This window comes from Kryptolebias marmoratus, linkage group LG2 (genome assembly GCF_001649575.2).
Source record: "Kryptolebias marmoratus isolate JLee-2015 linkage group LG2, ASM164957v2, whole genome shotgun sequence".
Taxonomy (NCBI): domain Eukaryota; kingdom Metazoa; phylum Chordata; class Actinopteri; order Cyprinodontiformes; family Rivulidae; genus Kryptolebias; species Kryptolebias marmoratus.
In genome coordinates this window covers 23,916,877-24,049,082 of record NC_051431.1, presented here as the reverse complement: position 1 = coordinate 24,049,082, position 132,206 = coordinate 23,916,877, and the positions used below count along the sequence as shown (strand labels likewise).

Here is a 132,206-nt window from a genome sequence, read left to right as displayed (position 1 = left end):
AAATGTTTCTGGGAAAAAAAAACATGGGAGAAGAATACAGTTAAATGAATATTTGAATTGTTTAGCAGACAACAATGTCTTGAGTAATGCAGAATATAGTTGATTTAAAGTTTAATAATTAAATGAACTTAAGAAGTTGGTTAGTTAACAAAAAATTAAATTTTTTAAGATTTCAGAAATTGGTGTTACCTGAAAGTTCTGCTACTATTAGAAAATACATTTAATAATGTGACATTTACTCAGTAAATAAAAACTTTTGCATTTGTAATTTGCTTTCTGTATGTCTGTACTTTGGTCTTTCTGCAACCAGTTCATACCAATCTCAACGTTACCAGGAGCTGGTTGTGGAAGACCGAGTGATCTTGTCCATCAAACATTACAAATATTCCAAGAGCTGATTTTGGGGTCAATAAATCAAACATTTATGTTTTTGAGACTTTATACAACATAATAATAATTTTAGGTAATAGATAGTGAATTTCAGTGCACTAAAAGAATCACTGGCTTCTCTTTGAAGCATCAACAACAAACTCAAAAAAAAAAAAAAAACAGAAGGCAAAGGATAAAATAAAACCTCTTGGTGTAAAATTCACTGAAATAAATTATTACACAACAGAATCTGAAGAAGAGCATACTGACATACTGTAATAAAGTTTAGTCACATTGTCATAATTAAAAAATATGCAAACCTAATACAAAATATTTAAAACAGCTGACGAAATCATCAGAATAACAGAATAATGTATTATAATACCTTGTTGTCGACAAGCTCAATTTTTGTTGTACAGAAGTGAAAAATGAAGTAAACCCTTTCCATATATATCTAAGGTGATAACACACATCTTTTCCCAGATAATATTTACATCTGTGGAGCTAAAATCTAGATTTTCTTTACCCTCCATTTGAATTAATGCACTTCCAGTACTCCTCATCCTTGTCCACATTTGTGGCAGGCAATATCTGCTTTATCACAGACTGGTATTAGCTAATCGCTAACAGGAGTTAAATAAAAGTAGAGGACTTTCAGGGTGAAAGGTGATGTGGAAAAGTGATATGAAGAGGTACAGTAGTGGTGGCACAGCAGATAAGTCACATGACTTTNTTTTTTTTTTTTTTTTTTACAATAAAACACTAAATATCAAGGAATACAATTACAATGAAATGATCAAAAAAGGTTTAAAAAACAAAAACAATTGGACTTCTCTTCTGTAGTTGAAGATGTTTCGCTTCTCATCCGAGGAGCTTTCTCAATTCAGAAATAGAGAGTGTGGAGTTGAGAAGCGATGAGAAGCGAAACGTCTTCAACTACAGAATAGAAGTTCAGTTGTTTTTGTTTTTTAACCTTTTTTGAACTTACCATGGCCTGGATGACTGAGAATCTACACCAGCATACAATAAAATATATATACTTTTATAACTTAATGCTGTTTTACATTGGTTATCTGTGTTGTGTTGAATTTTAAAAAGCTTTCTTCACCTTTTCTGACGTACAATTAACTTTCCCTATATTTATAGAAACTGGCATCATTTTGGAATAATGCAATTCGTTGGCTGGACCAAGGCAGGAATGGGGTCATAGGGTTTCGTCCAGAGGTCAACATTTTACCCAACTTAGGGTTAGAATGTGAGAAGACAACATTCAGGCAAGACCTGAGTGTTTATGTGTGCACAGCATACAGTGAAGAAGATCCTGAGAAAATCCAAGCCTTTGTGGCAGAAGGAGGAGGCCTGCTGATTGGTGGACATGCCTGGTGGTGGGCACAAGAACACCCACAGCAAAACCCACTGCAAGACTTCTCAGGTGTGATAATCTTTTTCTTAAATTTGAATTTCAGGATTAACTACCAGGGAAATAGACTGACACAGTAATAAAACAATACATCCTGTAGAGAGCTGACCATATATGCATCTGTTTAAAGTTACACTGGACTCTTATCAGGCCTGCAAACACAGTTTTGCATGATGACCTTGAAAATGCAAACTGCACATCATGGTGTTTGGGTTTTCAGATTATTTTTGAGTTATGATTGTCTTCCTATTTAGTTTCTTGTTATTTAGATTTATTATTTCCTGCCCCCAAAAGGTGAAGGCAGATGATAATGTTTTGAAGTTGGGTTCAGAGACATTGATAAGAATAAAATTGAAAAAGTATAACATACCAGATTCACACAAACAGGCACCTCGAGAAAAACAAACACAAAGACTTAACATTAGTAAAGCCAATAGAGAGATCCTACCAGAACTATGACTCCAGCTGAGAAATAAGGTTAGTTAGTTTGGGCTGGAAGGAGCTACATGTCAAACACGTCTATTTACTGTGTTTCAGGAAACAAGATCCTAAACAGAATGGGCTTGAGTGTGTTGGAAGAAATCATTGGTAACGGTGTCTTCAAAGCTCCTGAGCCAAGTCAGGCTAATTTCTTCCACTTCTGCCGTCTTCTGCATCGCTTTGCTGGTCATGTTCTTGAGGGCAGGGAACTTACCAAGCAAGATGAAGAGCACTTAAAACAACTGGAAATGGAGTGTGTCCACTTCTTGAGCATGAAGGCTTATGACAGCTACTCCTACACACAGATTCTGTCCATCCTCACTGATATCTTGAAGGTGGGGATGCCACAGGTAGGTAACATGAAGCTCTAATTGTATTAAATTAAAATATGAAAGATAGTCAGTTGTTACCAAAACAATCACAAAACTAATCTAAAATATAAAAGGATTTGCAATTGAAAGTAAAACACAAAAGCAAAAAACACTACAAAAACATCTTGTGAAATAGCACGCTACTGTTTTTTTTTTTTTTTCAAATCTCTTCTATCTCTTTATCAGCTATTCTGGATAAATCAAGAATTGTGTTACAATTTGATTTAACGGTCTGTAAAACTGTGACATGTTGTGACATGATAAGACACTGAATGGGTGCATCATCATCTATGTTAGCTGTGGTTGAACTTAATTAGTAAGAAAACATTCATTGTACAGCTCTTGAGACTAATGTAAAACTGTCATTTTTTTTGTCTTTTATGTAATTTTAGTTATTAAACACTGTATTGGAATTTCTTGTTACCCAGTTAAATGGTGTACTCTCTGTCTGAATGTGCTGCAAAAAGTTACAATGAAGAGGCCTAGAAGTTTCCAGTGATGCCTCAATGCTTTCATGGTCAAGAAACATCTGTGTGCTAAAATTAAAAACAGATTTTTTTCTCCAAGTTCCAGGCATAATATGGGAGGGGAAGGGTGGAAGGCATAACAACTATTGAGCAAAAACACCATTGTGTTTTTGTGCATCTATGATTTTTTGTTGCAAAACTTTTTTTTTTTTCTTTCATCATTAAACCAGTTTGATTCTAAAATGTTTTCTTTCAACTCATCATCAACTGATAATATGCAGAAATGTTCTCTAAGTGTTTCTAATGAACTCCATTTCAAGGTGAGTGAGCAGAACCCTGTGAGCAGTACCAAGGACCTCATGCTTCTCAATCTTGGGACCAAAGTGTATAATGTTTCCCTAAGCCAGGATGCCCTCCTGCCCTTTCTCATCAAAAACATCCCAACACTACCTGTTGTCAACAACCTAAAGATCAAGATTAATGCCCAAACAGCAGGTCAGAGCTCACTATTGTTAAAAAAACAAGTGATATAAATTTGAAATATGAAAGATATCTTCTTATAGTGTTGTATGCTGCAGCAGAGAGTTTTATTGTATTACCTCCCTTCTACCATTTTATATGAATGATTTTATTTTGTTTTGTTTCTGCTTGTGTTGCAGAAAATGAGGAGTGGATCAGTACAGGTCTGTACCTCTCTCCAGGCATGAAAATCTGGATGACCATACCACCGGCGCTTGTAAACAGGAAATGGATGGTAGTGTGCATAAACTGAAATAACAAACATGATTCTCTTAATATGTTGCAAAATAATACCATATGCATTTTCTAATAAAGTAATGAATGGTTTGTGTTTTCCAGATCCAGATTGGCTGTCAAAGTGATGAACTGGACAAAGAAGAGTTGTTTAGAGCACCAAATGTTATTACGAGATTCCCTGTTGCATCAGAAAGGGTGCAGGTTTGGAACATGTGGGGTGGACTCATCTATCTGGTGGCTCCACCTGATGTAAAGGTGGAGGAAGAAGAGGTCGTGGTGGAGGTGGCTGTGCCTGCTCCTTATTACAAGACTGGTAAGTGTTTCATCTCATGCTATAAACTTACTGCTAAACTGTATACAGTGTATCTATTGGCCACATGTATTGTCTTCCCGAGTTACACGGTGAATACATTTGTTGCTCTGCTCTGCTGCTGTTAATACTATTGTGGGGCTATTGTGACAGCATAGGGCAGAAGAAAGCATGTAAAGGAGTGTGAGCAGTTACTGTAATAAAATTCCTGAATTTAAACTGATATTTTTTATTTTATTAAAACTGTCACATGAGCTTGGTAACATATATTTAATTTAAATGATTAGAGGACTCATACATGTCAACAGAGTGATGCAAATGATTGTTTCTCCAATTTTGACATTCTAGCTGAGACCTGTCAGTAGTTGACTTATAAAGTGTCAGGCATTGAATCAGAAGTAGTTCATGTCTTCACTCTGTTGACTATTCCATCTGTGGGGTAACTTTTAACAATGTCCCTTGAGATGTCTAGGAAGCCTGAAGTGGTCAACTTGTAATATTTAAAAACACACTTAATTTCAGTGCCAACCAAGGCAATGCTTCACATGATTTCACAGTCATTTGAAAGTCATTTGAAAGTACAGGAGTGAAAGACTAACCCAAGAAAGATAAAAAATGCTTGAAAGATGCTGAAGCCAAACTTGTTACAATGTCTTGTAAGAGGCCTGTGCCATTCTCTACACTTTTCTTATGGTAAGTTTCTCCAGAAGAAAGTTCTTCGTAAAATATCTGCATTTTGGGGTTCCTTCGTACCACTTTGTGAAATCCTAATACTTAAACTTGACCTAGATATGTTCAACCTGCTTTATACTACAGACCAATGAACACTGCATGTTTTCAGTCATAACCATGACTATCCTCCCCACCCCTTCAGTCAGAACTGTCCTGAAGCAGTTTTTTTTAAATTGAGCTTTGTAAATAAAATTGGTTTAATTTGACATCATCATCTTACCGTTGATGATGTTATACTAATGTTCAAAACAACTAAAAACTCTTCTTACTGCCACAGCTTTTTAAACTGCCTCATCTTGTTTCACTTCAGGTGTGACCAAAGCAGAAGACTGGTCTTTGATACGTGAAGCTCCTGCACCCTGGGCAGAGTTTGAGTTTGAGAACATCATCCTCACTGTGCCATCAGCTGTTATTCGTGAACTGGATTTCCCTCTTGAGGTGGAAAGACTCTGGAATGACATCATGAAGGGTGTTGCAGATTTGGCTGCAATACCAAACAAATTCATTCGTAAAGAACGCATTGTAGCTGATGTGCAGATTTCTGCAGGTAAGAATACTTTTTAAATCATATTCAAGGACATTTTTTATATTACTTGTATGAGAATGGTAAGGTGAGAAAAAAAAGACCTTTTCTTTAATGAAAATTTATAAATTCAGGTTAAACAATTGGAGGAATCTCTACAGAAAATACAAATTAACAGAAAACTACTGTTTAGCTCAAAATCAGACATTTTATCCTAACTTTCGATTTTCACATGAAAGCACCATTCTAAAAAAAAAGGGGTTAGCTTTCTGCAGTCCAAACTTTCCATTAGTAGAAAATGGAGGTCATATAGTATATAGACCTAATTCTTTAAGAGAGACAGCTAAAGATGCATTTCTGAATGTGCAATGAGTTTGTGTTGAATTTCAACAAGGGAAGTTTGCATTCAGTGACCATCATTCACAATGGTGACAAGTCTGTTGAGTGTTTTTGTCTTCAACACACCTACTGGTCTGTAGTTCAACCTCCAGATCATAACCAGAACCCCAAGTCCAGTGGTGTTCAACTGTGGTTCTGGAGGGCCACTATTCTGCATGTTTTAAATGTTTATCTGCTGTGACACACCTGAATGACTTAGTGATTGACAGGCTTCTGAAGAACTTGAAGACCTGCTGAAGAGCAGAGAAACAACTAAAACATGCAGGATAGTGGCCCTCCAGGACCAGGATGGGACACCCCGGTCCTAGTTAGTGAACAGCAACATGATTTGCAAGTTCAGACAGTGTCATTAACTAAGGTATGCTTTCTTCTTTTAGGCTGGATGCATGCAGGCTATCCCGTTATGATGCATTCTTCTGAAGCAGCAATGCTGTTCAAACCAGTTACTGCCAGCTCCTTCGCTCTGTGGGGAGAACTTCATGAACTGGGACACAACCAGCAGAGAAGCTGCTGGGAGTTTCCCCCTAACACCACAGAGGCCACATGCAACCTGTGGTCAGTGTATGTCAGTGAAGAGGTGCTCGGAGTCAACAGGGCAAAGGTAAGGTTGTTTGTTTTTAATCAGACAAAAGTTCACAGAAACAAGTTTTTCTAAAACCTCTTGACTTCTGTTTAATATTCTGACAGGAACTGACTGTGTCAGAGTTGTCTGGAGGACCACCCTGGTCCCTTTGTAACATTTATGATAGCAGTGACTTGAGATGATTTATTTATAGTTGGAATAACAAGTATAATTGTTATCAGCTTAATTCAGTTAGTATATTACGTCTGTGACAGTTCACAAAAAAAGTTGTCTTAGGGTACTACACATAAAAATACAGACTCAATTGAAATCCTATCAATTTTCTAGATTTATTTCACAAAACTGGCATTTAGTCTTTGTTTGCATTTTTATTTGAAGATTACTCTGTAGTAGCTCACTACAGAATGTTGTAAGTATGCAAAGAGGGAAACGAACATGGAGAGAGGGCAGCACAAATAGCAAAAAGGAATATACAGAGATATTAAAGATCTTTTTGTTCCATATCTTCCTAACAGAGCACTTTGCTCTCTGACTGCAGGTTTACTCGTGGTTCCTAGAGTATCTAAAAGTAGAACAGAAGGAAGATCGTTCAGTTCTCAGGCTCCTCTCTTGTGAAACAAACTCCCAGTTTCTGTCCGTCAGGCTGACACCCTGACTACTTTTAAGACTTCTTTTTGATAAATATAGTTTGGGTTGGCTTGTGTTTCTTTGTCGGGCAAGGTGGCAATCATTATTCACTCCTTTTTAAAGATACTAGGGTCTACATTTATTTTATTTTTAATATTTAAGTCTTTAACAGTCACCCTCAAAATGACTAAAACGCCTGGAAAGAGGCATACCCAAACTAAATTAGATGCTGTTCTTGAACTCTTTGGAGCACACAAAAGCTTGGTTTCTCTGTAAAGGTATTACTGATTTTTTTTTTTTTTACCTCAGCAGTCAGATTATTGTAACTATAACAAGTATGTAGTTACTGAAGTTGGAAAATAGAAATCCAACACTTTTTTTTTCACCTGGATTGGTCAAAAGATGTGTCAATCAAAAAGGGAGGGCCTACTTAGCTATTTTGACACTGGTAATTCCCCCAGAGGAACCTATGAAGTTTTTTCATCAAACATAATTCAAAAAACTGATCAGTGTTTGAGTGACTGAAGGGCATCACTTTAACATTTTGATAGAAATCTCATGTTTGAAGTTGCCTTTAAAATTTAAAATGTGTTAAAACAAACATAAATCTAATACTTGTAATTTAACTGTAATTTGGATCACATTGTGAAGTTTTGTTTCCTTTTCATGAGATCAGATAAATCTCTGTACTGCAGGCTCATGAGTCAATGACCTCAGCAAGTCGGAAGCAGTGTGTGGAACAGTATGTTCAGGGAGGCAAGAAGCTCAGTGACTGGGATGTTTGGACTGCTCTGGAGACATACTTGCAGGTAAGAAAAAAATGTACTAAAAATTGTTCTGCAGAAAATATGAACTTTGTTGCATTAGTATCTGCTTTGTAATAGAAGTGCATCACTACACTGGCTCATCAACTCATCCACTGAAAGGCAGAGGTCCATCATAAATTTGGTCAACTTGACTGTTGTGACTTATATTACACATTAGCAAGAATTAACCCATGATTATACTTTATACAGGCAACATAAACTACCTGTTCAGCAAAAAATACATTCAGTTGTTTGTATTTTTTACATGCAACTACCGTCAGAATCACATAGAAGTCCTTCTCTGTGTGAACAAATGGAATTAGAGCATTCGATTCACTATTTGTTTTCTTCCATGTAGCTCCAAGAAAGGTTTGGTTGGGATGCCTTTAAGAAGGTGTTTGCTGCCTACCACAAGATGAGCAACTTCCCCAGTGACAACGAAGGGAAGATGAACCTGTACGCTGAGACCTTCTCTCAGACTGTCAACATGAATCTGACTGGATTCTTCAAAGCCTGGGGATGGCCCATCGAAACAGCCACTGAGGAGAAGCTGTCCAGCCTGCCTCTCTGGTCTGATCACCCCATGGCTCAGTATTTGTAAAATGCTTCTGTTTCTGAGCATAAAGTGAACTGCGTTGGTTAAGAGTTACCTATTTTTTTCCTTGTTGATTTGTCAGAACTAGACTGATTACCAGAAAAAGCATAATGTGTGTCTTCATCAAAAAAATACTTTTCATTTACGCTGATCTTCTTGTTTTGTGTGGTGTATGAGATTAATAGTTAAATCAAATGTTTCTGGGAAAAAAAAACATGGGAGAAGAATACAGTTAAATGAATATTTGAATTGTTTAGCAGACAACAATGTCTTGAGTAATGCAGAATATAGTTGATTTAAAGTTTAATAATTAAATGAACTTAAGAAGTTGGTTAGTTAACAAAAAATTAAATTTTTTAAGATTTCAGAAATTGGTGTTACCTGAAAGTTCTGCTACTATTAGAAAATACATTTAATAATGTGACATTTACTCAGTAAATAAAAACTTTTGCATTTGTAATTTGCTTTCTGTATGTCTGTACTTTGGTCTTTCTGCAACCAGTTCATACCAATCTCAACGTTACCAGGAGCTGGTTGTGGAAGACCGAGTGATCTTGTCCATCAAACATTACAAATATTCCAAGAGCTGATTTTGGGGTCAATAAATCAAACATTTATGTTTTTGAGACTTTATACAACATAATAATAATTTTAGGTAATAGATAGTGAATTTCAGTGCACTAAAAGAATCACTGGCTTCTCTTTGAAGCATCAACAACAAACTCAAAAAAAAAAAAAAAACAGAAGGCAAAGGATAAAATAAAACCTCTTGGTGTAAAATTCACTGAAATAAATTATTACACAACAGAATCTGAAGAAGAGCATACTGACATACTGTAATAAAGTTTAGTCACATTGTCATAATTAAAAAATATGCAAACCTAATACAAAATATTTAAAACAGCTGACGAAATCATCAGAATAACAGAATAATGTATTATAATACCTTGTTGTCGACAAGCTCAATTTTTGTTGTACAGAAGTGAAAAATGAAGTAAACCCTTTCCATATATATCTAAGGTGATAACACACATCTTTTCCCAGATAATATTTACATCTGTGGAGCTAAAATCTAGATTTTCTTTACCCTCCATTTGAATTAATGCACTTCCAGTACTCCTCATCCTTGTCCACATTTGTGGCAGGCAATATCTGCTTTATCACAGACTGGTATTAGCTAATCGCTAACAGGAGTTAAATAAAAGTAGAGGACTTTCAGGGTGAAAGGTGATGTGGAAAAGTGATATGAAGAGGTACAGTAGTGGTGGCACAGCAGATAAGTCACATGACTTTGGTACTTAAAGATCAGGGGTTTGAGAGTTTAAATCCCGGTGCAAACCTCCGAGCAACCTCAGTTACACAATGAGTGAGAGACACAAAAATGGTGCCATGTCGGCTCGAACGTCGCCCAGATTAACAAGGTTCACATCAGATGTTGGGGACCCAGAACATTCTGATGAGAAATGAGCTACTGGAACAAGACATTTATGGACAAGGGCAGAGAACTCAACAATGTTGGAAGGCTATATGAGCAAGCCTAGAGAGAGGGGCTATATGGGAGGGATGTGGGACAGAAACACTGCCACTTGTCCATACCTGAGGCTTTACAAACTGCCAAACAACATGGGAATAACAAGAGAGTAGATCCACCCAGAGCTGAGACTAAGCATTACTGGCAAAGCATATGGGAGAAAGAGCCATCACACAATGATCACTTCCTATGGCTTCAGGATGAAAAGCTGGACTGCACCAGAACCTAACATGATCCACACCTACTGTCTAAAGAAACTGACTGTTCTGCTAAGTGAATGTCTCAAGCAGCAGAAACTGAATGTGGAAAAAGAGAAAGAGGAACCTTCATAGAAAGACAACGCCCTGCATGGCATGTACCACTGACAGGTTGAGGAATTGGCTGACATCAACATATTTTACCCGTGGCTGGAGAAAGCTGGACTGAAGGACGGCACAGAGGCACTAATCATGGACATGCACAAGAGCAACAGAGGCCGGGGTCAATCATACCAGTCAGGACCCAAGATGGAGGCTGTGTGAAGATTCCCCTGAGACAGTTTAGCAGGATGCAAGATGCAGGCAAGCAAAGCATACATGGAACGCCATAACCAAGTGGCTGGAATAGTGTACAGGAACATCTGTGCCGAGTATGAACTGGAAGTCCCTCAGTCAAAGTGGGAGATTCCTCCTAAGGTAGTGGAGAATGGCCGAGCTAAGATCCTGTGGGACTTCCAGATCCAGACTGACAAACAGGTGATGGCTAACCAACTGGACATTGTGGTGATAGATAAGATCCAGAAGAAAGCAGGGGTGATAGATGTAGCAGTCCCAAGCGACTGTAACGTCAGGAAGAAGGAGCACAAAAAGCTCAAGAAATACCAAGAGCTGAAAGAGGAAACCACTCGGTGCTGTGGTCCCCAAACTGGATGAGTGACTCCAACAGATCCCAGGAACAACCCCAGAGATCTCTGTCCAGAAGAGTGTAGACCTAGGAACAGCTAAAATACTGAGCAGAACCCTCAAGCTGCCAGGCCTCTGGTGAGGACCTGAGCTTATAATGTTAAGAGGAACTGCCAATGTGAAACAAATAGGGCAAGATGGCAGTTGTATATGTGGCAGGTTGGTGCAGATTTACCTTTAAGGTGAGTGGTGGGTGGACCCTCTTTCAGCAGAACTTTCTGTTCCTGGTATTCTAGGAATGAATGTGATCCGCCACTGTTACCAAGAGCTTTTTGGTGCCCATGGCCCTTCTCTTTTCGAGCTTCCTGTGGTTTTACAGGCGCCAGGCCTAGTTGTTGAGGCTTTGCAGAAATGCCATAAAGCAGCTGTTCACTCGTCGGCAACCTTAAATGAAACTGCAAAAATGCAGAGTCTACGAGTGGTGTGGGTGTCAGGTGGTACAATGAAGTTAGTTCTTAGCACCTGCCCCCAACAGTTTGCTGGTTGGGTTGTTCTCTTGGAGCCAACAGGATCTGGCCTTCCAGCTGGATTGCTGTTGTTCCAGGTGGTGGTTGCCCTCTAGTTGTCGTTGGAGCGCCGACAAAGAAAAGTGGGGTAGAATGTGGCAGGTTGGTGTAGATTTACCTTTAAGGTGAGTGGTGGGTGGCACCCACGCCGCCTTTAAAGCCAGGTGTGCGCTTTGCGCACTCAGACAGTCTTGCAGGGCTTCCTGGTGGCACCTTGCTGTGCGCTCCCGTGGGGAATTGTTTGGGGCAGTGCTTGCCATGGTCGTACTCAGGTTAGTTTTGTGGTTCCTTTTTGTTGTTCCTGACTATTAGACTGGTTTCTGCAATCATGCCTGTCTTGGGTTCAGGATTGCAGTTGGGTTGTGTGGGTTCCTCCTGCTCTCTGGAATGCGTGTGGTTGGGCGTGCGCCGTGGGCTTGTGGTTTCCACCGGGGTAAGTGGCTTTATTTCTCCGGCTCGTTTTGGGCTGTGTGCTATGGCTAACATTAAATTTTGCTCCTAGATCTTGGACCGTATATTTTGGTGGCTCCTCCCTTCCTCCTGCGGCATTTAGGGGTGCGCACCTGATCAGCGGGTGCGCAGCACAAGGTGTGCAGCTGCGTTGAGGCTGCCTCCACCTCCTGCTGAAGGGGCCGTTGTTTTGTCCCAGTTGCTGCTTTATGCCGTTACCCTTTGGATTACGAACTACCCAATTAACAATTTAATTTTATTTAGGTAAGGGCTCAACCTGCCTATGGTGAGTCTGTTGTAATTTAACTGCATGTTTATTTGCTGATGCTGTTTTTTTCTTTGCATGTCAATTTATGTATAATTTGCCTGCATGTTTGGTGTTCTGTTATTTTATTACTGATTTGTTTGTTTGTTCTTTTTGTTTGGTTGCAGTACATTGTTTGTTGTGCATTAACATATTATTTCCTTGTTATTTCTTAATTGGGTTTGAACGTATCCAGTAAATGCTGAAGGGCTAGTGTGCAATAGAAAATTTGATAATCATGTCCAGATTTTAATTCTTTGTAAGCTTACATTTTTATCTCTTGTGCAAATAAATTATTAATTTTAGACCAATGATCCACCTCTCTTTATTGTCCTGACCTACGGCCTTTTGGTTTGGTAAAGGTTGGAAGGTTTGACAGTCCCAGGGTTAAATCCCTGGGTGGCGTTGTGGGTTAAAGTATTTTATAATTTAAGTCTCAGACACCACTCGCGTCACACTTTGCGTTGTTGGAAGGATCTGGACATTAAGTGGAGGTGTGATTATGGTGTTTAATTGATTAGCTTTTAAAAATACAAGTTTGTTTTTAAATTTTATATGTTCACTTTTTAAAGTTTTAATATTATTCTTGCACTTTTTAACAGTGGATTGTTTGTTCTGTGTGGACAGTTTTGGGGACAAAACAACGGCTATTCTCTTCAGGATTAAATCTCAAGGTCAGTAGGATTAAAGTAATTTTCCTTGACTAAAGGTTGGTGTGAGTGTACTTGTGGCCAATAGGGAGGAGGAGCTTCAGCAGCTTGGAGAACAATTGTCTCAGCTTAAGGCGGACAATGAGCGACTTCTCCGGGAGGGGCACCCGGCCCAGGCCGGCCCAAGTAGCATTAACCAGGCTCCAGGCAATCCTATGGGCAGTGGTTCATCATGAACCCCAGTTGCTCTTGTGGAGCGTGTGCTTGTTATGCCCCGCGATCGTAATGGTCCCCTGTCTGCTAGATACTGGGTCAATGGTGTTCATCACCACAGAAAGTTTTTTTGAGAGTATTTTGAATCATGGGGCACCTATCGGCTCAAATCTTGTCACTAGTTGCAGTTGCGGGCAACCAATGGACTTGAAATTCCATACATTGGATATTTGGAGCTGGATGTGGCTTTACGCCACAAGGTGCTAACCCATTGTGGAATACTTGTGGTAAAGGACCCTCTTTCAGCAGAACTTTCTGTTCCTGGTATTCTAGGAATGAATGTGATCCGCCACTGTTACCAAGAGCTTTTTGGTGCCCATGGCCCTTCTCTTTTCGAGCTCCCTGTGGTTTTACAGGCACCAGGCCTAGTTGTTGAGGCTTTGCAGAAATGCCATAAAGCAGCTGTTCACTCGTCGGCAACCTTAAATGAAACTGCAAAAATGCAGAGTCTACGAGTGGTGTGGGTGTCAGGTGGTACAATGAAGTTAGTTCTTAGCACCTGCCCCCAACAGTTTGCTGGTTGGGTTGTTCTCTTGGAGCCAACAGGATCTGGCCTTCCAGCTGGATTGCTGTTGTTCCAGGTGGTGGTTGCCCTCTAGTTGTCGTTGGAGCGCCGACAAAGAAAAGTGGGGTAGAATGTGGCAGGTTGGTGTAGATTTACCTTTAAGGTGAGTGGTGGGTGGCACCCACGCCGCCTTTAAAGCCAGGTGTGCGCTTTGCGCACTCAGACAGTCTTGCAGGGCTTCCTGGTGGCACCTTGCTGTGCGCTCCCGTGGGGAATTGTTTGGGGCAGTGCTTGCCATGGTCGTACTCAGGTTAGTTTTGTGGTTCCTTTTTGTTGTTCCTGACTATTAGACTGGTTTCTGCAATCATGCCTGTCTTGGGTTCAGGATTGCAGTTGGGTTGTGTGGGTTCCTCCTGCTCTCTGGAATGCGTGTGGTTGGGCGTGCGCCGTGGGCTTGTGGTTTCCACCGGGGTAAGTGGCTTTATTTCTCCGGCTCGTTTTGGGCTGTGTGCTATGGCTAACATTAAATTTTGCTCCTAGATCTTGGACCGTATATTTTGGTGGCTCCTCCCTTCCTCCTGCGGCATTTAGGGGTGCGCACCTGATCAGCGGGTGCGCAGCACAAGGTGTGCAGCTGCGTTGAGGCTGCCTCCACCTCCTGCTGAAGGGGCCGTTGTTTTGTCCCAGTTGCTGCTTTATGCCGTTACCCTTTGGATTACGAACTACCCAATTAACAATTTAATTTTATTTAGGTAAGGGCTCAACCTGCCTATGGTGAGTCTGTTGTAATTTAACTGCATGTTTATTTGCTGATGCTGTTTTTTTCTTTGCATGTCAATTTATGTATAATTTGCCTGCATGTTTGGTGTTCTGTTATTTTATTACTGATTTGTTTGTTTGTTCTTTTTGTTTGGTTGCAGTACATTGTTTGTTGTGCATTAACATATTATTTCCTTGTTATTTCTTAATTGGGTTTGAACGTATCCAGTAAATGCTGAAGGGCTAGTGTGCAATAGAAAATTTGATAATCATGTCCAGATTTTAATTCTTTGTAAGCTTACATTTTTATCTCTTGTGCAAATAAATTATTAATTTTAGACCAATGATCCACCTCTCTTTATTGTCCTGACCTACGGCCTTTTGGTTTGGTAAAGGTTGGAAGGTTTGACAGTCCCAGGGTTTTATATATATATATATATATATATATATATATATATATATATATATATATATATATGTGTGTGTGTGTAGAGACTTGTATTTGCTACATTGTGGGGACAATTTTTCTAACATACTAATTTTTGAGGACCCACTGCTCCTTGTGGGGACCAAAGCCTTGTCCCCATGAGGAGAAATTATGTTTTTGGGTTAGGGGTTAGGTTTAGGACTAAGGTGTGAATTGAGTTTAGGTTTCGGGTTAGGTATGTACTGGTAATGGTTAGGGTAAGGGTCAGGGTTAGGCTGTAGTAATGTATGGAAGTCAATGGAAAGTCCTCGCAAAGATAGAGAGACAGACATGTTGGTGTGTGGGTGTGTGTGTGTTCAAAAACACACAAAGTGGTCATACACTTAGCATATATTTGAGCGTATGAAGTCACTATGACCTCAATAACACGAAAAAGAAGAACTTTGGTCAATAGAGGACCTAATTGAGAAATATCACAGTTCATGAGAATTTGACAAATTTGAGGAAGTTGGTTAAAAGAGTTACCAGTGAACAAATAAATGAAATGTGTAAGTTCACACGTTCAGCTTATACAGATAAGCACATTCCAGGAAACATTAGTCATGCAGGCATTGCCATATTTTCACATTTGATGACTAAAACAACTGATATTTGCATGCTGCTTCAAAAACAAAACTGCTTCGTTCTATTCTTTATTCATTTACAAACCTTTACTTCAAAAATACCTAAACTGAGTGAGTCATGTTGAATCCCACAAACTTCCATCCCTTTTCTGTGAGAGGCAAGTGACACCCTGGACAGGTCACAGTCCATCACAGGGACATATACAGAGAAACCATCATTCACACTCACACCCACACCCAGGGTGTGTGTGAGAACTTAAACTAGCTTATATTCTTATACCCCTTTTTAAACTCTGAACAGGAAACAAAGACTACCTGTTTAAAAAAAAGAATACATTCAGTTTTTTGTATTTTGATGTATGTCATTTTACAAATAAATGCCTAAAATGTCTTGAATAATGCAGAATTTAGTTGATTTAAAGTTTAATAATTAAATGAACTTAAGTTTGTTAGTTAACAAAGATTTTTTTTTAAGATTTTAGAAATTGGTGTTACCTGAAAGTTTTGCAATGCATTTAATAATGTGATATTTACTCAGTAAATAAAAACTTTTGCATCTGTAATTTGCTTTCTGTATGTCTGTACTTTGGTCTTTCTGCCACCAGTTCATACCAATCTCAACGTTGGCAGGAGCTGGTTGTGGAAGACTGTGAGTGATCTTGTCCATCAAACAGAAATATTCCAAGAGCTGATTTTAGGGTCAATAAATCAAATGTTTATATTTTCGTGTCATTATACGTAATAATATAATGCATTATAGGTGATGGATTGTGGGGACTTGTGGTTATGCCACTGACCTCTTCCTGCAGTATCAGAGTGGCATGGGCGGAGCTTCCTTCTGCTCACCTGGTGGTGATCCTGCTGATGAGCCTCCAGCCTACTTAAGCAAGCTCCTGGGGATGATCCATCCATCGCTGGAACATTACCTTTCCCTGGTACATGTACAGCCTTTTGCTGTGTCCCTCCTGACGATTCTTTCGTAACCAAGATAGTTTTTGCCTAGGAAGTACCACTGCCCACCTGAATACCTCCCATGCATCTGGAGCTCGTCACCGCCCGTCCTTCGCTTTGCCACTGTCCTGCCCAAAAGACTTATCCTCTGAAGATTTCGTCCTCCTCCTCCCGAGCCAGCCTTCATATCGTTTCCTGTAAGAACTGAAGATTCAGCACCATCCTTCCCATCCTCCACGTTCCACTAACCAAACCTTCATCCTTTTCAGATAACCCTCCTGAGAGCACACTGTAAATAAACTCGCTTACCTTTTACCTCTGTGTCCTCATTATCGGTCTGGCTCACTCTGGGTACTTCGGTAGTAAAACTTAACATGGATAAGGAACTCCAGTGCACTGAAAGAATCACTGGCTTCTCTTTTCAGCATTAACAACAAACTCAAACTTTTCATGCGACTTACAGAAACTGGATGAATTTGTTTTACCAAGTAATCAGACAGCTGCTAAAAACAGAAAGTAAAGTATAAAATAAAGCCTCTTGGTGTAAAATTCATTGAAATAAATTATTACACAACAAAATCTGAAGAAGAGCATACTGACATTCTGTAATAAAGTTCTGTCACTTTGTCACAATTAAAAAATATGCAAACTTAATACAAAATATTTAAAACAGCTGACAACATTATTGGAATAATCCATAATACTGCAGTGGCAACAAGCTCAATTTTTGTTGTACAGAAGTGAAAAATGAAGAAAACTTTTTCCATATATATCTAAGGTGATAACACACATCTTTTCCCAGATAATATTTACATCTGTGGAGCTAAAATCTAGATTTTCTTTACCCTCCATTTGAATTGGTACACTCCCAGTACTCATCATCCTTGTCCACATTTGTGGTAGGCAATATCTGCTTTATCACAGACTGATTATAGCTAATTGCCAACAGACGTTAATAAAAGTAGAGGACTTTCAGGGTGAAAGGTGATGTAGAGAAATGATATAAAGAGGTACAGTAGTGTTGGAAGCAGACAAGTATATCAGCAAGCAGGTGAGTGGAAATGTACAAACAACAAATTGAACCATCTCTCACATGAACATGTCTGCTGGTTTAAAGACATGTACAAGTACATGCCCTCATCATACAGTACCTTGTGCAAAAAATATTTAATATTTTCTTCTTGAAGAAGTCCTATCAGGCCTTTTTGGCCTGTGGGACCCCAGAAGCAGCTGACAAGTACCGGCAGTGCAAGCGGCATGTGGCTTGGGTGGTCCCTGAGGCAAAAACTCTGGCATGGGAGGAGTTCGGAGAGGCCATTGAGAAAGACTTCCGCGTGGCTTTGAGGTGATTCTGGTCCACCATACGGCGTCTCAAGAGGGGAAAGCAGTACAGCACCAACCAGGGCCGTAGCCAGACTTTAAAAAATACTGAGGTCAATCACTCATTCTCCCCCTGCACATCAGTTACAATGAAAACCGAAACTTAAATAAAATAGAAGCATTTATTTAAAATAAGTGACTTGAAAGTGTTTATGACATGTATTAGTGTGTGTTTGTAAAGTCATGGGGCGCGATGTCATCTGAAGCAACAGAGGATTCAGGGCACAACCATGATGACTCACTAAAATTACATGTATTAGTTTATATGAATGTTGATTGTTCACGCTGCACAAACATAATTTGAACACCAGATTTTAGCATAGATTTACCTTTTTATCAAATTCCAGTGAGGTGTTGTAGTTTTGGAGCTGGACCAGTTCTAGTGTGGTCCAGATGTAAAACAAAAAGTAGCAAGTCTTGGCAGATTAGGATTCAGAACACGCGAACCACAATGAAGTTTTAAGGATTTTATTAGTAGCAAAGCGCTATCTGGATTACCTAAAGCCTGGACCGGAGCTTCGGCGGGGCAGCAGGGGATCGCCCAGACAGGTAAGCTAGTGGCACTTCCTGAAGTAAAGTCCTTTGAGAAGGGGGCAAGGCAGTTATCAGAGTCCGGGGGCAGGCGAGAGTCGAGAACCAGGAGATCCGAGATCGGCAGACAAATCCAGAGAAGCACTAACCAGAAAGCGAAGTCCAGAGAGGGAGAGCACGGTCTGTTTCCAAAAGGCTGAGTCTTTGAAGGTTTCCGACGAGGAGCAGGCGGTGGTCGAGGGTCAAGGTACAGGCGTGGGTTCGGTAACGTGGCAGGCATGGACTGTGATATGCTGGACATTTACTCAGAAGAACCTTTCAATAATCTGGCAACTGTGAGCTGTGGGCTTAAATACAGGAACAGACAGGTGAAGCTGATGAGGATGATTGTGGTGTCATGGTAACGGAGGCGTGGCATGGGCTGTGGAAACTACTGGAACTAAGAGCAGGAACAGTGGAACTGTGACAAAAAAGTGCTAAAATCCCTTTATTAAGGTTTCACAAATCACAACCTTGGTTTTAAATGTTCTGCAATCAGTGCAGAATAATCTAGTCTAGGTCTCGGTGTTGTACTTTTTTAACTAGAGTAGATTAAAGATGCTAAAGGTAGTGAAAAATTAGGTGGAATCGCCCTTTAGCCATTTTCCGAATCGGAAGCTGCAATCGGAAACTAACTTCAGGTTCATGGAATTTAAGGAGAATATTTTTAGCAAGTTACCTCAGTTGTGTTTCACCGTAAGTGGCGCTCTTCTTCTTCTGATCTTTATTTTAGCAGTAAGGTAGCAAAGCTGCACTCTTCTTCGTAGACATTGAGTTTGGCCGCAGCTGCACAAAGTTGCAGCGCCTCCTACAGTAAACTGATGGAGCTACGCAGAGAACCACACCGCTCAAAACCGTTGTTTTGATTAATTTTCACAGCAGAAAAATACTGAGGTCCGGACCTTGGTGTCCTCAATGTTAGCTACGGCCCTGCTTATACATACCTGTAGAAGACAAACACATCACTTGTCTTGTTTCCTGCACTTCTGACTCCTACAAAATAAATGTCACACAGTGGATAAGCACCAAATTATTTGTCTTGCTACTACAGTCACTGACCGCAGTGCTCACTGCACAGAAAATGGCACAAAACTAGCTTACACATGAGAAAATAAACCATTAAAAGATAAAATTTACAAACAATTTAACTATAGAAACACAATGGAGTAAACTACTATTTCAGAGTACATTTTAAACTGTATTTCATGTAGATGTACATTCAATGATTAATTCTAAGACTTTCACAAATTCTGTCCAATGGTTCATGAGATATTTTGCTAACAGATGGACAGCATTAAATTTAACAGTTAATGCCAAAGTTTTAAGCAAAAATGTGACAGTGAGTAACTCTCAGTATGTGTTAAGGACAGCGTCCAGCTACAACCACATCAAATTTTAGCTTAATTTCTGTGAAACTTTACAATAATATAGCTATTTTTGTGTCAGCCAATGTTGACACAAAAACATCCACTGATGTTTTGGTGTTATCAGTGAATCTGGCTGCACTGATGGCAATTTTGAACTGAGTTGACTACAAATGTTAATAAGTTGTAGAGCTTCATCTTATAATTACTCTATGAGAGTTTTATTAAAATTCATCAATCCACAAAGAGGGATAATAGGAACAGTGCTTTTTGAACCTGCTGTCATGGAATTGTGGCTGAAACAAACTCACAGTGTAAACACAGGTCAAGTTCAGAGGTACATGCAGACAAGTAGGTTATGTTACAAAGAAGAGGTTTTAATAATTACCTGGAGGAACAAAGTCTCAAGCAAAAATATTAACTGCAGCTAGGTAACTGAGTTAACATTAACAAACAAAAGATCTGCTGAGAAAGAAATTACCAATTGAGAAACAGTTGTGAGGAATTTAGGTGTGAGCAGGATGTCAATGAATGAGTGCAACAAACAGATGGGACCAAAAGAAAACAGGTAAGGAAGAGGCCTAATTCACCCAGTATTTGTATAGCTTTTGCTGATGCATAATAGGATTTTGAGCATCTGTCAAATTCTCAAAACGCTTGCAAAGGGAGTTATGCAATACAACATGCACTTAGTGTCTCTCTGCACTGGTGAACTTTTCCACATTCAAATAAGGTACTATGCATTCAAAGGAAAATGTTGCCATTAATATGTTATTAGCTGCCTGTCCTAAAAACCCTTGACTAGTGCTGTTGCATTTTGTAATACAAATTAATATTTTTGTACTATTCCCTAGATGACTTTTGTGGTGAATTGGTGCTAGATTAATAAATGGAATAGTTTAATCGCTTTGTCTACATTCCTATACAGTTTTGTCTACATTAATATACAGTGCAGAAACATGGACCATCTACAGAGTGCTGACTGCCAGGTGCCAGCCTCAAGGTAACTACTCCAAAACTACAGTTGGGTTGTCTCTCCCCTATCCAAATTAGTTAACCTCTACAGTATAACATTTTTCCTGGTTACCTGAAGCTACCTTCAGTGAGCTGCCTTTCATCATTGGTCTATTCAGACCCCACAAGGCAATCCACAACACCTCCTTCACATAGGCAGTGAAGGCCACTATCATCCCTGTCACCAAAAGCTCCGCAGTGATGAGCCTAAATGACTATTGGCCAGTAACTCTCACCCTGATAGTCATGACGTGCTTTGAGAGACTGGATATGGCCCACATTAAGAACGCCATCAAGGTCACTGTGGATCCAAACCAATGCACACCGATCCACAAAGGACACCATTTTCTCGGTGGTTTTTACAGCTCTCACCCACCTGGAGAGCAATGATTCATATGTCCGCCTATTGTTTGTGGACTTCACATCTGCTATCAACATCATCAGACTGCAGACCCTGGTCTACAAACTGTCAATACTCGAGCTGATCTCCTCCTTCTGGGGTAGACCGGGACTTTCTGACTGACAGGCAACAGTCGGTGAAGATCCACAACCTCTCCTCCTCCCCCATCACCCTCAGCACTAGGTCCCCTCAGGGCTTTGTGCTGCTCACGTACAACTGATCAGCAAAACACGCAAGCTGTCAAATTGTGAATTGTTTGCGGATGACACAGCGGTGGTCGGATGAATCACCAACAATGACAAGTCTGACTACAGAGGGGGGGTGGAATATCTAGAGGGGTGGTGCAAAGAAACAACCTTCGCATCAACGTAAATAAGACCAAGGAGATGATCATGGATTTCAGGAAGGGCAGACATCAACAGACACCCATTCTCTTGCACATCGGAGGAACAGAGGTGGAAGTGGTGTCCAGCATCAGGTACCCAAGTGTGCTCCTAAAGCACAACCTGTCCTGGAATAGGAACACTTCCAGCCTGGTAAGGAAGGCACACCAGTGCCTCTACTTCCTCAGACTGTTGAGGCTCACAGGTCTTGAGTGCTCAGTTTTGAGCCCCTTCTAAAGATGTGTGGTGTAGAGTGTCCTGTGCTCCAGCATCACTGTGTGGCATGGCAGTTGTTCTGTGGGTGAGAAGAAGGCTCTGCAGAGGGATGTCAGAGTAAGCTTTCCCACCACCACAGACATTTACAGCTCCAGATGCAGGAGAAGGGCCTCTTTCATCATAAAGACCCCACATACACACTCTTCACCCCCCTCCCCTTGAGCAGAAGGCTGCGAAACATCAAGAGCAGGACTACCAGACTAAGGAACAGCTTACCCTGACACTGAACTTGGGTGGGGCTTTGTAGCCATGCTAGTGTTACTTGTTTACCTGCTGCTGTTTATATAGCTGCTGTGTTACGCTGCTGATATTGTAATAATGCTGTTATTATTACACTACTACTGCTAGTTCACCATTATTGTCTGTTAATGGGTTAAAACTGGAACTGAGTAACAAAATTCCTTTCCACCTCATGCACCTATGTGATGAGAAAGACAATAAAATTTCCTTGAATTTGTCAGTGAGGGCAATTCCTTTGATTCTGGGGTGAGGGTAGGGCTTTCCCAGTGAGTAGATCCAGAAGACAAACTCCCTCACAGTGCTTATTTTCTCACCAACTCTCAAACTGAATGAATGAAAAGAAGAGTATCTTGTTTAAATATATGAATTCAGAAAGAACAAATAACTGATGATCATGTCTGTGTCTCCCATGCCATGCCTCGTTTCTGCTCTAATCATGTTCATTCTGGTCACCTGCATTCCTTCCCTGATTGCCTCTACTACACCTGGGCCACGCCCTATATATTCTCCTCCTCTGCTCTCCTTCAGTGCCAGATTATGAAAGCCTTCAAGCCAGTAGTTGTCCAGCATTCTCGGACTGACTTTTTGTGCCTTGACCCTATTCACGTTTCCTGGATTTCCCCCTACCTCTTGCCCCTGTCAGACCCTTGCTGGACTTCTGGACATCAACCCCTGCCTGTCACGCGGACTCGGACCTTTCGCCTGCCCCCTTGGCTTTGTTTCCTGCTCTCGGCTCTCCCGGCTTCGACTCCTGCCCGTCCGACCCCGAGTTAAGTTTTGCCCCAGCGACCTACCTTTTGCGAGAGCCGATACTCACCTTCGTTCCTGGACTCCTCTCGGCCATTGCCCTCCAAGGGATTGGTTCCTCTCCCCATCGCACCACCACTCAGGTTAGTGTAACTTCCTTTGTCAGTTACTACTTCCTGGGTTACGTGTGGTTCACTGAACCGTCCCCTCTCTCCTCAGAGCGGCGGCCGGAGATCCAGTTGCTACGTGTACCAATCTATCAGCTGGCTAATAAAACTGTTAACTTTTCACTCCTGTGTCGAGGCTGAATTACCGGGTCTAACTGATTCTTGTCAATAACATTATTATAATAATAACAATAAAGTCAAATATTATTTTACCATGTAAAAAGTTAGAAGGAAAAGCATAAGTTTTTAAATATCCTACCCCTTCATTACGATTCAGTAGTCAAAAGAATGAATTTGTCCTTTGTCCTCTTAATCCTAACTCACATTGCTTGCAATATTGTCATATATTGATATGATCACACACACACATTTATACTGTAAATTGACATAAACCAGGTTAGTCTTAAGAGTGAGAACCAATCGTAAAAGGTAAGTGATTTATTTACGACATGCAATTTAAATGTGCAAGGTACTGGAAGCCAGGCAGATCTGAAAAGGCAAGAAGGAGCAAGGTGAGTCTCAAATACCTGGTCAGCTTTGAATGACATTCACATTGGTGATTTGTTCTTTGTGTCTCTTTTCATACAGGTGAGGCGAGTATGGAGTCGTGGAAGCGTGGAGGTCCAGATGGAGGTCTTAGAAGGAGGTTCCAGAAGTTGTCCAGTAGAAGGTAAGTCCAAAAACAGGCAAGTGTGCAGAAAAATCCAGGCAGGTAGGTATTTACAAAGTTCAGGTGACAAATCGATTACTGAGACAAAGCAGACAGGGACAAAAATACCAAAGGTTAAGACAATAACTCTTAGACAAAACATTGTGTTCAAAGGCTGGGTCTCTAACCAAAAAGGCTCGATGATCCAGCGTAGATCTGAGGCCAACTGCAGGCTTAAATACATCAGCTGTGAAGGGAGAGTCCCAAGACCCGCCTTAAGGGCGGGGACAAAGAAAACTCTAGATCCTCACATAAATGTAAACCCTTATTTTATGAGCATACACTTTTACATTCACATACAAATACACACATGCATAACAGTATATACTGCACACATACAAAAACATAAACATACACGCATGCAAACATATGAATTTGTATATTTACATACCCACATATATGTGTGCAGTATACATACATATTCGTATGTGCACATATACACACATACATAGACACTCATATGTTTTTACACTACTTGTTCAGAAACCCTTTTCCTCTCTGCACCTCATAAAACAGCATGTTTTTGTACCCCTTTTTGAATTGGTTCATGTTTGGACATTGCTTTAACTCTGTACTCAGTTTGTTCCTAAATTTCACTCCCTTCTAGCTGAAAAGAGTTATGATAGTGGCAACTGAGAACTGTTGGCAAATAAATTAGCGCTTGAGTAATGGAGACAATGGTTTGAGGGCCCTGAACACAAAACCTGTTTCTACTTTCAATCTGGCAAACATTTAAATGACCAACAACCCCACTTATTGGGACCCACATATTAGTAGTTTAGTTCAGTTTAGTTAGTTTGTAATAATTTCAATTATGGAGCAAGTCAATGTACAATTTAGTTTCTAGTGTTAAATATGTGTATTATTAGTTTCTTCATTCATTAATCAGCCCTGTCAATATGTTTGAGAGGGTCTTTTCAGAAAGTTTTGTCTCTAAGATACCTTTGTTTCATTCTGTTTTGTGAAAATTTCTTTTTAAGGTAAGCTCATCCATCAATTTGACATGGTAAATCAGTAAGAACTGGATTGCTGGGCAAATTAGAAGAGTGTTCAAGTTAGAAACTGGCTTTTGCTGGCTTTTAAGTGATCCTGATGTTGAGCCAGCCCTGGTGTACCTTCCATGGTGAATTTTTTCAGAAAGAAAATAAATATATGAGTGACAAAAGGGGAAAAAAGAACTGCAAAACAAAAGACTGCTTCTTCACTGCTCATTGGTTAGTGATTTAAGTCCCTCCCTATATTTTCTTTGTCATTTTTGGATTTTCTTCTATAAATGGAAAGAAATTAGTCTCTTCACCTCATCTTCAACACGTTCCACCTTAACTCTAAGCCTTTCTGAAGGAAGTGTTTGGAAAACTGCAGTGCCAGGACTGAGTTATATTTTCAGCGATCCTAAAGTTGCATTCAGGTAAAAGTGACTTTATTGTTTTGTTGAGATCTGTAAAAAAAATAATCATTTCAACTTTATTTTTTTTGTTCCACACAGGAAAGGAGATTCTTAACTATCACGACCTCTCACTGAGAACAAGAGCAGTTTTTTGATCTGCTGTCTTCTTTATTTACCTTAGAGCGTATCGTGTCACCATGTCTGACCAGCCAAGCCAGTCTTACCATGAAAGGGCTTATAAGTCTCTTGTGAAAGGTCTGAAGGAGCTGGACCTACGCAGCTCCAGCGTTCCTTGTAACCTGGTGCTCTCAGGAGAAAATGCCTTTCCTGTAGTGATGAACAGCGATGGTCATGTCCTCATGGCTGCTTCTCGGTACGGCAGAGGAAGAGTTGTGGTCCTGAGTCATGAGCGGTACCTGACTTTGTCTCCTGCTCTGGTAGAGAATGCTGTGATCTGGCTGGGAGGAGGGGAATCAGAGAACCTGTCTTTGGGGGTGCACCAAAACCTGAAGGCAGTTGCTGACAACCTCAGTAAATCCAACTTCCAAGTTAGCCTTGTTGAGGGTTTTAGTGAAAATTTGAGAATTATTGTGTATGTATCAGATGCCTACGAAGTTGGTGCAAGCGCAAGAGATCTGGGAGCCTTCATTAAAGCAGGAGGAGGGGTGCTGATAGGGGGACAAGCGTGGAACTGGGCTGGACAGAACCCCAACGAAAACCTAATCCTTCAGTTTTCAGGAAATAAAGTCTCAGGGGTGGCAGGGATCTACTTTTCTGATCAATATGCAAAAGGAGAAAACCTGCCTATAAGCCCTGAAATCCCAACATCCTGGAAATCCTTAAAGTAAGTGTATATTTCTCTTTCATTACACTTTTTACATTTACAAATTATGCCCTCACCTCCAATCCCTGAAACACACACTTATATTATAATGTTTTGGAGGGGGGTTTGGCATTCTAATACGCAACAAAAAATATAACATTGATTCATTTAGGGATGAAGTTATGAGAAACAAAATGAGCTTTTGCTGAATAATTTTTCAGAATATTGATTCATGTTCTTTAATTTTGAATTGCATTTGTTCTTCGTCATCTATTATCATACTTGTGTGTTTTTGTACTCACATCCTTCCCATAACAAAGCAATGAGATGAATTTTGAGAAAGATCTCGAGTTTTTGCTGAAAGGGATTTTAGAGTTTGACATTCGTGGAAGTTTTGTTACCTCTGAGGCTCTGATCCACGGCCCTTTTGCCTTTCCCATCGGGACCACAAATGATGGACAAGCGTTCCTGGCAGGAACCTACTTTGGGAAGGGACGAGTAATTCTGGTGACACATGAACGTTTTATTGAATCTGAGGTAAAGTTTTAGGAATATGAATGTGGTTTCTTTTTCTCACATAAAAAACTAAATTACATTTAAAGCTGTATATAATCTGTAAGTTGTATCCAGAGCCTTAAAATGGCCTTGAGTATGGATAAGATTATTTTTCTTTAAGCATTTTTTATTAATCTATAATGTATTGAATTTAAAAAAAGCTTTATACATTTTCTGCTATACAATGAACTGTTCTCATATTTATAGAAACTTGCATCATTTTGGAATAATGCCTTTCATTGGCTGGACCAGGACAAAAAAGGGACCATAGGATTTGGTCCATGGGTCAACATTTTACCCAGTTTAGAGTTAAAATGTGAGAAGACAACAATCAGGCAAGACCTGAGTGTTTATGTGTGCACAGCATACAGTGAAGAAGATCCTGAGAAAATACAAACCTTTGTGGCAGAAGGAGGAGGCCTGCTGATTGGTGGACATGCCTGGTGGTGGGCACACAAACATTTTGGCCAAAACCCATTGCAAGACTTCTCAGGTATAATAATGCATTTCATTGTTTTGAATTTTAGTTTTATCCACCAGGAAAATAGACTGACACAATAATATAGGATAGGATTACATACTGTTGCAAGCTAACCATATATGTTATATATGTGTGTGAAGTAAAATACTTCTCAGGAAGAGAAAAAAATGATTGTCATGGTTACTGATTGCTCCCTGTATTTATGTTAGCATGTTGCTCGGTTGTTTCTTCTGTACTTTTGTCAAACTTAATTTTTTTTAATACTTGCTGCATGACAGAAAGATTTGACCAGCACAAACACTGCCTAGGTACTGCCTAGGTCTCACTGGCACCAAACCATGGCTTTATCAGCAAAGGAGTCCTTTGGATACCACCTTTTGTGTCACGTTGAGCAGTCAGGGACATCTAATCATGAGCCATTGTGATATTTCTACCTGAAGAAGCTGCTTTTTGTGAGGGAGTTCCAAAGGAAACCTCTCCAACTAATTCTGTTTTGGAATTGGTCCCAAAGATCTCTTCCCTGATTCCAGTCTTAATTGGGGCTTAGCTGGATGCCTCTTCTTTTCTTCTTCTGTTGAGGGGTTAAAGGCTGATTTGCCTTGCCAATTCCTGTCTGCAAGTGACCCCCGGAAGGACTGTCTTCAAAGCCACACTTAGATACTTAGTCATTCATCTTGGGTCTCTATCGTTCAGCTATGGTATCTGTCATTGAGGATCTCCGGAAGGATGCATGTCCTTCTGACTTAGTCAAGAAGGAACTTCAGGTTGACGCATGTTTTGTTCCTGTTGCTGAGGTCAACCTGCCTTTTTGCTGTCTGGTTTATGTTTCTGAGAGGGTCCTACTATTTGCGTCCTTGCCTGTCTATGCTCCTGCATCAGCAATAAAGGGGGGTCAGACAGATACTCCACCACCATTCACAACACTTGTCATCAAGGGGACTCAGCTGGACACCTTTTCTCCTGTCCCTTGTCTGAGAGGGCTGTGCCAGATGATGCTTAACCTGTCTCTGGTCCAGCTGTCGAAGGCATGCAGCCAGATGCTTCTCCATCTGTCCCTGCTTCAGCCATCAAAGGTTTCCATTTGGGCTCATCTCTGATTGCTTCTGTGTTTGATCGGGTTCTTATGACATTAAGGGGAGCAAGGCCAACTCACACCCTCCACATCTTGTTCCTGTTCAAGTTGTTAGTGAGGTCCCAGCAAATGGCCTCTCCATCAGAACTGCCCTGTCATGTCTGTCTGGAAGCTTCGCAGCTGGCCACCAGAATTGCCTTGTTTGTCTGGATGGGCCTTTGGGCTGTCCGCTTAAACTGTTTCCACCCGCTTAGATGTTTCCTGAGTTGACCGTCAGAATGAATTTCACCTGTTTACTTTTTGTTAACTCTGGTTCAAAACCACTCCTCTTTTTCAGTTTCAGATGATGTACTATCATGATTTTAGGGTTAGTTTTGTATTTTAAGTATATTCTTGTTTAGTTTCTTGTCATCTAGCATCAGGTGATCTAACAGATGGAAACAGAATAAAAAGCACAAAAACATTAGTGAAGCCAATAGTGAGATCTCACCAGAATTATGACTCCAACTGAGAAATAAGGTTAGTTAGTTTGGGCTGGGAGGAGCTACATGTCAAACATGTCCATTTACTGTGTTTCAGGAAACAAGATCCTAAACAAAATGGGCTTGAGTGTGTTGAAGGAAACCATTAGTACTGGTGTTTTCAAAGCTCCTCAACCAAGTCAAGCTAATTACTTCCACTTCCGTCATCTTCTGCATCGCTTTGCTGGTCATGTTTTCAAAGGCAACAAACTTACCAAGCAAGATGAAGAGCACTTTAAAAAACTGGAAATGGAGTGTGTCCACTTCTTGAGCATGAAGGCTTATGACAGCTACTCCTACACACAGATTCTGTCCATCCTCACTGATATCTTGAAGTTAGCCATGCCACAGGTGAGTAACATAAAGCTTTATTTTGTTTTAATTCATTTTCTGGAATGGTAAATACATTGAATTTAGTATGAAATATAGTCATTATGGCAAAACAAAAAGAAAAAATCGACAATGTAAAATAGTTTGCAACATGGACTTGTTTTTAATTTTGTGATCACTTGAAGCATGGTAATTTGCCCACTAATGTCTTTGCCAAACCTTTTCTGTTTCCCTGTTAGTATTTGTACCCCTTGAACCTTTCCAAGTCTTCTCATATTACGACTACAAACCTCAAAGCTTGATAACATATCACAGAAATGTTCTCTAAGTGTTTCTAATGCACTTAATTTTAAGGTGAGTGGGCAGAACCCTGTGAGCAGTGCCCAGGACCTCATGCTTCTCAATCTTGTGACCAAAGTGTATGATGTTTCCCTAAGCCAGGATGCCCTCCTGCCCTTTCTCATCAAGAACATCCCAACACTACCTGTTGTCAACAACATAAAGATCAAGATTAATGCCCAAACAGCAGGTCAGGTCTCAATGTTGGCTATAAATAAATGAGATATACAATATATCAAATATCCTGCTAGTGTTGTATGCTGCAGCAGAATGTTGTGTTGGCACAGACACAAATCACTGTTACCTGTTTTACATGGATGAGTTTCATATGTTTGTTTCTGCTTATGTGGCAGAAAATGAAGAGTGGATCAGTACAGGTTTGTACCTCTCTCCTGGATTAAAGACCTGGATGACGATGTCGCCAAAGCTTGTTCACAGGAAATGGATGGTAGTGTGCATAAACTCAAACAACTACTGTGATCTTCAAAATATTCTGCTAAAAATACTTTATGCAGGTTCTTAACAAAGTAACACATGGTGGATATCTTTAAAGATCCAGATTGGCTGTCAAAGTGATGAACTGGACAAAGAAGAGTTGTTAAGAGCACCAAATGTTATTGAGAGATTCCTTGTTACATCAGAGAGGACGCAAGTTTGGAACATGTGGGGTGGACTCATCTATCTGGTGGCTCCACCTGATGTAAAGGTGGAGGACGAAGAGGTCGTGGTGGAGGTGGCTGTGTCTGCTCCTTATTACAAGTCTGGTGAGTGATTGATCTCATCTTACAACAAACATACTGAAAAACAATGTATCTGTTCAAAAGTTGTTTTTTTAATAGGGGGTCTATATGTGTGAATACAATGTTATGCAAAGAGTCTCTCCATATTAGACATTCTAGCTGAGACATATTTATGCCAGTAGCTGGTTGACTTAAAATGAGCCTGTGCATGGTATGGAATCAATAGTTGCATATTTCATGTGTGAAAGGAGTTTTGAGCAGATGTCTCTAAAGTCTGATGTGGTAAATTTGAAAGATTTAAGTCCCACCAAGACTAGGCTTCACATGATGTAACAGTTATTTGAGAGTACAGAAGTGAAAGATTAACCCAAGAATGGGAGAGAAAGATAAAGCCCACAAGATGCCAAAGCCAAATTTGTACCTAAAATGGCTCTTAGCTTAGCAGAAAAATAGATTAAACAAGACAGGAAAAAAAAAAACTTGTGACAGAGGCCTGAGGTATTTTCTACACCTTCCTTTTTCCCAATTTTTACATAAGACACTTCTGTGTAAAATACTTGTGCATGTTGGGGATCCTTCATGGAGGTGAAAGTGGTCCCTGACAACATGTTACTAGGAAGAATTTTACAAGGACCTTTTATCACATATGTATTCTGTCAGCAGCAATTTCCAGGAAGAAGAAGAATTTTAGGTGCTGTTTTTATCACAATATGCACCCTTGTTTCACTTCAGGTGTGACCAAAGCAGATGACTGGTCCTCGATACGTGAAGCTCCTGCACCCTGGGCAGAGTTTGAGTTTGAGAACATCATCCTCACTGTGCCATCACGTGTTATTCGTGAACTGGATTTCCCTCTTGAGGTGGAAAAACTCTGGAATGACATCATGAGGGGAATTGCAGATTTGTCTGCCATACCACACAAATTCATTCGTAAAGAACGCGTTTTAGCGGATGTGCAGATTGCTGTAGGTAAGAATATTGTTTGATTATATTCAAGAATATTTTTTTGACATTCCTTACAGTTAATATAAGGGGAAAATACATTTTCCTCATGGTGGAACAGCGGGGCAGTAGTTGGAGCTCTTACCTCCCAGCAAGAAGGTTGCAGGATTGTTTCCTGACCTGGGGCCTTTCTGGGTGGAGTTTACATGCTCTTGCTCTCGTGGGCTTACTCCAGTTTCCTCCCACAGACCAAAATAAGGCATGTTAGGTTAATTGGTAACTCTAAAATTGTCTGTAGGTGCGAGTGAGAGCGTGAATGGTTGTCTCATTTGTCTCTGTGTCCCTGTGATGGACTTGCAACCTGTCTAGGGTGTTCCCCGTCTCTCGCACAGTGACTGCTCGAAATAGGTTCCAGCTCCCCACGACCTGGATAGGTGAAGCGGGTAAAAGAAAATGAATGGATGAATGGACATTTTCCTCATTGAAATCTCTTGTATTCAGGCTAAACACAAAAAGTGGAATCCCTACAGAAAATATAACTTAATTAATTAAGGGAAAATTGTTCTAGAGCAAAATCAAACATTCTACTTGTGGTGCCACTAGTTGGCAAAAAATGTTACTAGTAAGAGTGTTTGTTGAATTACTGTGACCAAATACACAACTAGTGAAGTGTAGTAGGGAACTAGTGAGTGAAAATTATGCTTGATGTGAAAGATATCAAATGCATGTAAATACAAAAACAGCTTGCATTGCGTAAGTTGCAAGTTGTAAACAGGAAAAGCAGCAGTACAGAATCTGTGAGCAGATTTGTTGCAACAAACCTACAGTTAAAGAAAAGCTAAAAACGTACAATCATGGCAGATATTTCATGAACTTCAAAATCTGCTAAGATACAATGACCCTTGAGGAGGGGCAGGTTTGTATTAAGACTGTACTTCCTGCGCACAACTCTTTTTTTTTCCTGTGCCATTCTTGCTAAATGTCACTATTGTTTCAGTAGAGATGCTTGCTATTTAAAAAGACAACTGCAGTGAGTGCTGCATGTCTGAAGCACTGGTATGAACGGCAGCGTTGCTGCCTTGAGGTGATAGTTCACACAGGCCACGACTTGCTGCTACGTGCCATTAAATTTCACCTTTAGTCCCACAAGAAAGATTCATTTCTTCATGAGCAATGAATCTATTTTGACATCAAGTTGGCATCAGTACCTGTCAACTTTTGGTTCTGGCATGCAGCCAGAAAAGATCTTACTGTCCATCAATAAGCAACAGCACATGTAGAACATAATGGCCCTGATGATAACAACTATGATTTTTATGGAGCTTAATGGAGGAGAAGACTAGTGGCTGGAGAGTGTTCCTATGTAAGGATCTCAGTTTTTTGTTGTTTGATTGTAGATCTTGTGATTATTTCTAGGTTTATTCCTTGTGTTCATGTTAGTTCCTTGTCTCAGGTCCCCCTTGTAATCAGTCTCAGCCCTTTATATTCCCCTCCACTCCGGTTTACCTTCAGTCAGGCCTTATCAGCTCATGCTGCAGTCTGGTTTCTCCTCTGTGTTCTCCTGTGATCCTGATAGGTTTTTGTTGCTGCCACGCCAGTCCTTTTGTTTAATAAACTTTAGTTTCCATCGAGTTCTGTCTGCATTCTGGGTTCACCACCTCCACCAACCATGACACCCTATTTGTAGTCAAGAAGTGTTCGTTATTAACAACAAAATGGCTCACTAGTTTAATCTCATTCATTCAAAGAGGAACAATAACTGATGGATGTTTTCTCCATTTAGGTTGGATGCATGCAGGCTATCCTGTTATGATACATTCTTCTGAAGCAGCAGTGCTGTTCAAAGTAAAAAATGCCAGGACTTTCGGTCTGTGGGGAGAACTTCATGAACTGGGACACAACCAGCAGAGAATCTACTGGGAGTTTCCACCTAATACCACAGAGGCCACATGCAACCTGTGGTCAGTGTATGTTAACGAAGAAGTGCTCGGAGTCAACAGGGCAAAGGTAAGGTTGTTTGTGTTAAATCAGACAAAAGTCCACAGAAACAGGTTTTCTCAAACCACTTTGAAACATGACTGCTTTATGATAATCTGAGAATACCTGATCATGTCAGAATTGTCTATGTCTCTGTAGCATTTATAATGGCAGTTTAAAGTTGGCTTTTGGGCCTAAATACTGTTTTAAATTAAGTAAATAATATGAGAGAAGTACATGTTGTTTACCTATAATTTGTTTATCTACAATAGTTTTCTTATTGATGTTGTTTAATCTCTAATGTTTTGTAAGAAACCTCACAGAACTGCTTTATTTATTCAAGTGCATCCAAGTGCTGGTGTAGATTCTTAATCACCCAGGACATGGAAAATCCAATTAAACACAAAACAAAACAACTGGACTTCTGTTCTATAGTTGAAGACATTTTGATTCCCATCTGGGAGGTACTTTCAGTTCAAAACTGGAGAGAGTGCAGCTGCAAGCTTTTAACTGCATGGGATGCTCCATTTTGTAAGCTAGATTCACATGCAGATAAGCTCACTTCCCTCCCACTGGAGAGTCATTACGGTCTTTGTTTGCCCGGCTCACAAAAGAGATGTCTTGGTCACATGCATGAAGGTATGCATTGGAGGGAACCTAACTTGGTGCCAAGCTTATGCTTTTAAAAAGCTGAAATCTGAGACCTCCTCATCTGTTATAAGTTGCTTTTTCTCATTTAATGTAAATGGCTTCCTTCACCCATCTGTCTTCTCTGTCCAAAATATGAACATTTTGGTCCTCCATAAGAGTGTTCCTTATTGTTGAGGTGTAGGCGAACAGCTGAGTCTTGTCCTGAGGAGCTGCTCTTCTGTGTTGAGCCATGTGTGTGTGGAGAGGTTGTAACTATTTTGTTATCATAGGCATGTCTCAATAAAACCTCATGAGATATTATGAAATCAGTGACTGAGTGACTGAAGGTTATCACTTTAGCATTTTAATTAAGCTATAAATGTTACAAATCTCATGTTTAAAGTTAGCTTTAAAAATTAAAGCTGCGTTGCAACAAATGGGATGTAATTTTGTGTCATTTACCTGTATTTTGAATCATGTTATGAAGTTTTGTTTTTATTGTATAAGATGAGATAAATCTCTGAACTGCAGGCTCATGAATCAATGACCTCAGAAAGTCGGAAACAGTGTGTGGAAAAGTACATTCAGGGAGGCAAGAAGCTCAGTGACTGGAAAGTTTGGACTGCTCTGGAGACATACTTGCAGGTAAGAAAATAATTAAACTATTTTGTTCTACAGAAAACACAAAGTCTTTCTGAACTAGTGCAATAATACACTGGCTCATCAACTCATCTACTGACAGGCAGTGGTCCATTGTGCAGAAGTAGAAACAAATTTTGCATTTTGAGAGCAAGATGACAACTGCTGTTTAAACTTTAACATTTCTTGACCTAGCCCACCTTGCTACTTTAAATTGGTCATAAATTTGGCTAATTTAGTTTTGTGACTTATTTTATACTTAAGCAAAAATGATCCCATGTTTAATTTTATACAGGAAATATAAACTACAGATTTATTTACTTCCTTAAAAATGTCAGCATGTGACAAGATCATATAAATCGCGCTGAGGCCTGATGTGAACAGGAACACGGATGAACAGCTGGAACCAGATGTTTACATACACTGTATGAAAAGACACATTAGCATTTTTTTCCTTGGTGTCTGATAATAAATAAGACTAAAGCTTTCCTGTTTTAGGTCAGCTAGGTTTCCCAATATTATTGCTATTTGCTGAATGCCCAAATAATGAATGTTTTACTACTTTTTTTTTTCAAATATAAACATTTACAGGCACTAATACTCTGCCATTAAACAACTTGGGAAAGCCCAAATGATAATGTCATGGCTTTGGAAGCTTTTGTTTGGTTAGTTGACAACATTTAAGATAACTGGAGGCGCATCTGTGGGTTCATTTCAAGGCACACCTCAAACACATTTTTTCTTTGTGGGGCATGATAAGAATAAAGTTGGTGTGGTATGGTAAAATTTTACACACAACTACAATTGAAATCACAACACAGTCCCAGTTTTTAGGATGTGTAAACAAATGAGATTACATCTTGCTATATTTTTTTTCTTCCATGTAGCTCCAAGAAAGGTTTGGTTGGGATGCCTTTAAGAAGGTGTTTGCTGCCTACAACAAAATGACCAACTTCCCCAGTGACAACGAAGGGAAGATGAACCTGTACGCTGAGACCTTCTCTCAGACTGTCAACATGAATCTGACTGGATTCTTCAAAGCCTGGGGATGGCCCATCGAAACAGCCACTGAGGAGAAGCTGTCCAGCCTGCCTCTCTGGTCTGATCACCCCATGGCTCAGTATTTGTAAAATGCTTCTGTTTCTGAGCATAAAGTGAACTGCGTTGGTTAAGAGTTACCTATTTTTGTCCTTGTTGATTTGGCAGAAATAGAATGATTACCAGAAAAATCATAATATGTCTTAATCAAGAAATGCTTTTCATTTACACTGATCTTCTTATTTTGTGTGGTGCATGAGATTAATAGTTCAATCAAATTTTTCTGTGGAAAAAAAGAGCTTTCGCATTCTTTTTTTCTAAGTATAAATTTCAGAAATTGATGTTTCTGTTCCTGAAAATTCTGATGATACTAATAGCAACATTTACTGTGACTGGTCAAATGTTTATGAATGTTGAATGGACAATGAATAATGGATATTCAGAATAACTACTTTAAATAATTTTAGATATGTCATTGAAATGAATAAACAAGTTGTGTACTTAATTAACTTTTCCTTGGGTGATCTCTTTTTTTAATTTGCATGCAGTCATTAGATATATCAGTAGGCTTAAAACATTCTTTCACCAAAAAAATTATTTAATTAAATCTTGTAGCGAGAGAGCAGAAACAGGCGTGTTACATCAGGGCAGAAAATATGTTTGCCTTTTAAAACTTAAAAAGTACATTTTAGATGGTGGATTGATTTGTTGATAACAGCAGGTGGTGTTAAATTTCTTCACAATGATTACAAAAAATTATACAAGAATCATTTCTGCAATTTTTTTTTATTGCTGTATAGCATGACGTAGCAGACATTTTTGGACCAATATTCATCAAGAAAAATGTGTTTCTCTTTAACCAGGAGCCTGTCTGTACTCTGCAGAATCTAAGAGCACACATGTACACATTATAACCTCTATTTCTTTAAGAGCCAAGATATGCTGACATTAAGACTCATTGTTTCACAACACTCAGTCTCCACTTATGCCAAGTCTGTGCAGGGGGAAAAGGGCAGAAAGACACTCTCAAAGAACTTTAACTAACTTTTACTAACTCTTGTGAAAACACCAAGTCTTAATCACTTTGATGTGCCGAAAGAAATATTAACCTTTGAATTTCCTTTGTGTTTATATAAGTTTTCATTTAGACCTTTTCTGAAAAAAATATTTTGCTTTAAAGAAGTGAGAATGTTTTGGTTGGAAGATCCCAGACAACAGTGGGTAAAGAGAGGAGCATAAATTTGTCATATCAGTAGATTATAGTTTTATTTTTCATTATGGTTTTATCTCAAACAGGATGTGTGGAGCAGTCATAGTTTGATTTAGATAAGTCCAAACTCATGTGCTAGATGAGGTTTTGGGACTGCATCAGTCAGCATATTGTCTTCCTGCAAGGAGCCTATGAAGCTTAATCAGCTGTTCCTTCTTTACGCCAGCACAAAAAGGATTGTGCTGAGGTCTGTTTTGGACTTCAACAAAAGTGGCCATTAGACTATCTCTTTAACCAATCTCTTTTACTTAGCACTTCTCACAGCCTGATTGTCAGTGGAAGCTGACTGAGTTCTCCTCTTATTTCCTGCAAGTTGCAACAACAATCTCTCACACAAGTCTAAGCTACAGCAAACAGCCAGATCAAGTTTGTTGAACTGACCTTTGCGCTACAAAGATTAAAGTTCTTTTCCATCCAAGGATCTAAGCCAGCAGCAAATATTCTGCTGGACTAGTAGATACTCAGGCTACGTTCACACTGCCACAGACTGTTCACACTGGAAGCTGATGATGCTGATGATAATGTGAATGACCATGAAACAAATCTGATCTGAGCAAAAAAAAAAAATTTAAAAATCGAGCATTAAGACCTGCAGTGTGACTGAAGTGTCAGACAGTGTTTGCAGGTACTGCAATGTCTGTGAAAGTCAACAAAGATCCACAACGAACTCAGGCAAGTAAAGACAAGTTTTATTGAAAATTGCAACTGGGAACCAGAACAGTCTGTATCTGTAGAAGGGAAAAAGAGCAGGAGTTTGCAGTCTGTTGGTATTCTACCATGCATTCAACCTTATATTAACTACAGAGGACTCAACTAGATCACCATAAAGAACAAATATCCCTTACTAGTAATCAGCCCTGCCTTTAAACTACTCTGCAATGCACAGACTTCTTTCAGAGGACAACAACTCAAATAAAACAGGAAACAAATTAAACCTTGGGAATATTTTAGACTTCAGTTAGATCTAAGAACTGAATCAAACTCTGCCTCCAGCATGGAGCTCAGTGATGGCATTTAACTATTTCTGACAACAATAGTGTAAAGAAGTGATCTCCACTCTGAAGCAGCTTCTGGGAGAGCCATTGTGCAATGTTGAACCTCCCACTCCCACCATCTGGAGTGGTCTCCTCTCTGCAGGTTCTTTTAAAGGAGCGGTTTGAGGACACTACATCTGAACCTTTGAATCTGAACCATTTAGAAAACGTCCTTGACTTTGTAGAGTCAGAGTTTCCAGCACCCCTTTTGCCAATACATCAGTCAGGTGCGCAAAGCCAGGAACAAAAGAGACAGAAGAGGGAGGTTGTTGCTATTTGTGTCTTTTTCTATGATAAGATTTTATACTTTGGCTTTGAACTGCTGATTTAACAATATAAGATAATTGAGGAGATCAGCAGACTGCTCAAATGATAACATCATTTCTGTCCAATCACCTTTAAGTAATGAAAAAGTTACTTTTGTTAAACACTTTAAGGTCCTCCCTGTGCATGCATGTTTTGTTTTTTTTTACCCCAGGTACTGCAGTTTAGAGGTTGTAATGTCAGTTCACTTTATGGACTCGAGTTTAACTGAGTCACTAAAGTGATCCGTTCAATTGATCACACTGTCAGTGAACTTCAGTGACAGATGGTGAATATTTGTCCGATTGCCTAACCCTAAAATAAATGTATTTCTTGATAAGAAAGAATTCATGCACAACCACAAAACTTGGTGTTTTCTAAACATTGCAGACTTTCACTTAAATGTTGTTTTTTCAATGCTTTACTTTTTTCGCAGAAACATTTCATTTTATTAATAACCGGGTACACAACACAGATCAGAAGATCAGCATCAACACAATGTATTTTTTTGTTTGACACAAACGTGGTCATTTTCTGGTAATTATTCTAACAAACCGCAGGTCACTTTACTTTCAGAAACAGATCCAGTGTGACTTTTAGGAATACTGGGCCATGAGGTGATCAGACCAGGGAGGCAGGCTGGACAGCTTCTCCTCAGTGGCTGTTTCGATGGGCCATCCCCAGGCTTTAAGGAAGCCAGTCAGATTCATGTTGACAGTCTGAGAGAAGGTCTCAGCGTACAGGTTCATCTTCCCTTCGTTGTCACTGGGAAAGTTGCTCATCTTCTGGTAGGCAGCAAACACCTTCTTAAAGGCATCCCAGCCAAACCTTTCTTGGAGCTACATGGAAGAAAACAAACATAGGAAGATTTAATCACATTCGATTAAACAGGTAGAAGACAATCACTTTGCTGTGATTTTGAGTGTATTTGCATGTCAAATGATCACTCTAAGAAAACAACTGACAGAAACAGAATGCCATGTGTTCCTACACACTCAAGTGGTCCTGTTCTCATCAGGCTTCAACATGCGATTTGCATGACTAAATCACATGTTGCAAAGATTTTATTTTTGGCCAGTGTAATGTTGCACTTCTGCAACAATACAGACTGCAGTGCAAGAGAAGTTCATATATTTTGCAGAACACAACATTTCTTGTTTTTGTTTTTCCTTACCTGCATGTATGTCTCAAAGGCAGTCCATGTATACCAGTCACTGAGATTTCTGCCTCCATTTATATACTTTTCTACAACACCCTTCCGAAATTCTGGGGTCACACCATTAGCCTGCATTGGGACCATTTATCTCTTGTTAGAACAAGGTAACAAAAGTGCACAGTGTGTTCCAAATTATAGGTAAAAAACAAGTACTTGTTTCCTATTAGTTGCAACTTAAAACAGTATTTAGACCCTTAAGCCAACTTGAAACTGCCATCATAAATGTGTCTGACAAATGAATAACCGTACCTTTACCCTGTTGACTCCAATCACCTCTTCATTCACATACAGTGCCCACAAGTTACATGTGGCCTCTTTGGTGTACAGTCGAAACTCCATATAACTTTTTTGCTGGTTGTGTCCCAGTTCATGAAGTTCTCCCCACAGACCGGTGGTCTTGATATATTCTAGACTGAACAGTCTTGATGCTGTAGAAAAGTGTATCATGACAGGATAGCCTGCATGCATCCAACCTACAGGGAGAAAACATCAGTTTTCAATCATTTATGATTTCTGTGTAAATGTATGAGAATTAAACTAGAAATCATGCTGATGATCATTAAAACTAGCTTTTTTCTTCCTCACTACTAACATTAACACTCTCCGGCCCCAAGCCTTTCTCCTCCTTCAAGCCATTGCTTTGTTAGAAAGAAGACTAGCACATTAAATAAGCTCACAATGTTTATGAATTAAACAACAGTGTTATGTGTAACCTAACCAGTTCTTTTGCATTTATTAATACTAAATTAGTCATTTTAACATTACAGTTTCTTTGTTGATGCATGTTTTTATTTATGTTAACAATGTTATTTTAGGAAAGAACTTGAATAAATTTATTGTTGACAGCTAAAAAAATATTGTAGGAATCCAGTGTTTATTTTTTAAAGTTACATTTAACACGTGCAGCTATTTTTGTAAATCCATTACTTCCTGCGTAGTTTAAAAAAAAATAAACATTGCAATGTCTATGGCAACTTTCTGAAAAAGATGCCACTAAATCAAATATTTAAGGCAGCAACTATCACTAAAAGAGACCCCAGAGGAACTGATTGAGCCCGAATAAAAGAATTTCCATCAGAATGTTGTTATTATCTTATTTGTCTCATACATGTAGATATTCTTAATGAGGTTAAATAAAAACTCTTACCTGCAGCAATCTGCACATCAGCTACAATGCGTTCTTTACGAATGAATTTGTGTGGTATGACAGACAAATCTGCAATTCCCCTCATGATGTCATTCCACATTTTTTCCAGCTCAAGAGGGAACTCCAGGTTTCGAATAAAATGGGATGGTGCAGTGAGGATGATGTTCTCAAACTCAAACTCTGCCCAGGGTGCAGGAGCTTCACGTATCGAAGACCAGTCTTCTGCTTTTGTCACACCTGAAGTGAAACAAAGAGGAACACTGGGATGAAAACAGCATCAATTTAACCAGCTATTTCCAGGACCTGCTGGAGGGATTTTATCTCTCGACTGGTCTGGGAACACTTTAAGGTTCCCCCAGAGCAGCTCCAGTGTCTGGAGAGAGGATGGTCTGAGTTTTGTTGCTAAAGCTGCTGTCCCCGGGACCCAGACCCGGATAAGTGGAAGACAACGACAACAACTGTGACGATTTTCACAATACTTTGCAGGAAATTCTTCTGTTTAACAGAAAGTGATCCGTGTCGACAGATAAAGAGAATGTAAGAACCAATTAGATAAAACAAGAAAAAAATACTTTCAAAAAGAAGTTGTATCAACTTTAAAACTCTAAATCTTGAGATAAAGGTGCACATACACAACATCAATGTGGGGGTTCAAAATATAGTTTACTGTTGATCACAGTCCCAAGGGAATTATTCTGCTGCACTGTTCAATAGCCTTATCACTTGGGCAAGCCTGAGGCATACCTGTGCAATAATCATGCTGTCTAATCAACATCTTGATATGACACACCTGTGGGGTGGATGGGTTATCTCGGCAAAGGAGAAGTGCTCACTAACACACATTTACACTAATTTGTGAACAATATTTGAGAGAAAAAGGCCTAATGTGTACATAGATAAAGTCTTAGATCTTTGAGTTCAGGTCATGAAAAATGGAAGCAAACAAGTTTTGCGTTTATATTTTTGTTCAGTAAAGTTACCAAGGAGCCAAACATACTCTATACAGTGTATCAGCAAGGATTTTGCACCTCACATTCATTAGATTCTCACAATATTTCTTTGTAGAGCAGTAGCGGCTCCTGAGCATAAATATTAGTGGTTTCCTGAATTGCTAACTACACAAAGTTTACAGTCTGAGTTACATTTTCTGTAAAAAAAAATGATAGCATGTATTTAGCTTACTATTTATTTTGTCACTTTATGTTTTTCCTACTGCGGGTCGAGGTTGTGTCTCATGAAAACAGTCTGGTCCAATAAATAACAAGTACAAATAAGTACATAGCTTGGATTGGATTTCTGATTTTATTCGAAGTAATAATTTTACAATGATTTTCCAAATTAACAAAGTTAAATAAGCCTACCATATTGAAAAGAATGTCCTGTTGCACATCTGCCCTCTGTCTTTAGTTTTCTAGGTTTAGTTCATGTTTGATCTGTCTGGTTCAAGCTGTTGACAAATAATTTATCTTCTAATTCTAATTTTAAAAATCTCCTCTGTTGGACAGGTCTAGTGTTAGCCGTGGCCGTATCAATGAACTAAAACCAGCAGAATGTGTCCACAGGGTGAAATCATTTCTGCCCCAATGAGACGCTATTAAAGCTGCCTGCAGTTTCAGTCACCGCCAACAGGAGATATAGTAAATCTACTGGCGAATGCAGGCGTTGACCTGCGCCGCCCCATCACTGCAAATAGGTAAAAACTAAGAATGAATCATCAAAAACCATTCCATTTAAAATTGGACCTGCCATACCTCAGCATGTTTCAATAGTGACACACTCACCAGACTTGTAATAAGGAGCAGACACAGCCACCTCCACTACAACCTCTTCATTTGCTGTCACGTTGGGTGGAGCCACCAGGTAGATGAGTCCTCCCCACACGTTCCACACCTGCATCCTTTCTGATGTAACCGGGAATGTCTTGATAACGACTGGCGGTCTGTAGTACTCTTCTCTGTCATAAAGACGGTCACTCTGACAGCCAATCTGGATCTTTAAATGACAATGATCACAAGGTTCATATTTATCATCTGATTTCTATCATCTGCAGCTGAAAGATGAAAATTTATAAAGTTTGTGTGTTTGTGTGTCTGTTACCAGCCTGGGGCCTGGGGTACTTTTAGATAGTTCGGTACCGTTAGTTTTAGTTTTTAGCTTAGTTTAGTTCTGTACATTTAGTCATGCTTAGATCTGTTGGTTTAGCTTAGCTTATTTAGACAATTAGTACCTGTCATTATCATGTTCTGTAACTTTGTCTGTAATTTTGTTCTTGTGTTGTAAACCACTTTGAGTTGCCTTGTGCTGAAAAGTGCTATATAAATAAATGTACCTACCTACCAAAATATGTTATGAACCACTTGAAGAATTTTAAATAAACTGGCAGACAGTAATCAATAAATGCACACATACAATTGATCAACTTCTGAAGTCAACCCAGTTCAAGATGTCTGCCACAGCTAACTGACCTTAAAAATATGGCTATACCTCTTTCAGTTTTACGGATATTGAGCTAAAATCTGGTGTGATACCAGATAAGGGTGATCCCTCCCGCATACTCTAAGCCAGGGGTGTCCAATCCTGGTCCTTGAGGGCCACCATCCTGCATGTTTTACTTGTTTCTCTGCTCCGAGACACCTGATTTGAATCAATGGGTGATTAACAGGCTTCTGCAGAACAAGAAGAGGTGATTTAACCACTGAATCAAGTGTGTTGGAGCAGGGAAGCAAGTAAAACATGCAGGATAGTGGCCCTCGAGGACCAGGGTTGCCTACCCCTGCCCTATGGCCTTGGTGGAGGTTTACACTCTCTGGGTACTTCTAGTTATATACACAATACCTTCCATTGGTCTTTAACAAGGTTGGGTGGTACAGTGATCCAGGTCTTCATGCCAGGAGAGAGGTACAGACCTGTACTGATCCATTCTTCATCTGCTGTTGCACAACAAGAAACAAAAGTGTTATGTTGAAGCACGTAAAACTGGTAGAATATTAAAGTTAACACAATAAAAAACAGCTGTAGAAGTAGGTAGAAATACTTTTTCCGACTTATATTTATTTCATTCATTTATTGTCAAGAGTGAGATCTAACCTTCTGTCTGGGCAATAATCTGGACTGTTTGGTTGTTGACCTCAGGCAATTTTGAGATGTTCTTCATGAGGTAGGTCAGGAAGGCATCTTTGTTTAATGAATAGTCATACAAATCGATTGCCAGATTCAGGAGTGTGTGATCCTTGGGACTCTTCAGAGGGTTCTCCTTGCTCACCTTGAAATGGAGTTCATTAGAAACCCTTAGAAAAATATTTCTGTTTATTATCAACTATTCCGTTGCAGTTACTACAACTCTGCACACCCACCTTGTTTCTGAAAATCGGTAACAGTACACTTCTTAATTTCTCATGCATTGGATTGTCTTAAACAATCTAGTTAAAAAGTTCACTGTTCTCTATCATAACCATTTTTTCACATTATCCTAACCATATCTGCTCTCACTTCCATCTTGATCTCCTAGTCACACAATTTATATACCTACCTCTCTGACTTTAGGAACAGTCTCAAACATTTTCCACTCTTTTTGTTTTTCTCCTTGACTTTCCTAAGTTTTGTACTTCATGGTCAAATTTTTGCAATTGTTTAGTAATATTTTTTTTCTTACAACATTTCATATTTAAATTAAGTAGATTTATCATTCAAGAAAAATATTTTAAATTTAAAAAATAAACCTAAAGTTACCCACTGTTGGTTTGCAAATCCTCACGATGTCAGTGACCTTGGACAGAGTCTGTGTGTAGACAGAGCTGTCATAAGCTTTGATGCTCAAGAAGTAAGAAAACTTCAATCTCAGTTGCTCAAAGTGCTCCTCATCTTGCTTGGTAAGTTCGGTGCCGTCAATTGCATGAGAAGCCAAGCGGTGCAGAAGATGACGGAAGTGGAGGTAGTTGGCCTTGCTTGGCTCAGGAGTTTTAAAGATATCTTTACTAACCGTCTTCTTCATCACACTCAAGCCCATTTTGTTTAGGATCTTGTTTCCTAAAACACAGGAAATGCACAAATTTGAGAAGCAACCATTTTCAGCTCAAATTAAAAGGTAGTCATTCAAACTTTGAAATCAAGCTTTGAAAATATTATCCTGAATGATACCAAGTGATGCAGATTTAAAAGGGTTTATTCCAGTAGTTTTAAAGATTTATTGATACGCAATTCTGCAATGTGGATATCCACGAAATCTAAACAAAGCACTGTTGTTGATGGCTGTTTCCAGCTGGTAGCCATTCACAAATTTTTAAAATACCATGTTTGTGTTTAGGGACTCAGTATGAGAAAAAGAAACGTCTAGATTCTGTTTGTTGTTTATGAACCTTTTCTTAATCAGTCCTCATTACATTTGAATGAGTACTTTTAAATGACATAATTAGAGTCCAAATCATGATTTTGGTTAGATCTTATAAATTGCTTTAGAAACAAATAAACTATTGTTTCTTGTTTTTATGGTGTTAGTGTCAATATGTTGTGCAGTATATGTGTTAGTGTGCAAAAGTCTGCATCTCCATTTATTTTATAACAGTCAATATTTCAGAGATCTAGTAGGGTTTCCTGAGGCTGCATGTTCTTATTTTATTTTGCACTTTGAAAGTCATCATTTGTCTTTGCATGCCATGCATGTATTTGTCTAATATAACTTCAGATATTTATGGTCAGCTTTCTCACTTATTAGGTCAATCTGTTTCTCTAATGGTTGACACTCAAATTCAAATTCATTAATTGCATTGTCATACCTGAAAAGTCTTGCAATGGGTTTAGCGCTGGGTTTCTGCTTGCCCAGGACCAGGCTTGTCCAACAACCACTAGTCCTCCTCCTTCTGCCACAAAATTTTGGATTTTCTCAGGATCTTCTTCACTCCATACTGTGCAGACATAAACACTCAGGTCTTGCCTGAATGTTGTCTTCTCACTTGTAAACTCCAAGTTAGGCAAGATATTGGCCCACTGGCCAAATCCTATGACCCCATTCCTGCCTTGGTCCAGCCAGTGAAATGCATTATTCCAAAATGACGCCAATTTCTATAAATATAAACAGGGGTAAATGATATAGAGGAAAAGGTATAGATTTTTTTTTTTTTAACTCAGCACATTGAAGAAAACAAATTAGTTTAAGTTCTGTTAAAAAAAGGTGATTAATGGGTGACATATATATATATATATATATATATATATACACACACACACACACACCACTGTCAAAAAAAGCTAAATGTAACATGTTTGGGGGTTTTTTTCTACCTCCTCTCCCAGAAAAGTTTCATGTGTCGCTAGAATAACTCGTCCTCTCCCATAGTAGGATCCTGCCAGGAAAGCATGTCCATCATTTGTGGTACCGATGGGAAAGGCAAGAGCACCGTGGATTAGAGCCTCAGATGGGGCCGCACTTCCCCTGATGTCAAACTCTGAAATCCCTTTCAGCAAAAACTCCAGATCTTTCGTAATATTCATCTCATTGCTTTGTTATAGAAGGAAGATGAAGACAAGAACATAAATGTGTGATGATGTTTAAAAGAAGAAAATTTCAAAGTTTTCAATTAATTGAGAACAGGCTTCACAACCAGTGTCATGATTCCCAAATAAAACATTTAACTACTTATTTAATTTCTCATAGCATAAACTTACTTCAAGGATTTCCAGGATGTTGGGATTTCAGGGCTTATAGGCAGGTTTTCTCCTTTTGCATATTGATCAGAAAAGTAGATCCCTGCCACCCCTGAGACTTTATTTCCTGAAAACTGAAGGATTAGATTTTCGTTGGGGTTCTGTGCAGCCCAGTTCCACGCTTGTCCCCCTATCAGCACCCCTCCTCCTGCTTTAATGAAGGCTACCAGATCTCCTGCGCTTGCACCAACTTGGTAGGCATCTGATACATACACACTAACTCCCAGACTTCCACTAAAACCCTCAACAAGGCTAACTTGGAAGTTGGATTTACTGAGATTGTCAGCAACTGCCTTCAGGTTTTGGTGCACCCCCAAAGACAAGTTTTCTGATTCCCCTCCTCCCAGCCAGATCACAGCATTCTCTACCAGAGCAGGAGACAAAGTCAGGTACCGCTCATGACTCAGGACCACAACTCTTCCTCTGCCGTACCGAGAAGCAGCCATGAGGACATGACCATCGCTGTTCATCACTACAGGAAAGGCATTTTCTCCTGAGAGCACCAGGTTACAAGGAACGCTGGAGCTGCGTAGGTCCAGCTCCTTCAGGCCTTTCACAAGAGACTTGTAGGCGTCTTCATGGTAAGACTGAGTTGGCTGGTCGGAAATGATGAGAAGGGGTAGGGTAAATAAAGAACATAGTAGGTAAAAAACCATTGATGCTGTTGTGTCAGAATCTCCTTTTCTGTGTGGAGCAAAAAAAAAGAAAAAGTTTAAATATTTATGTTTTACAGATCAACAGCAGTAGAGACGTAACATTTGGCAGTTTTTTTTCATCAAAACAACAAAGTCACTTACCTGAATACAACTCTGAATCTCAAAATGTAACTCAGTTTCCAAAAAAACTCCTTCAGAAAAGATCAGAGTGAAAGATGGAAAGTATCTAAGATTAGGTGAAGAGGTTCTATTTTCCTCATATTTAAAAGAAAAAAGAAGAAAGAGAATAGAAGGAGGGACTTACATCATCAGCCAATGAACAGTGAGGAAAGAGAGTCTCCCTTTTTTTAAAAATAAATCCTTAACCTAACCTCACGAGAAGTGTACAGTGTGTTTGTTCTTCAAACATTTATTCTGTTCCTGAGATTTGGGGCAACACCACCATATAAGGTGTTTCAGTGGTGGCTTGGCACCAGGAGCAGTTGACCTTTCACCTTCTGTACTCCTACTGGCAACCCTGTCAATATTGATTGACCACATGCTGCATAGTTAGATGAGTTTACTTTCAACATATAAGAATTTTACACAAAACAGATGGACGACTGAAAAGTGTGTTCACCTCACAGAAAGTAGGTCATGACATTCAAAATGTCGATTCCCCATGTTTTCCTCATGCATGTGCAGAAAAACATGCCACAGTTCAAAAACATGCATGTTAGGTTAACTGGAGATTCCATACTGCCCTTAGGTGTGTGTGTGTGTGTGTGTGTGTGTGTGTGTGTGTGTGTGTGTGTGTGTGTGTGTGTGTGTGTGTGTATATAGTTGCACGTTCTCTACACTATTTAAATATTTATTCTCAGTAGGTCAATGCCCTGCTACACCAGTTAAGCAAACACTCTTACTTGCAACATTTGGCAAAGCATTTGAGGGTTTCAGTCAGATAACTCACAAGTGAATGCTTCATGTTTTTATATAAAAAGTAAAGTTTGAGTTTGGCGTCTCTGAAACAACAGGTGGACGCTGGAGTAGTATAGGGGCTGAAAAGGAGCATGCAGCAGCAGAGTGTGTGCAGGGAACGTTTATGTGCAGACCGATGGGAGGGTTTTCTGCCTAAATAGGCCACTTAGATTGAGACGCTAAGCTTGATTGGTTGTGAGCCCTGGGATATCAAGCAGCACTGCAGCTTAAATTGTGTGCCTGAACTAGCTTACAGTCTTGCCCAATTTGTTTGAAATTAAGAAGATCGGCTTTATTTTTTCCTATTACCCAAACAGCATCAAATGTTGTAGCTGTGTTGGTCTTACACACTGACAGATAGGGACGTGCAGTCAGGGCCTCACCTCATCTGTAAAATGAGTATTAATATTTGTCCTCTGCACTTTTCATGCAAAAATGGCTTAGTAGATCTTTATGAAGTTTGGCACATGCATTCAGGACATGGCCTTGAAGTCAGACCTAAAGGGTCATAAGGCTCCAATAAAGTGGGTGTGGCTTATTGCGTCTCAAAGAAACAGTTTCACAAAAACAGACATGTAGCCTACACTTTCAGAGATTTCAAAACATTTTTCATAGGAATAATAGAGTATGTCAACTGCTAAGTAATATAAAAAAAAACTACATGCACCTATAGGTGGAGCTACTATTATGATTAAAAATGTTTTGGTCTATAACTCTTAAATTCTTACCAACAAGTACTTTAGGGTCCACTAATTGTTAAAACAAACTGAATTTTTGACTACATACAAGTTTGTTTTGAAAATGTAATGTTGTTTACGCAAATTAGCAAAATGTGCAAAACCTTTAAATATTATTTCCTCCAAGGGCTCAAACCTGACCAGTGTTAAACTTAGCTACAGTAGAAGCTTAAAGCCAAAGTTATTCAGGATTTTTTTTTTTTTATTGGCCAAGTCATGTTTACTTTGGTTTTAGCTAGCTTTATAAAATAATGGTCATATCTTATCTTTTTCAGGAGGTATAAACATCTAATTTATACCATTGGTCAGGTTTGACCTTCTGAGTTAGTGTTGTGAATTTCATAATTACAAAACTCTAGAGAGCGCTAACAATGTGAAATGTTTAGATCTCAAAAACGACCGAGCTGATTCCTACCAAATTTTATACACCTGGTCAGGACTACAACCTGAGCTGTTCCTTCTAACATAAGAATGATTGGCAAAAGTGGGCGTGGCTTGTGAATGATGCACCACAAAAAAAATAGAAAATTAGTCTTGTGTCCATACATTCAAGTTTTAAATGTTAGTAAACAAAATGAATTTTAAAAGAAAGCATCTCAGGTAATTTTACTCATGTTTAATACAAAAGTTGATAACGCTTTTATTATTAACTGTTTTTAATGAATTTTGGAAATTTACTGCTAATTCCAGCAAACTGTTAAACTGGGAAAAATGGGACGAAAAAAATGTAAAACAACACATAGAAATAAAAAGACTTGTGGGAAAAAAAAGAATAAATAAAAGAGACAAAAATGCATCATAAGGAAAGGGGGAAAAATATAAATTTTTATAAATTATACAATTTAAATTATGTGCTTAAAAAATAATTTGTTGGAACTAAACTGACTAAAATAAATAAGAATTTTAATTAAATAATAAAGCATGGGGTAAAGTTCTTTTTAAATTAACTGGTGCATTTTAAGCAATTTTTTTTTTTTGCCTTTTATGTATTTATTGAGCCTTTTTATATATTTCTGCGTTTATATTTAACTCTGTCAGTGGTGGTCCTCTATAGGCATGAAGCTCCAGGGCTCCTTTGTGTTCTTTGACCTTCTTCAGGTGAACCAGGAGTGGGAGAGCAGCTCCAGCTGCTCCTCGCAGCAGAAAAAGTGCTGCCACTTTTTTTTTTTTTTTTGATGAAAAAAACACTTTCAGCACGTTTAAAAAAACTCAGATATTCTGGCTCGCTTTGCAGGTTTTTGCGACATGTTATTTTTGTGCTCTGTCTGCTGGCGGGAGCGTTTGTTCACCTGTGTGAGGACGTACGCACGTGACTCTGCATCTGTCAGTGTCAGAGACACTGAATATGAACCATATTTTGCCCCGCTTCTTTTGTTGTTGTTTTTTCCCCAAGTTTGGCGCTTCATAATGTGGAGGAGCGACCACAGAAATAGCTCTTGATGTGATCTGAGGGGTGGGAGGAAGCCCCCCGGATAATGGTAGGGGAAACGCTGGGATTTCTCTAACATAAATGCAGATTTGTTGGCTTTTTTGAATTACCTTTGACTTTGCTTCAACAGCTTGTGGAAAAGCACTTGTTGATGACTGAACATTTGAACTTACTTGACTTTCTTCTTGTTCCCTAGTCCTCTGAGGAGGTGAACTGCAGATGGTGGGGTCAGGCTGTGGGTTGGAAACATCTTTAACCGTCTCGCTGTCACTCCTTTGGGACATTTTGTCACTGATTAAAACACACACTCAATAGATAATATTCATTATGAACCCTTATTGTTTGATGTTATGTTAAATAAAGAACCTCTTGAAGTTTGTAAATGAAAACTTCACCTTGTAAAACCCATAAAAAATGAATTAAAATCTTGGTGAATGACTATAACACCAACCTCACCAAACTGCAGATCAGCAGTTCTAAGAAAAACATAAAACACATTCAATGTTTAGACTTTGAGTCCTTTTCTTACAAGCACCACTGTAAAGTTTTAGATTAATTAGAGACCGTTTAGTTTCATGCTGCAACAAGTTTTATGTACTGTAACGGCAGAATTTATTATAGGGTCACACCTGTTTTTGCTAAGTCATGACTATGTTATGGCTTCTATTCCAAGTCTCATGGGTTCTCACAGAATGAACATGTTTACAGGAGTTCTGTTGAATTTTCTCCTCATGGGAACCAGACTGACTTGCTTTTCCCAAGCTCCTCCTTCTGGTCCAGTATTTCAATACCTTTAATATAAGCTCCTGCATTGATTTTGGGAGGCAGAGCTTTGATTTGGAGCTTCCCGTTCGGACCTGGGACTCTGATATTGATTGTTAATTGTCTTTAAGGCTCTCTGTATGTCGTGCACCATACATAAATAAACCTGTTTGAGTGATTTCATCTGACACTGCCTGGAAATTATCTTTCTGCCCTGACAGTTCTCAGTGATTTTCTCTCATGTAAGTTATCTTTTAACCTCTTGGTCTCAGGCAGCAGCTTCAATCACCAAACCTCTAAGAGTGAACCCATCAGATCACATCACTGTCTTCTCAAAAAACCAAATATTAATCTTGAACGTTTTGTTCACTTTTCTAATCTTGCACTTGTTTTTAAATGCTTAAATGGCCAGGCTCCTCAGCCACTCAGTGACCTTCTGGTTCCTTTTAGATCCATGAGCTCAGAAACTCATGGAGCAGACAGTGGAAACTGGAAGGGTCCTTTTTGTCAAACTTGCTTAACATGAACAGCTTCTTCTTTACCTGCAGACTTGAAATCGATTTCTGATTGGAATAAGTTTTTGTTTTTGTTGTTTTAACCTTGTTTTATACATTGTCTTACTAAGTGTATTATTTTATTTTGTCTTTTTTTATGTTGCTAAAGGCCCATCTGGGGACATGCACAGCAAACAGTGCATGGCATTTTTCAATGCTTAACACTTGTCCCAATACAAATAAACACCAAAAAAGAACATCAAAAGATGCTTTCCTTGCACTGATCACCATCCAACTTGCAAATGATTAATTTACCACCTTCATACCTTGTGGATCACTTGGGAAGACGCAGGAGACTCTTTTGCAGCTGATATGAGAAGACCTCTCCTTAGCTGATGGCAGGAAGATCACCTGTAGATCCCACGTAGTTGCTTTGTAGTTCCTTACTTCTCCTTTACTTGTAAAGGGCAGGAGAGTCCTGACTGTTTGATGATCTGTCTGATGGCTTTATTTAGTTGACCACTTTTGTACAATCTTTGCCACTGAGAACTACAAACACAAAAGTTAAACCTTAAAATTAGGGAGTATGTACATTTCACAAATACACAAGCAAACATCAAATCAATATGAAGCTAAACTTATCGACGGTAACACACCTTCTTGCCTTCACTGCCAGTCAGAGAAGTCTGGGTTGCATCACTGCTTCTGACACACCTTTATAAACTCTCGATCAAAATTTTCTTCTTCTTCTTCTTCTACTTCTTCTTATCATGTTTATTTGCAGTTGACAACCCCATATCAGGTGCATTACCACCACCAACTGGACTGGAGTGTAAATCAAGACATTAGGCAGAACAGGAAAAATTGTCAAAAATGATAACTATATTCAAACTAGGATGTTTGAGAAAGGATGTTTTCTGCTTTTATTGCTATCATAAATCAGTCATGATAACTATAAAGTAACCTTCTTTACAAAAAATATACATAAAAAAACCTCAGCGTCAAAGTGAATCTGAATTTCTACAGAGTAATGCCAATTCAATAAAAATATTTAATGTAAAATAAGCAGTTGCATAAATATTCACCTTCTTTAAAAAGGCTGTCCTAATTCAACTCAGAGAAAAGATGATTGAAAACTACAAGTCAGGGGGTGGATACAAACAGATTTGCAAGGCCCTAAACATCCCCAGGAGTTCTGTTAAATCCATCATCAAAAAATGGAAGAAACATGGGACATGTGTAAATCTACCAAGAGCAGGTTTTCCTGAGTGACTGTGAAGAAGGAGAATAATGATAGAGACCCCCATGACACCTGTGACTCTGAAGGAGGTCCAAGCTCCAGCAGGTGAGATGGAAAAGACTGTATATATAACAACTGTTGCCCAGGTTTTCACCATTTTCAGCTTTATTGGAGAGTGGCAAACAGAAAACCACTGTTGAAGAAAACTCTGATTAAATATTGACATGGGTCTCTAAACAATCTATACCAAAGTTAGGCAATCCTGGTCCTTGAGAGCCACTATCCTGCAGGTTTTACTTGTTCTCTGCTCCAACACACCTGATTCAGTGGTTAAATGACCTCTTCATCTTTTGCAGAAGCCTGTTAATCACCCATTGATTTAAATCAGGTGTGTTGAAGGTAATAATGACTGTTTCACTGATGTTCATTTCATCTCTGACTCATTATTGTATGCTTACCAGTGGAAGCCACGACATTCTTGCGTTGCATCTGCTCTAATCACCAAGGCTCGCAAGTTAACATAACAGTATCACACAGATTGCATGTCACCCGAGGATCTGCATTGTGCCTCTTATGTGACCCACAGTCCTGATGAACTCTGTGAGAAAAGATGGTACCAGGTAACACATGAGAAGCTCTCCTCTGGCACCATCTACTGGACAGATCATAAAGTGGCATTGTCTGGTAATCTCTCCTCAAAACAAGATATCATTTACAAAGTTCATGACCCAGCACGACATATATTTCTCCTTAAAGCTAACTGGGACACGTGGGAGGAATGAGGCCCCTGGGCTAAAAGGAGTGAAAACATGACTATTTTAAATAAAATGTAAACCTCTCACACACACCACTGTACCCTATACTCATTGGTAAACATCGTCATCTACTCCCAGACTTCTACACTGGTAAACTTTCATTTACAAATCCATGCTAAGCCTGCTGCCCCCTTATCTATATTCTAATATGTCACAAAGACAGTACAGTCACAGCCTGCACTCCAAGGATTTCTTTTTATTCAGTGTCCTCTCAGTTCACACAGAACTGAAAAGTCCCTCTCCTATTCTGCTCCATCTTCCTAGAATACATTACAGCAAGAACTCAAATTGTCCAGTTTGATCCCTCTGAGACATTTTAAACACAATTTAAAGAAAATGGAAAAATCCTTATTTCCGACCTGTTCTTGTTTGTAGGTTTTGTTTAAACTCTGCTCCCTTTTAACTGTCAAGATAATGTTTTATGATTATTACGTTGTTATTTTTATGCAACTGATATTCTGTGTCACTGGTCTCTCCTGTAAATGAGACTGGCCGTCTCAGTGAAATTACCTGTCTAATTAAAAATATATTAAAAAATGTCCGACTGGCAAACAGCACATGAGCCACACGTCATGTTTTCACCAATGTTGTGTGTGTATAAACATTTTCCTCAATTTGTTTCTTTTTATAAACAACAAACAGTATAACTGGTGGCTGGTTTTCAAAGAACTGAAATCTTTTTCTTCTGTTGTTCTGTTACAAGAAGAAGCCGCTGCCATCCCCGCATTACAAGAAGTCCCTTCTGACCTCTGGGCCCCGAGCAAATATGATGTTGAGCTTATTAAAGACTGAACCAGTAAAAATCATTCCTAAGTCTAATTATTGTCCATATTAGCATCAGTATCCCTTAAAACAGGGAGCACATGACAGAATAACTCCTGCTTTTAATTCTCTCTGGACAGCAGGCATTATTGTACCCTGTCCAGACTCACCGATCCGGATCCAGCTGTGAAGAAAATCAGGCCAGAGGGACACCCCACAGAGTGGAGGTTTGTTCAGGATTTACAGGCTGTGAATTCTGCTGTTCAGCCTCGTGCTCCAACTGTGCCCAATCCATACACAGTCCTTTCACAGGTGCCACCTGATGCAAAGTGTTTCTCTGTAGCTGACCTTTCCAATGCACTTCTCAGTGCACCTGTGCATCCAAACAGCCAGTTTTGCTTCGTATTAACCTTCTGCGACAAAACTTGGACCGTCACACGTCTCTGTCAGGGGTACTGTGAAAGTCTAACCAATATACTTATACTCAATGCTGCCCTCAAACAAAGTCTAGACTCCCTCACACTGCGTTCAGAAACTGCCCTTTTGCAGCATGTGGACAGTTTGTTAGTTTATTCTTAAACTCATGTTCAGTGTGAAATGGACATTGTAGTTTTATTAAAACATCTGCATGCACATGGTCACAAAGCTGGCCTGTCTAAATTGCAGTATGTACATGCTGAAGTCACGTTTTGGGGCCATGTGATCAATGGAGATGGTAAATCTTTGTCTGCTAAGCGCGTCATAGTTGTTCAGAACATCCCAAAACTTGTAACAAAAAACAACTTTTTTTGGCTTGTTCCAAATTGTGCTGCCCTGGAAAGCCCCTCTTAACAGCATGGGGAAGGGTCTGATTCTGTCTGACAAAATAAAGTGGTCACCAGCAGCGTATGAAACCTTTTGACTCTGAAACTGACATTACAGACGACTCCTACACTGGGACTTCCAGACCCCGAAAGACCTTTCACTCAGTCTGTGGATGACAAGGACGGGTACATGACTTCTGTTCTTTTACAGGATCATGGTGGACGACTGTGTCCTGTTGCATATTTATCTGCTAAACTGCAGAAAAGCCCCAATGTCTTTGAGCATCTGCTGAAAAAGTAATATCAGCATTACATGACATAGTGGGTTTTTCAACTTTAACTCTCTTGGTTCCTCATGCTGTAGTGCTTATTTTTTTAAAGCAAAAAAAAAAAAAAAAAAACATCACATCTTTCTACTGCTCGTTGGTTGAGATAAAACAGAGTTTTGCTCAAGATGCCTAACATTACTGTGAAGGGATGTACTGTTTTGAATCCAGACTCTTCTGCCTGTTCCTGGGGATGGTGACAAACACAACTGTATTGCTGTGCTCCAGGAAACCTGCACTTAAAGGCCTGACCTAACAAAGACACCTATTAACAACCCTGACCTCCTATTATCGGTGGATGTTTGGAACTTCCTGCTCCTGATGGGAGCATCACTCGTGCTTTACAAGGTTTAATGGCTTTATCTGAAGAGTTAGCTAATGATTCTGGTATTGACAACCTATTTATCTCTTTACTAAAACACTTGTTCAGGAGATGAGGCGCTTTGATTCCTTCTGGGCTTCGGTGGCTGTGGCTGCAGCCTTGCTGATTGTTTGTGGTTGCTGTTGTATTCCTTGTATTAGGGGTTTGATTCAAAGATTGATTGACTCAGCACTAAGACTATGCTGAGAAACGCTCCCTCTCATGAGGATGATCTTCATGAGGAAAATGACTTATGGGGTTCTGATGTGGAGGCAGATGTGATCGACACTAACACAGACAGCAGGGATGAAGAGAATGTTGTGTAAATAAAAAAAATTTAATTTTATCTATCTTATGCTTGCTTGTACAAAATAAAAAGCCGTGCTTTAATGTCACCAACACAGCCTAAGAAAAAAAAAGTGTCTTAATATAACCGTGGAACTAAACTATAAATAACCAATAAACTTTGTTTATTTTAATAGGAGAAAAAATAAAATATTCTAAACTAAGCACATTTTCAGACTCCAAATTAACCATAAAAGGTTTGATACTTGTCTACATAAAGAAACAATATTACATTTCTTTTCATTATAACAACATATTAACTTTCCAACTCACTCTCCTGGTCACACTCTGGATCTTGTCTGCTCCTCTGGCCTCACAATACATCAGCTCTCGAGCCTTAACCTCAACATCTCAGACCACCTGGCTATCCTTATGGACATCAGCATCCCCATTACAAAGGATAAACACAGAATAACATTCAGAAATCTTAGATCCATCACTCCCTCTGCTCCCTGCACTCCTCTGATGCCAACTTCCTGTCTTTACCACTAAGAACTAAGCATCGGACCTGGGCTGACATAACTTTCTCCATAGCTGCTCCCACTCGCTGGAACTCTCTTCCCAAACATATCCGTGACTGTACAGTACACTAATACTTATTAAATTCTTTTCTGTACCCATAATCTGACACAAGACTATCAAAATTACAATTATAGATCAATGAAATACTAATTCCAGGATGGAATAAATTACCATCTATGTAAAAAAAAAAATTCTCAGTTTGGCATATTGCACATAGATAAATAATTACAAACTTTGCTTTTGTTTTTAAAAAATGCAGAATAAATAAAGGTTTTTTCAAAGGTAACCTTTTTTAACCATTTTTATCTTTTACTGTGCCATTTCAACACCAAACAATACTCCTTTTGCAAAACCTAACTAAATTCCTTGCCATTGTGAAAGTTTTAAAAATAGAAGCAGAACAATTTAGATATAGTTTATTTATTTATGCAAGAAACTGCCACATCTGTAAGAATATTTAGATTATTTTGACCCTTTTCTTTATATAAATGACCTTTTTTTAATGTCTCTCTGAAATAAAAAGACTCCCCCCCAAAAAAGGCATAGGTTGTTTTTTTGTTTGTAAACCTGTGTGTAAAAGGTATAAGCAGCAGAAATATTTACTTTAGACAATGTCACATAGTCTGTCTACTTTATCCCTGTTCACTGAAAAACTTCAAACGAAAATGCATAAAGCCAAATGCAGAAAAAACAAACAAAAGAACTAAAGTGCTTCATTGAATTTCCCAAACTACACGTAGCTGATCTAATGAAACTGGTCCCTTTAACTCCTGCACGCCGGGCCTCCCTAATCTGCAGCTGTGTGACGATCAGTCATACTGGACCATGGGGTGATCAGACCAGGGAGGCAGGCTGGACAGCTTCTCCTCAGTGGCTGTTTCGATGGGCCATCCCCAGGCTTTAAGGAAGCCAGTCAGATTCATGTTGACAGTCTGAGAGAAGGTCTCAGCGTACAGGTTCATCTTCCCTTTGTTGTCCTTGGGGAAGTTGCTCATTTTGTGGTAGGCAGCAAACACCTTCTTAAAGGCATCCCAGCCAAACTTTTCTTGGAGCTGCATGGACAGAGTGAAAGAAATGAACAAAAAGTATAAATACATTTATTATTTCTCAGCACAGCAGCTGTCTGATCAATTAGAACTGAACTCAACTCCTTTTCAAACCAACTTTTTTAAAACATTATGTATGAATGTGAACAGGGATTTTTGGTTTCTCTACATAGCATGAATCTCTTACCTGCATATAAGTCTCCAGGGCCACCCACATGCTCCAGCTGCTGAGTTGCCTGCCCCCTTTCACATAGTCCTTTGCTCGAGTGTTTCTGTTTTCCACACTCATAGCTGGATGAGCCTGAATCAACCGCAGTGAAACAGTAATTGTGACACATTGTAATTCCACCAAAAAGCTAAACGTTATCACATAACAGGATTCAAACAAGATGAGATGTTTTGAATTTCATGTATAAAAATACACTTCAGTCCAACTTCTGGTTACTTTACCTTTGCCCTGTGGATGCCCAGCACCTCCTCATGCACGTACACTGACCACAGGTTGCAGGTACACTCTGTAGTGTGTGACGGGAACTCCCAGCAGCCCCTCTGCTGGTTATGTCCGAGCTCATGGATGCTGCCCCAAATCCCTTTAGTTTTTGCATTTTCAACATTGAGCACCTCATCTGCAGAGGACTCATGTGCCATGATGGGATAACCTGCATGCATCCAACCTGAACAGAAAAGAGAAAAAAAAAAAAAAAATCACAGTCAGACAGCGCTTTTGGGTTAAGGCAAAGGTTTTTACAACTGAAAGAGCCATTTTTTATCCTTTTTTTTCTACAGAATAAAATTTGTATTATTTAGCTACAAATTTCACTTGACTCTTAAAAAAAGCCTTTTTTAAAGTTTAGAATAGAAAAATATAATAGAAACAGCCTATATTGTCCAGCAGGGGGAAATTCAGGTGTATCAGCAGAAACAAATATAAAGGTTCACACAAAGAGTTCTTAAAGAGTCAAAAACAATATATAAAGAAATAAGGTCAACAATGACAATGATAGTAATGTGCAACACAGCTGGATCACGTTTTCAAAAATATACATATTGTGCATGTGTACTGAACATCGAAAAAGAACTATTTACAATACAGTATATAAGTTCAGAATAATCAAAGGTGTGCAATAACAGCGGAAATGTTATTTCAACAATGAGTAAAAACAGAGTAGGCGATTGTGCAAACGCCAGCATGTATGTAAATACTTCTTGAGTTTGTTGGGAGCAGTGATGGTTATGGAGTCTGACAGCTGCTGGGAGGAAGGACCTGCGGTAACGCTCCTTTGTGCATTCATGATGCAGCACTCTGTCACTGAAGGAGCTCTTTAGTTCAGTTACAGTGTCATGCATGGGGTGGAGGACATTGTCCATCAGTGCACTGGGTCAGAGAGCATCCAATTGTTTAATGAATTTAATGAATATACTGTATAAAAATACTAAGACATTTAGATGTTTTATTTAGGTGTTACGCAAAGAGAAAAAAACAAATTATATAATTTGTGAATGAAGATGTTGCAGAGCTATTTGCTTCATTCTGCACAGTTTTAGTTTTTACATAACTACCTATTATACTCATTTGTGGAAAATGATTAAAATAAGTAGCCCACTTGGAAACAAAGAATTAGGTTTCATCCTAATGTCTCAAAAACAGTGAACAAAAGAAAAAAATATATAGACAGCTAAATGTTACTAATAGGTCCTTTTTGATGCCTTAAAATGTAATAATTTTCTATGGATGTGTAAAACTACTTGCTTTTACAGAAATTTGCCTCAATATGATGGAAAAATGTTAACTTTCTGGTGGCTTTGGAGAGCAATTGCATTGTATATCAGGAAGTTGTATTAATAAAGCAGGGAACAGGCTAACAATTTATTAGCTCAACAGTAAAACTGATCATTGCAATTTAAACAGGGTCTGGTGAAAACTCATGTCATACTTTGCTCACACTGGTACTGAAATAATTGGAAGCTGTGTACACTGTGCCTATATCATTATTCATATGTGCACTGATTTCACACAAGCAGCCCAACCCACCTCCAGACAATTCTGCAGCAAAAATGGCACACATACACTGCAAACAGCTGGACAAAATAAAAGATAAAAATGCCTTTTTTTATTGTCAATATAAATTTGAACATCACTCAGGTTTATATAATTTTTGGACAAATGTACAAAAGCCATTTGAAATGAGCTGAAGAGCCACAGATTGCAGGACTCTGGGTTAAGGGAATTAGGAGCAGCATATGTACTTTCTTCTAAAATCCAAAAAAACCTACCATGAGAAATCTGCACTTCTGATACAAAGCGCTCTTTGCGAGGAAATTTGTGCGGTATGGAAGCCAGGTCAGCAATGGCCCTCATGATGTCATTCCACAGGGCCGCCACCTGATCAGGACGCTCCAGGTTTCGGACAGCTTTGGACGGTACAGTGAGGATGATGTTGTCAAACTCCAACTCTGCCCAGGGGGACGGAGCTGTGCGCAGCAGCGACCAATCCGCTGCAGTTGTCACACCTGGAAACAAACAAACAAATGAATTCATAATGGAGCAAATAATTATCACACACATGTTTAGGTAAATGTTCAACAACATCAACAAAAAAAGATGTTATCATCTAGTCTGTTGTATTGATCTGAAAATTTTGGATAATTTAGAAGTCCAAAAAATGTCTTAATGCTAACCTGCCCACTTGTTTGTGGGTTACACATACGATACATTTACAGTGCTGGTTTATATATCAGAATTGCAAACACCAATGATATCACAACACTGGAATATAAACATATGCAGCACAAATAAAATCTGTTTTCAATCTTTTTTTGTATTTGGACATGCATGTCTTCTAGCATTTATGAAGGGAAAACAAAAAGCTTGCCCTAAATAAAGAGATAAGATTATCTCCCTATACCCCAGAATAAAAATGAACCCTGTAAACACACCTGATTTATAATAGGGTGCAGGAACAGCCATTTGCACTGTGGCCTCCACCCCTTGCGCCTGTGTTTTGGGTGGAGCCACCAGGTAGATGAGTCCTCCCCACAAGTTCCACACCTGCATCATCTCTGAGGTAACAGGAAATCGCTCATGAACTCGTGGAGGTCTCTTCAGCTCTGCAGCGTTCAGTCGATCTGTTTGACAGCCGATTTGGATCTGCGAACAAAATAAATACAAGTTTGGAAATATATTTCTGAGCATCCCTGAATGGTAATCTGTCCTGGCGGTTTTCTTTTGATATGCATGGTCACATTGCACTGTAGTGGGATGTAGCACCGTGTCCGGATCAATATCTGTCTAATCATCAGAAAAACACTGGTCTCATCTTAAAAAAAAAATCTTTCTGTGCTGGGCAGAAACTGAGGAGCAATGTGTCTGGCAAGCAGACGAGGCACTCAAGTGTCCTTAATTTCTCTGACAACCAGAGGATTATTTCCAAATGCCTTATTTCCATTCATGCAGAGACTGAGGAGAGAAAAAAGAAGGCAGAGAGATACTAAAGGAACTTTAGTTGGACTATCAACCTTCTCACAGCCTAAAAGTCAGTAGAGGCTCGCTGACAAACCTCAGCTGCAACATAACTGACTGAGTTCACTTCTTAATTCCTGTAAGTGCAGCCACAACAACTATTAACCACTATTAACTAACTATTAACCTCACACAGGGCTGAGCCTCAGTCTTATCACATTTCCTGAACTGAACTTTGAGCACAGAGACACAAGAGTGCTTTCCTCCATCCAAGGATCAGACCCAGCTACAACCTTTCAGCTCATCGGCCCATCAGTGTGTTTCAATAGCATCATTCAATATATGGACTACAAACAAAAGAAAGGGAGAAAAAAGCTAATTTATAGAGATATGGTTTTATTGTGAGCTCACTACTATTAATAATATTATTAATTATGTAAAATCAAAATGTAAATAAATGTGTAAAACTGCAGACAACAGAGACAATAATCATCTGACTTTGTGTAAAGTACCTGCCATCCTTTATTGACAATCTCTGCAGGTATGGCGATGTAGGTCTTCATACCAGGAGAGAGATAGAGGCCTGTACTGACCCACTCCTCCCCACCTGTTAAACACACACAAGGGTAGGCAATATCCATCGGTGTGCTGATTAATCAATATAACCTAAAACAGAGTTTTGACTCAATGAATCACATACTGTATTTATTTATATTTAAAAGTTAAAACCTTTTGTGTTCACATCAATCTTGACTTTGTGGTTGTAGACAACCGGCAGCAGTGGGTTATCCTTGATGAGGTGGGGCAGAAGGGCGTCTGGATTTGGGCAAACCTTATACACATCTGCTCCCACACTGAGAAGTAGGTGGTCTTTGGGACTTTTGATGGGGCAGGACGCACTCACCTTGGCAATGAAAGTGAGGGAATGAAGGGTTACGGTTCACACGTTCAAAAAGCATCAACCACCGTAGTTTTGAGCTGTTCCAGAGTCGTGTTTTAAAAGATTTAAATTTCATATTGTGTGCTCACCTGCGGCAGGCCTGATTTCTTTAAGACATCTGTGAGCGTGGCCACCACCTGTTTGTAGGAGCAGCAGTCATGAGCTTTCATGTTCAAGTAGGTGGAGCAGTCGGTGCCCAGCTTCTTGAGATGCTCCTCCTCATGTTTGCTGAGTTCTTCACCCAAGGTTACATGTCTGGCAAAGCGGTGCAGAAGGTGACGGAAGTGGTAGGTGTCTTTGACTGCCTTGCTCGGAACAGGAGCCTTGTATACACCCGAGGGAAGAGTCGCCCCCAACAAGCTCAAACCCATTTTGTTCAGGATTCTGTTCCCTGAAAAACATTAACAATTTGGTGGGATTCCTGGGAGAGCTGTGTGTAAACACATCTCTAAACCTCAGTATAATAAAGCAACCTAAAGAGTGGGCTAAAATATCTCCACAACAATGTGAGAGGCAAATTAGGTCAGAGAGCGGTAACTTCAAGGTTTTGCAACTAAACCATGAGGTGAACTTATTCTTCACACAGTATTTTTGGTTTAGACTTAGTTTTTTCACCTGAAGTAGTATTCACCAGATTTAAGACCTCAATATGTTGATAAAACATCTGTTTTTTGTTTCTTTTTGTTTTTTACTAGAACTACACATAAGAAGCAATTTTGATCTTTTTATCTAAAAGGTTAGTTAGTAAGTTTCTTAGAAATAAAGGTGCAACATATCATTAACACACAAGTCATGCTTCTCAGTGACATCTCTTTATACTGGGACTTTACTATTTTGTAGTTCCTCTTTTTGCCCACTTGATGCCCTCAGTACCATTCAGACTTTCTCCCCAGAAGAGGTCCTTTGTTTGGCTGCTGTTTATCAGGAATAGCCTAAAAGTTTGTTTCTAATGTTTTTTGGTTTTTGCTTTCATCTCTTTTTCTCAAATTTTCTGCCATCTATTATTCATAGTGAGTTAGTTTCAAGCACCTTTAAGTCTCTTTACAGTAATTCTTTGTCAGTAATTTCAGTGTCCAGTTCCCTTTCTTATCACAGTTTTTCATAGTCTGTGGTGTTTTTTGTGTTGATCTAATGCAATGATACACTTTACAAGTCTATTACTTGAATTGTAAGTATCTGAAAAAGACTTGAATAACATATTGAATTTCACTTTGATGGGAAATTCAGTATATTATTTGGCTCTGCCCACCTGCCTAGGCCTTTTGGAAGGATGTAGCTGCAATAATCTCCTAAAATCTAGGGTTGTCTTTTTCTCCAACCTGTACACCCATATACACCCATTCTTGAAGGCATGGATAAACAGGATTCTTATCTTTTGAAAGTTGCACTGGCAGCAAGCATGAAGAGCTTTAAAAACACAGCTCCACTACTGGCCTCGTTATTGACATAATTAAACACCTCCACCCATTAGAGCAAATGGCATACTGCATCCTGCAACAAATTTACCTAGGAGAAAGACAATGAGAAAAACTGTACACTTCTCTTGCTCGCCAACATGACAGACTATTGATAACTGTGCATGATCAGTATACAGTATGTAAAAATAAAAAAATCACTTCATACTGATGCCCATCCCATTGCCTTCTGTTCTAAATATTCCTCTTATTTTGTTTCTTAATTTAAAAAAAAACTTTCAACCTTTAAAAAAAGTAAAAAGGAAAGGAAACAATATGCAGATATTAGAGTTTTAAACTCAGGGATTAGTGAAGATTTCAGTGTAAATTCTACAAATGGTTGAGTTCGGCAACTTTCCTCTGAACTTCTGAATTTATTAAACCCATGGACTCCCCAGCAGTGATCTTTAATGTTGGCTTAAATATCAGCTAGTTTACTATCCTGTAACAATTTCAGAGAGCTCTGTGCTGTCATAACTACAGTCTGGTATTACAAAAGAATATATTGATTAGGCAGCACCACCAGATGTACATTTATTTATATAGCGCTTTTCAGCAAAAAAGAGGTTCAAAGTGCTTGTCATTATGTACAGTGGGAAAATAAATTATTTCATTCCCTAATGATATTCTAGGTTTTCCAATTTACAAAAAATTAACAGTCTCTAATCTTTTATGGTAGTTTTATTTTAATTGGAGAGAGACAAAATGTCACTAAAAATCTAAAAATCCAGAAAAAAAAACAATTAAAGCTACAAACGTATTTGCAAATCAGTGAGGAAAATAATTATTTGATCCAATACAACCCAGCCAGAATCCTGTCCCCCGCAGATTAATTATTTGCCATGTGGCACACAGATTAAAATCAGTCAATCAATCTCAGACACTTGTTTTGTGTTTAAGCACACCTGCCCACAGTATTGGTTTCTTCCATTCCAACCTCTTCAGGACAATAAATAATACCAAAGAGCTGCTGTCTCTGCTCGAAGAGGGAACGGTTGGGTTGTAGTAATGTACAAATCAATTGTAATGTTTATGTAATAAGCTTTTTCTGCATTTTTAGTTGATTTTACAGCTGTCCCCAATAAAATGAAACTACCATAAAAATAAGAGAATGATCATTTCTTAGTGAGCAAACTTTGAAAAAAAAAAATCAGAAAGGGATCAAAATGATCAGTCATACCTGAGAAGTCTGTTAATGGGTTTTTTCCTCGGTGCTTCTGTGCCCAGTACCAGGCATGTCCACCCATCAGAAGACCTCCTCCCTCCGCTACAAAGTTTTGGATTTCTTCCAGGTGGTCACTGATGCTTGCTGTGCACACAAACACACTCAGGTCCTTTTTGAAGCCCGTTTTCTCACACTTCAGACCCGACCTGGAAAGCATGTTGAGGGCATTGTTCGGCGCCACACCAACGACCCCTTTGCGGCCCTCATCCAGCCAGTGAAGGGCATTGGACCAAAATGAAGCAAATCCCTGGGTTAAAAACAGTTATTACAAGAAAAACAGAAATATATTTTAATAAATTAAACTATTTGACTGATTGAATTTACTGTATTAAAACTGTCATAATCAGATTGAAGAAATAAATCACTTTGTATTTGTACAATAATAACAACTTCTCTAAGGTTAACGCCCCAGTAGTTACATAGACTTCACCTCATTCCACAGAAGTCCTTCATGTGTGATCACGATGACCCGGCCCTGGCCATAATAGGCTCCTGCCAGGAATGCCTGTCCTTTGTCTGTTGTACCGATTGGGAAGGCAAGCGGGCCATGGACCAAAACCTCGGAAGCAGTTGATCCATTTGGGACGTTAAACTCTGACACCCCCTGGAGTAAGAACAGCAAGTCATCCTCGAAATCCTTACCAGTTCTGTGTTTAAGAAAGGTGGAGGGGAACGAGAAGAATGATACAAGCAGTGACAGACAAAGACAGGGTGGATTAATGCATCACTTTACATTTTAATTGTTGGTCATGCTTAAAAGTTAGGAAAGAAGTTGCTTGTGAAGCTGTGCATTTAGTCAAGTATTTGTCTTCACCAGCAGAAACTATTTATTGCTTAATGCTTTAACTAATAATACATATTTATTATTGTGTATGTAATGGAATGCAGCACATGCTTTTTCTGATTCTTAAAGATGAGAACAAAACTAAGGTTTAATGATATTTAATGACAATTAATATTTTTGGATATCTAAAATCCATGAAGGATTTAAAACTTAAGGCTTGTAAGTTTGCTCTTATTTTAACAATTATTAAAAAGGTACTCATTGCAAAGTATGAATATGCTGTGCTGCCTCAAATTGAACTCAAATTACAAATTGAGGATCATGACTTAAGTGTTAGTGAAGGTTTCAGTTTTAGGTACGCCATCTTGATTGTCTGGTGGGTTTTTTCTTTAGGATTAAAAGAAGAAAATTTCTAAGTGTGTAACACAAGAGAAATAAAGTGTACACTTACACTAAAGCCATATAGGAGGATGGGATCTGTGGGTAGACAGGAAGGTTTTCCACCTCACCCGGATGATCAGAGAAGTAGACCCCAGCAACACCAGACACCTTGTTTCCATCAAAATTATGCAACGTGTTCTCCTTTGGGTGATCTGCAGCCCAGCTCCACGCCTGACCCGCAATCAGCACCCCCCCTCCTGCTTTCAGAAATGCCACCAGATCTGTTGGGTCAGCCCCCACACTGTATGCATCTGTCACGTACACACCAGCTTTAAGACTGTTACTAAAAGATCCAACCACTTCTGTTTGGAAGCTGGACCTGCTGAGGTTGTCGGCGACTGCCTGGACGTTTCTGTGCACGGCTACAGAAGGATTGTCTGATCCATCACCTCTCAGCCACATCAGGGCGTTCTCCACCAGCGCAGGAAAAGAAGTCAGGTAGCTCTCGTGACCCAGGACGACAATCCTCCCACAGCCATACAGAGAGGCAGCCATCAGAACCTGGCCTTGGCTGTTCATGGCTAAAGGAAAGGAATGGTCCCCGATCAGAAGCAGGTCGCTGGGAACACATTGGCCACGGAAATCCAGTTGTCTCAGACCTCGCATTAAAAACATGTAGGCGCTTTCAGACTGGTTTAGGACGGACTGGTTGGACATGGTGTGACTGGTTTATCAAAAAAAAAATAGAAATTAAAAAAAAAAATTTAAAATCAGTGAGGAAAGCAAGTGGAGAGCAGTACAGTAGCCAAAGATGCTTTTAAAAGAATTGTGTCAGGCTGTCAAGCTGTCAGTCCTGTCGGAAAAGAAAAGACCGATATTAATGACACTCGTGACATTCAGGCAACAACAAAAACATGTCAATGAACAGCTTCACAGATAAATATCTATCTCTTCTTTTTTTCCTTTTTTACAACAAAAGCAAACTTAAAAATCACAATACCTGGCGGTCTGTATTGCTGTTCCAGTACAGTTTTCCCAGACAGGTTCGATTTAAACAAACAGCAGCTGTCAGAGCAGAAGAAAGAATGTAAATGAGAGCCAGGGAAGGAGTGACTGAAAAAAATAAATACAATAAGAAGACTTCAGAGAGGACAACCCTGTAATAGGCGGTACGGAAAAAAACACCAGTGTGTCAACATTCTAAGTGTTCAACACACCCCTGAGCCAGGTTACATGAAAAACCTGCTGATCATGTGGACTAATACTTGAGGACAGGGACAATTTGAGACAACATTAAATACAATAATATAAAATAAAATAAAGAAATATATAATATGTGCACTTCTTTCATTGTTTCTTAAAAAAAACTGAAGATTACAATGTTTTGAGGAAACATTGAACACCTATGTAAGAATCTTGTTTGTAGGTTTCACCTTTTAATAGCTATTCCCCACAAACTGGAGCAGAAATTGAGCAACAGTCCCTGCGGTTATGAATATTGGAGCAACACACCCCAGAACAACTGAATAGGATGTCAGACATCATCCACCCTCTTCCCAAACATTGGTATACCTCAAGTGTGAGTCCTGGGCCCCCTGTTCATGTCCCTCTTTACCCATTACTGCTCCCACATTTACACTACCAATATCATTGTCAGTTTTGGTCATGACACAACTGTTGTGGTAGTGATTTCAGACAACAGGAAGAGGAGGTCGTTCTGCACCTGACACAGTGACGCTCTCACAATAACCTGGACTTCAGATACACAAAATTCAAGGAACTTATCCTAGGCTTTTGAAATCACAAGGCATAGAGCATTCTGCATACATGGAGAATAAGCGGGGAAGCCGGAGAGCTTTGGGTTTCTAGGTGACCTGACCTGGTCCACGTACATCTACCAACATGTGGAAAAGGCACAACAGAGACTTATTTCCTCAGAAAACTAAAGCTTGCTCACCTCCCTCATCACCCGCTGAACAGTTTCTACCGGCCAACGATTAAAAGCCCTCTGACCAACCATTGTGCAGTGCGGTCCGTCATCTGCACAGGCGAAAACAGGAAGGACCTGCAGCAAATAGAGGAGGCAGCAGATCACATCTTTGTTTCAACACTACCTGCCCTCAGGGATATCTACTCAGGTGGTGTTCAAAAGAAAACCAACTGTATTTTAAAAGACCCAACCATTTATTCTTCCCCCTGCCATCTTGTAAAAGGTTCAAACTAATCAAAACAAAAACTAACAGACGAGAAAATAGATTCTTCCCACAGGCTGTTAAAAGCCACTGCTGTTCCCTCCCTTCCCTCCGCCTGGGCCTGAAGAGGAAACAACCCCCACCTACTCATACTTACTGCTATGCATCTGTTATTGTCACTTTACGTGATATTATTACATCAAATTATTCAGTTTTCTCCCCATAATTTGTTCTATTTTTTCACAATTGCTGTTGGCTCACTGTTGCTGTACACACAATCATTATGTATTTGTATAGAAATATATTTCTGCAATCCTGAGAGAGCTGTTGAACGGGTGTTATTTTATTATGTTCTAGCTCTAAGGTCTGGGAACATTGCTGAATTTATCTAGCTGTACTCTAGCCTAAAAACTCTCACTTGTTTGATTGTATAGTAACAGTTTGTAGCAAAACTTTGGTGAAAGATCAAATGTGCACATGAATCAAACTAAAAAGGTGTTTCGTAAGAAAAGGAAATACAGCATCATTCATAATATTTCCATGGAACAGACTGAGTTTATGGATGTTTAGTTTATTTCATTACATAAGTTTACAAACTATACGCATTATGGTAACACTAGGAGGGCACGAAATGTAAGAAAAATAAAAGAAAATAATCAAAATAAAATTACTTGCGGTTTTATATAATTCACCTGCATGAAGTCAGTGGATACAAACACACTCCACCTTTCTCCCATGTTCTGCTGATTTTTTGTCAGTCCATTTCAGAGCAACAGGCGTGTTAACACTGCGAATAAAGACTTTTTAATGAGACTCGCAGTTTGTTGTGGAAAACAACCAGGCTAAAGCATCTCCGCCTTTTAAATAAACAGGCACGCCTTCACATAACTTAACACAACGCACTTAAGGTTTATTCCGTCGTAAACATACAACACACGTGTGCCTAAAAGCATACAGACAAACTAAGTAAACAAGTTAGATAACTTTGGCTCCATTAATGCCATAAAAGAACTCATGTTTTCTTTGACTGGGTGGAGGACCGAAAAATAATGACTCACTGTTTCCCCAACATGCAAAACGTAAACGCACCCAAAATATGACGTTTTTACAATCTACAGCCATTATAACTAAAACGATATATAAAGTATTTTCTATACGAGTCAACAACAACGAGATAAAAGTGTTAAAATGGATTCTAACTCACCTTTTCTGTAGCAAACCGGTTATGTACAAGTTAGTGCGGAACTTTGACGAAGAGACAGTTTCTGAACGAACCTATTTTGTCGACGGACCGCAGGTACACTGCGGATAGTTTTAAACGAAACAGAGCGAAAGGCGCATTCCCACTGTTTGTAAACAGACTAAAAACGAAAAAAAAAGCAAACATACAAACAACAACAACAAAAAATTGAGCATTGTAATGTTCACATTACATGTTTTAAAAAAACGCAACCACTCCCCCAAATGTGAGTGAAAAAACTCCCATGTTTACCTTCTAAAATAGTTGCGCAAAGGCGCTGAAGGAGTTGTTTAATTTTCGTGCTCTTGGCGTTTCTGGGACCCTCATTCCTCTGGAGCATGGGCGAGCTGTGATTCTGGGCCGGGGTCCGGACACAGGAGTCACAGATAAGAAGTGCTCCAGACACCAGGGTGAGACACAAGACTTCAGGGCTGATCATCACATGCTTTGATTGATTCCTGACTTCAGCTGACTGGGGGATTTTATCTGTTTGTACAATGCAGTTTACAGCCTCAGTCAGCTGAAGTTAAAACGGTATGGGAATTAAAATATGAGAAAAGCAGAGATTTCTTCAATTATTTGCTTTTTATTTCATTGCAAATAATTAAAACCCAACAGTTCCTGTTTTTAATACCAACTTTAATTCTTTGGTTATTAGATTATTAGGTTATTAGAACAAACAGTAGTACAAAATACAATCCCAGATTATTATGACCTTTTTAAATATATATATAATTGACCTTTTTCAGTTCATCTTAGAAACAAACAAACAAGAAAAAAAAAAACCCAAAACATAAGTCATAGGTTGTTTTTTGATTGTAAACTTGTGTAAGAGAGAAACCAGAAAAATGTACTTTACGCAATAAAGTCTGTCTACTTTATCCCTGTTTACTGAGATAATAATCTTAAAAATAATCAATAATCTTAAACTAGAAAAACAATCTCACTTTAAATTCCTTTTATATAGTGCATTCAATATTTCATATATTCCTGAAAATGCATAAAGCCAAATGCAGAAACAACAAACAAAAGAACTAAAGTGCTTCATTGAATTTCCCAAACTACACGTAGCTGATCTAATGAAACTGGTCCCTTTAACTCCTGCACGCCGGGCCTCCCTAATCTGCAGCTGTGTGACGATCAGTCATACTGGACCATGGGGTGATCAGACCAGGGAGGCAGGCTGGACAGCTTCTCCTCAGTGGCTGTTTCGATGGGCCATCCCCAGGCTTTAAGGAAGCCAGTCAGATTCATGTTGACAGTCTGAGAGAAGGTCTCAGCGTACAGGTTCATCTTCCCTTTGTTGTCCTTGGGGAAGTTGCTCATTTTGTGGTAGGCAGCAAACACCTTCTTAAAGGCATCCCAGCCAAACTTTTCTTGGAGCTGCATGGACAGAGTGAAAGAAATGAACAAAAAGTATAAATACATTTATTATTTCTCAGCACAGCAGCTGTCTGATCAATTAGAACTGAACTCAACTCCTTTTCAAACCAACTTTTTTAAAACATTATGTATGAATGTGAACAGGGATTTTTGGTTTCTCTACATAGCATGAATCTCTTACCTGCATATAAGTCTCCAGGGCCACCCACATGCTCCAGCTGCTGAGTTGCCTGCCCCCTTTCACATAGTCCTTTGCTCGAGTGTTTCTGTTTTCCACACTCATAGCTGGATGAGCCTGAATCAACCGCAGTGAAACAGTAATTGTGACACATTGTAATTCCACCAAAAAGCTAAACGTTATCACATAACAGGATTCAAACAAGATGAGATGTTTTGAATTTCATGTATAAAAATACACTTCAGTCCAACTTCTGGTTACTTTACCTTTGCCCTGTGGATGCCCAGCACCTCCTCATGCACGTACACTGACCACAGGTTGCAGGTACACTCTGTAGTGTGTGACGGGAACTCCCAGCAGCCCCTCTGCTGGTTATGTCCGAGCTCATGGATGGGACCCCAAATTGCCTTAGTTCTTGCATTTTCAACATTGAGCACCTCATCTGCAGAGGACTCATGTGCCATGATGGGATAACCTGCATGCATCCAACCTGAACAACAACAACAACAAAAAAAAAAAATCAATAAAAACAGATTTTTAGTGGGGACTCATCAGGATATGGGAATTAGGAGCAGCATATGTACTTTCTTCTGAAAGCCAAAAAACCTACCATGAGAAATCTGCACTTCTGATACAAAGCGCTCCTTGCGAGGAAATTTGTGCGGTATGGAAGCCAGGTCAGCAATGGCCCTCATGATGTCATTCCACAGGGCCGCCACCTGATCAGGACGCTCCAGGTTTCGGACAGCTTTGGACGGTACAGTGAGGATGATGTTGTCAAACTCCAACTCTGCCCAGGGGGACGGAGCTGTGCGCAGCAGCGACCAATCCGCTGCAGTTGTCACACCTGGAAACAAACAAACAAATGAATTCATAATGGAGCAAATAATTATCACACACATGTTTAGGTAAATGTTCAACAACATCAACAAAAAAAGATGTTATCATCTAGTCTGTTGTATTGATCTGAAAATTTTGGATAATTTAGAAGTCCAAAAAATGTCTTAATGCTAACCTGCCCACTTGTTTGTGGGTTACACATACGATACATTTACAGTGCTGGTTTATATATCAGAATTGCAAACACCAATGATATCACAACACTGGAATATAAACATATGCAGCACAAATAAAATCTGTTTTCAATCTTTTTTTGTATTTGGACATGCATGTCTTCTAGCATTTATGAAGGGAAAACAAAAAGCTTGCCCTAAATAAAGAGATAAGATTATCTCCCTATACCCCAGAATAAAAATGAACCCTGTAAACACACCTGATTTATAATAGGGTGCAGGAACAGCCATTTGCACTGTGGCCTCCACCCCTTGCGCCTGTGTTTTGGGTGGAGCCACCAGGTAGATGAGTCCTCCCCACAAGTTCCACACCTGCATCATCTCTGAGGTAACAGGAAATCGCTCATGAACTCGTGGAGGTCTCTTCAGCTCTGCAGCGTTCAGTCGATCTGTTTGACAGCCGATTTGGATCTGCAAACAAATTAAAGCATAGGTTTGGAAATGAGGTTCAGAGCATCCCTAAACTTTTAAATGGTAACTGGCTCTAAAGGAGAAACTTTGTTTTATTTTCCTCTGCCAGCTTATTCTTGACACACATGGGCACATTGCAGTATAACTGTATTTTCCATCTATACAGTTACTGTAAAACAGGTAAGATCCTGAATGTCAGTCTTCTGTAAGCATCTAGCCATGGTCTCACCCACCACCTTCTGGGACTTCTTCTTTGTTGCTCTACTCCGGCAGACCTCAGTCTGGCAATTTGTCTTCAAGGAAAGTCCAAACCAAATTGACAGGAGCAACTTGCACATCAATTTCTTCCAGGTGGAATGAAGGATAAGTAGAAAACGATGGTCTCATGTGGGTATACGTCATGTCACTGGAAACAGTGTGCAACCAGTTCCAAAAAAAATGTGGCAAAGATATTGTTGGTACTCTTACAAGTCTGCATTTACTCCAACAATGCAATACGTACGAGGCAGCAACTACAAACATCATGAATTATGTCATGTTTACATGGTACATGTCCCCAAAACACAAAGAAGTACACCACTGATACACAGCTCTAATGAGACAAATAAAGACAAGCAGCAGCAACACCTATTACACAGAAGTACATCGCAGTATCATGGCTGTACAGACAGAGCATTTGTATACTGTAACACTAGATTGTGTAATATTAGTGTTGGATCACTGACACATAATTGTTTTTAGGGTCTAAACGTCTTGTATACATTTCAAAACTGCTACATTCATGCTACTGAATTTTTCGATATGACCAAAATATCTGTGGCAACCAAGAGTTCCTGGAAATCACAGTCTGTATGCTTGAGTATCAGATGTGTAGAGAGGCGATGTTTTAATGTTATTTTCTTATTTCTTCATATTCCACAGAAATGCAAGGCAAATATACAAAATTGAGACAGTGGTATTAAGTTTTTTTTCTTGTTGTCAATAGGATTTACTAGTATCCTTCAATTTAGGCTACCAAGCAAAACAGCAATAAAAACTTTGACTTAGAGATATTAGCTAAGGTTGTAAGATTATTAGGTTAATAAGTAACTAAACAAACAAACAAAAAGTGTAAAGCTGCATTCCTGCAATCACTGACCTACCAACCAGTCATCTGCAAAAAATAAAAGTTGCAATCAAATGTGCCTGATGTTAGCTGCACTGTGGTGTGAGTTGAATTGGGGGTGGGTTAAAGGGTTTTACACAGGAGTACAAAATCATCAAAATCAACAGCAACAATAATAACCTAACTTTGTGTAAAGTACCTGCCATCCTTTATTGACAATCTCTGCAGGTATGGCGATGTAGGTCTTCATACCAGGAGAGAGATAGAGGCCTGTACTGACCCACTCCTCCCCACCTGTTAAACACACACAAGGGTAGGCAATATCCATCGGTGTGCTGATTAATCAATATAACCTAAAACAGAGTTTTGACTCAATGAATCACATACTGTATTTATTTATATTTAAAAGTTAAAACCTTTTGTGTTCACATCAATCTTGACTTTGTGGTTGTAGACAACCGGCAGCAGTGGGTTATCCTTGATGAGGTGGGGCAGAAGGGCGTCTGGATTTGGGCAAACCTTATACACATCTGCTCCCACACTGAGAAGTAGGTGGTCTTTGGGACTTTTGATGGGGCAGGACGCACTCACCTTGGCAATGAAAGTGAGGGAATGAAGGGTTACGGTTCACACGTTCAAAAAGCATCAACCACCGTAGTTTTGAGCTGTTCCAGAGTCGTGTTTTAAAAGATTTAAATTTCATATTGTGTGCTCACCTGCGGCAGGCCTGATTTCTTTAAGACATCTGTGAGCGTGGCCACCACCTGTTTGTAGGAGCAGCAGTCATGAGCTTTCATGTTCAAGTAGGTGGAGCAGTCGGTGCCCAGCTTCTTGAGATGCTCCTCCTCATGTTTGCTGAGTTCTTCACCCAAGGTTACATGTCTGGCAAAGCGGTGCAGAAGGTGACGGAAGTGGTAGGTGTCTTTGACTGCCTTGCTCGGAACAGGAGCCTTGTATACACCCGAGGGAAGAGTCGCCCCCAACAAGCTCAAACCCATTTTGTTCAGGATTCTGTTCCCTGAAAAACATTAACAATTTGGTGGGATTCCTGGGAGAGCTGTGTGTAAACACATCTGCGAACTTCAATGAAAAAAGGAAACCTAAAAAAAAAAGCAGTGGGTCGAAATTCTTTCACAATGTGTGAAACTGATTACGTCATCCCGAAAATGATAAATTTCAAGTTATTATAGGTAGAATAACAGGTAAAACGTGTTAACACCGTTTCTAGACACTGTACCATATCTGTCCATTTCTATGGGATACAGGAACAATTTAGTTCCTCTTCTAGAACATCCTGTGTTCTGTCTAGGTAAGAGATTCCAGTGTTTTGGTCTTGTACCTCCAGCTACCCACACAGACTGATTCCACCTAGCATAAGCTGCATATTTCACAATAATGAACACATCCTGTTTGTAAAGTTAAAAGGATCTTGTCTAATTTTGTTAATTAAGTTTAATAAATACAAAAGTTTTCTCACTCTTCTTTAAAGTGATCTGCATGAATTGTTGTGAGGGTTTTTATAGAATGGTCCATCAAATACTCATTTTCAACAAAGAGATCCAATCAGTGTGCAAAATGTTAAACCACTGCACAAATCTGAATAAACTCTAAAGTAATCATTAGATGCACATCTACAACAGATTTGAATTAAATTTCATGTTGATGCAAAGCTAATTTTGTTCAAAACCAGAACAGTTTGCAGATGATAAAGTTCGAAACCTAGAATTGTCAGATGTTAGTTTTGGATCCTGCATGGGAGTCTACTGTCCTGCATTTGGCAACTTATTCTACTTTTATCAAACTAATGGCTTCCTTGGTGGCTTAAAATCATCTCGTTGGTCATCCCAAAAGGATTCCAGACAGCTGTATGCTGTTATATTGGCAGTAAAGTTTCACACAAGCATATATTCATTTAGACGGAACCACCAGGAATATACCTGGCTGGCGTGATGTAATCATTTATTCTTGTTATCATACCTGAGAAGTCGGTTAATGGGTTTTGCCCATGATGCGTCTGTGCCCAGTACCAGGCATGTCCACCAATCAGAAGACCTCCTCCCTCCGCTACGAAGTTTTGGATTTCTTCCAGATGGTCATTGGTGTATGCTGTGCACACAAACACACTCAGGTCCTTTTTGAAGCCCGTTTTATCACACTTCAGACCCGACCTGGAAAGCATGTTGAGGGCATTGTTCGGCGCCACACCAACGACGCCCCTGCGGCCCTCATCCAGCCAGTGAAGGGCATTGGACCAAAATGGAGCAAATCCCTGGGTTAAAAACAGCAAATTGCAAGAGAGAGACAAAAAAACATGCTTTTGTTCAATAAAAATGTAAGACTTCTCATATTTATTGCCTTAATCTCTCCAATAATAACAACTTCTCTAAGGTTAACGCCCCAGTAGTTACATAGACTTCACCTCATTCCACAGAAGTCCTTCATGTGTGATCACGATGACCCGGCCCTGGCCATAATAGGCTCCTGCCAGGAATGCCTGTCCTTTGTCTGTTGTACCGATTGGGAAGGCAAGCGGGCCATGGACCAAAACCTCGGAAGCAGTTGATCCATTTGGGACGTTAAACTCTGACACCCCCTGGAGTAAGAACAGCAAGTCATCCTCGAAATCCTTACCAGTTCTGTGTTTAAGAAAGGTGGAGGGGAACGAGAAGAATGATACAAGCAGTGACAGACAAAGACAGGGTGGATTAATGCATCACTTTACATTTTAATTGTTGGTCATGCTTAAAAGTTAGGAAAGAAGTTGCTTGTGAAGCTGTGCATTTAGTCAAGTATTTGTCTTCACCAGCAGAAACTATTTATTGCTTAATGCTTTAACTAATAATACATATTTATTATTGTGTATGTAATGGAATGCAGCACATGCTTTTTCTGATTCTTAAAGATGAGAACAAAACTAAGGTTTAATGATATTTAATGACAATTAATATTTTTGGATATCTAAAATCCATGAAGGATTTAAAACTTAAGGCTTGTAAGTTTGCTCTTATTTTAACAATTATTAAAAAGGTACTCATTGCAAAGTATGAATATGCTGTGCTGCCTCAAATTGAACTCAAATTACAAATTGAGGATCATGACTTAAGTGTTAGTGAAGGTTTCAGTTTTAGGTACGCCATCTTGATTGTCTGGTGGGTTTTTTCTTTAGGATTAAAAGAAGAAAATTTCTAAGTGTGTAACACAAGAGAAATAAAGTGTACACTTACACTAAAGCCATATAGGAGGATGGGATCTGTGGGTAGACAGGAAGGTTTTCCACCTCACCCGGATGATCAGAGAAGTAGACCCCAGCAACACCAGACACCTTGTTTCCATCAAAATTATGCAACGTGTTCTCCTTTGGGTGATCTGCAGCCCAGCTCCACGCCTGACCCGCAATCAGCACCCCCCCTCCTGCTTTCAGAAATGCCACCAGATCTGTTGGGTCAGCCCCCACACTGTATGCATCTGTCACGTACACACCAGCTTTAAGACTGTTACTAAAAGATCCAACCACTTCTGTTTGGAAGCTGGACCTGCTGAGGTTGTCGGCGACTGCCTGGACGTTTCTGTGCACGGCTACAGAAGGATTGTCTGATCCATCACCTCTCAGCCACATCAGGGCGTTCTCCACCAGCGCAGGAAAAGAAGTCAGGTAGCTCTCGTGACCCAGGACGACAATCCTCCCACAGCCATACAGAGAGGCAGCCATCAGAACCTGGCCTTGGCTGTTCATGGCTAAAGGAAAGGAATGGTCCCCGATCAGAAGCAGGTCGCTGGGAACACATTGGCCACGGAAATCCAGTTGTCTCAGACCTCGCATTAAAAACATGTAGGCGCTTTCAGACTGGTTTAGGACGGACTGGTTGGACATGGTGTGACTGGTGATGGATGCCTTTTGTGTCAGGCTGTTAGTTCTGTAGGAAAAAAGAAAAATAATATTGATGGCACTTGTGACAACCAAGTAAAAACAAAACCATGTCAGTGAACCAAATCAGTGAATCAAATCAACAGGAAGAGTAAAGGGTCGAGCTTTAAGCTCCTAGATGTTCAGCAATACAAACTACACCGAGGAGCTTAAAGCTCGATCCTTTCCTCTTCCTGTGGGCAGAGAAGATCTGTAAATCTGTCTGAGGAAAATTACAATAAGAAGAGGATTTCAGAGAAGACAACCCGGTGAAAGGCAATACTGAAAAAAAAAAAACACTAGTATTTCAACATTCTAAGTGTGCAACACACCCTGAGCCAGGCTACATGAAAAACCTGCTTATAATGTGGACTTCAGCTAATATTTGTGGATGGTAACAATATGACAACATTCAGGCAACAAAATAGAGAAATATATATGTGCACTTCTTTCTTTGTTTCTTAAAAAAAACCCTAATGGTTACAATGTTTTGAAGAAATGTTTGGAACAAGCCATACGGCCAGGTTTTGAAAATCATTCATGTGTACTGATTGTAAGCCTGTATTCTTGGCCATGCAATTTATTTTGGGTCTTTTTGTACACATCTTGGCAGCTGCTCGCACATTTATGATTTAATCTGCTTTTGAAATGAAGATAAGCAGATTTGGACCAGATCTAATGCTCTTCAGGCAAATGCGTTTGAGATGAGTTGCAGATGCCCATGACGACTTGTGACTATTTTGAGAGAAAAGTTGCCACACAAGTTTGTTTGAACAAGTTCAAAACTCAAGCAACGAGGCTGCGCGCCTTTGTGATTCACAACAGGAAGTAGAGCACCCTGTGAAAGTCACAAGACATTCTGGAGACTCCATCATGAATGCCATTCACCAGCTATTCGCAGCCCAGTGAGCTACCATGTTAAGGAAATCACAGCACACCAAACTCTCCGCCCTCTACATACAGGAAGAGGAGACGGTAGAGAGCTTTCAGTTTCTACGTGATCACATCTCAGCTTACCTCACCTGGTCCACACATTTCTCCCATCAGGTGAGGAAGGCACAACGAAAACCTCATTTTCTCAGAAAACTAAAGCTTGCTCACCTTCCTCATCACCTGCTGACCAGTTTCAAAAAGCCTGGTTATTGCACATATTGCCTTGCTGTTATTGTACACAGTCATCACACGTTTGATCTATTCTACACCGCTCTGTTCTATTTTATGGTGTCTTGGAAAATTGCTGAATTTATTAAGTTGTACTCTGGCTTGAAAACTTGAACTTGTTTGTTTGTGTAGTCACAGTTTGTAGCAACGACTTGGTGAACGATCAAATGCCCACATGAACTAAAAAGTGTTTTGTTTTAAGAAAAAAAAGACAACTTACAGTATCATCATTATTACCTCCATAGGTGGGATTATTTGTGCATTTCTGAACTTGTATTTGGTTTCATCACAGAAATCTACACACTAAGCACATTTTGCAGCTGGGTTTGCTTTTACTTTTCATTTGAGTTTATTGAAGTAAAAATAGGATGAATCAAAAAATAGCTATTTTAAACTGCATGACACTTATGAACACAAAGACTATCCCTTGTATAAGTGAACTTCCTTTTGTCTAATGATCTCAGGGCAACAAACCTCCACACACTGCGAACAAAAACTTTAATAAGACTCGCAGTTTATAATGAAATATGGCTGAAGCAGCCTCTTTTGAATTAACAAGTACTATTAACTACAATAGTTTCAGTTAGTTTCAGTTTCACCAAACTGAAACTATTTAAGGATTATTCCGTCGTGAACACATAACATACGTGTGCCGAAAAGCATACAAACCATAGCTATTAATCCCGTCTTTGATACAAACAACGTAAAGCATCCATTTTGTGCAACAAGGTGTCACGCACCGAAATAATGACTCACTGTGACACCTGTACACGTAAACGAACACAAAATTACATTTTTACAATCTGCAGTAGTTTTAACTGAGAAATATATGTTTTTTACACGAGTCAACAACGAGATAAAAGTGTTACAATGGATTCTAACTCACCTTTTCTGTAGCAAACCGGTTATGTACAAGTTTGTGCGGAACTTTGACGGAGAGACAGTTTCTGAACGAACCTATTTTGTCGACGGACCGGGGGTGCACTGCAGAAGAAACTCCCTTTAATTGATTTTAGACCAAACAATTTATTCACAGTTTGTGAACGGACTAAAAACAAAAACTATTTAACACGAATTCAGCATTGTTGTCATTACGTCTTTAAAACAGACGCAGCCAGACCACAACTGAGTGAAAAAAACTCCCATGTTTACCTTCTAAAATAGTTGTTCAAAGGCGCTGAAGGAGTTGTTTAAATGTCGTGCTCGCTGGTTGGCGTTTCTGGGACCCTGATTCCTCTGGAGGATGGACGAGCTGTGATTCTGGGCCGGGGTCCGGACACAGGAGTCACAGATAAGAAGTGCTCCAGACACCAGGGTGAGACACAAGACTTCAGGGCTGATCATCACATGCTTTGATTGATTCCTGACTTCAGCTGACTGGGGGATTTTATCTGTTTGTACAATGCAGTTTACAGCCTCAGTCAGCTGAAGTTAAAACGGTATGGGAGTAAAAATGAGGAAAGCAGAGATTTCTTCAATTATTTGCCTTTTATTTCATTGCAAATAGTTAAAACCCAACATAGTTCCTGTTTTTATAACCAACTTTAATTCTTTGGTTATTATTTGTCGAATCCTGTATTTTAGGGCTGCAGCATATTCTAAAAACAGTTGAGACAGGGGTAATTTATGACTACTTATAAGGTGAAATTAGTATGATGTTATTTCAAAGAGCTGATATTATTAGGTAATTATAATTTCACTCAAAGGCACTATTCATTAAAGATTAGTCTCACATGATCAACAGTTTGTCAACAAACCCCTGAGAAAAATGATTGAATGGTTACTCAAAGTGGATTTGAAAAGATTGCCACATTTCTTTTACTGCAGCAGAAAATCTAAAACATTAAATTTTTTATTTATTGTTGGGTTGTATAAGGGCAAGTGTCAGGCATTAACAAAGACAGACACACACTCATACATGTTGACACAATTATAGTCCAGGCTGATTCGCAGTGCACAGATTGGCCTTTAGAGTGTAAAATACAGATCAAAATAGAATAAATTATTACACTCATTAAGACAACACAAAGACAAGGTTAAGACTAATGCCACTTAAAACTATAATGTGCAGACTAAAAGCACAAACAAAGAAAAGTATTTTAACTTTTTTTAGAATTAATGTTGATCCCTCTGGACTCGAGGTGTCGATATAGAGCAAAGCAAGTAAGTTCTTTTGGGTGATCCCTTCTTCAGGCGTTGTCACAGAGAGCAAACAGCGAGCAAGCCCAGGTTCCAGCTGCAACCTAGGCTCGAACCTGCAACCTCAGGATTACAAAACCGCTGAACTGACCACCGGTAAAAATGTAGAATATGGTCATCTGAAGCAGTACCCCAGTTTTTGGTTTAAATTTCATTAATTTTTTTTTTAAGTCATGTTGTTGCCATGTTTTCGGCAAAAATATTTTTTCAATCACAGCAGAAAACTTCAGCAGAGATTATAGAGCAACTTCAAGAGCACACTTCCTAATGTTACTGCAATGCACAGACATCCTCTTCTTCATCATGAACCATCATGTACCATGCAAAGGCATGATTGATGATGAAGAAGAGGATGTCTGTAATGAAGTGACCTGCAGTCCTGACCTGTTTCCCATTATAAATGTGGAAAATTTGGGAATGTGAAAGTCTAAACTTTAAATTATTGCTCACTGTAATAGGTGTTAGCAGGAGGAATGGGATAAAATACCATCTAAAATGCTTCCAACCTTTGCATAGTGTTTGTATATTAATAAATCAAATTCATTAAACAGCTGTAAACATATTCAAATTCAACACATTTTCAGAAAAAATTAAACTTAAGAGGTTTTTTTATTATTTGCAATTTTATACAATACTTTGCTTCATTCAGTGTGTAAAACTGTTGTAGATTAAAATTTGCTGCACAAAAAGAAAGGGTTAAATTGACTTAAAAGCTTGATACAAGGTTAAAAACCAGCTACTCGTTAAATTTATGTTGCTGTGCGTATGTGCAGGTGATGAGGTAACATGAGACGAGGCTCAACAGGCACATTCACACCTTCACAGACAGATCTAATAAATCTTTTATTAGTCAGGATAAATTAACACCTAAAGGGCTTTAGATGTGAGTTAGAGGGTTTGTTATTCTTCTAACCATCTCATAATTATTTTTCTATCTCCATCAGATTAAGTGCTAATAAAAAGAGGATCTGACAGATTTTTTGCCACTTTGTGTCATGTTTCCGGCAACTTCAGTGTGCACGCGTGTCCCTTTAATCTTTATTTTGTATCATTACAGACTGGAAATTTGTAATAAATAAATAAATCTTTGATGGTTACACAATTTACGTTAATCACCTGTATATAAAAAGGTTTCATTGGGTGTAACTTTGTGGACTACAGGTTGCTCATCTGTTCCTAAAAAAAGTCTAACTTATTGATTATTTCCTCTTTTAGCCTTACATGCTTTTTGTCACACACTGTGATTGTGTTTGTGGTTATTCCTTTTTTAATATAAATCTCATGTTTCTTTCAGTGAAGGTGGTGGCTTGTTATGCAGACCAGGATGTGGTCGTTACTCAGGTAAGAAAACAAACACTCCCGGTGCTGTGATATCAGGTTACACTTCACACAACACCAAACTCTGAACAGATTCTCTGAAGCAATCGGCATGAAATCAGCTGTGTGAAAAGCTGGTGTCAGCGCACTTTAGTTTTCACCCCTGCACTCGACCTGCTTATCTCTCAGCCCATAAAAGCACTTCGAATGTCTTAATTCTACAGTGCAATGTCCGACCGTGTCACCTTTTCCTTCATAGCTGGGTCCCAACCCCTGTTTCCTGGATGGTGAGAAACTGGGCAGGGGCCAGTCTGGTAAGCTCACTCATGGAGGCACTCTGTACCTGGTCGACCAGAACTATCCGTTCACTCTCAGCTTCACTCTGAGCTCTAACGGAACAGCTTCCAGCATGGCTAAGAGGGGTCTGAAAGCCACAGATAAGACTAAAGGAGGGAGGAACAGCAAACAAACAGATGTTCAGTCGAGCCCGATGCCTAAACGCAGCATAAAGGATTTTTTTTCGATCTCTCCCTCTAAGGTAAAACATGCAGCACACTTAAACCCATTTGGTGTGTTTTGTCAAGTTTAATTTTTTCTTCTTGTGAAATAATAACTATAATACAAGTGAAGGTATAAACAACAGACAGAGTTTGATTTTTCTGTTTAGTCATCTAAAAGGCAGCTGAGCCCAGAGAGAGAGGGCCTTGATGTGAAGCGACCAAGAATAGATGAGGAGGGAGACATGAAAGAGGACGATGAGGAGAGACTCATTGAGGAAAAGCTCAAACATCTGCAGGAGCTTGCTGAAAAGTCTATGACAGATGAGTCTAAAGACATCCAGTCTTCACCCTCTTCATCATCAGCAAAGGAGTGTGAGAAGAGCAGCTGGCAGCAGACAGGAAACCTGATGGTTTATACTGCTGTGGGAGTCAAAGCAAGCGGCAAGGTGAGTGATGCTGTAAATCAGTGGTGCCCCATCCTGGTCCTGGAGGGCCACTATCCTGTATGTTTTAGATGTTTATCTGCTGTGACACACCTGATTTAAAAGACTGAGTGATTAACAGGCTTCTGCAGAACTTGAAGACCTGCTGAAGAGCAGAGAAACAACTGAAACCTGCAGGATAGTGGCCCTCCAGGACCAGGGTTGGACACCGCTGCATTAAATTCTAAAACAAATTGTCTCTGATATGTGACAAACAGGTTGTTTTTTTTACACCCATCATAAGATGGAGCGTATCATGGTCTGGCTCTGTTTGTCCGTCTGTCCCGTCTGTGGACAATTTCTTGTCCGAGCTCTAACTCTGCAACCGTGTCACGCAGGAATGTCAAACTGCGCAGCTGAACACTTCATGGGTCAGTGATGATTCTTATTGATTTCAAGGTCAAAGTTCAAGGTCATAGGTGATCCCCTGCTCTAATTCTGCAACTGTGTAACATAGGAATGCCATAGCTCTTTTAAGGCAACACATTCTTTAATTTTCCTCCAGGCAGTGAGGGTCCAGTGGCTTCTTTTTTTTTTCTCTCCATGTTTTTCTGATTCTGTAGAGACTTTTGTGATCCGCCTCTGTGCAGTTTGTGTACCAGGCTGTCAAACAGTACGTGAGAACCCTTTCAGTGCAGCAGTGGTAAAAGGCCCTGAGCAGCTCTGCAGGCAGGTGGGGTTTTTTTTCAGTGTGCGTAAGAAGTAGAGCCGCTGCTGAGCGTCGACGGTCTGTGAGGTCCTCACTGATGTAAGTTCCCAGAAACCTGACAACTGGTGACCCTCTCCCCTGATGGTTGTAGGAGTGTGGTCTCCATGTCGTCTCCTGAAGTCAATAATAAGTTCTTTTTGTTTTTCTGATGATAAATGTGAGGTTGTGGTCTTTGCACCAGTCCGCCAGACTGTTCATTTCACCGCTGTACTGGGTTTCATTGTTTTTTCAGATAAGTCCCACCGGTGTTGTGTCATCTGCAAACTTAATAATTGTGTTTGTGGGATGGGCGAGAATGCAGTCAAATGTGGAGAGAGAGAGTGATGAGTGAGAAACTGGGGATTTCTACACTGGATAATAATAAATTCTCCACTTTCTGTGCATTCAAACACTGTAACAACACGTTCACTGATAGTAGTTGAACAGTAATGTGTGTGTAGTAAAAAAAAAAAGGGAAAATAAAACTCTTGTTACCACGGCAACTACAACTTCTCATTTGTGAGTCAAGGCTGGTCAGGAAATCTCAGGCTTTCCCTGTCAAAGTTCAAATTTTCTTTTTACTTGGAACTCAAAAACTCCCACTTTGAGTACAAATGGAACGCACCACCTCCCTGCCCTTGATGCCCACACCTGCTTTAGATAATAACAAAGAACACAGAGGGTCCACAGCGCCCACAGCTTTTGTAACACGTTTGTTTTCTACCCTCAGATTGCTGGATTTGACATTGATGGCTGTATCATCACCACCAAATCTGGCAAAGTCTTTCCTACGGCACCTGATGACTGGAGGTATGTCTGCTGTCCTGCTGCTAACAGCTTCAATGAATGCCCATTTTGAATTGTCTGTTTGTGTATTTTCTTGTCATCTAGACTGATATCCGTTATGTTTATTACTCTAGATGATTTGTCATTCGTTATCGGTGGGGGATTATGTAATTACCTGCCTGTGTATGTTTGTATGTTAGCAAAATATCTCATAAGCTACTAGACAGATCGTATTGAAACTCTCAGAAAGTAAACACTGAATGTACATCTACAGCTGATTACCTTTTGTAGTTGACCCAATGTAAGATTTTGAGCTAAAGTTTGGTTTAGTATTAGCTGAGAGTCATCCTCCACACATACTTTTATTGGATTTGCACAAGTCCTTTTTTTTTTTATTTCAAGCATGTAAGGCAGCAGGCGGTGATGCTAGTATTCGTTTTAATAGTCTTTGTGTTATTTTCCAGGATTTTGTACCCTGAGATTCAGCCCAGGCTGGCCAGTTTGCTCAAAAAAGGACACAAGGTGGGAAGGAGTAAAATAGTTTTTGTTATTCATTTTAAATATTCTGTAAGATTAAAGTCAGTGAAATATTTTAGAATATAGCATGCTCTGGTAGTGCCTGACACAGGATTTCCCGCCCTGAAGTTGTCTTTCCTCTGCAGGTGGTGTTCTTCACCAACCAGCTGGGGATCGCTAAAGGCAAACTGAGACCAGAGGTCTTCAAGTCTAAAGTTGAGGACATCCTCTCCACTCTGCAGCTGCCCGTGCAGGTTAGTCAAGTTGTTGTTCGACTCTCATCTCCTTGTTAAGACACTGGGCGTGAAGCAGCGTTGGGATTTTCTCCCCCCCTCTGTGTTTCAGGTGTTTGTAGCTACAGGTCCTGGGATTTACAGAAAGCCGGTGACGGGAATGTGGAATCACGTGTGTGAGAAGGTTTGTGAACAAACACACCCCTTTCAATGCATCAGCCACGCCTTAAAGATATTCTGTTTAACAAGTCAGACCACACAAAGACAGAATTTCCAGTTCTGATGAGTCAAAATTGCACTTGTCATATATTGTATTGTGGTTTGTTGTTTATGGCTATTTTTGGCCTTTTGTCGTCGCATGTTTTCAGGCTAATGGCGGTGTGGTTGTTGACAAGACGCAGAGTTTTTATGTAGGAGGTAAGTAATCTCAGGTGTGTGGTGTTGTGGAATTTTCTTTACCAAAGAGGACAACGAAGAGTTTTGTCTTAGGATAATTTATTTAAGCTATATAGCTGAGAATCACTGTGCTGAGGTGAGTCAACAGAGTGAGTCTGAAGCATTACAGATAGCTCCCCCTTCTTATACCATTGTAGGATGAGGAGGGGTCAGGGGGGAACAGAAGGGTCAGATAGCTGATCACAAGGGGAAGTAATTAAGGAGGCACATACTGGTAAATTTACATACAGTCAGGAGGGGTCAGGGGGGAACAAAAGGACCAGATAACACATACATCCTGGCACCCTATAGGGATAAGATTAAAGGCATTCCTAACTAAACTAAAACATGGTGGTCACATGCAGCAAGAATCACTGAAAACAGTATTTTTCCCATTACAGTGGTTATACTACCACAGCAGAACACACACTGTACCTACCTACACCTACAGTAAATCTACATTTTGAGAAATGTTAGCGTTTTTAATCATAGACCAATTTTAAGCCATTGTTAATGGCTCTAAAATAGCCCAAAGACACGAGAGCATTAACTAACAAGCATAAACTCACTGACAAACAAAATGTTAAGCACCCAGAAGGAAGGGATTGATTTGGATGCCTTTTGGCCCATGTGCAGACCAGTGATGGGTCTGTAAATGACTCTGCTTACAAGGAATCACTGCTTGTATCCAGACCTGAAGGAGCACCACATCCCACTGACATGGAACCAGCAGTGTATCCAGACTGCCAGCTTTATCCATTTGATCTGATGTTGTATAATTACAGTACGGTCGCGTGACCTTTCAGCACACGCAGTTTCATGTCATTTCCAACACTTTGGGTGTTTAACGTTTTCGTCAGTGAGTGGGTTCAGACACGCAGCATCTGACCTCACCTCTGTGCCCAGATGCTGCAGGAAGACCAGAGAACTGGGCTCCTGGCAAGAAAAAGAAGGATTTCTCCTGCAGTGACCGCCTGGTAAGAGCTCCCGTGTTTACACTATTCAGCTGTTCCAGTCCTGAGGTTGTGACAAATTGTTTAACGCAATGCACTAAGTATGTTAAGTATGATCTTAATGGTGAACCTTTGTTGTTGCAGTTTGCTCTGAACATCGGGCTTCAGTTCCACACCCCTGAGGAGTACTTTTTAGGCTGGAAGAGCGCCCCCTACAGGCTGCCTGAATTTGACCCGGTGAGCAGATGGTAGACTTTCTCAGTCCTGGGGCCTCATGTGCAAAGGATGCTTATGCACAACAAAAACGGCGTACACCCTTCTCCATTAACTGTCAGTAAGAAGCACAGACGTTTGCAAACTTGAATCCACTTGTAACTCATCATTTCCTGCTGCGTGCGATACTCAGAAGCTGCAGTGAGACTTCAGTAAGCTTTAAAAGGGAAGGACTGCGCAATACGACTCCATCAGAACCAGATCCAGTTGATGTTGCAGAGACTGAGCCTTTTTTGAAATTTAGTCTGGATTTGCTGAGACATCCATTAAACAGTTAATATTAGGTTTAATCAGAGAATATTTAATAAATAACATATTGGTTTGATAGATGAAGTGATCTGCACATTGTGGGACAGAGCAAGAGTCAAAATAAAAGACTTGAATGAGGAGAAGAACTTTCTGTCCTAACCTCAAAAGCAGCAGGTGGTTCAAGTGAGTGACTTCCTGTTTGTTGCTGGTGAAACCAGTGACTCCCAACCTTGGTCCTCAAGGAACACTATCCGGCATGTTTTAGGTGTTTCTCTGCTCCAACAAGCTTGCTTCAAATAAAAGTATTCATCAGACTTCTACAGAACTGCACTCAGTTCGAACATCTTAGTTAAACTCTAATGCTTAAACTAAACCCATAAACCCTGCCACAAGTAGAGATCTTCTGTGAGTTCATGACTGCTCACAAAGGAGTAAAGACGAGGAACTAGCTGCAGCATCCTAACAGCATTCGATGCTGAGGTTCTCCTTGGGAGGGACGAGGATGGACAGGATTAGGAATGAGGTCATCAGAGGTCCAGCACAGGTTGAAGGACTGGGAGATAAAGTTAGAGAGGACAGACTGAGATGGTTTGGACATGTGCAGAGGAGGGACAGTGGGTATATTGGTAGAAGGATGTTAGAGAAGGACATGGAGGAAGTTGGAGTGAGGACAGAGGACAGAAGACAGAGTTAGATGGAGGAGAACGACTCGCTGTGGAGACACCTGAAAAAGGGAACAGCTGAAAGAAAAAGAAGATGAAGAATCACAAAGGATAGCATTCAATCAATTTGTATCGAAAAAAGTGCCCCATGTATTTGACAGACGCCACTTTTTAGATGATCTTTGTATATTCTTGTAAGAGTATGAAGACCACAGTTAGAAGTTGTTTCAGAATGAGCCATAGTTGAGTTCACTGTGCTGCAAACATGCAGGGGCACAGAAAGGTCACATCAGGCCCCTCGTCCAGTACACTGATGTAACTGGCGTCACACACTCAGTAGGAACGTGCCTCCGACAGTGGGAGCAGAGAAACTCTGGTCTGTAGAGTTGGAGAATACACATTTTATATGTATATGATGTTAACAGTTCTTTTGTGAAACAGAGGAAGCTCGACTCTACCACCAGGCTGTACAACCCTCCGTCCGCCTCTCTCACTTCTGATAAGACAGAGGTCGTTGTTGCCGTGGGTTACCCTGCAGGTAAGGGAAAGTATGTCACTTTTCTGGTCTCCCCTCCCACCAACCAACACCATTCTAATCTTTACCCTCATTTTCTTTGCTCTACAGCTGGTAAATCCACCTTCTTCCACACTCACGTTATTCCAAAAGGCTACGCCTACGTCAACAGGGTGAGGAGATTAAAACAAAGCCACCCAGAACATTTAACCTGTTCATTATTGTCTCTATGTTCAGCATCTTCCTGCTGTTTATTTTTCCACTTCTGTCTGTATCAGGACACGCTCGGCTCCTGGCAGAACTGCGTGTCGGCTTGTGAGCGCGCTCTGAAGGAGGGCCGCAGCGTCGCCGTGGACAACACCAACCCAGACCCAGAGTCTCGGAAACGGTAGATTCTGTTCCTGTTTGCTGTTTCCTAGGTGTGTCTGTTTGCGAATCACTATCCTCCTCACTGGGTAAACCTGAAAGTGACTTCACATGTTAGGGCGGAGTATTCCTGTGTGTTTACTCTGAAGCCTAATTTAACCGATCTGTCTCACGGTTGATGCTTGTGGTGATGGATCAGTCTGATAAATGCCTTCATGTGCTTCACAGATTGTAGTAAAACTGTGTTATATGTGCCATACTTCACCTCTGTCTGACAGCACGGCAGCTCCAGAAGCTCACAAAATTAAATTGCTTGCTGCAGATATAATGCCTGTTTTACACTTTGGTTTTTGTTCAGTGTTGCTTTAAATTCTGGGCACCAGCCAGAAATATTGGTCTTAACTTTGTTTTGTTATAAATTCACAGAGAATAAAGGCTTTGCATTTCATTCTAGCACCAAACTGATGTCAGACACTAAATCTGTAGCACCTTACAGATCCACGCTTCTGTTTTATATTTAGTCAACAGTTTTATTTTATAAAAATAATGATACAGGTTTGAAAAATCCATGGAAGACAAAAAAATAGTATTTTAGCAGGAGATCACAGGGTTTAACAAGATGATTCACCAAAGGTTATTAGGTGAAAACTTGTCATATAGTAGTTGATTCGACTCCCTGGTCCTGTTTCAAGTCTTTGATGGAATTCCACCTTTTTATTTTATTTTTATTTAAATATTTAACTTTCTGATACTGTTCACCTGCTGGATATAGGAATATATTTTTGACACACTGCTCAGAATGCTGTCATGATCAGATTCAAGGTCTGGATAGAAAATGAAATGAGTGTAAAAGCAGCCAACATCCAAAGAAAGGTTAAAAAAAACAAACTTCTAAAACACCAGAAAACCTTTGAGAAAGACCTGTTACTTGGAAACAAAACAGAAAGAAATTAGAGGTTATTTAAAACTTTTCACAAAACCGTACCTCAGAAAATAAAATACAATTGCAAAATCAATTACTTTTTTATTTTAGAAACAATAGAAAAATACTATTTTATTAATATTTATTAATTGTGTCTGTAAATTTAAATTATACAAACGACTTTAGCGTTGGTTCTAATGAGCCGCTGCAGTGGAAAGCCGTCAGCTGAAACTATGGAAGGAAATGTAGTTTTTTCAATTTTCTGCAAGTAGATAATTCATTATAGTTTTACAGAGAATGAAAAGAAAATGCACAGAAAGAGAAAATGTCCATGTGTGATGACAGAAACTATAGGACAGCAGAAACCTAAGAAAAAGGAAAAAGATATGAGCTAACATTTGTAATTAAAACCAGCTAAACACACCGGAGCTGATTCTTCCCTTATAGAATGTAAAAACAAAAAAACAGTGTTTTACAAGCTTCAAACTTTACCTCCTTTGAATAGTGATGACTGTAACATCTTTATCAGAGGTTGTTTAGTCTACATGGTCTATTTGTTATTTAAACAGAACAAAATCAGTGTTTTGAAATATAAAAACTTATTTTAAAAAATGCATAGTTTTCTTAGAGGACACTTTCTTTTCTTTTTTTTAATTTGAGAGAAATCAGCGTCAGAGTCGGGATGATAACTTCCAGTTTAAATGTGTGGACTGTTTTGCAGGTATGTGGACGTGGCCAAAGCAGCAGGGGTGTCGTGTCGCTGTTTCCACTTCTCAGCCACTCTGGAACAAGCCAAGCACAACAACAGAGTACGAGTCGCTTCTCAATATTTTCTCCTTCCTTTTGTTTACAGTGTGCAACTTGTCGTTCTTATCACTGCTTCGTTGTTGTTCCCAGTTCCGTGAGATGGCTCCGTCGGACGGCAAACACGCTAAGGTCAACGACATGGTTTTCCACAGCTACAAGTGAGTGAAAGGGACCTGAAACAGACATGTACCAAAAATCCCACACCTACACACAAAGCTTGGAGCGGGTTGAATTAGAGCTTTGCTGCTTGTTCAAATCGAAGCTTTGCTCTGTAGGCGTCGAGTCGTGTTGCTGAATAATACCCTGAGAAGAACAGCTCTGACGGCTGCGATCTGTTTTCTCTTTCTGGACAGGAAACACTTTGTGGCTCCCGCTCTGTCCGAGGGATTCTCTGAGATCCTTCAAATCCACTTTGTCCCGGTCTTCAAAGACACCCAGTCTGAAACTCTGTTCAGACAGTTCTCTGAGGGCTGACAGGGTCTCTTTTCGCTTTTCTGACAAACACCGAACACAGACGACACCGTGGCAAAGTATCTAACAGTCATGGAGGTTCAGCTGATTTATACATTTCGCCTAAATGTCTGTAACTGTTGTGGAAATTTAACTAGTAGCTCTGAATTGGTTCCTTTCGTTTAGACAGTGTTGCAAGAAATATTTCAGCACATCAGCAGCAGAGATGTTTGAACATTCACGCAGCATCTGTAATTAAAGTAGAAAAAAAATTACAAAGAAGAACTACTTGATTCTCTTCTGTGGTTTGTTTTCCACAAATTTATTGCTCTAACCATAAGGGTGCTTTTCACATTATTATAAATAAAAGATGGACCTAATTAAAATAATGTCACCTTTTGGTTCATCTACAGCAAAATATGAATCACATCAAGCAGTACAGCAGTAAAAAAGCTTAAATCCTAGTCTTTAGATATTAAAACTGCTTAAAATCTGAGAAATTTGGAAATTTGAGTAAAGGAAGGTTACAACATTTTTAAGTGAAAAAATGGCTGTAAAATATTCCCTCATTTGAGATTCAGAGTGAACTGCTGCCAACGGCCAAAAGCATCAACCGGAAAAAAAAGATCTGTGTCAGGACTGGAAGAAGAAGAAAATGATCAAAAACTGGTCAAATCAGAGTAAGTTTAGTTTTTTTTTTTAATTATTTTACAATGTTTTTCCCAAATATGTCAAGTAAAATTAATGTTTACCAGGAATGTTTTTTTTCCTCCAATAAATTTGTGTGTTTTAAAACTTGACATTCACAGCCGATTATGATTAGAGAGCTCATAAAATGTACCTCACACTGTCAGAGAGACTTCATGTTTTCTTACTTTAGGCAGAAAACTGAAACGAATCGTTAATGACATCTGCAGCTGCTCAAACTGCGTTGGAAAAATATTCAGCTTTGTACATCCCTTCTGCATCACGTGAAAAGACATAAACCATTTGCATTAAATCAGTTATCCTTGTTTTGTTTTGTTTTTATTCGTTGTTTTTTAACTAAGGCACTTCACGCAGGCTGATCCTGCTCCTGCTCATTTGATCTCAGGCAGGAACTGGGTCTCATTTCCCAGGTGCTGTTTCAGCCACGGCAGTATCTTGAAGATGTCGATGTAGAAGTCTCGGGCGTCGGGAGGAGGCCTGCTGCTGCTGTATCGTCTGTAGATGAGTGGGACCGAGTCGCACATATTGATGGTGCCCCAGCTCACCACCCCCACCTGCAGGAAAAAAAAGCAGAAGATCATTTGAATCCTCACACACGGCTCCGTGAACCGACTCCTAATAATGACGAGGGGAAAAAAACAACCTTCCAAACCTGAAAGTAACGCATCCTTTTCTGCAGGAACAGGGATCCCCCAGAGTCTCCTACCAACACAGAGACAAATGAATCCCATAATATTCAGCGTCACTGATTTAGTAGAGCAAGCTTAGTAAGTAAGCAGCGTTCAGACCTTTGCAGGTGACTGCGTCCTGGTGTCCCGTGGTGCCGCCGGTGCAGAGGTATCTGTCAGGTATATACTCATCCAAAGTCACATTGGTGGGCTGTTTTAGCAACGCCCTGGCCTTCTCCACACAGGTAGCCCTCTGCAGGCAGAGTTACATTTTAAAACAAGTGTCTCCATCAGAATAATGACAAAAAAAACAGAAAAATAGTCTCACCTTACGCTGTGTGTGGATATGTGTTTGTTTACGTTCTGTCTTCTTATGGATGAAAAAGGCAGGAGTCTCCATGTGAGCAAGAAGCTCATTCCCTGTTTGGACATTCGAAAGCACTTCCGTCACATTACAGTGTCCCAGCTTTATGTTTGCTCATGTCGAAATTTAATCTGGTCTCATTCGATATCGATGAGTTCAAAGTTACATACTGTGTTGCTCGCAGGTGGAGTTGATTTTCTTCATGGCTCGAGAGGCTGCGATAGTACAAGGCAGGCAGATGGGTCTGTTGGAAAAAAACACATTCAGTAAGCGTAAACTCTTAAGAAGAAAGTAGTGCACGAGTATGTTTCCCATGACCGGGCCTAGAAGAGATGCGCCTAACATTGCTGATGTTTGAAGATTTTTGCCCGTCGTCTGTCTCACCTGGCCTTCTGGGTCAGCGGGATGGGGTTTGTCTGTACCAGAGCCACATCGTAGTCGTAAAACTCGGAGACATTTCTGTGTCTGAGGGCGTAGGCGTTAAACCTGGGATGCAGGATCACACCCTGGTATTCAACTTCGCTGTCACCTGGGAACCAAGAACTGATTATTTCAAATGTCTATATCTTATATTCTACTGCAACAAAAAGTCGTACCACACTATAATACTGTAGTGTATACTACTACTATACTATTCCAGACCAAGTGGCACATGTTGATGTTTTTATGGGTTGTTCCAAAGCTGTGGGAGGAGGAACAAGTCAAAAAATGTGATTGAATTTAAAGGATAACAGATGAACAGTAATATGGGTGCTTCATTGCTTTTGCATTGACATTCTTAATGATTAACATGAATCAGAACATTACAACAAACACACAGGCATATTACTTAGATTAATCAGACAATATCAATTATTTTAACTCAGTCTGTTACATCACTATTTATTTTTTATTTTTTTGCACCACTAACCGTATTTTATGCTCAGCTTCTTTGGGGCTTTGCTTTTGCTGTGTTTGCCAAAACAGTGAGCAGCCGTCAGCACCCACCTCTGGCTAACAATCGATCCAGAACATTCCTTATTCCCCCACTCAGGCTGCAGCGGAGGAAAGGTCATTTTATTGTGACAACCTAATTTCAGATTTCCCATCGTGCCTTCAGAGTGTGCGTGGAAAGCACTCACCGACGACAGAGTGACATGCCACGGCCTGGTGTAGGCTCTGCCGCTACTGTGCTCCTGATCTTTGGAGATGTCTTCCTGAGCGACCCCACACATCGTCACACTGCTGTCACCTGATTTATGAAAATGGTTGAAAAAAAACATACATTTTATGGAGGAATGAGAGTCAGGTTCGAATTACTTTAAGGCTCAAGTGGGAAAAAAAGGTGCGATTTTGTGACTGAGTTCAGTAAACGCTGCTACTCACTTATGATACTGTTGAACACGTGTCCAAGCATCTCATAGTTCTTCAGGACAAAGAAATGTGTCTCACCACGTTTCTTAGAGGCCAGAGAATTCAACTCCTCTTTGTTCACTTCGCTTCCAACGCCAAAAACATACACATCTGAAAATTTTTATTTTTTATTTTTAAATATTTTACAGAAACTGCTTTGTTTTTGTTGCTCTAATTTGAAAGCTAAAACCACTGTTTTGTAAGAAAAGATTTTTGTTTTGTTTGTTTTTTAATTTTTGTCACGATACCTAGCATTGTTTCATTCGAGTGATCACTGAGCGCGCTGCTGCTGTAGCCCAGTGAGCCCCGGATCTGGGCCATAGCGATGAGAGGCTTGGTCCCTGTGTTGGAATAACCTGCGGGAAAAGAAGACGTCAGGAGGAAATAAATGTTGCTCTGAGGGAAAATGCACCAGAAGGCACCAATGTCTGCTATTTTCGATAGCTCCACTGTTGTCAACAGTGCTCAACAAATGGTTTATTTATTTATGAAACCTTTTGGGTTTTTACCATCCGTTTCTATGATGATGATGTTCTGAGTCTTATCTAAATGCTTGGTGGTGCTGTTTACTTTTAAGTAGTTGATCGCCTCCTGGACATTCTGCAGAGCCGAGTACAGGTTGGTGCCTGTCTTGCGCCCGTGGCCTTCAAATTGAACAAATAGAAATTGCTAAATTACTTACTTAAGTTACCAATTCATTTGTTTTCAACACATTAAAATATTATCATTGTGGTGTATTGCACAGGTTAACATCCCAGAGGATGAACAGATCCTTAAAGAATAAATCGGGTCTTACTGTTGTAGTCAAAGTCCATCAGAGCCCATATGACCTCATCAGTATTGCCGCTTGTCTCCGTATCAATAATGTTTACAATGACTTTAGTCTCGCTGGCAAACGACAACACGTGGAAATTCAACTGGACTTCATAGCTGTCGAGCTAGAGAGACAGTGAAAGAGTGAATCGTTGTCTTTAGACTCTGGCTTTTACACCGTGCTCATTTTGTGCTGACCTTTCTGATCAGAGCAATGGTGGCATTCCTGGACTTGTAAAAGTCTTCCTTTTTGATGCTTCCTGACGTGTCCAGTAGGATGTAGATGTGCATACGACTGACTTCAGCCACACGGAAGGTTCGCCCAAAGGATCTGGCAACACCTTTCTCACACACAAACACATACACACACAAAAAGTGAGTTTAATTCTTTTTGTTGTTTTTTGTCCCATTTAAAATAACTTTGGGGTGGTTTCCCAGATTGATGTAGTTAAACAACTTTGTGAAGGCTCTGGAGACAAATGAGTTTTTCAAGGCCCTGAATGTTGTTGGGCTGTTTTGGTTGTCAAGCCTGTGCAAAGTTGCACTGAGGTCATGAACAGTCACTTTGGACTGCATCACTGCTTTTTATGAATAATGTGGTCCTGCTGGCCTCATTAAGCAGGGACCTCTAACAGACACTGCAGTGGTTTGCAGCCAGGATGAAGATCAGCACCTGTAAGCCTGAGGCTATGGTCCTCAGCAGGAAAAAGGTGAATTGCCAATTTTGGGTTAAGAATGTCTAACTGCCCCAAGTAGAGGAGTTCAAGTATCTTAGGATCTTGAAGGCATAATGGAGCAGGGACTGATAGGTGGATTGGGATGGCATCTGCAGTGATGCAGACACTGTACTGTCTGTTGTGGTGAAGAGAGAGCTGATCTGAAAGGCAAAGCTCTCAATTTGCCAATCGGTCTACATTCCAACCCTCACTTAAGATCATGAGCTCTGGGTAATGTCCAAACAAATTAGATTTTTTTGAGAGATACAATCAGCTGAAATGAGCTATGGGCAGCACAGTGGTGCAGTGGTTAGAGAGTGTCGCCTCTCAGCAAGAAGGTTGCAGGTTCACCACCTGTCCAATGGCCGGTGGGTGAAGTTTGCATGTTTTCCTCATCCATGCGTAGGTTTTCTCCAGGTTTCCTCCCAGAGACAAAAAACATGCATGTTAGATTCATTAGTAACTATAAATTGTCCCTAGGTGTGAGTGAGAGCATGAATGATTGTTTGTCTCTATGTCCCCGTGATGGACTTAGGACCTGCCAGGGTGTCCCCCAGCTCTCACACAGTGACTAGGCACCAGGTCCCCATGACCCAGACAGAAGAAGGTAAAGAAAATGGATGGATGAAATGAGCGTCCTCCTCAGAGTGGCTTTACTCCACTTTAAGGGATAGGGGGATGAGTTCAGCTATTTGGGAGGAGCCTAGAGTAGAGTCACCACTCCTCTGCGCCAAAAGGAGCCAGTTGAGGTAAGGATGTCTTCCACCAAAGGCGTTTCAGACACTGGTAGGAGACCTCAGGGTAGACCCAGAACTTGTTAGAGAGGTCATATCTCACAGCTATCTTAGGAAAACCTCAGGGGTAGCAGCGAGAAGGAGGAGCCATTTGTTAGGGTGTAACTAACTGTTCTAGATTAAAACCTCTTATTGGCTAAATGTAAACTCATTTTAGGAAACCACCCCTTTATGTTCATACTAAGAACCCACTTTTCTTTTTGGAGTCTGGAGAAAGTACATCCATCATTCCTGCAAGTGAACCCGCCATGGCTCCAGCCACATAATCAGGGGAGTCAAAGGTATATGGACCTGCAAAAATATTCTTGATATTGAACGACTGCTTGTACTGTTGCTGAGAGAAAAATCTGTGCTAGTATTGAATCTTTAGTTGTTCAGATAAGTCATTTCTTTTGTTGTGGAAATGCGTCTGGTTGCCGTTGACACATTAAGGATATATGTAAAACAAAATCCTAGAAACCTTGGCACCGTGGTGCTGAGCCACTCCACTCCCTGTTCTCCAGGCAAACCCTTTCAGGTGACCCAAGAAGAGTCAGACCAGCCTGACACCGGTACCTCACTTTTTCTCCCGTTTCAAACGGACCAGCTGACCTTTCGGCACCCGGCGGGATCCCTGGGTCATCACAGTCATCAGCTGCAGTGAAAGAAACAAAAACGTATCCCATCATTTGTTATGGAGTTGTCATAGAAATGCATTTGTGCTCATAAACTGATCCGAATATAGTTTAATTGAATTATATTGAAATTATGCACAAGATCTATTAAATTGAACCGAGATGGCCCCGATAAAAGCGCATCCTGTCTTAGATGACTTTATGCTTCGTCATGATCAACATTTTTAGGGTTTCCTCACCGTGACTGTCACAGATTGGAGTGACTCCTGTCCACTGTCCAGACGATGTGCAGTTTCTTTGCTCTGATCCGTACAGGGTGAACCCGTCCTGGCAGGAGAAGCTCTGCGTTGTGCCAACTCTGAACCACTGATTCATCGGCCAAAAGTCACCATTGTCCAACTGGAGCTGACCCGGACACAACACGTCTGTGTGCAGAGGAGAGAAGAGCATGCCGAAGGTGGAGGAGGAACGAGACAACAGAGTACAAGAATCAAATGTCAGGTTCATTAAACACTTCACCTTTGCAGGCGGCCCGGGACACGAGTCTGCCGCTCGGTAGTCTCATGGGTGACCACTCTCCATCAGCATCGCAGATCCTGTAGCTAACAGGGAACGGGTACTGTCCCGGGCCACACTGATAGGTCAACACACTGCCCTCCAAACCTCCCTAGAAAGAAAACACACACTGTAGTTGGTTTTTTTATGGTAAACTAAGTGAACATTGTGTCTGATTTGTTAGCTTTCAGACGACTGGGAAAGTTGCCCTTAACTTCTTAACCTGTTTCAAAAATCTCTTAAAAGTCAGGACTTGGGAAACAAGCAAATCTGGTGCAATAAAAGTTTTACTCTGTCAGCATGCAAAAGACTTTCCCCAGCTTCCTCTTTTTGTTTCTTAGAAAACACACCCTCACTCCTTCCCTTAGGGAACATTTTATACAACTTCATCTGACAACACACTTCTGGGTCCAGGTCAGAGGTGTCGATTTTCATAACAGATGGGTGTTTTTAATTTTACTTTTTTACTCAAAAACCTGGGTTTGTCATACATTTGTCTCCTTGGAAACATAACATACAGCCTCTTACAGGAGTATGAGGCTTTGCCCTGCTTCAAGGACGCTACTGTATAATCCCTAACCATAGTCTTACTCATAGCATGGGCATCACTGCCTCCTCACCTCAGAATTAAAGTCTTGTTTTAGTCCCCTCTCAGTTTTATTTCTTTAACATACCAATACATTTTCTGTGTATACTGAGATGATAGTTATTCCTCCTCATGAAATGAAACAGAAACAACGCTCAGACTTCCTTATTTCATGTCTTGTTTCTTTTTGTCATGGTGAAGTATAAACCTTTAAAATTACTACAGATTGATACTATTACTACTGTCAGTACTATACATGAACTTTCAGTGAATTTATTATTAATCTTTATTTTGCAGATATACTGTATATTTCTGGGTTTGGGGGCTGTGGTAGCTCGGTGGTCAGTGCCACAGTCCTGTAATCTTGAGGCTACAAGTTTGAGCCCAGGTTGTATCAGGAAGGGTTTCAGGGATAAAACATTTCCCAAATCTTTCATGCGAGTTTCCTCCCTGTGACAGCCACTTCAGAAGGGAGCAACCAAAACAATAACATTTATTTTCCTCATTTATTTCCCCCTCTCAGTACAGGATTAATTCACTTCTGCAAATGCAGTTCTTTGACTATGTATCAGTTTTTTTGCTCTGTCTAATATGTATTTTTTCAACTTTTTTTGACTGGAATATTACTTTGTTGGCATATAATCTAAGGTTCAGACTTATTATGTCAATCCCAGCTACCTAGGCGAACTAAAAATGCATATATTTCTTGTATAACCTAACAGACCAATGCTACTTGATAATGTTGAAAAGTGGTTTTTACCTGTGAGTAGGTCACATGTCCGCCTTTGATGCTCTCTGTGATCGAGCAGTTCAGAGGCTGCGAGTCCACGATATCGTCTTCATCATAATAATCATAGTCCTTCTGCAGAGATCCTGAAGCACAAAGGTTAAGTGTTGTTGACAAGTGCCCATCTCTGCATGCACTTACAAACAGGGGCAACCATACGGCACCAAACCAGGGAAATTTGATGTAAAAAGAATAGAAGTTTAAACAAAAATCTTACCCTTTTGGATGGAAATGAAGAGCAGAATCTCCAGTATAGACTTGATGTTCATGACTAGACTCGGTCACTGTTTGATTTGTCTTTACGTGGCAGAAATCACAATCAGAGTATCTGAATCGAACCTCAGTCAGCTGCTTTATTTGATGACAGATTACCCATTAACACAGCACCACCAAATACGGAGAGGCAGATTGAGCAATTTAAGGACAAACCAGATTTATAGTCACACTTTCGGTTTTGGCAACAGTACCTCTTTCTCCTGCTTCCGGATTCTGTGAAATCAGCTTCCATTAATTATCTAAAATACTAAGCATAAGTGTTTTTTTAATCTTTTCACACTAGATTTTATATTTTATCAGCCAGCTTGGCAGTTTTTAATGTTACTATTGGACCAGCACATCTCGCAGGTGTTTACCATTCCCTCGCTTACAGCTTCATCTTGAAAGTTTAGCCGTTTCTTTGCAAAATCTCTAAAAATTCATACAAAATGACTCCGACTGTGCTGAGTTTTGGCCGGGGGGATTGAAGTGGCGTGCATGGCTGCTAATGTTTGTTTGGATTCAAGTTTGTTTTTGCTTTTGTTGAGTGTTTTAATTAAAGATTTCAAGAGATTTGAAGATCATTATGCAGATTACAGAGACTTAACAGGGGACCCCCACCTCCAGCTCAATCCTCACCCATTACTTTGTCCCTCCTCCTCGAGGCTCAGTCCTCTCAGGTGACTCGGCTTTGCTCAGCACTGAGAAGAAGTTTCTAAAACTCCTTCTGTAACCGGTCTCATACACCCAAAGAAAGAAAGAGAGAGAGAAACACAGACTGAAGCCGTTTGTACTGAACCAGACAAGAGGACATGGGGCAGCATTTGTTGACTTTTTGAAAACCGGAAATTAAAAATTACTTCATGTGAATTATATTATCTTTGGTCTATTTTTATGTGGATTATGTTGATGGACTTCCAGCAAAGAACCGTGCTGTCTTGGAGGACTAGAGACAAGTTTTCACAGCTTCAGTGGAGGTTTGCAAAATGCAAAATGAACGACAAGAAAACTCAGAAAAATATCTCTGATCTGTCCTCGCAAAGAAGCAGCTCTCTTCACGATGCCCTCCGAGATACGTTTATCCACACGTTGGACCCGTAGATGAAAAGGATTGTTGGCCAAAGTCCCTCTACCTTTCCTGACAGACTAAAGATGTCTGACCTCAGCCAGGTGTCTGTTTACTCAGACTCCTCTGACATTTATAAGGTGAGTGGGAAAGCGTTAAGATAAAATACTCCACTTGGACATCTTGAATTCAAACTCTTATGGATTTATCTTAGTGCCCGAACTGCCAAAGTGGACCCAAAACTATGAGGAGAAATTAGTCTCATAATAAACACAACTGTACAACAATCTGTGTTCAGCTATGGGTAAATGGAAACGTGTTCACACATTCATCAAACAATCTGAGCATGTCCAAAACAAACTCAAACTTTAAAAGAAATGAACAAAAATTGACTTTTACATACAGTTTTACCTTCAGCCTTATAAATGGGACAGTTTTCACACTTGAAAAGGTGTCTGCAAATGGAAACCTTTAAATGCAAGCGTATGTATGGTGTGACGCGCACAGATTGGGTTACATTTGTGCACAAACCAACCTTTGTGTTGGGTTTGAGCCTTTCTTTATGCCAGCAGCTCTTAACAGTCACAAATACATGCCGCGTGTAAGGACTGGTGGAAAGCAGGTTCATTTGAATTGTCATCGGATTCACATATTATTTCCTCCATCCATCCATCCATTCTCTTCTGCTTCTCCGGGGTCGGGTCGTGGGGGCAGCAGCCTAAGCAGGGAGACCCAGACTTCCCTCTCCACAGCCACTTGGGCCAGCTCCTCCGGGGGAACTCCAAGGCGTTCCCAGGCCAGCCGAGAAACATAGTCCCTCCAGCGTGTCCTGGGTCTTCCTCTGGGCCTCCTCCCGGTGGGACGTGCCCAGAACACCTCACCAGGGAGGCGTCCAAGAGGCATCCTAACCAGATGCCCAAGCCACCTCAACTGTCTCCTCTCGACGTGGAGGAGCAGCGGCTCTACTCTGAGTCCTTCCTAGATGACCAAGCTTCTTACCCTATCTCTAAGGGAGAGCTCAGACACGCTGCAGAGAGATGATGATGAGTAAAAATATTGGACACAGTGTTCCCTCGCCCGGACGCGGGTCACCGGGGCTCCACTCTGGAGCCAGGCCTGGAGGTGGGCCACGTTGGCGAGCGCCTGGTGGCCGGGCTTTTACCCATGGAGCACAGCCGGGCACAGCCGTCCCCCTTCCCATGGGCTCACCACCTATGGGAGGGGCCAAAGGGGTCGGGTGCAATATGAGATGGGTGGTGGCCGAAGGCGGGGACCTTGGCGGTCTGATCCTCGGCTACAGAAGCTGGCTCTTGGGACGTGGAATATTATTTCCTCTCTATGGCTATTCTGTGCGCTCCACTGTAGTGTATTCCTAAAACTGTGCTGTCTGCTGGTTTCTGTATACATCCAAGTGTGTCACGCCCTTCGTACCCTTGTATTTAAGGCCCCTTTTGTAAGATTGGGAGTAAAAATCTACATGTGAAAATAAATCTTTGCTCACAATTCAATGTTGGAGTTTGTAAAGCTGTTTGCCAAATGCTCAGATTGTTTGGTAATACATCTTGGCAATCACCCAAACTTATGCCCATGTTTGTAAATGTGTAATACACATTTTGGGACTACTTTTTCTCCATACAGATCTTCATCTGTATAGAGTAGCACTATTTGTTTTAGAAAAGTGTTTTGAGTCGTCTTTGGTGATCCTAACTCAAGTCTCCATGCCTGTTCTTACAAGTGTTATCAGTCTTTATAGGAGGATGAGACCATTTTAGTTGGCACAAAGATGGATCTGTTAAAGCCTTGTGGTCTACAAACTACAGAAGAAGGCAGTGGTGATAGATGTAGCAAACCCAAGGGACTGTAACATCAGGAAGAAAATATGAGAAATACCAAGGGCTGAAAGAGGAAATAGAGAAGTTGTGGCGAGTCAAGGCCTCATTGGTGCCAGTGGCTATCAGAGCACTCGGTGCCGTGACCCCAAAACTGTTAATCCAGTTCCAGAAGATCAGAGAAACAACCTCAGATGGCAGATTGGCTGCATAGAAATTTCAAGCCTTTATATATCTGGCAGGAAACCCAGGCTTGAAGGGCAAAACAATTTATGGCTAAGTAAAAAAACAGACAAACAAACAAAAAAATCAGTCTTAACTCTACATTTGAAAAAATAAAATGATTTGTCCTTCCAAACATTACACCATACTGCCAAAAAATACAGTTATCATTAAACAGATGGCTTGTTCTGTCTTTTTGTTTTGGTTTTTGTTCTGCTTTTCCCAGAATGTGTTTTGTAACCCTGCCTTCGAGCTGGAGGGGGAGCGCGAGGAGAGGGTGGAGGGATTCAGGACCTCTTCATTAACGCCTGAACCAATCAAACCTCCGGCTGCCAGTGAGTTAGACAATCGCTTCACTACTCCCTGGGCCTAAAGCATCCTGCTGTTTTTAACATTTCTATCTGTGTATGTGTGTGTGTTGCCTGTCTGTTAGCTAAAACGGATTTTAATAAAATACTCAGAAAACCAAACCGTAATCTACCACTGAATAACTAGTCAACCTAAATTAAGATGGCCACTACAGCTAATCAACACAGTCATTTTTACCCATATTAAAATAAGATTTGTTGTGTTAATAGATGAATCATCACTAATACATACTCTGAGCAGGTGATATGTATTCCTTCAAGGAATGCTAGTTTCATTACTTTTATAGCTGCTGTTTTTTTGTTAACTATTAGTATGAAATTAGGCATATCAGAATGATTAAATATCAGTACCACTCATAAAAACATTACTCTCTGAGGTTCAAATAGAAAGAAAACATATTTCCAACAGAGACGCCATTCTTGGTAAAGTAAAGTAAAGTAAAGTAAAGTAAAGTAAAGTAAAGTAAAGTAAAGTAAAGTAAAGTAAAGTAAAGTAAAGTAAAGTAAAGTAAAGTAAAGTAAAGTAAAGTAAAGTAAAGTAAAGTAAAGTAAAGTAAAGTAAAGCAAAATAAAGTAAAGTAAAGTAAAAAAAAAAAGGATAGCACATTTCAGCAGCAAGGCAATCAAAGTGCTTTACATAATAAAAACATCAGTAGAGTTACATTACAATCATCAAAACATCATTACAATCATCCAAAAAAATAATAATCATAAAAATGATAATCATAAGGTCAATATGTATTAAGATATTTTGTTCAGAGCAGCTTTTTCAGCCTTGATTTAAAGGAATTGTGCTAACTGGTCTTAGCTTGGTGTTTGAACAGAACTAATATAGCCCAAAACGTTTGTCTAAAACTAAGAACGGATCTAGCATAAAAGATGTCAATAAACATGTGAAGGTTTTTTTAATAAAAAAAATCCTACAGAAGCATAGAACTCGTGCTCTTATCGTCCTAGGAGCTCAAAGCATATAAACCTCAGCTGATTATATTTTTAAAAATGTAGACCATTGATTCATTTAAAACCTGTTCGTAGAAGCAGACAAAGCCCTGTTGTTTGCTTGTCGAATCCTCCTGGTGACCGTGGAAAAGAGGAACTGCTGAGATGGTTCCGGTTGTATCCAAACATTCGAACTAGACTCATTATAAGTGGCCTAAATATTAGAGATCATGTTGCTTTAATCACAAACGGGCTACGTTTTATCGAGCCACAATGTTTTGAGATTAAACACCATCATGTTTGTATTCTGTCATTCAGGCCTTGGTTGTGGGTTTTTCGAAGTGTGTTGGCTGCGTCTCCGGGGCCCTGGTCGTAGCTGGGGGGTAGTGGTGGTCTCTGCTGCAGTCCTTCTCCTGCTGGTAGCCCTGGGTGTAGCGCTGGCTCTCATTCTCACTCGTGAGTCCCTGTTGCACCTACAATCAATTATAAGGAAATTAAAATTTAAAAAAATTTAAAAACTGATGAGCCTAGACTGCTATCACCTAAAGGTAGCTTGTTTAAAAAATCAAACTGTGGGACAGAACTCGTGTTTTAAACAGGATACCTACCATCTGTGCTACACAAACATGAATTCTCCTCATTTAGAGATAAAAGGTCAGGCTGTGGAGGATCACTTGATGACCACAGACACTCCAGACCTGCAGAGTGCAGGACATGAAGCGTCCCTTCCTTCCCCCATAGTCCCCTCAAACAGAAGTCTAATAAAAACCACAGCTTCACCTCAACCTGCTCAGATACCCCCATCTGAAACAGGTAGGTCTCCACCCACACAACAGAAAAGTTTATATTTATTTCCTTCCCCTCATGAACTAATCATTTCTGTTTCTCAGGATGTGGAGGCGTTATGACCGACTCTGAGGGAAGTTTCACTTCTCCAAACCACCCTGGCTCCTACCCCCCGAACTCCATGTGCGTCTGGATGATTCAGGTCCCGCCCCCTCACCTGGTCCAGATCCACGTTACCTCTATGGCAATGGAGGGACAGTCTTTATGTCTGTTCGACTGGTTGGAGGTGCAGGAGCAGGTGGAGCAGAGCTCTGTGGTCACCAGGTCAGCCAAGTCCCCACCCTTTGCATGGTGATAACAGCAGTGTGCTCTGGATTACACGTCCACATTTTCACAAACATTTTTATACATACACCACGTCAACGGGGTTCCTACACATTTTCCATTTTTGAAATTCCTTTTTTTTTCAGACTCAGATTTTCTGTTGATATTTGAGCCTCTCTTGATGTCAAATGCCTGCAGATAAACTGTAATTTCTATAGTGGTGCAGTTTTTTTTAATCCTTACACTTATGTAAAATTATATGATGTGGAAAGGGTTTTTTTTTTCTTTTCTTAAATTACTATTTTTTTCTATTTTACAAATGCCTCTCACCCAGCATGTGCAATTGACAAAAGTTATTTAATATTAATATTTATTCAAGTCTTCAAACAAAGGCCTGTGTATCCTTGTCAGCTAAAATATTCAAGTCGTTGCACTTCTATGGATGACATTATAAATTAAAAAAATTGGGAGTCCTAAAACATTTACCCCTATTGCAGTTTCTGAAGGTTAATAAGGTTAGTAAAAAAAAAAAAGGAAGAATTAAAGGTCTAGCAATCCTTGAGGGAAGGCATATCATCCGCCGCCTTATGCTAGACTGTTAAACCAAGATCATCTTATGTAGAGAAATGAAGGAGTTGTAGCCATTTTGGTCAAACCTTGAAAATAAGGTTATGAGCAATCATAGTATGTGTGTGTTGGGGATAACTCTCAGCTACTACCACATCAAATCTTAAATCAATATTTGTAAAATTGACAAAGCTATAGACATTTTTGTGTTGGCTAAGGTTGATTAGCTGTGGTAGCCAGCTGTAGATGTACATCCAATGAAATCCATGCTTTGCTTCATGGGATATTTTGCTAACAAACAAATATCGACTGATTCCAACAATTAATGCTAATTTCTTTTAAGCAAAGATCTCACACGAGTGACACTTGGAATACGCGCTGTGAATGACTCTCAGCTACTACCACACAAAACTTAAGCCCAATGTGTGTAAAACTGACTGAAATATAGCCCTTTTTGTGTTTTCTAAATTCAGCTGGCTTTGGCAGCCATCTTGAATTGGGTTGGCTCCAAACGTTAATCCGTTTTAGAGGTACATCCAATGATTAGTTCCTGCAAGGTTCATTAAAATTTGTTCAGTGGTTCATGAGATATTTTGGTAATAGACACACACACACACAAAAAGAAAGGCACCAGCAAAAACATTGTAGCAACTGTTCATTTGTTTACATCCAGTCAATGTGAAAAATGCTCTTCTCATTTCAGCAACTTTTTAGAAATTTAATCTTTATTTTTCAGAAATTGCAACAGTTAAGAGAGTCTGGGAACACAAATGGGGTTTTTTTTTAGACTGTTTCTTTTTTTCCCCCATATTTACCCAGATCTGGAAAATACTAAAATCATATAGGAACTCTGTTGTGCTAAAAAAAACATAACAAAACAAAACAAAAAAAACAATGTGACATTACTTCAAAATGCAGAGAGATGGCAATAAAGGTCTGCACATGTTTTAGAGTCCTCAGCTCTGAAACGTACTGAGGACTCGATGGAACATTGTAAATAATACTTTGACCTTTCTGCCCACTAACATTCTTGGAAAATGTCGCAACACGATTTAGAAAATTCTACAGATTGCACAACGCTGGCCTTCTAAAAGTTTAGAGCTTCAGTGTCCAGGCTTAAAGTTCAGTCTGAAGCTGAAAGAAAAAAAAAAAAAAGAGTACACAGATTATTCCAACCCAGATCGTTTTCTTGCAGGTTTTGTGGCAACGTCGCTCCACCAACAGTGAACACAAACAGCAGCACGGTGTGGGTCACCTTCCGTTCCGACAACAGCATCGCAGGCAACGGCTTCGCCGCCCAATACAGAGCTGTCCTGCCCGGACACCGTCAGTACTCTGCCTCTGCGTGTTTGTTCGCACTCGTGCCCTTTTTGAACCTGCACGGACGTTTCTGTTGCGTCTCTCCTCAGAGAGCTGCACCAGAGAGGAGTTCACGTGTGACGACGGTCGCTGTCTGCTGCCTGCGTCTGTGTGTGACGGTCATCCGAACTGTGATGACCGAAAAGATGAAGCAAACTGCACCCACATACACAATGGTGAGAAACTGAATCAAACCCAAGGCTCTAACTTAAGGACATGAGAGTAAACACATGAGCAATGCTGTTTCACAGAATGTGGTGGCCAGAAGTTTGGGCCATATGGTTCTATGGAGAGTCCGAACCACCCCAGGCCTTATCTTCACCAGCAGGTAGAGCCTGACTGACTTTACACAAACAAACACACACCCGGACCAACAAGAACAGGAGACTGAAGCCATTTGTTTCTTTCTTTTTAGATGTGTATATGGCATATATCTGTTGACGAGGGTCACGTCATCACGCTGAGCTTCAAAAACTTCAGCCTGGAAACTCAGGATGTGTGCGAGTACGACTACGTGGAGGTGCACGACAGCAGCAGCACCGGAGCTGGCAGGGTCTTAGGGAGGTGAGGAGCCCCGCAGTCTCATAATCTGTGCAAGATAAATCACATTTATGTTCCTATATCGGTGAAATTACTGCATCATCACTAGCCCACCTCTTTGAACATTGTCTGTTGTGGCTATGAAAGGTGAAATGTGTCTTTCCTTTTGTCCATTACTGTTTCATAGAAGCTTTTGTTTCTCTTGCCTTTGTACCAGATTTTGCGGGACCACCGTCCCACCAGACCTGACCTCCTCTGGGCCCCACATGACAGTGGTGTTCGTGTCCGATGATGGGGTGGCCGACAGCGGCTTCAACGCAACGTACCAGGCCATATCTGTACTCAACAGTGAGTTTTGGCTTTGGTAACAAGCTCATTTCTACTTAACCAGAGAATCACTTCTGAATGTATTATCACCCACCACCAAAGATGAAAAGGCAATTATGGTTTTTGCCCATGTCTCTCTTAATATAACCATTGTGTTAGCAAAATATCTTATGAACTACTCGACAAATTGTAGTGAAACTCTCAGAAAGTAATATTTGGATAAACAGCTGCGATCGAACTTTTGAAGTCAGCCGCTACAGCTAAATGACATTAGCTAACAAAAAATAAATCAAAATGGCAAAATGACTCGGGTAATCGTACAGATGGAAAGCTAAAACTTTTGCATCAACCCCATTTGTCTGATAGCAAAATATCTAAATGAACCACTGGTAGGATTTAAATAAAACTCTCAAAAATAATTCAACACAGAATATTTCCTCCCAGTTTTTTTTTAATCCTAAAACTTATTTCCATAGGGACGTGTGCTCCGAACCAGTTCACCTGCAGGACTGGGGAGTGCATTCAGCAGCAGTGGCTGTGTGATGGATGGAACGACTGCCCCGACGGAGCAGACGAGCAGGGCTGTGGCAACTCCACCTACCCTCCCTTCAGTGAGTCTACGTCGACTTCCATTAAAAGGTCCAACAGGTTCTGGTTCCTCTGCCACTGAGAAGATTGTACAGGAGGAAGCCTGCTTACAATATCAGACTGCTGTAGTTGTGGTTTTAAAAGAAAAAAAAAAAAGTATGGATTAATAGAACGCTGGTTCTTTGCCTGCTGTTTCAATGACCGTAAATTATTTTTCACCATGAAATCAGCCTCATCGTGTGAGATCATAGAGGTGGAGATGTGTCAGGGCCTCAGCTATAACCTCACGTCTTTCCCCAACATCTGGCTATTCATCGCCGACCAGAGAGAGGCTGCCACACTCCTGCGACAGTATCGGGTAAGTTGCTTTGACATATCTTTAAGATTTGTGTCAGAGCAGACAATAAACCCCACCTTGTTTTGTGGCCAGGTGCTAATGGAGCTGGCGTGCTTCGGGCCCCTGCAGAGGCTGGTGTGTGGGATGTTCCTTCCTCAGTGCAGCCCTCAGGGCGGCGTCCTCCAACCCTGCCGCTCAGTCTGCTCCTCCGCTGAGCAGCAATGCAGCCAGGCCCTCGACCTCTTCTCCTTCAGCTGGCCCTTCAACTGCCACCTTCTGCCCGACTCACAAGACCCCCTGGAGTGCTCACAGCCCTGAATTTTTAACCTTAACACAGTTAAAGTTCCCTTTGTCACATTACAGCTTTCCATCTGAGCTCAGACTGTAACTGAAACCAGGGAACTCAGACTCTGTAGCTTGTTTGAATGTCTGTTTATCCCTTCGACGTCTATTATGTAAAAAATAAAACAGAAGCAAAAGAAAGATTGCGAACAAACCGAAAATATCTTTAAAATAAGGTTTATTGCATTGTTGTTGGTTTTTTCCCCTCGTATACAATGTGCTTTGATTATTTCAGTGTTTACAGCAGTAAAGATCTGATCTAAATAAAACACGATGAAAAATGAGATAAGTGTAATCTTGTTGTGGCTGTGCTTTGATGATTCAGGACGACGTTGCGTCAGTTTATCGCTAAATTAACAAGAACTAAAAACAAAAGACTTGTCATTTAAAAATCAAAAGTGCTCAAGCAAGAATCAGTCATCTGTTTTACAAATCCAGAATAAACCTCGAACAGTACTTTCCTTTAGTGACACAGATACAGCTGGCCAATATGTTTATACCTAATCTATTTATTGGCGAAGGTAACACATCCCAGACTCAGCGCATAAAGACAACAAAGAGCTTTCTCTACTCAAAAAACAACAAAACACAGGACAAACAGACTCATGAGTTTGAATTATATAAATAACTAAGTTGCCTTCACAGATTTCTGACATGGTTTTGCTTCATAACTGTCTTAATAATACCTTCAGGCACTGAAATATTTCAAGTCTGGAACGGAGCTACTACGGAGGTACAACGAGTTTTAGGCTTTGGTCCAGGGCGACTGCAGTCAGGCCCCACACTCGGTATTTCCCATTACAAAACACCGGCAGTGTGTATCCGTACTTCTCACCAGTGCGGAAGTTTGTGTAGCCACGGTTCTGCGGGTTGCACAGGTGCGACAAAGACAAGGTGAAGATTTCATCGACCTAACAGGAGAAAACAAACAATAAAAGCTTTTTATTAGTTCAAAATTTAAAAAATTGTCTGTTTCCATTGTGATAAAGAAAGATCTATTTATTTGTGTTTGTTATCTTGTTAGGTCATTTAAGATGAGATTACTGGATCAGATCATACATTAAATAACCATAATATGAATGTGGTATACTAAACGGTTAGGTACAGCTCTGGTGTGACTTCAAAGTCCCTCAACCTAATAAATTCATTTCCATCATGCTCACAAATAAAACCTACAGTCAGAGTAAGCCCCTACAAACAGGATGATGACCCCGCTATTCTCTTCATGACCGATTAGGCTGTGGCTGGATTGCAAAAATATGCAAAATCCACCTTTCAGAGTGAAATTAGTTATAATGTTGCAACCCTCTTAGTACTCGGCAGAGGTTTTTCCTGCCAATTTTCTTTTTTCCCCCAGAGACCTTCTTCTTCATCCTCATCACTGCCCGGCCTGGCATGACTCTCAGGAACCACGTCTGGCTCGGTTTTTCCTGTGACCTTGTCACATTAATGGCTGCAGCCCAGGTATGAGGCCACCGTGGTCAGTCCTGCTTCAAATTATCTACAACAAAGCCATGCTGGTGTATGCAGGCCCCACGTCATGAATAAACCACCTACAGAAGGTTTGCGCTTGCTCAAAACCATCCATGACGCGTCACATGTGATGGAAAGCCCACTGTGTTAATTCACTGCTGGAGACCATCTTTGTTCTAGCTGATTGTTTCTGCCACAGTGAGGTGATCATGGAGTACGAAGGAGGTAAGAAGTAAAATAAATGTACCTCTTCAGGGTTTGGTTTGAAAGCCAACTCCTCGAAAGGACCGAGGTTAGCCAACACTGGAACAATCATCATCCCTGACTGGAAAAACACAAACGTTTTATGGCGGGTTTAGAATAAAAACCTTTATTATCTAAATTTATGACATTTCAAAAGCACTGAGGATTTGCTGCTCCTCTTATTTAATGTGTATGTGAGTGGAAATGGAATATTTTAGGGAGCTGCTTTGCTGGTAAGACCATCAGGTAATTTGTTGACATTAACTTAGGTCCACTGTACATCTGACAAAACAATTGTTTCCAGAAACATTACATTTTAAAAACATAATAAATCTCAAAATGCAGATACATTCACAGTTTAAAAGACAATATTTATCAACACTAAAGACCTAGAAAGGCGGTGTGGCAAAAACCTAATAGCATTACTGCAGAAAACAGAGTTAATCCTGAAAACTGAAGCTGACTGTCAGCCTTTTAGATGCAGAACACTAGTGAAAAACCAAAGACAGCAACATGCTAAAAGCTAAAAAACCATAGCTACAAACTAAAAGTTGCTAACGGAGACGATACAGAGCAAGTATGATGAAGCCAATTTCAAAGAAACCAAATGTTTTAAATATGAAAGTTTAAAAGTTTCAAAAACCAAAAAGGCACAGTGCCCCTTTCCTGAATGATGTGAAGATTTTGATACATGAAGAAGTAAAACAGCACAAAGTATGCAGAAGATAGCAAAAAACATACTGTATTTTCCGGACTATAAGACGCATTTAAAAGCCTTACATTTTCTCAAAAAACGACAGTGCGCCTTATAATCCGGAGCACCTTATATATGTAGAAAGTCGTAATGTTTTAGTACAACTTTGGTTAAACTACAAGCCGCACCGCTTGCAGCAATAAGGCTCAGTTATAGTCACGCACCTGAACCTGAGCGAGCGGTGGAGGCGTTTATACTTGACGCTTACGTCGGTGCAGTATTCTTCCGTGAGTTTTGAACCGTTTGATTATCTTTGTGATCTCTCATAGAGGGATCATATAAATGCTGAGACAGGTGAACCAGCTCCGCTAGAGCAGCAAAATCGTTCATTTTAAATGAAGCACGGCGCGCGCGGTCTTTGCAAAGTAACAAAAATTGGGAGGTGCACGCGCCTTATATGACAAAAGTTTGAAAATGGACCATTCACTGACTGTGCGTCTTATAATCCAGTGCGCCCTGTATTGCGGAAAATGCCGTATGTAAAAACAACAGGAAAAAAGTGTAACTAGATAACTATGATAACTAGAAGTGCAGCATTTTCCAATCCCACTGCTAAAAGAGAATAAGATCTCACAACTTTCACGTGATTGAAAAAAAACAATAAATAAATAACTGTGTGACTCACCTTGTCCCTCAGAGGTTTCATCACTCCCCAAACCCTCTCAGCTAGCACATTAATACCCAGCTCCTCCTGGGCTTCTCGCAACGCCGTGGCCACTACGTCTCTGTCTGATGGATCGCCCTTTCCTCCAGCAAAGCTGCAAAAAGAACACAAGCATACTTTTACTTGACCAAGACTTTCTATTAAAAAAGAAAACCGAGATCATTGCAGTTTTGTTTCCAGCCTCCCACCAACCTGACATCTCCTTTGTGTTTGCCTCTCAGTGTGCTGGAGCGCAGAGTGAACAGGAAAGCAGGCTCCCCTTCAACGGAGCACAGAGACACCAAGATGGCCGCCCACCTCCCCCGGTTGGTGCCTTGTGTCTGACTCGCCCCTTTCATCACCTTGTCCATGTCGTAGAGCTTCCAGTTGGGCGCCAGTTTCTGTCGACAGCGGGCCTCATTTTCGAGGGACAGGCAGTCCCTCCAGGTGTCCGCCACATGAGGGACAGGCTGATGAACAGTTTGGATCCGACGGAAACCGGGACCGGGTGACGGGTTGCAGCGAAACGGATTTAATATCCGTGGCTTGTGTGCCGACAGGCTGAACGGGCTAAAGGAACTTGGTACGTGATGAAGAAAGTTGCGTTGATTCTTATTGACGCAGCTGAGAGCCCAAGGCCGCCTCCGGCGCTGAAGAAAAGTCCGGTTGAATAAACAGTTCCAGAAAGTGCTGACGAGATAAGACACTTGTTTGGTTTTAGCAGAGACTTGAGAGTGGCTGTGGTGGTAGCTTAACATGACTCTGGAAAGAAGGTTTTCTGATAAAACATCCCTCAGCTGACGCGTTAGACTGGCTGATCTACAGGAAGACAGCTGTGTTGAAAAACATGCTGTCCTTGCGGATAACGGCAGCACGTCCTCATTTGTGCTTTGTCCGCGTTTTGCTTCGCATTTCCTCTCGTTCACGTGTCTTGCTCGCAGCCATCCCAACCCAATGTGCTCAGAGAAGGCAGAAAGGCACGATTCTCGCAGCAGCAGCGACTGTCTCGTGGGGCAGGTCCAAATCAGGAATTGTGGGCTCCTAAACATCCTGTACAAAAACAAATAAATAAAGGAAAAAGACAGACAAACACGCTGAAACATTAATAAGGCTCATGTGGATCAGATGTTGCATCTCTTTACCTGCAGAGAAGTGGGGGAGCATTTACAACAAATACTGAACAGACCGAAGGAATGTTTCGCAAATCCAACATAAGAGATTGTTTTTTCCGGGCTCAACCGATCCTTCATTTGGTTTCCTTGAATCAGTGGAACATCACGTCCTGCATAAATTTATTCTGTGAACCTGACCTGCTCCAGATCTGGCTAACAACCAGGCTTTGCTGAACCTGGAGTGATCTTTCTTAGCCTGATCAAAGTGTATTTCTGTTTCGCTTATCTAAAACATTTAATCCATGTTTTCATCAAGTCTTATGTTCTTTGCTGCGACAGTCATTTTTGGCCCTATGAACATTTCTGTAGACCATTATCATTTAATCTTTAGAACCACGTCAGGAATCTGTCACTTGTGACTGCCAAAGACCTGTTTTCTGTAACTCGGAACCTTTTCCAAGATCAAACTCGTTCTCTCTGACGACAACGTTAAGACTTATCACAGCATTCATCACCTCCAGGCTAGACTGCTGTCTTCTTCTTCTTCTTTTTCCTCCATCTTACTCTGTCTTCTGTGTCCTCTGTCCTCTCTCCAACTCCCTCCATGTCCTCTCTAACTGCATCCATATATCTCCTCTTTGTCTTTTTCCTGGCAGCTGCATCTCTAACACCCTTCTACCAATATACCCACTGTCCCTCCTCTGCACATGTCCAAACCATCTCAGTCTGTCCTCTCTAACTTTATCTCCCAGTCCTTCAACCTGTGCTGGACCTCTGATGACCTCATTCCTAATCCTGTCCATCCTCATCCCTCCCAAGGAGAACCTCAACATCTTCAGCTCTGCCACTTCCTGTTCTGTCTCCTGTCTTTTTGTCAGTCCCACTGTCTCCAAAACAAAACTGATTTTAAAATTCTCTCGATTGTTTTTAAAGCTTTCCACTGCCCGGCACCTGAATATTTATCCGAACCCATCTGCCCTTGTTGAAATTCTAGAGGTCTTACATTTATGGAACAGCTTCGTCTGGATGTTCCACGTTCTGGATCTGGTCAGTAAGGGAGATCAGTAAACAATCATCCCCTTTTAATCAAATGTGCCCCCTCGGGTCAAGATTTTATGCTTTTGGCTGTTCTTGTTTGTATTTTAATTGATTTGTGATTTTACTGTACAGAACTGACTTACTTTGGTCAGCTTTGGTTGTTTGCTTTTTGAAAAAGTTGACAATAAAATACCATAACTAAGCACAGAAATTAGAATTTAACGTCCTAATTTCACTGTGATCACCATCACTGTTCTGATAAATACACAGATTGCTATAAACACAGGGCTAATATGGTATTATACAGGCTGCTGTTCACGGTTAAGTTAGCAACAAATACTAGCAGAACAGAAAGCTAACAAGCTAACGTCATTCATAAACCAGAGCGATTCGGTTTTTTTATCTTCTTAATGGCAACTATCCGACTTGAAGCACAAATTCTAAGTTATCCCCATTGACTTATCTGTAAAAAAAATAAAACGTACTTTTAAAGAAAAAAAAGACTCACCTTCACAGAAATGCCGTATTAGCAACAGCTGGTCAACCGATCTGCTACCCGACTGGCTGCATCTGGGTCCGCTCGGTTTTGTATCACCGGTGCCTCACAGGTTGGAAGTGAAGACAGGCGGTGAAGGAAAGAGAGGAGGGTGCGAGAGACGGCGTCAACTTTAAACAAAGACAAGCTGTTAGAACAATAAAAGGTGTGTGCTATTTAGTCAAATGGGCAACTCAGAATCAAAAACACTTGCTGGTAAACGCACAACAATCCGCTGACACTAACTGCTGACTGCCTCTTTAACGATGACGTGTGCCGGTGTAGAAATGATGCGCATCCACAAGAGGCGGAGAGCAGCTTCACGCGCGTCAGTGTTGCCCCTCCCTGCGCCGCTTTGACGTCAAACTTTTCTCCTGTTTTGTTTTTTGTTTTTTCTACAAATGAAAAATGTATGAGGCGAGGCCTGCGTGGACCAGGTGCATTATTTAGTGGTGAAATCACCGCGAAAACCCCTACATTACATCACAAATCATCAGCGCTAGAAACCAGTTCGTCCTGTTTTAACTGGTTTAGCACAGTTTTCACCCCAAAGTCGACAAAAGCAAGTGCCTATCTTTTTATTTTTTAAGATAATAAAACAAATGTCTGGAACAATTTTTGAAACATTACCTTAATCTTAAATTTTTGTTGAATGGTTACATTTAGTAATAATACTCTGAATGTTATATAATATAAAATTGTTAAAGACAATGACAAACACCACACCTGTTTTCACAGCTCCTCCCCAAGACAGCAGAGCTTGGGTATTTTAGGAGCATGTGATTCACCTGAACAGGCATTTCAGCCTTTTAGTTTGTGAGTGTCTTTCCGTTGGGATTTAGCACAACGTTTCTAGCCTGTTTAAGCAGGGAATTTTGTGGTCGGCCACTCATCCAGGTTTAAACTTCTGCTTCATCCCTCCCGGCACCACATGGCCTCGGCTTGGCCCGAAGAGGAGAGCTTCGCCTGCTCGGTGTGCCTGGATACCCTGAAAGACCCCACCACTCTGCCATGTGGACACTCCTACTGCTTGGCTTGTATCCAGAGCCACTGGGACAAGAGAGACACCAACGGTCAGTACAGCTGCCCGCAGTGTAGGCAGGTCTTCAACCCTCGGCCCTCGCTGGCCAAGAGCACCCTGCTCGCCGAGGCCATGGAGAAACTGAGGTCGAACAGCCTCAAGCAGGGCTCCTTCCAAGCGGCTTCCCCAGCCCCGCCGTCAGTGCCCATCTACCTGGAGGTTCTTTCGGACATAGGGCCGAGGAAGGGCAGCGTGTACCCCCAGCTTCCCGCGGTGGAACCCAGACAGTGCCCCCAACACAGTCGACCTCTTGACCTCTTTTGCCACGAGGACAGGGAGTGTGTTTGTGAGGTGTGCTGCCAGCATGGACATAAAGGACACCGTGTGCTCAAACCCCAAGAAGAGAGAATGGAGAGACAGGTATGTGATTGGCAAAAGAGGGGATTTATTTATTTTTTTTTACAGCTCTGCTTACGTGTGTGTGCCTCACGCCTGTATGACCTGTGGAACAAGGAACAGGTGGATCAAGAACCGTGTCATCGTGAGCCAGACTGTGGCTAATCCTGTTGTACAGGAGGCCTTTCATACATGTGCCTATCCTGCTTTTCAGTGTGATCTGACGGAAATATTGTACAGCATCATCATTTACCAATGCCCTTAATGTATTTACTGCCCGGCAGTATGTATTTGATCGCTTTTTTTAAATGACCGAACCGAGATATGTATGTTTTTTGTGCAGAAAGAGCTCCTTCAGATGCAGGTCGAGGTCCAGAGAAGAATCCACGAGTCTGAGAAGATGCTCCAGGAGCTCCCGCCTGCCGCCCGCCAACATAAGGTCTGCACGTCCTTCTGACTGCTTGTTGTGGAAATCTTTTCATTTCTGATATGTTTATAGTTTTAGTAAGGGTGCCAACATGAAAACCGTTGATTTACCAATCATCACAATTTGCCTGTTATTCTTCTCTTCCTGTAATTTTTAAATTTGAAATAAAACAACCATTGAAAAATTACATCAAAATGTGCAGCTCAATCAGGATTTCTCTGACTTTTGGTATTGGATGATGTGGATGAAATGCACAAAAAACCTAAAAGGTTTTGCCATAGACAATGAAATTTTGGCACATGGACTTTGGAAAACGCAGCCCTCTTTAAAACTCTGTAGACGAGGATTACTGAAACATCATTAGAAAGTTTAGACGAATCATGGAGAGTTGGAATTCACATGACTGAAAATGCAGTTTCGATATACTTAACAGACTTTACGTGATTGTCGTTTGAGTTTTAAGGGTTTTGGAGATTTTATCACAGAATATTCAGCTTACACTAAGATGTCACACACATAAACCTTTTAGGCAGTCTAAGCTTTCTAAAGGTTTTGAAACTGAACTCCTCCTTATGTCCACAATCTTTACACTTCTTTTACAGAATATACATCAAAACAGAAATTTTTTTCTGTCTCACAGTGCGTCTCTGACTGCTATAGAACTTGTTTTTCTCTTAAAACGCCCCTCCCCTAGTGTGCAGACTGCTCCTATTGGTTTCCACTGTGTTTGAGTTCAGTTTTCTCCTCAAAACTGGAAGTCAGGGGTCTTTTTAGAAACATAAAATGGACATGTGTGACAACCAGATGCTTATGGTCCAGGAGTTTTTTTAATAAGACTTTTAAGGCTCACCTTGTGCTCTGCTATTCTGTCTGCCTGTCTTATTAAGAGCGCTGCCAGAGACCATGGTGTGTGAGACAGGTAGCAGCTTGTGCATTTCTTTTAATCCTGGTTCTTTTCCATTTCTTATACAGTTCCTACATCAAAATGTTGGCTTTCTGTAATCTCAGATTATTACAAAAGTAAATCTCAAATTACTGTCGGGCTTGATAGAAGAATGTTTATGAATGTTGGAATTTCAGGCAGTAAGCACCCTTCAAAACTAAATTAAAAAAAAAAATTAAAAAAAAATCAATATGGATATGTTGTGTTTTAGTCTTTGGACCTTCCTCTCATGACATCCACTTTTTTCCATCTCTCTCTCTAAACCCCCAGGCCTTACTGCAGGCTCTGGAAAAGGAGAGTTCGGATTTATTTCCTGAGCTAGTCGAGAGCTTGAATCAAACTGGGACCAGAGTTGGTGAGCTCCTTGGCTCCCACGAGGTGGCCTTCTGCAGCCAAGTGGAAGGACTGGTCCAGGGCCTGGAGCAGGAGGTGGCCCAGCTCCACTGGAAGAGCGAAGAGCTGAGCAGACTGGCCGACACGCAGGATCACGTCTGCTTCTTGAAGGTAATAACCAGCGGAGCGCGACAATGTAAGGATTTCATTTGTATTTCACTGGAAGGTTTGCAACTGAAAGAGGAGGGTTCTAAATGTGGTGGTTTTTGTTTTGGTTTTCAAGAATTTCCTCCTGATGGAGCCGCTGGGTCCGATGGGTGCCACAGGACTGTCGGTGCTGAGCGAGGAAGAGGCCGTGGTGGCCTCCGTTCGCTCGGCCATGAAAGAGCTGCATGACTCAGTACAGGACCTGTGCCAAGCCACTCTGGCCAAAATCACCAGAATAGGTCAGATTTTCCTAGTCCTCTCTTTCTTTGGTCCTCCTTCAGTCTTGTTTGTTAGAAGTTCTTGTTGTGCTTGCAGTGAATCGTGAACCTGTGCCTTTACCTCCCAATGGTGTGGCGGCAGCAGCAGCAGCAATAGGCTCAACACTCGCTGGTTATTCTTGTCAGGCCAGCGCACAAGATACAGGTTTGCCGACTTCACCCAGCGCAACGCTACGCAAATAATCTCAAACTTGGTGGCGTGCTCCTGACCATCCATCCTCTCTTTTCAGTTGTATATGAAGTCGTTTCAAATCCTCCGCCTTTGCCACCTCCTCGACCTGAAGGTAAATGACTACACTTTGAATAATTAAATGCGCAGTCAGTAAGTGTACACCTGAAACTACACCTGTTAAGGTTCTACAGTTCAACATTTTACACAATCTGCTCATTTTCTCTCCAGCGTGTGAGCCCTCGAGGTTTGGAGGTTCTCTGAACCATCAAGGTAAGATTAGGTCTGCTCACAGCAGAACATGAAAAATATTTAGCTGATTGATGCTAAAGGCATGGAGTCGGTTGGAATTATTTTTGTTCATTTATATCATATTTTCTCTTTTAACATGAAGCTTCAGCCCCCCCTGCTCCGCTGCCTCCTCCTCGACCTCTAAGTACGTAACAATATGTAAAGTAATGCCTTTTTGAAAGCCACATAAATCAGCCACTTTCCTCTCTTCTTGGAGTGGTGCACCTCTACAATGTGGCAAGACAGCCTGAGAAGAAGCATGCCTTGTCTTTTAATGCAACGTGTTTTTGTGTTTGTAGCATCTATAAGAGCAGCAGCTACAGTTGAACCCGTGAATCCGGAGCCAAAAACAAGAGAGGAAATGTTAAAATGTGAGTCCATCTCACTTTTTTCGAATTGCGCACGTTCAGATGTTTTATCACAATCCGTCCTCTTCCTTCAGATCGCTTCGAGCCAACCTTGGACCCTAACACGGTGTATCGACACATGAAGCTGTCAGACGGGGGCCATAAGGTCACGATGCGTTCTGAGAACCTAAACCCACCGGACCACCCTGAGCGCTTCGTCTTCTGGAGGCAGGTTCTCTGCCGAGAGCCCCTGGCAGGGAGCCCTTACTACTGGGAGGTGGAGTGGACCGGCCAGAAGGTGACTTCTTCTTAAACACCAGTTTTCTTAAAGTGAAATCACAAGTGCATGGTCAGCACAAACAAAAAATGGGAATTACTGGTGATTTTTGCCACAATAATATATGCAAATGTTTTATCCCACATGTGGTGTCTGTTACCTGCAGAGCTCTGTTTGGTCAAAACACAGTTTAGCTCTGGTTGGGTAAATTTGAATAATCTGCCAGTCTGGATTATTAAAATTTTACTTTGGGTTCTTCGGGTTTTAGCCAAAACATACAGATTTTTCTCCTTTTGAGGCACCATTGCCTTTCCGTGTCCTGTCAGCATAGCTCTATCTTGTATGGCTTTTTGTGAAATTTGGACTGTTGTGATGCTTCTAATACGCTTAGTTTTCCATCTTAATGTTTGTAATTGTTGTTATTTAAGGAGAAATGTCTCAACCCCTAGCGGTTAAATTGTCAATAAGTTTGATAGCCATGTTTTTGTTCGCCCCAAAATTCTTTTGAATATTCCCTCTGTACATCTGACATTTTTATCTACCACAGTTACAGCTTTTTGCTAAGGACACCTTCACAGTGGACGTCGACCGTGCTACGCTCCATATTAGATCGTGACAGGATTGTAGCAGATTTGTTGTCATACTTTCTTAAATCTGAAGACCATCCTGATGGGGGTGTGTTTTTAGTGCTCACCAAATAGGTTTTTCCTGGTGCTGTTTGCAAATTTGAGATTCTCTTCCGTGCCCTCACCACATCCCACATGCCTGCGCTGGCTCAAGTCTCTCTTTTAGCTATGCAGTAGTGTCCCCCCTAGCTGTCGGCAGATTCCTGACACCAAGGTGTGTTTTCATGACCTCTTAACCCTCTCAAGGCAGACGTTGCAGATTTGCAACAGCGAATTGCATATACCTAATTACTCCACATTCATATTTTATGAGCCTTATTTTACACAGATGATAATTTCCCCAAATATCTGATTTTTCCTGTTACTAAAACTTAATTTGAGCCTGAGAGGGATAATGATTAGTTGTAGTTGAGTCTTGAAGCCAGTGTGACCAGTCCTGCTTCAAAGTCACAACAACCAAGCCACATCGGTGTACGCAGACCCCAAATTATGGATACCTCCCACCCACCGATACGCTGCCACTGTGATGGTAAACCCAACTCACCTTTGCTACGTAAGCTTTGTGGTCGCTCAAAACTCTCCACAATGGGAAGTTCACTGTGTTCCTAATATGCAATCTTTAGACCTCATCAGGACCCTACAATGACCTACCATGTTCTGTTTTTTTTATTTTTTAACATTGTTGTGTAGTCATTATCCACTCTGAAGGAGACCTAAACTGCACTATGGTAGCCTAAACTTTGCATTGGTTATTGAAGCTAAAATTTCCAAATGGAACTGAGGTGATATGAATATCAGTGATTTCTCACAATGACCCAGAGAATACTGCTTGGTGCCAGAATGTTTACCATTGTTATACCATGTTCATCTGTGAAGATGTTGTCTGTTAGGACATCTTTATGTAATTATGCTACCCCAAAAGACATCCCGATTGCCAGACTGTAAAATAAATTCTCTCCAGCTGTCAATTCTTGTCATTTTGTTTAATTACAAAGTTAAAAAGAAAAACATTTAGAGCTAGCTGGCCAAGAGTCAAACCTAGAATCTTCTGAGAAGCACTTAAAGGAGCCACTCACATGCCTGTTGAATTCCTCCCTCATAATATTTGACATTTGCAGGACAAAGTGCATTGCTGAATTTCCTAATTTGCTTTTCTTTCGCCCCGTCACACAGGTTACCATCGGTGTTGCGTACAAGGAACTGGAGCGTAAGGGTTCTGACGATAAAAGCCGCCTGGGCCACAACGCTGCGTCCTGGAGCCTGTACTGGTCTGGAACTGGCTTCTCCTTCTGGCACAATAACCAGGAGAAACTGCTGGGCTCGCCTAAAGCCAAGAGGATCGGCGTCTATCTGGACCAGCACGCAGGGATTCTGAACTTTTACAGCATCGTCAACAAACAGGCGGTTCCCATCCATCACCACGAGACGCAGTTCAACGGGCCACTGTACCCAGGATTCAGGCTGTGGGCAGGAATAGGCGACACGTTGACTATCTGCCAATTAGACTGAGCAGAAAATACATGATCGCTGTTAGGTTAGAACTTCTTTTAAAGTCTCTCTATGTCTTGTAGCTCTGTGAAGCAGAGACAAATATTCAGGGATGTCCAGTTTACATGCAGTAATCATGCACTCTTCATTGTTGTGATGTACGTCTTTATAATTAAATCAATTGGCAATAAATATGTGCTTTATTTTGTTTTTTGTTGAATGAGCTGAAGTACTTTCAAGTCTTTTATGTTCATCATACATTGTAGGATCATTCTGGTACAGACCATCACGTTTTATCACACCTCTCTGCGCTCAAATGTCAACGAAGGAATTTTATCATATTTGTTCATCCTGCGGCAGGTCAATAGAGGCAGAGATCAAGCTTTAGATCTTTAGATTGTGACACCATGAAATTTACATTTGCATCTGTGGCTTAGAGGTTAGAGCAGCTGCCCTCCACTGAGATAGTTGGAGATTTGATTCCACCAGTATGCTTCATGTCGAAGTGTCACTGAACCCCTCACTACCTCCGCTGTGTGCCCCATATGTGTATGAATGTGATCTAAGTCACTGATTTATTCAGGTGGATGAATGTGTGAGTGGATAGGTAAATAAGAGCAGATTGTGTTGTGAAGTGCTTTGAGTGGCCTGGTTGGGTAGAAAAGCACAATATAAGTGAAATAAGAAATTATAGCCCGTTCTTCATGTTTGAGTTATTTAAGTAGCCTAAATGTGTTAGAATTTATGTTTAAACATCTGAGTTTTAGTTGAAATATGAAAACTGAAGCATCATGATGAATCTTGCCTTATTACAAATGCAGACTGAATTTTTTTTTTTTTTTTTTTGAAAACATTTTGCAGTGAGTTGCTTCGTTTGCAGAGAGTTCAGCTTTGAGCTGAACTCTCATGCGAATCAGTCTCTTCTGCCCCTTCTTGAGGGTCATTAAAGGGATAGTCTGGTCATTTTAAAAATGTTCTGTTAAATAGTTATCAATAGTTAGTACCTTATCAGCCATGACATCAGTCACGGAGCTTGGAATACAGAGAAAAGGGCAAAAGTCTTCATCCAGGCTAGGCCAGTGGCTAGTTAAACAATGTCCCTTTATTATCTTTCAGGCTTATAAAACAACTCTCTCAAAACACCTGATTGGTTAGTTTGACACTTTTCTCAACCAAACGTCAATGTGTTACTATTCGAATGTATGAGAGCTGAGTGTAGACTAAGGCTAGGCAATCCTGGTCCTCGAGGGCCACTACCCTGTATGTTTTACTTGTTTCTCTGCTCCAACACACCTGAATGAATCAGTGGATACACAATAGTTTCCTTTAGTTCTTAATGTTTGTCAAGTGAACCAGTGCTGTCAAACAAATCATTTTTATACTGGCAAGAGAAACTACTAGCTGCAGTCAATCGTGATCACTAAGAGAAGTTATCTATTATCCAGAACTTTCAGCACCACTTATTAAAAAGACTTAGGTGAATGTATATGTATATATAGATGATCCTATATGTATAATTTTAGACACAATCCTGTCACACAATAAATTTTAAACTTTTGCACTTGTTTAAAAAATCAGCCCACCCTCATTAAAGTATGGTTCAAATAATTGTTTTTTACAAATTTTGCATGTCATTCATGTCCATGATGATTGGATATAAACATCTGACTGTGACTAAAGATCTATATAATGTTTGCATAATAATGACCTGGAATGTATTGGTTGAATATATGACCCAAGGGAAGCATGTGCAATGTGAAAAAATGGCCCCAAAATGGAGCTTGACAACTGGGAGGAGCTGTAGAGCAAAAAAGAAGACAGAGCAAGATCTGTCTGATAAATAAGAAGTGGATCACTGTATGACAGTATCCTGAAATACAACCCAGTGGTGATTCAGAAGAAGAAAATAAAAGTATTTCATGTTCCATAAAACATGCAATTATAGTTTAAAATAAAAAGATAACCTTCGTGTACCTTTTAGTGTGGAACATCATAAAGTACTTTGTATTTAGCTTGTTCAGTTGTGTCAAAGAGATAATGTTAACAAGTGGTTAGAAATTAGTCTATTGTGGTTTACAACTCACAAAAATGCAGAACAAAAACCAACATGACAATGTTGCTGTGCCACATTTAGATGCTTGATCGGCACCTCTAGGTGTCTCTGTTAGACAGCAGGTCCCTCACAGGAAAAGTTTTCTACATGTAAGATTAACTTAAAACCAAACTATGATCTACTTTCTTACCCTAACCAAGTAAAACCTCATGAACTACTGGATAAATTCTGATGAAACTCTCTAAGTAATTATTAGGTGTACATATACAAAAGATTCAATTTTAGAAATGACCCAATTCAAGATGGCTCCTACAGCTAATCAACATTAGCAGACACAAAAATGGCTGTAACTCAGTTTTACTGTTATTGAGTTAAAATTTTGTGTGATAGTAGCTGGGACTCAATCCCAACACATACTCCAAGCGCTACTTGATAGCATGAGATTTTTGATTAAACTGTTGCTATTAACTGGAGTCAACCCAGTCTGTCTGTTAGCAAAATTTCTCATGAACAACTGGATGGATTTTAATGAAACTTTCACAAAGTAAGTATTAGACATGCATCTAGAACTGATCAGCTTTTGAAGTCAAGCAAATTTAAGATGGCCACCGCCAACTGAACTTACAAAACTGAAGAAAGACTATAACTTAGTCAATTTTACAGCTCCTGAGCTAAAATTTGGTGTGGTACTAGTTGCACATCACCATCAACAAATACTCTGAACGTCACACAATGAGCATGATCCTTGCTTAAAACTTTGCCATTATGTGTTGGAGTGTCCCCTGTTTGTCAGTAAAATCATAAACCACAACACAGATTTTAATGAAATTTAAAAAGTAGTCAGTGGGTTTAAACCTACAACTGATTGACTTTTGGAGTCAAGACGGTTGTCACGGCTAATCAACCACAGCAAACATTACTTTATTTTACATTGCCACGACTTTATTTCAGCATTCAGTGGTTACGATAAAAACAATGCAACATCAAAAGGTTTGGCAGCTAATGGGAATACTCAGGTACCAGATAATACCTGGATTGTCTGAGTCTCAATGTCCTGAACCACTTCCTGTAAGTCTGTTCATATAAGTGTTAGAGAATGAGAACTTGTTGTCGTGAGAAAATCCAGTCGAGTTTTAACGGCAAATGGGAGGAACATAAAGAAGAGGAGGAGCGGCAATGAATAACACACTGATGGTTACAAGGGACACGGTCAGTGTACACCTTTCCCATTCTTCAGAAGCATCATAAGGCTTTACCTGCATTGCCATGAAAGGTGAGACAAAATTTTGGCTTTATTTAAAAAAGGGTAAAAGCTAGGACTTTACAGGCAAGAACATTTTATTCTGACAAATTTAGGATTTAGGTTTAATTCCAGTTTCAATTCTTTAGGATACCTGTTAGGGATTAGTATCAATATGGTCAGATGAATTGATTTTAAAATACTTACCTAAAAATATCTTTGTGAAGTTTTCTTGTATTTGGTTGTACTTTACGTTGTACTTTCCCCCCCACCAGCAGCGATGTTCCTGTGTCTGCTGCACGCAGCTTTTGTTCACGGTTTTGAATTTCCCTGGAGTGAATACGGCCAGAAATCATTGAGTACAGATTCTGCTCCAATCTCAGGTGAGGCACCGTCTTCCCTTTCTCTTTTTGTTTAATCTTCCAAAGAAATCTCACCGCACACTAATGCATGTGTGCGTTTGTGTGTATTCAAGTGTGTCGATATGACCCGGCGTCGTGTGGCTGCTGTCTGATGCAGAGACAGATTCAGAGGATGGAGCAGTTCTTTAACAATACTGTCACTGAACTGAACCAGGAGCTGACGAACACCAAGATGATCCTCCACAACCTCAGAGGTGAGTGGTTCTTCGACTACAAACCACAGACATGTGGTCAGAGCAGAACATGCACAATCTTTGATTTTAAAGAGATAGTCTGGTCATCAATAGCTAGCACCTTATCAGCATTTATATCAGTCACAGAGCATGGAGTGTGAAGAAGGAGGCAAAAGTCTTCGTCCAAACAAGAGTCTGTTTTATTATTGTTTTTCATGCTTGTAAAGCAAGTCTCAAAAACATAAAAGAATGCTACATTAGCGAATACTGGACCTCTAATCTTTTGACTGACACCATTTGTTTAGTTAGGCACTGCTTTTTCAACCAAACAACATCTGCATTACTGTGCAAATGTATATGTCTGAGCATCAGTATTATTAAGGATGGATGAAGTGTTCCCACCTTTTCCTGATGTTCAGAACTATATCCGAAATGTGAGTTTTTATCATTTTGGACCTGGAGTTTGTGAACTAGGGACATAGGGCAGTACCATCAAGAAAGTCCCGCCTACACACCCTTCCAAGTCACCAACAGGCTGTCAATCACAGTGTAACATGACACTTTTCCTCAATTAGCTTAGTGTATGTTCAAAAAATGCATATTTGAACATACACTAGCAAGTTAAGAGCTACACGAATTACCAAAAATCAACACACAACACAGTTAACAAAAATGATCAGAAGTGTCTTTTTATTTTTTTATTCAGGAAAATGTCACTTTTGTTTACATGGAGGAGCAGGATCTGTACTGCATCAAGCCACTAGGGGGCGTTTGTCATCTCTGGCCTCAACTTCTGGCTTCCGGTTGTGTTTCTGGTTATAATATATCTCAATGGTGCTGAGGCTTTAAATGTATCAGTCCACTGGGAGATAAGTAAACCTTTGCCTGACTCATCAGCCTCAGCACCATCGGCATATACACGGTGTACCTATCCTCAGCACACATACATCTGAGGAGTAACACAAACATGGTTGGACTGAAAAAACAGCAACAAACTAATTAGTTTCATGTAAAAGTGTTAGGATTTAATATCAGCTAATGTGACGTTCTTTCACACCATTGTTGTTTTTGAGAGAGAGTTGTTTTATAAGACGATAAACAACAAGTCCTCATTTGGCCTAGTCTGGACTATTGTCTCTTTCTCCATACTCTGTGCTCTATGATTGATAAAGTCCTAAGTAATAATAACTAGAACATCACTTAAAAAATGACAAGACCGGTAGTGTCCAATCCTGGTCCTGGAGAGCCACTATCCTGCAGGTTTTAGTTGTTTCTCTGCTCTTCAGCAGGTCTTCAAGTTCTCCAGAAGCCTGTTAATCACTCAGTTGTTTAAATCAGCTGTGTCACAGCAAAAAAAACATCTAAAACATGCAGGATAGCAGCCCTCCAGGACCAGGACTGGACACCACTGAACTGGACAATCCCCTTCTTGACTCTTCTTCTCTGGCTCTCCAGCTAGCCGCAGTGCCTTCTCTGTCGCTCTGAACAATCAGGCAAGTTTGAGCTGCTTCGGCCCCTTCAGTGATGACAGACTGATCATCTACCAGCATGTGTTCCTCAACCTGGGGGACAACTACAACCCACAGACTGGCGTCTTCACCGTTCCCAGCTCTGGTGCCTACAGCCTCGCCGTCACAATCTACGGCCTTGTTTCTCCTGATAAAAACCTGGCCTCCTGCGCCAACCTGCAGGTCAACGGCCAAACGGTGGCTCCCCTCAGTGAAAAACACGGACCGGACAGTGAAGACAGCAGCACGGCTGTGGTTGCTGTGCACCTGAATGCCGGGGACAAGGTGTCCGTCAGCCTGCCAAGCGGATGTACCGTCTGTGACGACAGCCACCACTTTAACACTTTTACTGGCTTCCTGCTATATGCTGTTTGATTTATTTTCTTCAGGCTGTTTAATGACATGTCTTTATGATGACAATTAGCTGGTTTAGGCCCTGATTTGTTGAACTCATTGATCCCAGCTTAATGTACCTCCTTCTCGGTTAGTTTATTTTAGGACCATGCTCAGATTATGCTTGAAAGAAAGCTTTTTAATTACAAACAAGCTAATGAACAACTGTCGTTCTTTTTAGAAGGACGTATCTTGGTTGAAGTTGTTTATCCTCAGCTAATAAAATGATCTGATTTGTTGTTGAAATTTCTTAATCTTTCCCAGAAAATAAACATGTTTAAACCAACAGCAACATTATTAGTGAGTATTTTCATTCTCATCAAATAAATCAATAATCCTAACATTACATGCACACAAAACATGCTGCTCTTCCAACGCTGTGGGTGGAGGGATGGTGGTGTGCTCAGCTTCATTAAAGGGGCAGTTTTCCACAGTACCTTCTCACAGAATAAGAGGATAAATAAAAAGTGTGTGATCTTACCCTAAACAATGAAATGCTTTACAAATATCCACCAAAAGATTCATTTTTCATCTAACACTGATACAAAACCCCTCCTTTATGGCCCTTCTTTGTGTGGTTTTGGACACATCACCTTAAGAAAATCAGTGAATAAAACAAAGACAGTTTAATCACACACTAAGGGAAGGATGATGAATGCACATATATACTTTAACATTTGCTATCCTCTATGAACAGTATTATATAAATGGAATAAGTGGCTCCCTACCAGTCTTTGCACAAAGTTGAGCATTAAAACAATTTCACAGCTCTTTACCCCCGATCTGATGAGGACCACGCCAATGCCTCTACAGATGATTGATGATACCTGATCTGCATCGACAGCCTCAAGGGTGTGTGCCCTTTTCTGTTCGGTTTCAGGGAGTGAAAGCTCTTGGTGACAACAAAACATCCCCAGACATTCACTTTTTAAAAGGAACTAGGATGGATGATAAAAAAGAGGAACAAAACAAGGCAGAGCTGTCAGAGGAGGAATCAAACGGTGAGGAGGAGCTCTTAGAGAGTTATATACCCATGACTTTTATCAACCAGCCCAGTGTAGCTCATCTCCATCATTCTGCACCTGTTGTTATTCATCATCACCATGAAAGGTGAGTCTTAACACATCTGCACACAAAGCTGTGCACCAGTTCAAACTAAAAGGCTAAATTAGACTCTAATGTATTTTTTGTCCTCAGCTGTTGCGCTGCTGGGTCTGCTGCATGCTGCTGCTGCTACTTTAAACTTCAAATTTAGCTGGAATGGGCCTCATGCTGAACCCGATTCTGACCCCAACGCAGACAGTGGTGAGGAATCGTGACTGGGTATCAGGCTGTGTAACTCTTCATCTGCAGGTGCGCTCATGTTCGTCTGTGTTCAGCCTGCAGCTGGGACCAGCCGTCATGTGGGTGCTGCCTGATGGTGCGGGAGATGGACAGGCTGAGGACATACTTCAACACAACCCTGACTGAGCTGCAGGAGGAGTTTGCAGAAACAAACCAAAGTCTCCAGTCTATTCAAGGTGGGCGGCTGGTGGATTATATAAGGTTTACTCTTGCACAAATTTTCAAGATGGCTGCCACAGCCAGCTGGTCTTACTAAACTCATAAATGGCTCTTATATTAGTCAACATTACAGATGTTGACCCAGAACTAGCTGTGGTAGGAGCTGACACTGATCGATTTGTTCTGGGAGCTAAAAGATTGCACAAAATCTTTCTTTAATATGTCGCTGTTAAGTATTTGTGACCAACTATGACTGTCTGTTAGGAAAATATTTCATGAACCACTGAATGGATTTTAATTAAACTCTTAGGAAATAATCATTGAATGTAGCTCTACAAATTATTAACTTTTGGTGACAATTCAATACAAGATGGAATACTAGGCCTTCAATTATCCCTGTTTTCAGATGTCTAACCTGTTGTCTCTACTTTGCACTTTCAGACAGCCGTGTTGCCTTCACTGTATCTCTGTACAACAATAACAGTTTGACGTGTGACGGTCCCTTCAGCGAAGACTGCATCGTAACTTACAGACACGCCTTCCTTAACCTCGGAGAAGCCTACAGCACGAACACCGGTATCTTCACTGTTCCACACTCCGGTGTGTACAGCCTGGCTGTGACTGCCTTCGGTTCTTCTGGAAACACCCTGGCTGTCTGCACCGCGCTGCAGGTGAACGGCCAAACAAGGGCTGCAGCCAAAGAATTCAAGACGAAGGACAAAGAGGACAGCGCCACGATAGCTATTGCGTTACACCTTCAGGCTGGAGACAAGGTGTCTGTCAATTTAGCCAAGGACTGCTTCATCTGTGATGACGATAACCATCATAACACTTTCAGTGCCTTCCTGCTTTATGCTGCTGAATAACTCTGGGAGGTGGTTTTCATGCCAACTCTACTCCAATTACTAAGTTACAATCTGCTGGCTGAAATCTCACTGAGGTGCTGTGAAGGCTCTCACCTCACGTCTGTCTTTATGAGGGAAACCTTGTTTTAAAAAGCCTTTTCACCTCATCTTAATGATGGCATGCAACTCTTATTAATTAACACTGAATTAATTAAAAGAAGGTTTTAGCAAAACTGTTTGTGTGAGTGGGTTTCCTTTTTTCATTTGGGGAGGTGTTTATTATCCATTATATTACAAAAACAGCACTGATTAAAGGCCTAGCATTCCTTGAAGGAAGTTTTAGACCAGGGGTGTCCAAAGTCGGTCCTCGAGGGCCGGCATCCTGCATGTTTTAGTTCTCTCCCTAGTGGTTGTAACAACCTCCTCAGCAAGTCAGTGTTCTGCTTAGGCCTTCTAATGAGCCATCATTTGATCCAGGTGTGTAAAACCAGGGAGAAAACTAAAACATGCAGGATGCCGGCCCTCGAGGACCGACTTTGGACACCCCTGTTTTAGACTAAGATCGTCTCATACCCAGAAAAGACAAAGTCAGTTTGGTTAGAATTTGAAAATAACATTACGAGCAGTTTGGTGCAATATTGCAATATTCTGTGTGATCTGTTAGGGTTTGGAGCATGTGTTGTGAACAGTGACGTGAGGTGAGGTTCATGGTTGGTGAGGCACTGACTCCTTTAGCGTCAGATTTACAAATATATAAACCCAAAAGGGTAGCTTATTCAATTGGCTACTGGTTATTTCATATCTCATCAGCATTCTTCAGACACTCACACTCTCTCTCTCATGTACGTATTAAAGATAAGATAAGAAAAAACGTTACAATTACAATTTTGGCAGTCCGAGGGAGCAAAACACAAAAATTAACGGCTCTCGGCAGTGCACGTGACTGTCACTCGCCTCTGCGTAAAAGGACAACAACAACAAGCTCCCGTTGGCTCACGTACGCCCCCTTCAGTGCGGCAGAGTACTGCCTGCCTCTCCCTTCGCCTTTTCACCGCGGTTTTATGTCCCCTCAGCAAAGCTAAATATGTCACTAACAAACATTAAACGTAAATGGTTAAAGACATTAACCAGACTGTGGAAAATCAGGGTATATAAACCATTATATTGGCGTCATGCAGCAATACGCCAACAGGCAGGGGCCAATTGCAGTTTGTGATGGATTGCGCATTCAGAGGTGAGGTGAGGCTCATTGCTGCCGCACCTCGCGTTTCACCCCTGTATTTGAACAGGAAATATGCAATTTCAGCGATTTTGACTATACAAATGCAATTTTGATTATTAAAAAGGTTCAAAAATATTAATATTCATTTTATGTTATCATTTTTGTTTTTCTTGTCACGATGACAGGCGAGGCTCAGCCTCACCTGCCTCCCCTGACCACACGTCCCTGGTTGTGAATGACAGTCAACTGCTGCCACGCCAAATCTTAGCTCAAGGTTTGTCTGAGTTTTAGTGAGTTATAGTTAGACTGAGTTATAGCCATTTTTGTATTTGCTAAAAATACTTAGCTGTGGTGGCCATCTTGAATCAAACTGACTTCAAAAGTTAATCGGTTGTAGAGGTTCATCCAGTCATTACTTTCTAAAAAGTTTGATAAACATTTTTCCAGTTATTTATAAGATATTTTGCTAAGGGTACAAACAAACACACACATAGACATGAGCAAAACCATTATTGCTCCACCTTTTTCTTTTGTGGTGGGCGATCAAGAAGGAGCTGCTCTCGGTGGAGGACCTGAGCTTGAAGTGGAACTGCCCATGTGTAAGAAATGAATAAAGCTGAATGGTTTTTGTACAGAATCAAACATGTCTTTCTTGTAGTACATTTGTACCATGCTGTGAACCATGAGGGGTTTTTTTTCAACTAATTGTAATAAAAGCAGAGAAAGATTTAATGTCATTCATTAATTTATTTATATATTTTTACAGAAAAACCTTTTAATGTGTTATTATCCATTTTACCCAAATACCTTTTGGGTTATTTGACAAAAAAAGAAGAAAGAAAACATGAAAATGTTTTATCTCAAAACTGCTTTTTGGTTGTTTTTCTTACACTGATTTTTAACTTCATCACAAACCATCTCAGCTAAAACAAAGTCTAACAGTTCAACAGTCTGGTTTGCTGTGGTTTAAAGGCCGCTAAACAAAAAGCTTAATGTCACATCAGTTTTACAGCAACCTGTTTTGTGAGTTATTACAATATATCTGATACAACCTGGCCTAAGATGAGATGAACATGAGACAGGATGACAAGATTCAGGTCAGCTGATGAGGGACTGCACTCACACTGACCACTAACAAAACATAGACAAAGCATGGCCCCAAGAGGGGCACCTACAGAGAGAGAGGTGAAGTTTAAAAGCAGCTGCAGCAAAACATCATGTTTTCTAAAATAACTACAGAAACAAAAAGTACTGACCTAATCCTATAATAAGTGTTCAATATAATAATAGCTAAAGTAATTTCAGTGTTTTAGATTACTATTACAAAACACACACTATGACACAATTTCCTTTCAGGGGTTATTTTGTTCAATTCAACTCAAACATGACAGAGTTGTGCTGTTTAAAGGCTCCACCTGAGTCAGCTCTTAGAGGAACATTAGAATGACCAATAGTTGTTCAAATCTGTGAGAAAAGCAAAGATTGATTAATAACTGTTCAGGTCAGATAAGAATGTGCAAAAAACACGCAACTGTTGACTAATTCACAGGACGTCTCTGTCCATCATTTCTCTGCTGTGGTTTCAACTCAGCTCCACGTTTATCAGCTATGAAGGAGTAAAAGCTGTATCAAACTGCTCCAGTGTAATAATAATCAGGTTTTCTTCTGCGTTTATAGGAGCACAAAGACATAGGTCTTTGAAAATAGCAGTACTTCAAAAACAACGACAACAAAAACCAACAAACCATCAGATTTAGGTTTCTAGTCATTTATCACTAAAAACTAAATAAATAAATGGATGGATGGATGGATGGATGGATGGATGGATGGATGGACGGACGGACGGACGGACGGACGGACGGACGGACGGATGGATGGATGGATGGATGTTCCAGCAACAGACAAAAATACAATCACTACTTAAAAGGATGATAATCACACAAGTGCAACAAATGTCTATATACAGATAACTGCATATCTATGTATTTAAGATATAGGTCATTTATAATAGATATAAGAACACCTGGCCATGTTTGGAAATGGCTTTATGACCATCACCTGGTAAGTATCGCATATCCTAATTCACAATAAAATACAGTCAACATATCTGGGTTCCCAAGAATACCTGGGGAGAAATATACACCTAACTC

The 132,206-nt window shown here is 40.4% G+C and overlaps 12 protein-coding genes and 2 long non-coding RNA genes across 25 annotated transcripts; 9 read left to right on the top strand and 5 right to left on the bottom strand.

Annotated features, from left to right (window-relative positions):
• Positions 1-1,519: 1,519 nt before the first annotated feature.
• LOC108244425 (TRPM8 channel-associated factor homolog) lies at positions 1,520-8,785 on the top strand. Its single transcript, XM_017430619.3, has 9 exons — positions 1,520-1,801; positions 2,327-2,619; positions 3,428-3,602; positions 3,767-3,861; positions 3,966-4,176; positions 5,216-5,452; positions 6,205-6,428; positions 7,733-7,846; positions 8,202-8,785. The coding sequence occupies exons 2-9, from the start codon at positions 2,347-2,349 to the stop codon at positions 8,442-8,444; spliced, it is 1,572 nt and encodes a 523-aa protein (XP_017286108.2). The 5' UTR covers positions 1,520-1,801; positions 2,327-2,346; the 3' UTR covers positions 8,445-8,785.
• Positions 8,786-11,191: 2,406 nt separating this feature from the next.
• Positions 11,192-12,643, top strand: LOC112451068. Its single transcript, XR_003039814.2, has 3 exons — positions 11,192-11,688; positions 11,764-11,849; positions 11,919-12,643. It is a non-coding gene; the product is annotated as an uncharacterized LOC112451068 (long non-coding RNA).
• Positions 12,644-13,518: 875 nt separating this feature from the next.
• LOC112451067 lies at positions 13,519-14,761 on the top strand. Its single transcript, XR_003039813.2, has 3 exons — positions 13,519-13,908; positions 13,984-14,069; positions 14,139-14,761. It is a non-coding gene; the product is annotated as an uncharacterized LOC112451067 (long non-coding RNA).
• A 7,773-nt stretch (positions 14,762-22,534) lies between these two features.
• Positions 22,535-35,519, top strand: LOC108244418 (TRPM8 channel-associated factor homolog). Its single transcript, XM_017430611.3, has 14 exons — positions 22,535-22,875; positions 22,952-23,569; positions 24,890-25,016; positions 25,095-25,839; positions 26,139-26,355; positions 26,581-26,866; positions 28,506-28,798; positions 29,132-29,306; positions 29,470-29,564; positions 29,670-29,880; positions 30,589-30,825; positions 32,582-32,805; positions 33,937-34,050; positions 34,932-35,519. Exons 4-14 carry the CDS (start codon positions 25,193-25,195, stop codon positions 35,172-35,174), a joined length of 2,742 nt encoding a protein of 913 aa, XP_017286100.1. The 5' UTR covers positions 22,535-22,875; positions 22,952-23,569; positions 24,890-25,016; positions 25,095-25,192; the 3' UTR covers positions 35,175-35,519.
• A 1,501-nt stretch (positions 35,520-37,020) lies between these two features.
• On the bottom strand, positions 37,021-51,585 carry LOC108244440 (TRPM8 channel-associated factor homolog). 6 transcript variants are annotated; one of them, XM_037981739.1, is made up of 14 exons: positions 51,444-51,585; positions 51,114-51,336; positions 49,705-49,822; positions 45,714-46,436; positions 45,330-45,546; positions 44,825-45,110; positions 43,786-44,078; positions 43,140-43,314; positions 42,888-42,982; positions 41,834-42,044; positions 40,053-40,289; positions 39,155-39,378; positions 38,864-38,974; positions 37,021-38,528 (listed from the first exon to the last, which is right to left on the bottom strand). In XM_037981739.1, exons 3-14 carry the CDS (start codon positions 49,779-49,781, stop codon positions 38,286-38,288), a joined length of 2,892 nt encoding a protein of 963 aa, XP_037837667.1. In that variant the 5' UTR covers positions 49,782-49,822; positions 51,114-51,336; positions 51,444-51,585; the 3' UTR covers positions 37,021-38,285. The 6 variants fall into 6 exon arrangements, with proteins under 6 accessions (XP_037837667.1, XP_037837676.1, XP_037837666.1 ...); XM_037981748.1 differs by having other exon boundaries at positions 45,714-46,348; XM_037981738.1 differs by having other exon boundaries at positions 49,705-49,804.
• A 4,775-nt stretch (positions 51,586-56,360) lies between these two features.
• LOC108244428 (TRPM8 channel-associated factor homolog) lies at positions 56,361-69,054 on the bottom strand. Of its 4 annotated transcripts, XM_017430623.3 has the most exons (15): positions 68,648-68,697; positions 68,136-68,230; positions 67,209-67,316; positions 66,252-66,316; positions 65,322-66,104; positions 64,517-64,733; positions 64,042-64,333; positions 61,497-61,798; positions 61,197-61,371; positions 60,980-61,074; positions 59,945-60,155; positions 59,282-59,518; positions 57,458-57,681; positions 57,195-57,308; positions 56,361-57,013 (listed from the first exon to the last, which is right to left on the bottom strand). In XM_017430623.3, exons 5-15 carry the CDS (start codon positions 65,966-65,968, stop codon positions 56,771-56,773), a joined length of 2,757 nt encoding a protein of 918 aa, XP_017286112.1. In that variant the 5' UTR covers positions 65,969-66,104; positions 66,252-66,316; positions 67,209-67,316; positions 68,136-68,230; positions 68,648-68,697; the 3' UTR covers positions 56,361-56,770. The 4 variants fall into 4 exon arrangements, with proteins under 4 accessions (XP_017286112.1, XP_017286115.1, XP_017286114.1 ...); XM_017430626.3 differs by lacking the exons at positions 68,136-68,230; positions 68,648-68,697 and adding an exon at positions 68,936-69,054; XM_017430625.3 differs by lacking the exon at positions 68,136-68,230 and having other exon boundaries at positions 68,648-68,780.
• Positions 69,055-69,301: 247 nt separating this feature from the next.
• LOC108244430 (TRPM8 channel-associated factor homolog) lies at positions 69,302-79,165 on the bottom strand. Of its 2 annotated transcripts, none has more exons than XM_017430629.3 (12): positions 79,051-79,165; positions 76,058-76,747; positions 75,253-75,469; positions 74,811-75,102; positions 73,550-73,851; positions 73,250-73,424; positions 73,033-73,127; positions 71,518-71,728; positions 70,855-71,091; positions 70,511-70,734; positions 70,248-70,361; positions 69,302-70,066 (listed from the first exon to the last, which is right to left on the bottom strand). In XM_017430629.3, exons 2-12 carry the CDS (start codon positions 76,702-76,704, stop codon positions 69,824-69,826), a joined length of 2,757 nt encoding a protein of 918 aa, XP_017286118.1. In that variant the 5' UTR covers positions 76,705-76,747; positions 79,051-79,165; the 3' UTR covers positions 69,302-69,823. The 2 variants fall into 2 exon arrangements, with proteins under 2 accessions (XP_017286118.1, XP_037837987.1); XM_037982059.1 differs by lacking the exon at positions 79,051-79,165 and adding an exon at positions 78,785-78,882.
• On the top strand, positions 79,067-91,250 carry LOC108244432 (polynucleotide kinase 3'-phosphatase). Its single transcript, XM_017430632.2, has 17 exons — positions 79,067-79,213; positions 81,392-81,438; positions 81,674-81,952; positions 82,082-82,360; positions 83,815-83,894; positions 84,335-84,392; positions 84,533-84,640; positions 84,732-84,803; positions 84,988-85,036; positions 85,961-86,031; positions 86,152-86,244; positions 87,633-87,729; positions 87,817-87,878; positions 87,984-88,093; positions 89,715-89,802; positions 89,891-89,958; positions 90,154-91,250. Exons 1-17 carry the CDS (start codon positions 79,093-79,095, stop codon positions 90,272-90,274), a joined length of 1,803 nt encoding a protein of 600 aa, XP_017286121.1. The 5' UTR covers positions 79,067-79,092; the 3' UTR covers positions 90,275-91,250.
• Positions 90,549-99,335, bottom strand: si:ch1073-280e3.1 (complement C2). Its single transcript, XM_017430631.3, has 19 exons — positions 98,465-99,335; positions 98,221-98,333; positions 96,839-96,986; positions 96,559-96,744; positions 96,166-96,339; positions 95,898-95,996; positions 94,394-94,536; positions 94,179-94,320; positions 93,892-94,026; positions 93,631-93,738; positions 93,356-93,493; positions 93,112-93,221; positions 92,901-93,024; positions 92,375-92,519; positions 92,161-92,234; positions 91,955-92,046; positions 91,747-91,879; positions 91,611-91,660; positions 90,549-91,512 (listed from the first exon to the last, which is right to left on the bottom strand). Exons 1-19 carry the CDS (start codon positions 98,514-98,516, stop codon positions 91,330-91,332), a joined length of 2,349 nt encoding a protein of 782 aa, XP_017286120.1. The 5' UTR covers positions 98,517-99,335; the 3' UTR covers positions 90,549-91,329.
• Positions 99,336-99,350: 15 nt separating this feature from the next.
• On the top strand, positions 99,351-108,659 carry LOC108244426 (membrane frizzled-related protein). The gene is made up of 13 exons (XM_017430620.3): positions 99,351-99,708; positions 101,846-101,954; positions 103,245-103,382; positions 103,572-103,739; positions 103,817-104,036; positions 105,799-105,929; positions 106,013-106,138; positions 106,214-106,290; positions 106,378-106,526; positions 106,720-106,850; positions 107,306-107,440; positions 107,648-107,775; positions 107,848-108,659. The coding sequence occupies exons 1-13, from the start codon at positions 99,604-99,606 to the stop codon at positions 108,070-108,072; spliced, it is 1,842 nt and encodes a 613-aa protein (XP_017286109.1). The 5' UTR covers positions 99,351-99,603; the 3' UTR covers positions 108,073-108,659.
• On the bottom strand, positions 108,258-114,120 carry nudt8 (nudix (nucleoside diphosphate linked moiety X)-type motif 8). 2 transcript variants are annotated; one of them, XM_017430614.3, is made up of 5 exons: positions 113,868-114,114; positions 111,423-112,259; positions 111,192-111,324; positions 109,817-109,894; positions 108,258-109,007 (listed from the first exon to the last, which is right to left on the bottom strand). In XM_017430614.3, exons 2-5 carry the CDS (start codon positions 112,256-112,258, stop codon positions 108,822-108,824), a joined length of 1,233 nt encoding a protein of 410 aa, XP_017286103.1. In that variant the 5' UTR covers position 112,259; positions 113,868-114,114; the 3' UTR covers positions 108,258-108,821. The 2 variants fall into 2 exon arrangements, with proteins under 2 accessions (XP_017286103.1, XP_037837995.1); XM_037982067.1 differs by lacking the exon at positions 109,817-109,894 and having other exon boundaries at positions 113,868-114,120.
• A 546-nt stretch (positions 114,121-114,666) lies between these two features.
• ftr86 (finTRIM family, member 86) lies at positions 114,667-120,900 on the top strand. Its single transcript, XM_017430615.3, has 11 exons — positions 114,667-115,335; positions 115,655-115,750; positions 116,952-117,185; positions 117,298-117,460; positions 117,537-117,644; positions 117,730-117,783; positions 117,900-117,941; positions 118,063-118,104; positions 118,259-118,330; positions 118,402-118,604; positions 120,383-120,900. Exons 1-11 carry the CDS (start codon positions 114,826-114,828, stop codon positions 120,716-120,718), a joined length of 1,860 nt encoding a protein of 619 aa, XP_017286104.1. The 5' UTR covers positions 114,667-114,825; the 3' UTR covers positions 120,719-120,900.
• Positions 120,901-123,951: 3,051 nt separating this feature from the next.
• LOC108244427 (C1q-related factor) lies at positions 123,952-126,769 on the top strand. 2 transcript variants are annotated; one of them, XM_017430621.3, is made up of 4 exons: positions 123,952-124,023; positions 124,266-124,373; positions 124,466-124,606; positions 126,041-126,769. In XM_017430621.3, exons 1-4 carry the CDS (start codon positions 124,017-124,019, stop codon positions 126,466-126,468), a joined length of 684 nt encoding a protein of 227 aa, XP_017286110.1. In that variant the 5' UTR covers positions 123,952-124,016; the 3' UTR covers positions 126,469-126,769. The 2 variants fall into 2 exon arrangements, with proteins under 2 accessions (XP_017286110.1, XP_017286111.1); XM_017430622.3 differs by having other exon boundaries at positions 123,974-124,023; positions 124,269-124,373.
• Positions 126,770-127,497: 728 nt separating this feature from the next.
• LOC108244424 (C1q-related factor) lies at positions 127,498-129,041 on the top strand. Its single transcript, XM_017430618.3, has 4 exons — positions 127,498-127,596; positions 127,684-127,791; positions 127,866-128,006; positions 128,431-129,041. Exons 1-4 carry the CDS (start codon positions 127,590-127,592, stop codon positions 128,853-128,855), a joined length of 681 nt encoding a protein of 226 aa, XP_017286107.1. The 5' UTR covers positions 127,498-127,589; the 3' UTR covers positions 128,856-129,041.
• The last annotated feature ends 3,165 nt before the right edge of the window (positions 129,042-132,206 follow it).

What these genes read in the sequence shown, in the direction of transcription:
- LOC108244426 (XM_017430620.3), top strand. Translation starts at nt 99,604, where the DNA reads ATGAAAAGGATTGTTGGCCAAAGTCCCTCTACCTTTCCTGACAGACTA. An exon ending in GATACCCCCATCTGAAACAG is followed by an intron (nt 103,740 to 103,816) that starts GTAGGTCTCCAC and finishes TCTGTTTCTCAG; the next exon opens with GATGTGGAGGCGTTATGACC. An exon ending in GGCCTTATCTTCACCAGCAG is followed by an intron (nt 106,291 to 106,377) that starts GTAGAGCCTGAC and finishes CTTTCTTTTTAG; the next exon opens with ATGTGTATATGGCATATATC.
- LOC108244430 (XM_017430629.3), bottom strand. Translation starts at nt 76,704, where the DNA reads ATGTCCAACCAGTCCGTCCTAAACCAGTCTGAAAGCGCCTACATGTTT. An exon ending in GATTGATGTGAACACAAAAG is followed by an intron (nt 73,128 to 73,249) that starts GTTTTAACTTTT and finishes TGTGTTTAACAG; the next exon opens with GTGGGGAGGAGTGGGTCAGT. An exon ending in CCCTGGAGACTTATATGCAG is followed by an intron (nt 70,067 to 70,247) that starts GTAAGAGATTCA and finishes CTGTCCATGCAG; the next exon opens with CTCCAAGAAAAGTTTGGCTG.
- LOC108244424 (XM_017430618.3), top strand. An exon ending in TGACCCCAACGCAGACAGTG is followed by an intron (nt 127,792 to 127,865) that starts GTGAGGAATCGT and finishes GTCTGTGTTCAG; the next exon opens with CCTGCAGCTGGGACCAGCCG. An exon ending in AAGTCTCCAGTCTATTCAAG is followed by an intron (nt 128,007 to 128,430) that starts GTGGGCGGCTGG and finishes TTGCACTTTCAG; the next exon opens with ACAGCCGTGTTGCCTTCACT.
- LOC108244428 (XM_017430626.3), bottom strand. Translation starts at nt 65,968, where the DNA reads ATGTCCAACCAGTCCGTCCTAAACCAGTCTGAAAGCGCCTACATGTTT. An exon ending in CCCATTAACAGACTTCTCAG is followed by an intron (nt 61,799 to 64,041) that starts GTATGACTGATC and finishes AATGTTTTTCAG; the next exon opens with GGAACAGAATCCTGAACAAA. An exon ending in TTGTCAATAAAGGATGGCAG is followed by an intron (nt 60,156 to 60,979) that starts GTACTTTACACA and finishes TTTTGTTCGCAG; the next exon opens with ATCCAAATCGGCTGTCAAAC.
- LOC108244432 (XM_017430632.2), top strand. Translation starts at nt 79,093, where the DNA reads ATGTCGTGCTCGCTGGTTGGCGTTTCTGGGACCCTGATTCCTCTGGAG. An exon ending in TGCTCAAAAAAGGACACAAG is followed by an intron (nt 84,393 to 84,532) that starts GTGGGAAGGAGT and finishes TTTCCTCTGCAG; the next exon opens with GTGGTGTTCTTCACCAACCA. An exon ending in GCTACGCCTACGTCAACAGG is followed by an intron (nt 87,879 to 87,983) that starts GTGAGGAGATTA and finishes TGTCTGTATCAG; the next exon opens with GACACGCTCGGCTCCTGGCA.
- nudt8 (XM_017430614.3), bottom strand. Translation starts at nt 112,258, where the DNA reads ATGTTTAGGAGCCCACAATTCCTGATTTGGACCTGCCCCACGAGACAG. An exon ending in TGAAACCTCTGAGGGACAAG is followed by an intron (nt 109,895 to 111,191) that starts GTGAGTCACACA and finishes GTGTTTTTCCAG; the next exon opens with TCAGGGATGATGATTGTTCC. An exon ending in TCAAACCAAACCCTGAAGAG is followed by an intron (nt 109,008 to 109,816) that starts GTACATTTATTT and finishes TTCTCCTGTTAG; the next exon opens with GTCGATGAAATCTTCACCTT.
- LOC108244425 (XM_017430619.3), top strand. Translation starts at nt 2,347, where the DNA reads ATGGGCTTGAGTGTGTTGGAAGAAATCATTGGTAACGGTGTCTTCAAA. An exon ending in TGATGTGCAGATTTCTGCAG is followed by an intron (nt 5,453 to 6,204) that starts GTAAGAATACTT and finishes TTCTTCTTTTAG; the next exon opens with GCTGGATGCATGCAGGCTAT. An exon ending in TCGGAGTCAACAGGGCAAAG is followed by an intron (nt 6,429 to 7,732) that starts GTAAGGTTGTTT and finishes TCTGTACTGCAG; the next exon opens with GCTCATGAGTCAATGACCTC.
- si:ch1073-280e3.1 (XM_017430631.3), bottom strand. Translation starts at nt 98,516, where the DNA reads ATGAACATCAAGTCTATACTGGAGATTCTGCTCTTCATTTCCATCCAA. An exon ending in GACATGTGACCTACTCACAG is followed by an intron (nt 96,987 to 98,220) that starts GTAAAAACCACT and finishes TTTTCTTTCTAG; the next exon opens with GGAGGTTTGGAGGGCAGTGT. An exon ending in GGCATGTCACTCTGTCGTCG is followed by an intron (nt 93,025 to 93,111) that starts GTGAGTGCTTTC and finishes CCTCCGCTGCAG; the next exon opens with CCTGAGTGGGGGAATAAGGA.
- LOC108244418 (XM_017430611.3), top strand. Translation starts at nt 25,193, where the DNA reads ATGTCTGACCAGCCAAGCCAGTCTTACCATGAAAGGGCTTATAAGTCT. An exon ending in TTGTTCACAGGAAATGGATG is followed by an intron (nt 29,565 to 29,669) that starts GTAGTGTGCATA and finishes ATATCTTTAAAG; the next exon opens with ATCCAGATTGGCTGTCAAAG. An exon ending in CTCTGGAGACATACTTGCAG is followed by an intron (nt 34,051 to 34,931) that starts GTAAGAAAATAA and finishes TCTTCCATGTAG; the next exon opens with CTCCAAGAAAGGTTTGGTTG.
- LOC108244440 (XM_037981739.1), bottom strand. Translation starts at nt 49,781, where the DNA reads ATGTTTCCAACCCACAGCCTGACCCCACCATCTGCAGTTCACCTCCTC. An exon ending in ACATCCTGGAAATCCTTGAA is followed by an intron (nt 45,547 to 45,713) that starts GTAAGTTTATGC and finishes TCTATAACAAAG; the next exon opens with CAATGAGATGAATATTACGA. An exon ending in AAACTTTTCTGGGAGAGGAG is followed by an intron (nt 45,111 to 45,329) that starts GTAGAAAAAAAC and finishes TTATATTTATAG; the next exon opens with AAATTGGCGTCATTTTGGAA.
- ftr86 (XM_017430615.3), top strand. Translation starts at nt 114,826, where the DNA reads ATGGCCTCGGCTTGGCCCGAAGAGGAGAGCTTCGCCTGCTCGGTGTGC. An exon ending in ATCACGTCTGCTTCTTGAAG is followed by an intron (nt 117,186 to 117,297) that starts GTAATAACCAGC and finishes TTGGTTTTCAAG; the next exon opens with AATTTCCTCCTGATGGAGCC. An exon ending in TGGAGTGGACCGGCCAGAAG is followed by an intron (nt 118,605 to 120,382) that starts GTGACTTCTTCT and finishes CCCGTCACACAG; the next exon opens with GTTACCATCGGTGTTGCGTA.
- LOC108244427 (XM_017430621.3), top strand. An exon ending in AGATTCTGCTCCAATCTCAG is followed by an intron (nt 124,374 to 124,465) that starts GTGAGGCACCGT and finishes TGTGTATTCAAG; the next exon opens with TGTGTCGATATGACCCGGCG. An exon ending in GATCCTCCACAACCTCAGAG is followed by an intron (nt 124,607 to 126,040) that starts GTGAGTGGTTCT and finishes CTGGCTCTCCAG; the next exon opens with CTAGCCGCAGTGCCTTCTCT.